This window comes from Drosophila willistoni (assembly GCF_018902025.1).
Source record: "Drosophila willistoni isolate 14030-0811.24 chromosome XR unlocalized genomic scaffold, UCI_dwil_1.1 Seg8, whole genome shotgun sequence".
Taxonomy (NCBI): domain Eukaryota; kingdom Metazoa; phylum Arthropoda; class Insecta; order Diptera; family Drosophilidae; genus Drosophila; species Drosophila willistoni.
In genome coordinates, this window is record NW_025814059.1 from 1573975 (window position 1) to 1703951 (window position 129977).

At 35.3% G+C, this 129977-nt stretch overlaps 2 protein-coding genes across 7 annotated transcripts; both read right to left on the bottom strand.

Annotated features, from left to right (window-relative positions):
* Positions 1-32778: 32778 nt before the first annotated feature.
* Positions 32779-121468, bottom strand: LOC6645859 (phosphatase and actin regulator 4). 6 transcript variants are annotated; one of them, XM_023177676.2, is made up of 11 exons: positions 120109-121467; positions 103968-104132; positions 103774-103872; positions 101631-102113; positions 41405-41632; positions 40500-40748; positions 39938-40322; positions 38782-38811; positions 34953-35302; positions 34609-34885; positions 32779-32931 (listed from the first exon to the last, which is right to left on the bottom strand). In XM_023177676.2, the coding sequence occupies exons 1-11, from the start codon at positions 121013-121015 to the stop codon at positions 32916-32918; spliced, it is 3189 nt and encodes a 1062-aa protein (XP_023033444.1). In that variant the 5' UTR covers positions 121016-121467; the 3' UTR covers positions 32779-32915. The 6 variants fall into 6 exon arrangements, with proteins under 6 accessions (XP_023033444.1, XP_023033443.1, XP_023033447.1 ...); XM_023177675.2 differs by having other exon boundaries at positions 34953-35305; XM_023177679.2 differs by lacking the exon at positions 40500-40748 and having other exon boundaries at positions 34953-35305; positions 120109-121468.
* Positions 84601-86516, bottom strand: LOC6645861 (pickpocket protein 11). The gene is made up of 3 exons (XM_002068498.3): positions 85529-86516; positions 85279-85461; positions 84601-84710 (listed from the first exon to the last, which is right to left on the bottom strand). The coding sequence occupies exons 1-3, from the start codon at positions 86514-86516 to the stop codon at positions 84601-84603; spliced, it is 1281 nt and encodes a 426-aa protein (XP_002068534.2).
* Positions 121469-129977: the final 8509 nt, after the last annotated feature.

Sequence of the window (129977 nt, forward strand, 5' to 3'; positions counted from 1 at the left end):
CCGGAAATCGAAGAAGATTCGTTGCGTTGCGTTGCGTTGCATTGCCTGGCGTGGGTCGAAATTGAGTGCTATTCATGTTCAATGAATACTTTGTCTGAAAGGGCATTGCATGTCTTTTTGTTCTCTAAATAAATTGTTTCGATTAAAATAAACAAACTGAGCACAATTCAAATGCAAAATCAACCAAGTGTTTGGTTTATAAATTTAACAAGAGTTACCCTAATGAAGGAGTTGACAAAAAAAACTATGAAATTCTGTATGGGAGTTTATCATTGTCCTTTTTTTCTCTGACAATATAATTAGTCGTAGGTGAAGCTTTCTATAGGTTTATTTGAAAGGTGTAAGCAGCTCAGTTTTAAGAGAGATTAGCTCTCAAATTTGTTTCTTTTATGATGTTAGGTTTCGCCTATAATATTCTTTGCTAATGTTCAAAGCACTCACTTAGTCCTACAACATTTATCTAATGAACTTCTAAAAATAAACAATTAGTAAATAACTAATTGATATTGCAAGTCAGAGTCATATAAACCTTAGAATATATGTAATTAGATTATGTCTTACTCCAATTACTTATAGTCTATAGCCTAGAAAAAACATAGAATGGGTCTTATAGGCTCAAGTTTTATTTAAAAAGAACTTCTAAATTGAACTAATTCTACTTCAGTCATGTAGAAACAATTGGTTACGTTAGAATGTAGTTAGTTCATTTATTTAGCGTTGTATTTGCTTGCTTACTTATCTGTAAATGATAGAAAGACAGCCAAAATAATATGAAAGGCCATTTTCGTTAAATTTTGGTTTTGATTATGCAAATATTGACATCTATGGATCGGTTCGGTAAGTGAGACTACACTCCCAATTCGATATATTGAAGAATTTGAACCAATCGACCCCATAACTAGACATGACCCAACACACTCACTCACTCACATTGGCAGACTGACTCACACAATTATATTCATACTCAATTGCATGGGCTCATCTGCATTCTCATCTTTGATTTGAGATTGCCTCACACGATAGAGAGACAGAGAGAGAGAGCTAGATAGTAAGAAAGAAAGTGAGAGAGAGAGAGAGAGATAGAGACTAGGAAATGTTTTAGGCTTGTCTGCATTTTTGTACAATATTTAATGTTGAAATTAACCTCGGGTCTAAAACTATTTATATACAACTTCTATTTGTTTGTTATTGTTGTTGTTGTTGTTGTTGTTGTTGTTGTTTAAAGTGCGGCACCGTTATATGCCGCCTTGGACTTATATGGCAATGGCATAGCATATACATCCATATAGTATAATATATATCCGCTTGACAGTCACAACACACAAAACCAGACTGGAGGCAACAAACCTGCCAAGATCACCGAGATGTGCCATTTATGAATTGCTTTGGTACTGGCTGCTGTTGTGTCTGCCACCCACAAATATTTGACTTCTCACCTACAATAAATAAAACAATAAACCAGAGTTGTTGTTCACCTGGCCAAATGCAACAACAACAACAACAACAACAAGAGCAACAGCAGCAGCAAAAAAACAAAAAAAAAACATTGCATATTCAATAAATTTCTTGTTTGTTTTAACAATATTTGAGATCTTTATCGCGTATTGAAAAGCAACATACACACACACATACACACAGAACACACATACATGTGTATATATGTATATTTATATGTAGTTACCCCAACAACTGGCCATTGTTGTTGCTGCTGTTGCTGTTGCATTTGCATGCCAGTGGGTGAAACTAACAGCCAAACTACAACAACAACAACAAGTACAACAAACGCTTGTCACGCTTGGCTAAAAATGGTAAAAATGACAAATGTTTCACAGCGGCCAAAAAAGTGCAGCAGCAGCAGCAGCAGCCGCAGCCAACGAAAAAACAACAGCTACGAAAAAAAAACGTTCAATTTCTAGCGCAAAACATGACAAGCATGAAACTATAGTAGCATTAAATAAAAATATGCAAAAATTATAACAAAGCCACACACGTACACATAGGTAAACACATTGCATGTGTTGCTTCCAGCCAAATCTAAAGAGAAGGACACAAAGGCATAAAAAAGGAAAGAAAACAAAAAAATAAAACAAAAGACTTAGGCCACAAACTTGCCTCAGTTAGAGAGCCAAATAGAGGAAGACAGAGAGCAACAGAGAGAGAGAGAGAGATAGAGCAAGAGGTTTGTGGGGGCCAAAAAGAGACAACTCAACTCAGCATCATTATTAGCAGCAATTTGTGTCTTTTATTGCCCCGAAATTGTCCAAACTCCAATAATAATGTTAATTCTCATCATAATAATATGGCAAACATTCAAATAATAAATATAAAATAAAAACAAAACAAAAAAAAATGAACGGGGCAGTTAGTGGGGGAAATTGTTTTCGGCCTCTAGCAACTAAGTAAAAAGTCCATTATTGGAAAGTATTGAAAAATCTATGAAAAATCTAAGAAAGAAAATTTCACATCATGAGCTAAATAACGAATAGAATTTACCCTAAAATATGCGAATTTCTAGAAATCAACAAAAGTTCTTTATACTAAGAAACTTGGGACAATGAAAAATAAATGAATTCCGTAAAAATCGAAGAGCTTAAAACTCAACAACAGAAAAAGCAGACAACCAAAGTACAATATTTCTCTAAAGAAATTTATAAAACAATTTCTGACATAGACTATTTTCGATTGAACTTTCACTTAACATATGTATGTCTGGTAGACAATTTATTTAGGATATGAACATGGTTGACAAAATCAAAAAGAATTTGTTAAGAACTGTAGCTAATAAATCTTAATAAGGAAACCTCATTTCAAACTTATAATTCAATTTAACTTTACATCAAGTTTTATTATTTTCGAAAACGTTTTTAAATTATTACAAATTCCTAGTCTAAGTGTTTCTTGATTCTGGCATACCCTGACAATTTGTAGAGGATATATTTTGTTTTTTTTCTCTGTTTTTTTGTTTTTTTTGCTTCAAACAACGAAGACGACGCCTGATAATTTAGCATACTTACGACGTTGCGATTGCCTGCAATTTGTTTTGGGCACCACCTACTACTCTATACCCTTATGCTCCCCCCCGAAATTTGTACTCTTTACTCAACAAGCGGTAAGAGGTCGATTGCCCTCCCTCTACCCTCTTTCCCCATATACTGTGTGTGTGTGTGTCTCTCTCTGTCTCTTTTCATCTTGCTGGCATCTTCAGTTTTCTTGTGCTGCATGTGAGTTGGCCATAAAAATCAAAGTGGGCTGGCTGGCTGGCTGGCTATTTGCTCATTTGTTGTTGCTGTTGCCTGTCATCATGGTTGTTGATGTCTTCATTATAATTTCTATATGCACACAGCTCATACGTGGCACATACATACATACATATAAATAAATATATTTATATATATCGTTTATATAAAGTAAAGTTGCCTTTGCATTTTGGCTCAGTTTCATACACAAATAATTTCACTGGCCAGCTGCCTGCGTGGGTTGCCAGCTGGAAAATTGGTTAAGCCCGAAAAAAATAATGTAAAACAATTTGAAGGGCTCTTCACTTGGGGCGGTGTTTTTTTTCTTTTTTCCCTGCCTATCACTTCATTTATTTTTTTTATTTTTTGCAAATTGAGACATTTTGGGCAATTGGTTACATAGTTGGGCAAGGTTTGGCGAAACGACCTGAGAGAAATCGGAGGTTAGCTCAAGATGGCAAGGAAAAGTATTAATTTTTTATACAAGGCAACAACTTACAGTATAAAATCAATTATTTAAAATGATAGAAACCTCCTTTATTTTGAATTCCATACAAAGAGTCGCTTAACTTTATGAAAATCTGTTGAAAGTTTAGAATAAATGTATTTTACATGCATTTTGAACAATGTAAAAGCGACTTTCTTAATTAAGACCATTAAATATTTATTTTGTCATTACTTTTTAAATCTAGACATTACGTTTGACAGTTTTCTTATAAATACTATGTTGATTAGTTTAATTTACAATAAATTTTTAGTAAAGTTGTAAGACAATTCCTAATTGATTATGTGCAATGTATTATTCCTTTTGGGTTTCTGTGTCAGTTGAGATTCCGATTCCTTACTCTTCTCTGGCTCTCTATCTCTCTCTAGCTTTCTGGCTGCCTGTCTCTTTGACTATCTTCTGTTATTTTGTGTACCCTCTGGCGACAAGTCCGCCTAATTATCAGCATTTGCTTAACAAGACTCACATGGCTAAGATGGGGGAAAAAAAAATCTCATGGTCTTTCTCGCTCTACGATAATATGAAAAATGTTTACGTTTTCCTCTTCCTTTTGCCCAACTAACTTGCTGGCGCCTTGTTCGCTAAAATGGAAATTAAAAGGCTAGTGAACGATCCACCGATCTTGGCCCAGTCCAGCCATTCAGCTGGTCAACCAGTTGTCTGTATGTCTGTTGACCAGTAGCCTAGCAAAACTGCTCATTTACTGGCAGAGTTTAAAAAGCAATCAACACGTGATTATAATGATGCGACCGAAAGCTGGATCGTTCATTTGCTTAACCATCTGGCTGCCCGTCTTACACATAATTGGCACGAATGGAAAAAGGAGGGGAGGGGGGATAGGATGGTTAGTTGGATGGAGGTATTCTGGTAATAAGCGACGCATTCATTGCATTTTAGTTGAGTCAACTTGTCGTTGACAGTAATTTGCTAGCCATGGTTAAACTCGTTTCGTATTTGCGAGTTGATAATTTAATTTGCATAGTGCCAATTTATGCCTGACTCTTTTGATGGACACGAGGCAGGCAGGCTGGCTGGCTGACTGGCCAGCTCTCCCTCTCTCTCTCTTTCGCTCTCTTATGAATGAATGGCATACCGCCCGCCTCCTCCCCTTTTGCCGCTTATCATATCATTTGCATCTACACTCGTGTTTATTTCTGCACCATTTGTGTTCGACGATCGTTATCTGCATCCGTTTAAAAATGTTTCAGTCTTTTTTTTTTTTTTTTTCCTTTTTGTAGTTTAGTTTTTAGAGCTCTTGTTCAACAATTTGTAGCAAGTGGTTTCCATGTTCATGGGAATAAAGTTTTGCATACCAGAGGACCATGGAGACCAGGAGACATGTGTTTGTTTATATATTGTGTTAGATGCTGACCAAAATGCCACCCAGTGGGCAACTACTACTACTTGACCAACTTTTATTAAAGGAAGAAAAACAAACAGCAAATAGAAAAGAAACAACAACAAAAAAATAACAGAGACAACCAGCTAATAAAAAGGAGTAGAAAATTATACGTAAACTTGTCGGTTTTATGTTGCCTTTGACACGCAATACACACACACACACACACAAATTAGATGACTGCTTGCCCACACTCTGATGACACTTTTTTAATTAGTCTGCCAGGCAGTGGAGACATTGATGGCTGCTGCTCTTTGCCTTTAGTGGCAGGGCTAGTGAACAAACTCCCATTTATATGAGACACAAACATCGGACACACACACACTTTGCAACCCAAATAAACCTTTATTATGGAAGGCAGATTCTGCTTCCGACTTACTAGCTGGTTGGCTGGCTGGCTGGCATCGCGTGCTGACAACGCCATCAGTTGCAGTCTGCCAAAAGCCCAAGTAATTAGTCATTTAGCCACACACAACTCAGGCGATGGTACAGTGGATAGAATTCAGAGCTTTGCAACTAATGGAAAACTACACTTTGACTATAAGGAATTAGAATTTGGCCTTTGGGATGCTAAAACTCTATAGTCTATACTATAAAGGTTCCTGTAGAACTTTAAATATTTGCTTCTTGACAATTAAAAGAACTTTATAATCAAATACTGCTTAAAAGGGACACACGTTTTGACTCAACTTCAATAGAAAAATTGTATAAAGAGGTATAAATAATGTATGGATTCCAAAATATTTGATCCTTATTCATCTAGTATAGTTTTGGCATCTTGAGCGTTGTCAAATACCAAGCCAAACTTTCGTTTTGCGCATTGTTCTCTATATTAGCTCTTTCAAATTCTTAAATTTCTTAATCCTCTTGAAATACCAGACAGCGATAAAAAAGATTTTAACATGAATACATGAAAGGATCATCCTGTTAATGATTAAATGTTAAATCAATAGAAATATTTTGTGATCTCAAGCTTGAGCAGCTACAAGTATTTATTCTATAGATTATGTCCTATGTAGATTTGTCACTTTAGTCTTGCTCCACTGTGCTATTTTGGTTGCAGTTCCCCCCTTAAAACATTTTTAGCTCCATTGCGTGCAACTAATTAAAAACTGTAAACTGTCAAAGCTTGCACACACACACACACACACACACAGCATGTAGCATTTTGAAGTCTGAGACATAGAAATGACAAACAATATTTCAAATTCTTTTTCTTTTTCTTTTACAACACTCCACCCCATATATTTACTATAGCAAGTTCGTTGCCTAAGTCTTTCGATTTGTGGTCTGAAATTTATGAAATATTTAACGACAAGCGATTTATTTATTTAATGCATTTTTAATAAATTGCCAAGCAAAAGTAAACAATTTAATTGCTTTGCCGCCCCGCAACAAGAGAGAACAGAACAGAATTCAAATTGTAATATATCGAAATCAGAAATAAAGTCAAGTGCCCTTTAAGCCAGCCATTGGCCAGTCTTTGGCCAAGTCTTTGACCAAGTCTTTAGCTAGTTCTTGAGTTGTGGAGTAGAGTGGAGTGGCATAGAGGAGAATGCGTTTAATAAATCATACAAAATATTATGGCAATTGCAAATTATTCTAAACAATTCACGGTCACGGCGATATACATACATACAAACATACATATGTATACACATGTATGTATTTGTGAGTAAGTGAACATTTCAATGCAAATCGTGAAATACAGCAGCCTCCAAAGACAAGAGAACCGGGTGACCAGACTGTGGCTTGGACTCTGCATCAAGCAGCAGCCAATATTGAGTAGCTACAACAACAATTGCTACTAAAAAACAATTGTTCTTTTAAGAACCAACAAGCCTATGCTTGTTGCACTCTGTTGTCCATGTTTTTGATTGTTCTTGTAAGTTTTAAATGTTGTACAACATTTTGCCTGGCACTTGGCTTTGGCCTCTTTGGTGATTTAGTTATGCATTGCTTGAGTATCTCTCAAAGTCTGTGAATAAATATATATATATTTTTTTTGGTTTCTTTTTTTTTTTTGTGATGGATTTATGAGCTATGATTTTGTAGAACTTTAGCCTTCGGCCAGCATTTAAATAATTAAAATGTCCATTGTCGATTTGCGGGGCAATCAAAAGGCATTTACTTGTTATTCTTTTGAGAACTTGGGTTAGTCTCTCTGTCTCTGTGTCTCTCAATCTCTGTCTCTGTCTCTGTTCAAATTGAAATGCTCAGCGGGCAATTAATTAGTTGCTATGATTAATTGAAAATTCAATTAGTTGCTTACTAGCTGAATATCTATTGTTTTGACTATTTTTACTGTTTTTTCTTCTCTTCTTTTTTGGTGGCCTCTCGCAACCAATCACTTTTCCTTTTTTTTGTTGTTTTTGTCTTCCTTGCAATTCAGTTCAGTTGGTCAGTCTGTCAGTTGGCCAAAAAGTAACGTCATACATAATCTGATAAGAGCTGTTGGTTTGTGCCTTGTCAACTTTTACACTTGTCATGGCACAACTCTTTGACGATGTTTGGACGACGTCCAAAAAAGTCCGAAAGAGACCGCCGCCGCAGTCACCTAACTCTACGGAAAAAAAAAACTACAACCTCTCCAGTTCCAGCCGCTCCATCTCTGTCTCAGTCAGTCCCAATCTCTGTCGCTGTCGCTGTCGGTGTCTCTGTCTCTGTCTCCGTCTCTGTCTCAGGTCCGTTTAAGGCATATCAAATTCATTTGAGTGTGTCTAACGAAGTCTGCAAATATTAGCGTTGAGTTTGTCAGATTTATGAACAAATCTGCATCGCTGACCGAGTCCAAGCTAGAGTAGAGCCGCGCGCGAGTCCAAGTCCATGAGGCCATGATGGCGTTAGCCATAAGTGGAACACATTGCAGTCGCCCCCGCTATGGTTGCGCTTTTCAAGCCAAACATTTGTAAAAAGGCGTGAAAATAATTCAGCGTCAAGTGACAGAAATGCCACACACACACACACACATTCGCACACTCACATAGAGGGAGACATATGTTTTTTGGGTGGTTTTTTCTCTTTTCTTAGGCATACAAAATTAGTTATGACTGCGTGAGTGCTTTGAAGAAGATCCATCCATATGACATTTTAGCTAAAATTCAAGGAAAACTTAAAACCAATTTATCTTTTTCGAAAGTCAACCAACTGATCCCATTTACTTTGTATATTTAGATACATTTCTATTTCAGCAAGGACATATCAAAGACTTATTAAGACGCAGAGCTTACATAAATATCTACTGCAGGGATAAGTGTATAAATTAATATGTCTTTCTCTTTCTACTGTCGCTTTTTCGTTTCATTGTAGTTAAAGAAGTTTTCGCTTCCAACAAATTATGGATTGGGCTATCTCTTTTATTTAAAAATCCAATGGACAGTCGATGATTTACAATGAAAACTGTAAAATTGACCCAATGGCCATGTCTTAGTCTTTTTTCTAGACTTCATTTCTTTTCATTTCATTAAGTATATACATACATATATCTTAATAGTCACATTGTCATCTCTAAACGTAAAATGCGTGCGACTTTAATTTGTATGTTGTATTCGATGTTCGATGATTCATTGGCTAGACCACAAAATTGCGGTCAATGCGTGTGCGCAGCGAAATCGATTTGTGGAATGCAATTTCAATGCAAAGAGAATCAATTGAATGGAGGATGGAGTCGAAAGTCGGAGTCCATCGTTGTTGTCGCAGTAATTTCAACTTGACGCTAATAGCCATCGGTTGGTTGGTTGGTTAGTCAGTTAGTTAGTTAGTTATATAAAATGAAATGCAGAAAAAAAAGAAACAGTTGAAAAATTTGGTTATTTTGGCAACACCCACGTGTCTGAAATGACTTTCCCAGACTGTTGCTTGTTGGTTGTTGGCAACATGTTCCTGGCTGGCGTTTGTTGTCAACATGCCACATGTTGATAGCGTTTGCTTACTACCTAGCACTCGCTTAGTTTCAGTGCATGTGTGTGCATGAGTGTGTGTGATAGTGCGACAACAAACATGGCCAAATGTCAACTTGCTTACCAAATTTGGTCAGCGAATTGTGTCATAATTTGTAAAAAGCGCCACCTAGCCAGCAAGATTTTAACTAAGAAGAAAAACAAAACAACCAACAAAAAAAAAACTCGCACAAAAATTATGCCTGCCAGGGGCCAATCCATGAAAATGGACATGGACATGGACATGGAAGTCGACGTGGACTAACCAAATGGACAGCTCTTAAGCTTTTACATTTTAGCTTAGCTTTTAGCTTGACTGCAGCCTCTCTTATATTGCCTTTAGGGGGGAGGTTGGTTTTAACTCTTTTTTTTTTTTTCTTTTTTCTTAGCCTTCTTGTGTCCCGTCTCGTCCATACGTCCACTCAATCGTGCAGCGGGTCGTGACAAATTTAACCTAATGATCCGAAATTATTGCACCTTAATTGCCCCAAAGAGTCAAACTCGAACTGCGATTCAAGTTGGTCTGTTGTGTCTATCGGTATGTCTTTCTGTCTGTCCGTCTGTTTGTCTGTCTAGCTAAATGGAAAATCGACGCGCAAATATTTAGAGAATTTTATTTATACTTTAAATAATTTTTTTCGGCCTGGCCATTTTTGGCTTAAAGGCAAACTGTGTATAAACTGTTGACTGCTGACTACTGCTGCTGCTGCTGCTGCTGCTCCCTGCCTGCCTGTTGCCTGTTGACTGGCGCTCAACTTCCAGTAAAAGTGATTTGTAGTTGCCGAAATGGTAAAGCGTGTTTTTCTTTTGTTGTTATTTCTTCTCTTCTCTTCTGTTTCGGCGGATTCTGTTGGATTTCCTTTTTGCTCCGAGTTATTTGGCGGCATTTAGCGGGCTCTTGTCTTTTCGGTAGTAACTGTTGACAGTTGAATGCTCGTCGTCGTCAGCGTCGGCGTCAGCATCAGCATCGAATTGCATGTCAGTTGGGAGTCAGCCACAGCAGAACCATTGAACAAATGTCGGCGTGTAAAAATTTACACGACCAGCTCAACTCAACTCTCTCAAGCCAAGACAAAAACAAAAACACATTTTATGACCTTTTCCAGCGTGTTGGTTGCCTGTGATACTTGTGATAGCCAAAAAAAAAAAACTCACAAAACTCACAAAAAGCTCAAAAAACTAGAGAACATTTTCAACATTTTTTTTCTCTTTTTTGTATATTAAAACTGCGGGCTGGCTATTTATTTTACTTTTTTTTTTCTATTTCATTTGATATTGTTGTGTTAAAGTTCATAATGCGCAAAAGGGGGGCGGGTGGAATGGTGTGGGGTGGGGTCATGTTGACCACCAGGTGCTCGATTCAATCATTGGCCAAAAACACAATTAAAACTAATTGTATGTTTGCTGTTTGGCCTTTTGCTAAAACTCCAAAAAACAAAAAAAAAAATACAAGAAATAAAAAAACAAACGCTTTCAATTACAAAAAAAAAAAATAGAAATAAAAATTAAATTTGAATTATGAGAGAATTGTGAATAAAATAAAAAAAAAGGCGCCAGTTCTTAGCTTTTCATTCGAGGCACAATACAACTGAAAGTGAAATTTATTGCTCATAAATTGTTAGACAAAATCGATTAGTTTATTAAGTGGGTGTGGCCACAGAGGCAAAATGGCAAAATGGCAAACGGCAGCGCCTAACCAGAGGCAGCCATGGTGGTAGATAGATAGTTACTTTGTCTATAAAAATGGCGAATAAGCCACAGCAGGTGCATAAATTAAAAGTGTGAAATATGTAATAATAATATGTACGTAATATACATAATACAGTTACAGTTAGAGATCAGACAACATTTTTGTAGCACCAAGCAGGAAGCCAACTAAATATTGACTAAGCAAGCAATGGCTGACTTTAGTTTCTAATTGAATTAATGTGTATGTGTATGTAAATGTGTGTGTTTGTGTATGTGTTTGTGTGGGAAATTTTATTTGCAACGCCCTCACACAGCATTCATACGGTTTGACTTAGAACAAGAGTGTATCAACTGTATATGAAGTTTGTCTTATTTATTGAGAGAGACTTTACTTTACTTGGAGAATATTATGTACATATATTGTCTCGGTCTCAACAAGCGAAGATCGATATCCCCACCCGATGAACCCTTCTGTGGATTTGCTTTTTGATTGTAGTTTTTGTTAAATTTAATCATTGCCCAAGTTTGTGTTGTCATATTCAATGCAAAATTAGATCTAAAATTTCTTCTTTTGCCAAGAAATCGAATCAAATTTCTATTCATCACAAAAACGGATCACAAAATCGAGATTCTCGATATTCACCCGATTTTCCGAAAATAAACCAAATTGCTGTAGTTAGGCAAAGTGAAAGAAATTACTACTGATGTGTCTATGAATTAATTGGATTATGCATCTTTAAATTTATTTCAGTTATGAAGGTTCAAAATGAAACCATTTTCGTAAGGTCAAAAACACAAGACTCTCGATATTCGTTATGTCAAAGTTAATCAAACAAATATAAGCTACGATAAAGGGGGATCCTTTATCTTTTCGCATCGGATTTTAAGTGCGGGTAGGCCCACATGCTGAATCATGCCAATCTTTACCAAGTTTAGAATATCTAACTATTGTAGATTTCATGATCTAGGAGACAGACAAATAAAAAATACCCAGTTATTTAATTTTCTAATGTCAGTTATCAATTCAAAATAATTTCCTTATCTTTTAAAAATGAACCATGATTAAATATTACACCTTTTCGAGAAAATAACTAAGTTTTAGACAGTGTTAGTTTTCATAACAAAAAGGCGATTCTAATTAATGTTTATTATCACTTTTTATTGCAATTTGCATTTCTTCATGGGATTTTTGCTTTACATTTTATCATCTTCAATGCATTTTTAATTTATTTTTAATTCCATAAAGCAGAGCGTAAAGAAATGTGTTTAAAGCATTTTAAAATCAATATAATTTCGAATCAGTCTATACACTTGAGTGTAATATTGTGTTTGTTGTACTTCAATATAAGTACTTAACCCTTAATTAGATAAAAGTAGATAAAAATTTGCCCATATGAAATATGTTCTAACATTTTTAATCTTTGTTTCGTTAGTAAAACTTTTCCTTTTCGATCACAATTTAACTAAAGTCAAATGCTAACGAGCCATTAACAACAACTGCTACAAACATAGCATAAGCAAACAACAACAACAACAACAATAGCAATTGGCAACGGTAGTCGGCCATTGATATGGCAATTAATATGCAACCATATATGAGTTGGAGACTTAACCCAAGCAATGGCCAAAAAAAAAAAAACAGAATGAAAAAACAAATAACCATGTGTGTGGCCCCCTTAATTCAATTTTTTTGTTGTTGGTTTTTCAAATATTCGGTCATTTTGCTTGTTTTATTTGTTGACAGCAAGTTTGTTGCCTAAGTCTTTTGTTTTTTTTCGATCCAAAAGTTGGCAAATCAGCAAAACGTTTAAAGACAATCAGTCATAAGATTATTTGATTTAATTTAGATTCTTTTGCCATAGCGAACCCTTCAGTTGACAGTTTATCAGTTTTGGCTAGGAAATGTTTCTAAATGCTGTCATTGTTGTTGCAGTTGTTGTTGTTGTTGTTACTATTGCTATTGGTGTTGTCGTTGAAGTTGTTGCCGTCGATGCTGTGCAGCGATAAAGTTGTCAAAGCAATTTTTGGTTGGTTAGCTATGAAAAATTGTATGTACGCCTTTCTTGCCATAGCGGCAAAGAAATAGGCGGCTGCTCCAAGTCGAGGTGGTGGTGGTGGTGGTGCTCACTTGGTGGTTGGTGGTGCTTGATGGTGAGTGCCTGGCCGGGGTCTGTTGAATGTCTAATGTCGTGACTCGATTAATGAAATGTTGCACTGTCGCCAGGTAAAACTGGCAAACACACTGGCAAGTCAAGTCAGCCAGCCAGCCAGCCAGCCGAGAAGCGGGAAAAATGCAACAAGAATTATAAAAACTTATAATAAAAGCATTGACAGTCGCCTTAATGGCCGTCTGTTGGCGCTGCTTGGTGTCAACACTGGCATAAGCCAACGTTAATGGATTGGCTAATTAGATGGAAACCCACAAAACGGCCAATGGAAAGTTTTTCTATGCGTATTCTAAGAAATCACTTTTTATACATATATTTTAAATAAACAAACAAATCTACGAATTCGTATAAATCCAAACATGCTAGCCAAAAATCTTGCCAAATTTTGTCCTTAACTAATACGAATTTGAATTTAACATTACTTAGTCAATTAATTGTCTTAAAAGTAAAACATGCTTTTCGTTAATTAGAATAATCAAAAACCTTTTGCCGTCTTTATAAAGACTCTAAGTATTTAGTTTAAGGAGTCTGCTTACCCTTAAGTAGATACAACAAATCTATCTGCCTTCCCATGCATTAGAAATGAATTACCTATAGCCGACTTTTTAGCATGACAGGACACAGCAAGATCTAAGAAAGATCTAATTGAACTTGGCATATATTAAACCATTCCCATGCCATGAAATTCCACAATTTTCGTATTATTGGAAAAGGTTAAAGGGTTAGGTTGAGAGAGTTAAAAGATTTGGCATCAGTTAAAAGGCTTTTACAATATTTTCTTGTTGACAAAACACATACACACACACACACACACACACACATAGCTGATGATCAATTTCAAATTAATGCATTTGATTGGCTTAATAATATAGCCATAACAACATCAGCAACCAACAACGGCAACAACTTGCCTTGGTCTATCAACATCTTTATAATAAAACAATCAACGCACAATCAACGCCAAGATCAAGTGACTCTCCATAGACAACAAAAGCTTAGTCTTAGTCTCAGACTCTCGGTGATACAGTCTCACCCACCATTTCTGTGTGTGTGTGTGTGTGTGTACGTTTGTATGTGTGTGGCTGTGGTTCAGTCTCCTCTATGGCATGATGTTGGCATTTCCTGGCATTATAAGCGTTAAATTGAGAGGTCAACCCAACTCTATGTGCATCTCCATCTGCATTTGTATGCGTGTATCTCTTACTCTCTACTGTAAGTGTGTGTGTGTGTGTGCATTTCCTGTCTATATGTCTGCGTGCTTCTTTCTGTTTCTTCTTGTGCTTTTTTTTGGGCCTGTGCCAAAGTAATTGATGTGCACGCTTGACCTGTGGGAGTGAACATATTGCAGATAATCTGCAAAACGCAGACAATTGCCTCAATGAATTTTTTATAAACCATTCAAGTAGAAGAAGAAGAAGAAGCAACAGGCAAATGAAAAACTTGTATACAAAAAATACTAAAATAAATTTTGTTTGCTGTTTCTCGCCATTGTTTCTTTTCAACTCTCTTTGAATTTGATTAAGCGACGACTTGCCAGTGTTTAAATATTTATTACAACGTTTATAAAGCGCTTTCCAACACAAAAAGGTTGAGAAGAAAGAAATTCCACGCACCGCAAATTAGTTGCTTTGAGACAAAACCAAATGATAGAGAAGGCGGCAGCAGGAGGAGGGAGGTGGGGGGGAACAAAAAAAAATAGAAATAACTTTGAAATTAGACAAACGTGGGCGTTTGTAGATTTATGTTGAAAGAATTCGAAACAACAAAACCAACAAGTAATACATGGAAAAAAAAACCCTATGCCCTATAGACCATGATTGGGCTAGACTCAACACTCAAATATCATTGATAAAATAAAGAATTTTTAACAAAGTTTCAAAAAAAATAACTCAACACAAATTTATCTTATTTTATACCGCTTAAATGGTATCCATGAAGTTTTGGTCAGTTGGAATATATGTATCTCGAAAATTATTTGTATTGAGAGGAGCAAAAGAAATAATATTTATTTGATATATTTCAATTTATTATATTATGTAACATTTCAGATAACTTACAAGTCTTATTTAGACTTATGAAAGATTTGCTAAACATTCTATGATAGTTTTAGATTTCTAGTTGAGTTTTAAATTGATATGAACAATAAGTCTAAAAATGATTGTAAATATAGAACTATTTTATTATCTTAATAAATCGAAACTCTTCAATCATGTTTCATTAGTAACAATTGAAGCCAAGTTTTGTCTTGAATTCATTCTCTTTTCCTAATTCTAAGTCAGAACGAACTATGAATGATTTAACGAGCGCTCATAAATATTTGATATGAAAAAAAGAAGAAGAAAAAAAAATTCAAATAAAATTGATACGCATCATTTGAAAACTCATCACCAAAAAGGCAAGAGAACAAAGTTTTGAAGAAGATCCCAGCTATCGAGCTAAAGAAAAAAAAAACAAACGTTAGACATTCAGTCAGTCAGTCAGTCAGTTAGTCAGTTCGGGGCAGTTCGACAGTTTTGGCTTAAATGTTTTTGAGGCCCCAAACATATTTGTTTTTCTTTTGATATTGTTAATTAATTAGTCGAGGTTAATGGGCTGCTATTAATAAAAATGCTTATTTATGGCGCTAAAAATAAATAAATAAACCTATGAAATGCTCTAAAGACAGCAAGAGAGTCGAGAGTTAAGAGACTATAGTTAGTCGGTTGGCAACTTTCTCTTCTAGCAATTTTGATTGTATAACTCTCATAAGTGTTTGATATATGTAGTATCGTATAGTAGTATAGATTGTTGTATGAATTATGCTCAGCAGGTCTCTCAGCAAAAGTCTTAATTAGCCTTAACTAAAAATGCCAACGTTCACTTTAGAGTTGCAGTTAGAGCCTTTAAAGGCTATCTGAGGACTGGCACTGACTTGATAATGGTATATACATACATACATACATATATATAGACTGAAATAGAAATAGAAATAAAAATGCCCCTAAGGCGGAGGTGGGAGATACATTTGTTGCTACAGTATGGTAGGTGGTTCGGTGGGTGGGGTGAGGGGATACACAATTCACTTGCTGTCGGTTTCGGCTTGGTTTCCCATGATAACTCTTAAACAGTTACAGCTTTTGTGCAATTGTCTTGCCAACAACCTGTCCAAGTGGTTGGCCAAAATGGAACTCTAGATTGCAGAAAGATATCGTTAGAGCGCCAACCCCATACAAAGAGTGTAATTGAGCAGGAGAGAGAATGGTTAGAGAGATACTCTTAAATCCAGAATGGCATATTTTCATTTTCATTGTTAATAATAATTTTAATTAGTGATTAACAATCATTGATTATGTCAACCCACACACACACTCACACACACACACTCACACACACTCAAAGACATCGGCTCTATGTGTTTAAAGAAATGCCTTGCGTGTTCAATTTTCCCATTGGTCTTAACAATTTTCACACCAAAACTTAAACAAACCAAAGAAACAAAAAAAAAAAAAAACCTCTCGGCATGTGGGCAGAGAGGTTTCATTTTCATTCCATTGGCTACCGTTTTTTATTTTTCGCTTTTGCTGCTGCTGCTGCTGTTACCTGTCTGTTACCTGCGCCTCTCTTTGTCTGACCATAATCGAGTGTGACTAATTAATAAATGAATTTTGGTGCTGTTGTTGTCTCTTGTCTCATTTGTAATTTCAATTTGTCTAATAGGATTTCATGTTTTGACCATTTTGGTATGGTGACAAAACTCAGTCTGTCGCCTGCTATTAAAGCGTGGCCAGTTCATGTTCAACATGAAGAGCCAAGAAATGAGAAATGACAGTTCTTTGAGAAGATGAAGTTATATATACTAGTTATTTCTCTCTTTCAATGCGACTAATTAAGCGTGAAGTTGAGGCTTATAAAGTAGGCGTAATCGTTGGTCGTGTAGGCGCACGAATCTTTTTTTTTTGGAAGACTTTACATGTTGATGATGGTGATGAGTTGACTTTTCATTTAAATATCTCCACGACTTTACAAGATTCGTGTGAAAAGTTGCTTTTATGTCCATTTAAATAGTGGACATCAAATCAATAGTAATCAGATACTAAAACAATTTGGTAATCAACCTCCGCAACATTTTCACAGGTGCTAAATAGTTTAAGTTTTTTAAGTTAATGCAGATCTTCAACAGCTACTTAATCAGTATTAATCAATGATAGATTGTTTCAACTTAAAGTGACTTTATATTTTGAAAATGTCTTGTTTATCTTGAAACACGTGATGGAAATGAAATATATTTTCACCTAAAACTCTTTTTAAATCTATTTTAACGGCTACTTTTCACACAAAGGTAAATATTTACTTAAGCTACGCGAGATTTCAGTGTTGAAAAGTGAAAAAATCGGCTACAGATCGATTTCAGTGTTGGCAAACGCTATTTTATATTTGGTGCGTTGTTTGACCGCCCTGGCAGCCAAATATTTTACTCTGAATTATAAAATTGAGGAATATTCGGCATCTGGCAACACTATCTCAAAATTTGACAGCTTCTTTTAGCCGGAAATAGCTACTTTTCGCTATAATCGCGCTAAGAACATGATGTTTCTTTTGTTAATTACACAAAAACTACATAATAAATCGCCAAGGCGCACCTGAGGTCTCTTTCGTTTGATATGTTGATGTAGTTTAAGCGCGCTTTGGGCCCGAGTAGCTTAAGTAAATATTTACCATTTTCACAAAAGTATTCAAAAAAGTATAAATCTTTTTAAGAAAACATAAAAATTAGTAGGTAAAATTATATATTTTTAAATATTTGATTGTTTTAAGCACTAGTAGTATAAGTAGTGTAAGTAGGGGTATTTAAGTAGTTGTTTGTAAATGAAGTTTTGAATGATTTGTAGTATATTTAAATAATCTAATCTTTTAACATAATTAGTATTATTTCCTCAATATATTTGAATAATAAGTTAAACTATCTAATGTATATAATGGTACTTCACATCGTTAGATCCTTTCATATGCTCGTTAAATCTATTCATCTGATATTGTCTTCAGAAATGAATATGGTAATGGTAATGGTAATTCGTGTTGTCATAAATAAAAAGGCACTTTATATAGCCTGCTCCCATAAGATATGCCAGTCAGAGAAACGAAAAAAAACGTACGAATATAACATTTGATTGTGTGTGTGTGTAGTGTGTTTGTGTATATGGCAGGGTGACAGGGTCTCGGTCTTTTTTTTCGGAATGTATATCATATCAGGCAATTTAAACGTTTAATCACGCGTAGACATTTGCTTGAGATAAATCCAGAAGAAAAAGAATAACACCAGAAAAACAGAAAACAGAAAAATCACAAAAAATAAAGAGAAAAAGAGTGAGAGAGAGAGAGAGTGAGTGAGTAGGAGGAAGGTAAGAAGTGGTACGTAGAGAGGGGGGGGGGGCCCTCTACAAAATTCAACATAATAAAAAGTAATTACAGGCACACGACGTAGGCAAAACAACAAGCCAGAAGAATCAGGCCAACAACAACAGCAACAACAACAACAATTGCTGTGACAAATCTGCAATTTTTATTACCGTTGTTGGTTGTGTTGCGCTGCTGTTGTTTTTGTAGTTGTTGTTGTTGTTGCTGTTGTCAAGCTGCAAAATGATCGAAGAGTCGCATATGAAAATGCGAAACAATTGAGATTGATGGCTGGCCAAGTCAGGCCAGGCCAGACCAGACCCGACCAGACCAGGCCACAAACCGGGCTCGTGCTCGGGCCAGTCCCTGGCAGGCTCAGGGCTTTATGGCTAAGGGTGTTACGGGGACCGTCGGGGGCGTGGCATGCCAGTCAGTCATCGTTGTGATTGCTGTTGTTGCGGTGCAGGGCCATTTTGCATTTGGCGCGACTTTTACATGAAAATTACAAACTACTGGCAACAGGCAACAGAGAGACTTCTTTTTTTTTTGTTGTTGTTTTGTTGTGTTTTTTGACTTTGGTTTTTGGGTTGTTGTTTTTTTTGGTTTTTTTACTTGATTTTTTTGATTTGCGTAGGTTGAGCAGAAAGTAGAGAGCAAAAGGATGGAGGGGTTGGTTTGGTAGAGGGGTAAACTTGCCACATGCCAAAGACAAAATTGTGTCGCCAATTGGCTTGTGGATTGTGTGTGTGTGTGTGTCGGTGTGTGTGTGTGTGTGTAGACCTGGTCATGACGCATGCAACGGCATGACGGCAAATGGCGAGTGCCAAGCTTATGGAATTCATGATCAATGACTAAAAAACAGACAGACCGACACATACACACAAATAGAACAACAACAACAACAAAAACAACAATAGCTAGTAGCAACAAAACTGAGACACAAATTAATGAACACTTTGGCTGACATTTTAAGGACAAGTTCGTCGCTTATTCTCGTTGCTAGTTTTTTTTTTCTCTCTTTTTTTTTTTTGGTTTTCTTTGCCGTCAACGAATAGGGTGTGGATTGTAGTGGCTTGGCGGGGGGGAAGTGGGAGGAGGATAAGGTTTTAGAGGTTGATGGCTTATGCAATTGGACATTGAGTGATTGGTAGCAAATACATATAAGATCTAGTATCTCATGTCAAATGGTAGCTGACCTTTGGCAGGATAATAAATATGATTTAGATAAAAATATTGAATTAAAGTTATCTAATTTTGATTTCCTGTCGACCTAAAGGTACTAGCATCTTTTGGCATTGGCATTTAGGTTGTGATATCGCCCACATTATTTGCCACCCACTCACAAACTGGCACAAGGACAGCAGCAACAACAACAACAAGAGTTTCCCATCTTGCTTTAGCTGTTAATTAACTAGCTAAAACTGGCAGACAGCAGTAAACATGGCCTAGAGTTTGCTAGACTTGGCTCAAAAGTCAGTTGGTTAAGGTAAGTTAAGCAAAGGTAAAATCTCCAAGGGTCTACCAACACACATACGTATATATATATAATTCAATCAATTGAACGAGCAGCAAGAAACAACTGCAACAACAAGTCAATGGCAATTGGGGCCAGGAGTAGAAAGAAGTACACAGAGTTGACAGCCTCTAGAGACCGCTACAAGGGTCACCTAATCAATGGGTCTCCGTCTCTCCCTCTCTCTCCTCCCTCTCTCCCTCTCTTTCTGCTGCTGCTCGTTCATAGAAGCTATTTGAAATTGTTGCACATTTTGTTTTTTTTTTTTTTTTTTGGTTTTTTTGGTCTGTCTGGGATCTTGACTATAACTTCAACTTGTGTGTGGGTGTTGCTGTAGTGAGTTGCTGTTGCTGTTATTGCGTGTTTCTTGTGTGCTACGGCAACAACATGTCAACGGCAAGTGTCAAGTGCGACGACGACGACGACGACGACGACTACAACGATGGCAAACATTGCTATGAAGTTAATGAGCTTATTTATTGACAGCTCCAGGCAACAACGAGCAGGTTGAGCAAGTGGCCTAACCTGGCCTGATCATCATGAGATAATAATGGCCAATAATAATGAAAGCGAAACATAAAAAGGATACAATTTTAAAGCAGAAGCTCAACAGACATCAGATATCAAAAAGGAAAACTTGCAAAAACTATAAATAAAGAGTAAAACGTGAAAAGGAAACAATTGATAAGAGTTTTAATAAACTAGATTTGTTTTAATTATCATTGGCTCTTTATAACCGAAAAAAAATGTTCTTTAAATAATTTTAGTCAATTAAATTTCTTCAAAGTCATGTTTTAACAAGTCTAAATAGATTTGTTTCATAAAAAGGCAAGGATAACTAAAAGTTTGCGAAATGTTGATCTCTAAATAAAATGAAGTTAAAATGTCGTTCTCGAAAAGTATTTCTAATTGCTTGAGAAAACGACGAAAAAGAATTTTTCAAGATCAGTTGCTTGATCAAAAAGGTGAAATGCATGTATAAACTTTAGCTCAGCCGATTTTATAATAGTAAAAAGTGAGAAAACATTTCGAAATTCCCTATACGATCAGTTTTTATTGATATCTATTAAACAGAGGACACTACTCCCGAGAAGATTTCTAAATACTCAAAATATAGATGACTGAAAAGGTTTAGATAGGGACAACTATCGACAAAACAACAACCAAAAGATAAGAAAATCTAAGAAATTCAAACATAACTACAAGAATTATTTGCAGAGAGCAATCTAATTGCATGAAAAGTAGGACAAATTCTATAAAATGTTTGTTTTTTTTGTAGATGGCGTCCAAATACTTCTTTTCTTTTGGGGATCAAAATGGAGTCTAGTTCTAAGTGGTAATAAAAATGAGTAATTTTGCTTAAATTGGCCATCAAAATCATATCAAAAGAGGCCAAGCCAATTAAGCTTAAAAGTTCTACAAAAAAGGTTTTCACTTTTCTTTTGTATTTAAATTAAATGAAATTTAAATGATAATATGGACTAAAGAACTTCCTTAAAACTAATAATTTTCCAATATAAGCTTTAGCTAACGAAATAGTAAGTATCTTACAGTTAGATTGGTTGAGGGTAAGGAAATGCAAAGGGAAAAAGAGAGAGAGAGAGTGAGAGAGAGAAAAATGAATCTTTATTCATCCATCTAATAGCAATTCACTTCCTAATAAGTTTTTTAGTTGGTTTGACAAGCATTTTGGATGCTTCTCTCACGATTCCAATTCGCCATTTAACAATAAGTTGGACTTTTAAGTTTTTTGTTGCCATAAATCAAAGTAAATGCTGAGAGCAAACGAAAGTAAAATGCGCCAGATAATTACAAAATTAAAACGAGAAAGACACCAACCAAAAAAAAGCAAAAAAAGAAATAAAACCAAACCAGGCAAAAACTACACCAATGTCGCCAAAGACAGCAGATTTAATGAAAAGCGCAACCATTTGCTTGGCCAGTGGAAATAAATTTGAAAATTATATAAAAAACGAGACAGGCGGCCAAAAGAGGAAAAACAAATCAAAAAAAAAGAAAAAAAGAAAATGTGGAAATGGGGAGGGAGACTATGAGTGGGTATGGGGTTGGGGGGGTGGTTGGTGGTAAAGAAAATTAAAGTCACGGTTTCTAGCGTGTAAAGTGTGCTTGTGGTTGTTGCTGATGTTGCTGCTGTTGTTGTTGTTGTTGTTGTTGTTGTTGTTGCATGTGGCAGCGACACTTGCAACAACAATCAGTAAACAGTAGAATGTAAATGTCTTTTTGGTCAGGTTTTGCTGTTGCCACAAAATCCAAATTGCTTGGCAGCCATCGACAATCGACAACAACCAACAGCAGCAGCAGCAGCAGCAACAATAAATGCAATGGGGCAAACAACTTGCAACCTGCAACCTGGCTGATGCCTGGATGCCTGAATGCCTGAATGCCTACCTGCACTTGCGCTGCTGCCTCATCAATTGATTAAATTTGCAGCACACTGAGATACTTTGGCAAAACAAAACAAAACTCCAACAACTGCAATACTCAAATTCAAACTTAGATCGTCGTCGATGCCTTTCACTTAAGAGTGCACGATTTTTATTTATTCAGATTTAGATTTAATTTTTATTTCGCTAATTTTTTTCTTTACCATCCTTCCGCTTGCCCCCGCTTACACAGTTGCATTGGAAACCCCGCAGGGGGAGGGTAAAGGCGTAAAGCAAACGCATCCTAGAAACGCAATTGAAATGTTATGTTCAAAAAACAAAAACAATAAGCATGTTTTCTATATAGATGGGGATATATGTATATAAGTAATGTGTATATAGATGGCTTTTTGTGTTGCTTTGTGTTTTGTTTTAGCCATTTTTGGTCTATGATAAGATCTCCTTGGACGGGGCCACCAACAAAGTCGTCGCCATTGTTGCTTGTTGTCTGTTGGCTGTTGGCAATACCAAAAAGGAGGCAAACAGCAGTCAGGTGTTGCTTTTATTGTTTTACAATCACCACCACCACCAAAATAAAAAAAAAAAACAAAAAAAAAAAAAAGAAAAAGGGAACAGAGGAAAAGAAACAAACTCAAGACAACCAGAGAGGAAACTTTCACAAACAAATCTCAGTCTCGAGTCGAAGAGCCATAAAAGCCAACCACAATTCAAATAAAATGAAAATAGAATCAAATAAACTTTAGCCATCCAGCAAAAAAAAAAGCCACAAACTGCAGTACCGAGGTCATAAAGAAAGCCCAGGGACAACAGCTAACCAACAACTGCGGCAACAGCGATCCTCGCCAGTGGAGTGAGTGAGTCCACACGGGCCGCCTGCCCGATCGGGCTGCCAAATGCAAATTCTCCAATCGATCCCACCGCAACACTCGCCTCGCTTTAGAGAGCTTCAGATTTGTGTGAGAGACTCCACAAAAGATGACCCGAAAACAATAGACGGACACTGACACTCAGCCAGAATCAAAGAGAGGAAGGCGGGCTGGAAGGCAGGTACACAAAGATGTTGACTTCAACGAGATAATGGCGTGATATGCAATACCCCTGCAAGGCAAGTGATAAGGTTAATGATTACGAACGAACTTGAAAAATCTCATATACCGTTTGTAGCGGTTTACCTATCAAAATTTTATATCTATTTATAAAGATTGATTCAATAACTGGCACAATGTAAGGAATCTCTCTCCTCTGGCAAGTGTCAGTTGCCTCTCATGAGGCTACTAAATGTAGATTCTAATTCAAGTTAGTAATCAACAGTGGAGAAACAACGAAAAACTGCGGTTTGGTTGTCCTGAGTTATTTAAAAGAAAAGCTATCCAAAGATTTATTCAGTTTTTGCCTTTATGTTTTAAAATCTCTTGAATAATGAATGGAAAGTGTCCTATTTACAACATTTACAATTTGACGATCACAAGAAGACAAAATGAGAGCTGAAACTCTGCAAGTCCTCTCTATTCGAATAATATAGTATAGTAGTTCGATCTGTCTGATTTTATAAGCAATTTAGTAAAGCAAATGCATAAAGCTTAGACTAAATAGATTAGATGGAATCTTGTGGGATCTATATACTTTTGATTTAGTCCTTAGCGGTCTCTATGTGTTAAGATTTAAGACTATTTTTATTGTAAGAAACTATTTTAACCGTCTTATGCCACTCGCTAGTTTATCCTAATGCTGCACAGTAGTTATTCGAGTGTCTCTGAGACTTGTGGACTTATACTTCAGACTGTTTACACTCGTTGCCGTAAGACAGTGTCCGGTTTAAAAAGCCTAAGAGCATCCTTATAAACAATAAACTGCATTAAGGGTTTCATCGACAACAACTACCCCGCTGGTCATAGTTGAAGATCTTGCTTTTTTGGTTTACTTCGTCCCAATTATAATGGAATTATAATGGAGACATTGGTAAATTTTTGGCTCTTAGCTAGATGTTCTGCTCGTTAACGTGTAACTTATTATACTCCTTTTTACTACTGATTACTTCATTTCTACAGCCTCTCATAAAAAAATTGAATTATACAAATAATTTTAAAAGTGTTTTCATTAGAAATTAAGGTTTAATTTTAAACTTTAACCTTTTTTATAAAATACAATTACATTCCACATTTTTATTCCTTGATCAACGAAAACTACATGCCACTTTGCCAATGGAAAGTTTTCCATACCTTTCTATAAACCTTCCACAGCTTTCTATATATTTTTATGGTCTCTTTTATATGTCCTAATGGAAATTGATGTTTTTTGATTTTAGTATCCTGAAATTGACTTGAAACATTTTTATCCTACATGTACCTATAAACAAATGGCAGAGTAAAGATCCTAAATATTCTATTTAAATAGCTTTACCGCGAATTGTCTAGACCCAAATTTAAAAATTTCCCTGAATTGCTTAACGAAATGCATTTGAGTTGTTTTTAGCTTTCCCACACGAATTTACCTAATTAACAGGCCACATTTCTTTCCTCTTGTAGCTCTTTCTCTTTTACCTCCTTTTTTGTGGTATGTTTTTTCTTCTTCTTCATTTTATTTCTTGCCCCATTTAAAAAAAAAAAAAAAAAAAAAACAACAACAAACAGCACCAGCAGCGCTGACAAGGAACCTGCAACGTGCCTCACATGGTTCTACCAAACTGCCCATCAAATAAATCAGCAACAAAATGGAAGAGACAAAAAAAGAATAAACGACCATAAGACGCACATGCAAACACGTCGCTTCACTCGTCGTCTCCGACGACTTCACCATCTTTTCTTCATCTCTGCGCAATGTTTTGGCCATTTCAGTTATCAGAGTGCGCGTTTTAATGAGTTCGAGTACGTTTTATGAGCAAAAACGAAAAGAAAGAAAAAAAAAAACAACAACCAAACCGAACGCGACTCTTGTGAAATCCGACAAACGCACCAAAGTGGAATGCACACAAAAATGTTAGAATCTTGCCGCAGCGATAAACTTTCGCAAAAGGCAAGAAAGGGGGGTGTGTGGAAAGGGGAGTCACTTTACATCTTGCCACACATCTCTCCACGTCTCCTTTGAGCAAAAAAAAAAAAAAAAGCGAAGAGAGCTCATCATAATCAACTGCGACCGTCTTATGATGATTGTGATTGGTGTCGCCTCACCTGAGGCTGGTTACCGTCTAGCACGTACGCACAGACCGCCTGCGACCCTTTAAACTCAACAAGATACATTTCTAAAGATATCCAAAGAGTGTCAGAGAGAGAGAGATAGAGAGAGAAAGAGAGAGTGGCTCTGCTGTGATCTGCTCTTCTCCTCTGGTACGTGGCCTGTGAAATATGCTAAAAGAAATGCTTCCCGTTTGGAATTTATGAATGAATATCTTTCTTGGACAAACAGAGTAAACCCATTTATGCATGAATGAAGAAATTTAAACAGAAACAAACCAGTAAAAAGGAAAAAGTTGCCAAAGTTTTTCAACAAAGTTTATATTAAAATACAAGAAAAACACAGCAGGCTTTTAGGGGTAATTGTTTAAATATTAAAGATTGGTCAGGATATTGAAAATTTACCTATTTTAAAAGCTTTGATTTTCTTTCTTCCTGTGTTCATACAAACAATTAAAATTTGTTACCAAGATTCACTTAAAAATGAAAACATTTAAGTGTTTGATAAGACATTTTAGCAAAATGCTGGCAATTTTCAGTTCAGTTCACTTTCTGCTAACTGTCTTAATCTTAATCTTAATATATTAAATTAATCAAAAAAGATTAGGAAATTTTAAAAATTTTTACTTACTCAGCTCAATGTCCAAAAATCTTTCAAAATTTCATACATAAAATCGCAGGACTTGTGTTTTTTGTTTTTTAATATTATTAAGATCGATCCAATGTAATTAAATCTATATAAAAGGGATAAAAGTGTAATTGTAAAATAGTAGGTATAAAAATAAAACGTTAAATGACATAATTCCAATCGATTTTGTGAAACCAATCGTTAGTATATACTATAATAGTTCAATGGAAAATATAAATATACAAATGTACTACAGAGCTGCATGAATGAGAGAAAAACGATAGTCGAATGAACCCATTCGAATTGATTTCAAATGAATGAGTATCAACCACACAATAAAATGAATGAGTATGAATGTCTAATCAAATGAATGAGAATGTGTCAAATCTTTAAAAATACGTAACTCTGTTTAATGAAAGGCAATGAATTGAGTGTCAAAGCATCGAAATATACTAAGGCACTCTAATCATTCGAATTATTCGAATTGTCTTATTTTTCTTGGGACATTTTAAGGCAACAACACTAATAATTATATCAAAAATGAAGGCGAAATGAGGGACCAAAAATTTTAGTGCTTGGTTTTTTTTTTTTTTTTGACAAACAATCTAATTTTGGATTCCAGAATTGGGATTCGAATGCATTCGAATCATAGCAACTCATTGCCTTACTTTCTAACGCATTCGATTCGTTGTGTTTCATTTAAATGTCGTGCATCAGCACACTCATTCACTTGAAGTTGATTTTCAAAGTCATTCAATTCATTCATTTGGTTTCGAATGTTGTTAACTCAAATTGATTTTTCCATCATTCATGCAGCTCTCTAATATGTACCTAATAATACTCTAGAATATTTATATTACTCTCAAAACTTCTGGCATTATCTAAACTACATCAGGACTCACCTTTAGTAATAAGCGGACAAATATTTTCTTTATCATATCTGAAACTTAAAGGCTCTGGAATAGAAATCCTTAAAAATAAATAATATGCCTTAGTCTCTCAATTGAGATTGATTTATACATGCAAAGCATATTTTCATCTAAACCAAAAAACTAATTTAATAATCCATTAGAAAAAAATAAACTGTGTAAATAGAGCTTGAGCTTATGACATAATAAAGAAAAAAACCAATTCATGAACCAATAATTTTAGTTTAAATGATTAAAACTTTTAGAAAAATTAAAGAGTTTTCTAAGAAAATAATTTATGTAAGAAATTTTAATGAAATTTTTACTAACAGTTTAACAAAACTGAAATAATTAACTCGCATTTTTGTTGTAAGTAATTAAATCTTTATTAAATCTCAATTTGTCGGTGATTATTATTCAATATTTTTTTCTGTTTTCTTTCTCCATTTTTCTTCTTTTTTTTTTTGGGTCTCACTATATACATATACATATATCAATGTATATTTATATACATATATGTATCTGTATCTGTGTGTGTGTGTATGTGTGTTTAGTTCTTCTTTTTCACATTTCCACCACAATTTAGCCAAAAAACCTGTCGATAAGCTTAGTTAACGCTACAAACGAGTTAATTGCCGTTCTTATTCTCATTTTTTAATGTTTGCTTTTACTTTTCCCTCTCTTTATCTTTATGCGTTCTTGCTAATTTTCACAACATTACCAAGTTTTCATTTGCTTTTTAGTTTTTTGTTTTTTTTTTTTTGTCTTGTTTTTTGTTTTAAACATTTTACAATACTTTTGCATTTTTGGCTTACTTTTTCTTCTGGGTTTTGTATTTTTTGTTTTTTTTTTTTCATCCATTTTCATTTTTTTGGTTTTAGTTCTTGCTAAAAATTTTCATATTTGATACTTAATTGCAACGGCAACTGCAAAATTGGCAAAGAGTTTCAAAAAAAAAAAAAAAAACGAACATTAAGTATACGTTCCATAGAAACGAAAATTAGTTGGTGTCTGTGTGTGTATGTGTGTGTGTGTGTGTGAGGGATACTGGGGAAAATATGTTCTTTTTAGTATTATTTGCTGTACACAAAAGAGTTGAGTAGGAAAGCTCTCGACGTGCTTTTGACAAATCTTAAACAATTATCTACCATTAAAATCACATTTCAATTGAAAATTGTATTTTAATATCGCCAAAAAGTATGCAATAGTAAAAAAAATACTTTTACCATCAACTTCTATTTGAAACGAATGTCTTTCGGATTTAAACTGCAAGCCCAAGCAACGATAGTCTTCAATCAGACAGATCAGAGTTAAGGGTAAAACCAATTATACATGTAGCCAAAAAGTATGCAACAATTTGTAGAATGATAGAACGATCTTCGATCATAGATACATCGCATAGGTTTAGTTATTTATTGAATAACTGGAAGAGGCTAGATAGATAACGATTTTAGTTAAGCACATCTAAACATTTCCCATATGTGTGTGTGTGTGTGTGTGTGTGTGTCTTTCTGTAAAATATCGGAACTCAATTCGAAATTTGTTTTAGTTATTTGTTCTTCTTCTTCTTTTATGTTTAGCTCGAATAGGCCGAGTCTGTGTTGTTAGTTAGTTAGTTAGTTAATTGATTAGTGAGTTTTCATTGCAGGACAACGAGACAAGGGGCGACAGTGAAGAAGAAGACAGTGAAAGAGAGAGAGGGAAAGAGGGAGAGTAGTGTGTGTGTGTGTGTGAAGATTGATTTTGGATGGGTCGAAACCGACAACGACGCCTTGTTGTTTAATTATATATCGTACACTATAAATCGCTCCATAGAAAAAGTGTAAATTATGCTATATACCCAAGTGTGTGTATATATTATACATATATGCATGCATTACATAGCCATGTATATACACATACATATATACATATATCTGTATATATATATATTGATAGAGTTGAAATATCCATGTTTTGTTTTTTTTTGTTCCATTTTTTTTCTGTTTTGTTTTGTTTTTTTTTTTTTTTGGTTGTTGTATAGCTTCAGCTTCGGCTTACTCATATATAAATAGTTTTTGTTTTTTGTTTGTTTTTCATTTTATTTTGGGTTTGTATACGTATTAGTTAATTAATGTATAATTAATTTATTTATATATGCAATTTATATTGCTTAAATTTTGTGTGTTCTTGTTTGCTGTTGTTGCTGTTGCGGTTGTTGTTGTTGTTCTCGTTTTTGTTTTTTGTCATTATTATAAACAATGCAACGGGCTTTGAAGCAAGAGCTAGAGCAAGATAGAGGCCAGCGAGCGAATGAGCAAGAGAGAGGAGCAAGAGCGAGAGAGCACAAGACACAAACTCAAGCTTAACTCATCATATATACATAAATATATATATATATATGTATATAGATACTCGTTCGAATCGTTTAGATCAGCAGATCTCAAGTCTATTACATTCTGTGTTTTTGTTTTTTTCTTTTTCTTTTTTTGTTGTTAATTGTTGTTGTTTAGAAATATGAAACTTTTTGCAAAAAGGAAGCGCCACTTGTTCTTGAATTTCTTCGTTTTCTTGTTTTTCTTCTTTTTTGTTTAAACTAATTCATGTATTTTTTTCCTTTAACTTGCTTTAATTTATCGTATTTTGTATATATCGTTTTCTTTTTTTTTTTTTTTTGTTCTTGTATGTTACTAAGTATCCATTGAAACGGTTTTTTGTTTGCTTTATGCATTTAATTTACTTATTTTTTTGCAATTTCTCATTTCTTTTTTTATTTGTTGTTTGTTTTTCGCTTTAGTTGAGTTTTATTTTTATTTTTTTGTTAATATTCACGAGCACGCGCGAGCATTTTTCAATTTGCATTTTTCTTTCCAAAAAATGTACAATTAATTTTCCCCTATTTCGGTTCTTTCTATCATATTTTTTATTCCCCTCCCTATCATCATTATCATCCTCTTCACATCTACATATGTATATACGTGTGTTTGTGTTTGTGTGTATGTGTGTGTGGAATGCTCGAGTAAAATGTTTAGTTTCTTTCGTTTTCTCCTCCATTTTTTTTTTTGGTTGTGAATTTTTTCTCTTTTTTTGTTTGGGTTTTTTTTTCAATTTTTTTTCTTTTTCTTGGTTGCGTTGTAATTTGATTTTACAAAATAAATTTTCATTATCATTATATTTATGTGGTTATCGTTATCAAACGTTGATCTGGTTCCATCTGGTTTCAAACTCTGTCTCTAAAAAGTTACACAAGTCAAGGTGTACAGTATTATCTTATATCTGTGTTTCAGAAATCAAAACAAAAACATAATAATAATAATGATAATAATACATAATAATAAAAGGACAACACACACACAATTTACTCGTTATATTCATTATCATCATCATCATCATCATCATCATGATCATTTTGGGTCCAACTTGCTTCAGTTTGTGATTCCTGATATTTTGTTGCATAATTATTATTATTCGAATATATAAATATTGATTCCACTTTGTTTACACTTTCAATATATATAACCCCCGACTTTGAGCTTTCATTATCTATATATATATATATATTACGTACGACAAGTGTGTTGACTGCTGATTTTATACCCTTGCTAGAGATGAGTTAGAGTTAGAGGTATGAATATATTTTAAATATTCAAACAGATCACTTCGGAATCAATCAATCAGTCATTAAGTCACCTCTTTCTAACGCTTAGTTTGTTTTTCGATATGAATTATTATAGAAAATTTCGTTCTAATCGATTCACAAAAGAATAAACAATTTGCTTTTTGCTTGTTTAAATAAGCCGAATAGGTTTTTGTTTAATGACTTACACACTTAATGGAAAGCAAGATCAGTTTTCATATAGGCACGCTATAGAATTAAGCTTAAATCGAAAATATATATATATCTGCAACTTTAAACAACTTGAGATCCAAAAAATCGGATAAATGTAAAAAGCAATCAAATAAAATTTATAATTTTAAACAGTTGCAATTTTAGTTTTTATAATTGAATTTCAAATTACAAAGATTCATATTTCGAATCAAACTAATTCCAAAAAGTATTTAATTTGACTCAGACAATTACTTTCTTTTAGTTTGATACGGAGTTCATCGATCTAATCAATTGAGTGAACCTTTTCAACAATGTTTCACTAGATCGGACAACTTTATTGGAACTTCAAGAACCTCCAAGATATCATCATGATTATTTATATAATCAATTAAACTGCTGCAAGGGTATACAAACTTCGGCTTTGCCAAAGCTAGCTTCCGTTATGTATTTAAATTTACCTTAGCATTCTCTTGATTTTTCAAAATTTTTCGTTTTACTTTCATCTTCAATTTGCGTTCTATTTTTTGTTTTTCATTTTGTTTGTTTGTATTTTTCTGTTATTTTTGGCGATATGTATGTACATGTTATATACAACTTAGATGAACGAACAAAACATGGAGGAAATGGATGAAACGAACTTAATTTAATCTGAAAAAACACAAAAAGGAAAATTATAATAAATATATAAATATGCATAACAATTGTGTAACAAAAATACCGCTTAATAATTCCACAAGAAAGGGAAATGTTTCCAACAAATCCCCTAGAATTGTTTCAACTTTGAACGAATTACTAAACGGTTTTTGAAACAACATAAAAAAAAATAAATCAGTACCGTTTGTCTTTCAAAAAAATTGATTTTTAATTTATTATTTTTTTCCATTTTTTTCCTTTCTTTTTTGTTTTGCGTTTTCTATTTTAAATTTTTTTGTTGTTGTTGTTGTTTTCTTCGTCTTCTTCTGTGTTTTAGTTGTGTGTTTTTTTTTTTACTTTTAAGCTTTTTACAATAAACATATTAAAATTTATAATGTAGAAATTGTATTGAATTTTTTGTTTTGTTTTCTTCTCTTCACTCTTTCTTAATGCAAAAATTTAAAAAATTATGGAAAGCAACAGTAAAAATTAAATTTAAGCTTAAAATTTATTAAAAAAAAAAAAAAAATAATAAGAATAAGAAATAACAACATTTATTGATTTACTCTTGTAATTTAAGCTTGCTTTTCTTTCGTTTTGTTTTGTTTTTTAATTGGTATTTCTTGCGTATGTTATTGTTATTGTTGTTTGTTTTTTCTTAATGGGTCTCGATATTATTATTATTATTTTATAATTGTTATCTTTTATTATATAATATAATACATATAATATGCCTTGACTCAAAAAGGATTTAACAGAGCGGCGAGACATTGACTTAACATTTCTACATAAGACGAATTGATATTTCCCTTCTCTTTGCTTCTCTTCTTTTTGTTTTTCTTTCTCTTTTTTTGTTTTTTTATTTTCAGTTTTTTTAAATTTAGTTTTTAATTCATTGATCTTGAAAAACTTTTCGCAAAAAAAAACAAAAAAAAGTTTATTTACACACAATTAACAAGAAAGAGAGAGAGAGAGGGAGAGTGAAAGTGATGGAGATAATATTGAAAATGTAAACCACATGATTAAAATATTAGACTTAAAATTAGGCAAAACCGAGCAGGACGACGACAAGATCAACACAACTCGAAATTAACAGTAATTTAAACATGGACTTTTTATTCTCCTTTCTTTCCTTATTTCTTTCTTTCTTTCTTTTTTTTTTGTGATTTTTTCAATTATTTTTATTTATTTTTTTGTTTTGTTTTTAGTTTTTACCTTTGCTCTAGATTGTAGACATTACTTTCGTTTGCTGTCATGCAACAAAAAAAAAATTGGTTTGTTTACTTAAATTTTTGTTTAAATGTTTTTTTCCTTTTTGTTTTCTCCTCTTGCATTGTTATTATTATTATTATTATTATTATTATTATTATTATTATTATTATTAATTTTACTCTTTTGTTGTATTTTAGTTTAGTTTATGCATTTTTCTTAATGTTTTGCCTTTAAATATTTGTTGACAATTTGATGTTGCATCATAAAATACATTTGCTGTTTCGGTTGTTTCTGTTGTAATTTGTTGGAAAGTTGCTGCCATTGCAATCGTCATGGCCTATGGAATCTGTTTGGGAGTAAAAGAGAGCAAGCATGTAAGTGAGTGAGCGAGACAGAGCATAGAGAGGGGGGAAAAAAGAAAATGAACACAAAAAAAAAACAGAAGAAAAATTGCAAAAGTTGAGATTAGTTTCCACTGTTTAGTTGACTTCGTTTTCATCTTGTATTTTTTTTTGTTGTTGTTTTATTTTCTTCTTTTGCTTTGTTTGGTGTTTGTAAAAGGGAAAAAGTTAAATGGCATAAAATGTTGCTAGTCGTCGTCGAGTTGATCAAAAATTTGTCCTTCAATTTACTTTAGTTTAGTAGTTTGGGTTAATGTCATAGGAAATCTTGATTTTCCACTGAGATGAAACATTTCTTTTTGTTGAAGATGTAATAACATCGATTTTATATGTCCAAAAGTAGAATATATTGATCTTGATCCGAAGAACCAATTGATTGTTTTGCTTTTATTCAAGATACATTTTCCCTGAATTTAGAAATATTCAAACTAATGTTGGTTAGCTTGTCAAAAAGTGAACAAAAATTTAACAACTCCCTTAAGGATGTGAGTAATCGTGTTTACTAAACTTACTCACTTGTTCACTAAATGACTGACTGACTTGCTTGACTCACTGATTCACTTATTCACAGTCTTATTTAGTCACTGATTATTTGATTTCTCAATAAAAAAGTAAAAGCAAACTGATCATGGATCTCAGGCATAATAGATTGAATAAATGAGTCAGTGAGTGAGTGAGTAAATTATCAGAAAATTCGCTTGGCTCATAAATTCGGACTACTTAATATTCGATTCCCTTCCGGCCAATGTCAGGGAGAGAGTCCTTGAATGGTTTCCTACAGCTGTTTGTGCCTTTCTGGGGGAAATGAGTTTTATTCACTACTCTCATTTGGATTTCCCTGAAATCTAAAAACCTATTGGTGATTTTTTTTTTTTTTGACAAATTAAAGCCAGAAACTTAATCCTGTACCCTTTTTCACACTGCCACAACCAAAAAAGTTTGCATGGACATTTAAGGACAACTAAAATGCAGTCAACCAGGCAACGCGACAGGCACACATAGAAAATCCGAAAGCCATTACACTAAAGTTGCCTGGGCCAAAAACCTTCTGCTTCTGCACCTCAGCACCTCTCAGCAGGCGGCACCCTTGCCCCGCCCCTCTTCGCCAATTTTCTTTATCCCAAAATGGCGGACAGTTGTGGCAGTGGGAGTAGTAGTAGTAAAAACTGCATGGGAAATAGAAATGTTGAACGAAAACCACCATCAAGTCCTTTGTGGCCAACATATCGCGTGGCCAACAATGTCAGGCTTTAGTGGGAGTGAATAGAAAAAGAACAAGGGGGGAGGATGATGGGGGGGGGGGGGGGGGGGGAGAAGATTGCTGCAGTGGACATTGCACGTGACACATCATTGGGCACATTGGCATTGGCAATTTTTTGCTTCGTTCACTTTTTGGCCATTCGAATTCGTTTGGTTTTGGTTATTTCAATTTTTTTTTTTTTTTCATTTTGTGTTCTCTCTTGCAGTTTTTTTTTTTTGGTTGCTTTCAGTTTTAGTTTCTGTCAGGCCATGGAAGGACACACCCGTCTACATAATTTAGTATCGTTCACTATCAAGGTTGAGCGGGGTTGGGGGGGGGAGGGGGGGTTTAATTGTGAAATTTTTGGGAATTGGCAATTTACCTCGTCAAATGCCGACTGCCCTCGTGGACTGCCATTTCCGAGGATTTAAATTCATTGAGCTCCTTCCGTATGGCAGCCTTATCCTTTGGCGTCAGTCTTGTCCATGGCTTATCCGCACGACGATCGTAGTCGTGAGCCTGCGTTACCTCAATATAATCATTAAATCGTATGATCTTTTTCTCTTTCAACTCTTCGACAGTTGGCCGAAAACTGAGCTTACGCAACAGATACGATTTCTTTTCCTCTTTTTGTTTCTTTTCCTCGGCGGGTGATTGAGCTAAAATAGATATGCAATATATGTATTGAAATAAAAACAAAAGAATAAATATGAAAAATAAACTCACTTTTCAATATATTACGCTCGACAAGCTCCTCGGCAGTGGGCCGCATGGACAGACGTCGTATGAGTCGTGCTCCGATTGCCTCCTTGGATTCTTTGAGCTCATTATCGGTGACCTGATGCAATATATTACGATTGATCAAATCCTGTTTATCGGGTCGCAATTGCAATTTCAGTGATAGTGATTCTTTGCGTGCCAATTTGGCTAATCGTGTATTATCATTGTCATCGTCGCGATAGACAATATGGCCATCGCTCTCATCGCTATCGCTGCTACTCTCCCGTATCACAAAGGGTCGTGTGTTCTCTTTATTCTCCACAGTGCACGGCAGTTGGATGTTAAACATTTGTTGCCTGCTGTGTTTTAGTCAGGGATGGTATAGAAAATGTAGAATATATATTTAGTTTGTTGCTGGCAGCAAGTATGATAATACTAATAACAACAACAATAATAAGAAGAGGAACAACAACAATGAGTACAACAAAAAGTACAAGTATACATTCACATTCAAGTATGTGTTTGGTTGGTTGGTGTTGGTTATTCTAGGCATCATTAGCAGTCACATTAAATACTAGCACACACACACAGAAGGGACATGCTGAAAGAGTAAGTGTGCGTGTGTACGTGTGTCTGTGTAAGGGAAAAGGTAAACGAGAAGAAAAAGTGCAAAGTAAGAAGGGAAAGAAAACTCATGCAATCCCTAAGCCTTTCATCTCTGCAATCTGGCCAGGGCAATCTGCCAGATTTACCAGCAACACACACACACACACAATCACACACACTCTCACACAATGTAAGAGGTATAGTCTTACCACATGTGTGAGTGTGTGTGTGTGTTAAATTTATTCGTCTTCCTGCATAAAATCTACCTCCCTAACCTCCCTCTCTGGGTGTTACTTTCTCTTTTTCTCACTCTCTTAACTTTTGTTTTTTTTTTTGCCTTCACTCCTTTAAGTTTTGTCGCCAAACCCAAAAAAAAACCCCGAAAAAATGGCATTCTTCTCCATTTTCCTCGTCATTTTCCCTTCTGTTTTGTTGGCGTTGCGGCAATTTTGTGTTGCTGTTGTTGTTTTTTAAAGTGGCACGTGGAAAGAGCCCGCTCACAGCTGGCAGCACATATGCAAAAAAGAAAAACACTTACACACAAACACACAGACATGTATATGTTGTGTGTGTGTGTTTAAGTTTGTACTTAAAGCTTGCCTTGAATTCCATATCCTGCATAAAGCGAGCTCTTCCGCCATACAATTTTATCCTCTTTTCGTTTTCGCTTTTTTGTTTGTTGTTGTTGTTGTTGGTGTTGGTTTGAAAGCGCGTTAAAACATATTGAATGAAAGATGATATGCCTTCCCCTTTCCCTCCTCTTTCATTCTAACATTTGACAAGACAAGACACGCAAACTGCATGGACTCGTGTTATGAAATTTTGCCAAATTGAAATGAAAATTGATAAAGACTAGCTAACAGTCATAGGTGGAGCATCTAGAACTTTTGAAATAAGGGGAGCAACATTGCCCCTTAAAGTATACAAAAGGGCTACAAAAGTAAATTTTCGTGCCGTACAACTTAAAAATTTTGTATAAATATCGTTTGCTTCGAGCACAATATTTTTTATCCACAAGACATGCCAAAATTTCTTTATATGCTGCAAATAGGCAAATTCCTGGACTGCTTGTGGCATACTTTAGGGGGCAAAGTTTCGCCTCTGCGAGAAGTGGACTAAAAAGGCTAGCCTATGCTAAAGTTAATTACTAATTTGACTACAATTTGACATGGCAGATTATCATGCTATATTAAAGATATTCTATATCGAGTAAATCCAATTAAAATCGTCTCCAAGGTAATGTACTTTAACTTGATTAACCTTAAATATCTTATTTTTCATTTTCCTTTTTGATCTTTTTGACATCTTTAGTCTGATTAAAATTTAAATAAATAAAAAAAATTCATTTAACCTTTCCTTTTTAGATTTTTAGTGCAGTTTTTCTTCACATTATCAAATTTTATATGCCTTTAAATTTGAAGCTAGACAAGAGATGCTTCTTCTTGCTTATGGCGTTTTTTTCTTTTATTTTTGCAAAATTTATGATAAATATGTAGAAAAATTTGTGTTGTGGCACGTTTGGCCGAGCAGCTCTTCCTGCTTTACGCTTTGTTGCAGATCTTTTACATGTTCCACATGGCCAAGAAAAGATTTTTGTTGCTCTTGTTTTAAAATTGTTTCAATGTTGTTCTTTTAACTGAAGTGCATACATAAACAATTTTGACTTGAAAATTTTATTTCGTTTTTGGGTTTAACGCCTCGACAGAAGCTCAAAGACCACTTAATAATGAACAAGTTTGACAGACAGAGAAACAAAGATGAAGACGAACAGAACAAACTTGTGTGTGTGCGTTTTGTTTTTTTACTTTTTATAAAACAAAATGATTAAGAAGGGAAAACTCATTTCATTTCATTTCACATCAAATTAAAAAAACAAGCACAAAAATATGCCCCAATAACATTCAGAGTTGGGCGTTAGTTGTTGATAGGCTGCTACATTCGCGGGCAGGGGGTGGAAGGTGGTTCTTCTTTCTTTTTTTTTTTGTAATTTGAAAGGAATTCTTGTTTGAAATGAAACATGCTAACAAGGAAAGTGAGGAACAGACAGACAGATAGAAAGAGAGAGAGTAAGAGAGATAAAAAGTGCAGGAGACGACAAAAATCAAAATAAAAACAAATAAGAATGTACTTAGCCAGTCGGTTAGACCGACTTTACTATACCCTCTTTCAAATTGGTCAACTTGTCTCTGTCACCCTTCAATCGACTTATTCTCCAGGTGTCTATATATGTATACAAATGGTCCAGCACAATTTTATAAGTTAGCAACCAATTATAAACTATTTTTCCTACATTTCTGTTAATCCTTTAAAATATACATACATATGTTCTAGCTTTTTTTCGAAACATTTTAAAACTAAGCTATTTTCTAAACGTTATTCGTAATTTTTAAATTATGTACCCATAGGTATTAAGATTAGTTTAAGAACACATATTTCTTCCCAGGGATATAATGCAGACGATTTTGGCCTCCTAATGGTACGCTTTTTCACCCATTCGTTACAGGGTATCAAAACTTTTATGATATAAACTTCACAAACACACACACACACACATACACACGCAAGCAAACATTCAAGTGTATAAAAGACAATGGAGTGAGGACCTCTGGATGTGTGTTTGTGTGTGTGTGTGTGGAGGTGGGTGGGTTGAAGAAATGAAACTTAACAACAGCAAACAACAAAAAGTTAGTAATTTAATAAAGAAGAGTGTCGGTTGTGTTTCGAGTAATGTCAAAGTTTCATTCATTTTCAGCAAAAGCAGGAATGGATGCTCGGTGGGGAGGGGATTGGGAGGGTGAGGGAAAACATCAAAACAAGACTAAAAACGAAACAAAGTACGAAAAATGTTTAAAATGATGTGTTAGGAATAAGACACATTGAATGAGGGAGAGCGAGAGAGAGAGTGTGTAAGAGAGAAAGCGATGCAATTGTGTGCAAGGATGGGCTTTGGACTTTGAAGGGCATCATATGCGAGGTAAGGTAAGGTGGGGAAGACAGGAGAAGTTGGAAATGGGAGAGTATGTTACATAACAACAGTTATATTGAGAGTTGGTTGTTGTTCTATGAGTGCACTAGAAAAGCATGTGTCATACGTTTATAGTTTTAGTCTTTGTTGTGGGGGGAGGGAGGTTCTTTTTTCTTTGTGGGTGTTTTTTTTTTTTTTTATTGTTTTTGGTTTCTATTTTGGTGTTTTGTTTCACATAAATTAGCTAAAAAATGGATGGTTTACCATATTCTAATCCGTGGTCGTAGTATTGGCCTGATTATCGTGATATATAGATATCGGATTGGTTTATATTGTAGTTGTTGTAGTTGTAGTAGTAGTAGAAGTATAGAGGAGTGTGAGGCATAAAACGTGTTCGACACGCACACACAAATGATGAGGTAAACGGAACAATATATATATATATCGTGTATATATATATATATATAGATGATGATATATATATTTATTTATTTTGGGGTAGTAGTGGTCAGGGCGGTAAGAAGAATAAGAAGAAGAAGAAGAAGTAGAAAAAACAGTAGTAATTAACAATTTAAACAATAGATATTATTGCAAAAATAAATTAAAAATTATAATAAAAAGTTAAATATAGAGATTGTTGTTTATTGTGGTGAGAGGAAAAAAGGAGGATTAGTGGTGGGAGGTAAAACAAACAAACAAAAAAACCAAGAAAAAGAAAATAGAATAAACGTTAATAACAAAAAAAAAAAAAAACATTTGTGAGTTAAAAAATTTCATTTCGTTCTCTACGGGGTGGTGGGAAAAAAGAACTACTAGAAAACGTAAAATACAATAATTTTCTGCGTTTGGAGTGGCGGGGGGTTGGGGGAAGACAGCGGCAATAGGAATTTTAACAAAATTAACAAACAAAAATTCTAACAAAAAACCGAAAATTTGAACAGAACAAAAATAGTTATCTACAATTTTAAACTTTGAGCTGCTTCGGTTAAGATAGATCAAGATAAAATAAGCACGGAATTTCTAAATTTTTGGCAGAAATTTAAAATCTACAAATATATTTTTCAGTGTTTATAGAGCCATAAAAGATTGCAAAAATTTTCAATTTTCATTCAAGATTTTTTACTATTTAGTTCCAGATAGTTTGTTCAACATCTTTAAATCATCTGGATTTTTATTGTGTCTTTTCAGCACTAAAACTAACGCCTTACAACACTGTAAACATTTGTTAACATTTTGCTACACTGAACCAACAGTCTTATGAGCAAACTTTAGTATTTTGTGATTGTAGTCATTTCACATATGGTTTTTTGTTTATTTTTATTATCATTAACCGAAAAGACAGCTCAATATATATTTTCTTATAAATGAAAATTGTAGATAACGAAAAATGAAAACAACAAAAACACTTGGTTCCACTTACTTGAGCGAATAGTTATTCCCTGTGGCATCTTGACGCACCACCAAAGGACGTTGACTTGCCGATTGTTGTGCAGCGGCAGCTGCTGCCGCTGCCATAGAACCAATGCCGCCATTACTATTTGAAATTGCCGCAGCTGTGGCATTACTTGTGGCGCCACCGCCGCCATTATTGTGATGCTCTTGGGTGGGCGTTACGGGTGTTGAGGCCGATGTTGGCATACCAACTTTCTTCTTGAGCGCCGATTTTAGAGGAACTGCATTTGGTTTTGGCTCTTTGGCTGGAATTTCCTCAACGCGCTGTGTATCCATAACACGTACATGATTGCCACCACCATATGGGGCATACTCATCATCTGAATCTAGCTCATCTTGATCGGGATCGTGATCTGTAAATGAAAACAATTGTCTTAATTAGTTATAGACTGAAAAAAATTTGCACATATTATGTTGTTTAAATAAATATAAAGTTTTCAAGCACTAGCGTAATTATGAAGTGCGCATTTGGTTAATGAGCTGAAGCTTGCTTTAATTAGTTAGTTAGTTAGATGAAACAAGACGTTTACCATCATAATCATAATCCTGATGCTGATAGTCCTGATCGTTCATGGCGCCTGGCCCGTGCGGTCGTCCAGCGATGAGCGTGGGGCTCGGCGTGGAGAACATTGGCGGCGGTGGGATGGGTCCAATCTCTGATACGGGTATTGGTGGCTCTGGTAGCTCGCTAAGCATAACGCCTGGTGGCAATTTACCTCCGCCATATGGTGGTGGTGTACTGCCCGGTGGACCGGCAACCATTTTACCATCATCGCCATCTGTAAAAGAAGTAAACGTGAAGTGGTGAGGGGAAAGACGAATAAAGAGAGATTTCGTTGTCGATTTCATTTCGCTTTTTGTGCCAAATGTGGAAGGAGTGTTAGAGGAAAAATTACATATTCTTCATCTAGCCAGTGTTTGCTTATGTGTCTGTGGGTGTGTGAAAATGTGGTTGTGGTTTTAGTGTTTGATTGATTTATTTACAACGAGCAAGAGAAACTGATATATCGATGATTGAAATATCATCGATAAATTGAAATAAATTGGCTTACTTCTTGAGCAATTGAGCTTGGTCAATTGAACAAGGTATATAGAATATTTTATAGCCTTTGCATTGTCAGAGTATTTGTTGTGTGCTTTACTTTTTGTCAAAAGCAATAATCGTTTGAAATTATTAGAAGACCGATTAACAAAACTATAGAGCTTGAAAAGGTTTATCAAGTTGATCAGCATTACGATAATGGATCATTCAGATATCGATTTGTAAAGTATTAAAAGAAAAGTCCTTTTCGACTGAGGTACGAACTTCATTATAATGAAAAATCAATTTCGATAACATCGATAACAGTTTCTCTGGCTCAACAACAATAACGATTACTAAGACTAATTTCATTTAATTGACAATGGTTTTTGAATAGTTTTTTTGCCAACTTACAGTGCTCATTGTGGTAGCAAATGTTGACTCCGCGACGCGTCAGCTTATTGGCCCCACCCAATGTGTTGGGCCTTTCCAATTTATTATTGGAATCATTACCGCCACCGCCGCCAGGTGGCGGCAGCATGGAGCCCTGACATGTTGGCTGCTCAATGTTGGGCGTTGATATTGTGCCATTTCCACCGTGTTGTTGTTGTTGTTGTGCATCAGTCTTGTCTTTTCTTGGTTCTATAGAAAGAAAAAGATAATGAGTAAGAGAGAAAGAGGAAATTAGTAAATTTGTAAAGTATGTATGTAGTGTGGAGCAAACTAATTTAAAACTATTCAACAAACTCATACGGTCTTCTGCTCATGTGGGTCCCCACTTGACAAGCTTTTACTTTAATTGTCCTATGTTGGTCCACTTTGCTCTTCATTCTCTTTCCCTTTCATTTTGGTGATTTTTTTTTCGGTTTTGGTGGTTTGTATGGTCGGGTTGGAGAGTCCTGAATATTGCCTGGCAGGCAGCTGGTCTGGCCAGGCCACTTGAGTGGCCACAAAGCACTCGCACACTAGCCCAAACATGAACACACACACACATGGACACATGCACACACACACACACACACACATTCCTCGTTACACCCTTTGTTTAAGGGTCTTTGTTCAACCTACATCTGCCTGAGGGGGCCTCTTTCCTGTCCGTCAGCAGAGAGTAAGTCTGTCCATCTGTCCGTCCTTTAGTGGTCAAGTGTAATATTTTTAATTGTTGTTAAAGGGTTAAGCATTGTTTCTGCAGGGACCTGGACTGGCTTGGTCGCATTTGGGGGCCTAGAGTATGTGGTTGCGAGACGTTTTACGAAAAGGCTGACAGTTTCTATATACAAACACATACACACACACACACACACACACACACAGTTGCAGTTCTATTGGCTTAATGTTTATGTCAGGTTCTTCGTGTAATTTATTACCACAAAAGGAAACTAGTTACGTAATGTGTACAAAATGAAGAGTAAATAAGGTGAAATAACATTTAAAAGGAGAAGAAAAATTAACTATACATTTCAGAATATATCGATAGACAAATACCAAATTCCTAATTATGTTAATTCGTCTGTTTATTAATCTAAAAATATTTCAGAAATTTCAAACTATAATTTATTGACAAATTCTCGCCAGCTTTTGACCTAGTTTTTTTTTTCTTCTTTAATACGCATTTTTCTGTTCAATATTTTAAACCATTAGGGAAATATTTAAATTACGCATTTATTAAGTAATCTTTCAGCCGGAAACTGTTAAAGACTTTGTCTTCTTCTTTTACGCCCACCATTCTCTCTCATTATATTTATATTTCGTTTTTTTTTGTTTTGTGTGTTCATTCCCGAATAAGAAAAAGTGCCACATATGTTTTTCCCTATAACCCGAGAAGAACTTTTTAAATTCAGTTTCCCAGCCCACATACAAACACAATTAAAATTCTTTTCACAAATATTTCCTCTTTCATTTTATAGTAAACATCCATCACAAGTTTAACTGACACACACACACACACACCGCACACCCACACCCAAATATCATTTACCTAATAGAAACAAACCGGAAAAAATGAAATAGAAAAAGCAATTAAAGCAATTTCAATTGGCATTTAAAAAACAAAAAAAAAAAAAACACCCAACATAATATATATCCCTTCACTTAACTTTCTTTCTTTCCGTCAAGTCATTAAATTTTACACTTGACAGACAAAAATTCTTCTCAGCCACAAAATCCCCCAAAGACGACCACACAAATTTATGGTCAAAGCAAATGAAAATATCTTTCAGAGCAAAGCAATTAATTGGCAAGTTGAGCATATCAAGAAATATCAAGAAAACAAATTAATAACAGATCTCAACAAGTGAAAGATATAGTAGATAGAACAAGTATGTATACATGTACATATATACATAAACAAAATTTTGTATGAAAGAAAATTAAGTGAATTATGAATCAATTTCAAAAATTGTAAAAACCACAAAGCAAGTTAGAGTACGCAAACTAATTAAACTTTCTAATACTCTTCTCTCTCTTTTTTTTTAGACTTTTTAACTTTTATGATTTCAAACTTGTAGAAAATTTCCTTTTTGCAAGTCCTAAAGCAGACTTAAGTGTTGTATAGTTTGTTAAGCCATTTCAAGGATAACAAAATTATTTTCAAAAAGGCAAAGTCGCAATACCCGACTTGAGTATTCAGAGTATACATATCATTGCCTTAGGGAAAATTTCAGAAATTACAAATCGAAAGATATTTTTACAAAAATTGTTAAACAATTTTTCGGTAATCGCTTGTAAATAAATATCAAAGCTCGTTTAAATACGCAACACCGCAAATTACCGCAAACTGTGGCGTATACACAGAGAGAGAGAGAGAGAGAGAAAGAGAGGTGTTTGGGGGAGGTATAAACTATTTGAAACAAATACATAGTACAAATTCTATTGGCTCTTGGCCAAAACTGAGAGAAAGAGAAACAGAAGAGGGGGCGGACTGATGGCAAAGAGAAAGGGGTTATGTCTTGACGTGTTTGCTTGAATATTTTTAAACAACAACAAAACCAAAAATGAGAAATAAAAGAGGGAAATATTTGTGCGTCTTTTTCGTTTTTGTTGTTGTATTTTTTGTTTGTCAAAAAAATAAAAAAATAAAAAGTGTTGAAGTAATGAAAGAAAATGAAATAATTTTCATGCATCAAGTTTATATTCATTTTTCTCTGTATGTGTGTGTGTTATTCACTCTCCTCCTAGCGAAACAAACAAATTTATGTGGCCTGTCAAATTATGGCGACAAATGTCTTTGTATTAACTAAAATTTATGCCTTGACCGTACACCAGCAAAATATTAAAGAAAGAAACCAAACAAAAAGGTAAGAAAAAGTCCTTGACTTTGACATAGGTAAAGCTACAAACCCAAAAAAAAGGATAAGGGTATATCAAAAGCCCCAAAGATGCTACAGTAATTCGAAGGTATTATACCCTAGCCAATTTCGACAAATACATTCATAAAAGTCATTTTCCACTCAATCAATGTAAACAAACGACAAGCAGTTCTGATAAGAATGAGTATTCCTTTCTTTTGTTTTGTTGCTTGTCTTAACAAAAAAACATAATTGATTAATTATGTTGAAAAAAAAAAAAAAAACAAAAAGAGGAAATTTAAAACCTAATTAAAATATATAATTAATTTTGCCAAGTGAACCCATATATCAATTACCAGAAACTGACAGTCAAAGCATTACAGCAAAGACATCTTAAGGCATTTTTCCATTCCCAAGTCAATCTCCTCCAAATCCCAAAGACAAGCAGATAAACAGACAAATAGAGAGAGAGACAGAGGGACAACCTAAATTTTATTTTCTTTTGGCTACTGTATATGCAGCTACACTAATGACATTAATTAACCAGAAAGTTTAGTGTCTAATTAGCAAATACACACACACACGCACACACACACACACACACACAAACATGACTAAAATCATTATCGCCACGCCTTGTGACTGCGCCTGTGTCTCATGCCTTCTGTCCTTCCACTTAAAACAAAACTCTAATCAATTATCGTTAGTGTAATTACAAAGAAACAGAAACAAAGAACATCATGAGAGAAGAAGGAGAAGAATCACCCAGGGAAGCAAAGGAAAAAGATTGAGCTAGAGTATTCAAGTCAGCTAATAAGTAGGCTATGTTTAATTGAAATATGCGTGTATACCTTTGCCAAAAATCGAGATAATATTTGGTAAACATTGTTCATGGATTCATTTCATGGATTATGTTAAAGTATTTTGCTATCTTTTTATTTTAGACATACCGTTTTCATTTTTGGCATAATTGTTTTAAGGGATATATATCCTTATTATATATATTTTATTATGCAAAACTAATTTACAAAACTGTTTTGTATTGTAGTTCCTGATTTTATGAGTGATTACTTGTACTGCATAAACGCAAATACATACAAACACCCACACATACAGAGACGCAACGAGTGAATACAAAAATGTTACCTGTTGTGTGTGTGTGTGTGTCTATGTGGGCGACACCATAATGTGACGTCATTGGGGATTTGAATTCGCAGGTTCGCAATGCAGAGATTTATTTATAATTCAAACTACTCCCACACCTTGGGGCGTAACCTCCTCCTCTGACCCCCCGAACCCAACCCGACCGTCAAAAGAACAAACCAAACAACAGAAAAAAAACACACACACACACACACAGAGACAGAGACACACACATGTGTAAACACATATACATATATTGTATATACAATTCGGTAAGAAGCCGCAAACTAATTGTGCGGCCTGAACATGTTTTTCTGATGGCCAACAGCACAACCCACACACACACACACACACACACACACACTTACAGACAGATGGAGCGAGATGGAACTCTGGAAAATTGTTTGTTATTGTTGTTGTTGTTGTTGGTGCTGCTACTGCTGCTGCTATTCGGAAGTGAAAAGCTGCGGCAATGTGTGGATATTTGATAAATAAGCAATGAGCAAGCTATTGGGCAAAAGAACGCAGGGCAAAAGGGCAGCCATAAGAAGTTGATGACGATGACGAAGACGACGACAACGACGACGACGAAAAGGCAAAAAGCTGCTTTTGCTGCAGGCCAAACGAAAAATGAGAAAATTTTCATAGTTCATTTTCAGGACTTTGGGAATACTCAAAATACACGTCCAAAAATGTTTGCTTTATTCGTGAGTGAATGTGTGTGTGTGTGTGTGTGTGTGTGTGTGGTGAAAAGGGGGGCGAAGGAATGGGTATGACTCTCTTGGAAGGTATGGAAATGGAGGGGGGGGGGGGAAGGAGAAGCATTGACAGCCTAAAAATGAGGATGCTTTTGACGTCACTCAGAGAGGTACACTCACACACAGCAGCAACAAAATTACATTACTCATACGCCGTGTGGCCCATACTGGCAGAGAATGTTACACGTGCATTTGACTTAAATCCATCCTTTTCTCTCTCTCTCTCGCTCGCTCTCTAACTCTGATATGCCACGCCCACACGTTCCTTGCTGCTGCATCGCATCTTTTGGCCTCATTTCTTATGAGAGCGTTTTCTTTTCCTTTTTTTTTTTTTGTATGTATATCACGTATACGAATTGCCGCATTAGTTCTTGCACTTAGAAATTACAAGCCATTTCTTTGCACTTGCAACCGGCTGTGCCAACGTTAAATCAACGCCCTGTCATAATTCATTAAATTTAATTAATGCCAGAGCACAAAAACGGCAAGCAGACACTTGCCACCCAAAAATCCCACCACATCCTCCTACCTACCCCGCCTCCCATCATCTCAATATGCTCAACTGTTTTCTTTCGTTTCGTTTGTTGGGTTATGATTCATGTAACAATTTAATAAAAAGAAGAAAAAAATTTCAACTGAAAAATTGAATTTATTCTGCATGTATGTGTGTGTGTATGTTTGTGTTTGTGTGTCTTCATTCTCAATTTGCATATGTTTCGATTTGACATTTCGTTGAGTGGCTCTTTTCTTGTGAACTCCAAACGCTTTGGGGCATACAACACACGCACTCGCACACACACACACACACACACTCACACACACACAGAGAGAGAGAGAGAGAGACAAAACAATTCACAATTTTATTTCAACCATTTTACAGTTTTAGCTTTTTTTTTGTAGCAACGAGCAACAACGTTTTGTACTTGAAGTTTTCCACATGGCTAGACAAACACACTTGACAATATGGCTAAAAGGAATGCTCCCCCTCCTTTTAGAGAGAGAGAGAGAGAGAGGAGAGGGAGAGCGAAATGCTTTAGCAAATAAATATGCTTGAAGGGTGTGCAACAAATTTTATTGAATGGAAAACATTTCTTCCATATATGGTTTCAAAAGGGTTGAAAATTGTTGACAGTTGCTTGAGCATTGGCATTTTGCATAATACAAATAACATATTCAACAGTTCACACTGGCCTAGAAAATATTGGCCATAATATAGTATTATAGTATCATTTCCAAGTCTTAATCAAACTACTTCAAGTTGAGCAAATAGATAGAATCTAATTCAGTAAAACTTCTTTCTTAAAGCTTATTTGAGAACCGAATTACAATGGGGAAAACTAAATAAAAATATTTATTGGCAATTTCATTTTGTTATCCTAGACATCCAGGCGATTGGCCTTCTACATAATGTTGCCTATAGGCAACACTGATCTTCAAAAGGCTTAATCCGTTCATTTACAACAACAAAATGAAGTCAAAGGTTGACATGTTACCAAAATTTGTTTATTTTGAACCTTTAACATTGGTCAATATCATTAAAATGTTTCTCTCTGTGTTAAGGTCTTGTGTGATATATGCCTGTCCATCTGTGCGTGTGTGTATAAAAAGGACTTCTTTATGCTGGGCAAAAAAGAAAATCCAACGTGAGTTGGGGAGTAGAAGTCCATTAAAAAACATCATTTATCTCTCTATCTACCTGTCCTTACCCGATGTCATTTATTTAGCTACTTAACCAATCCACCAGACATACCACATTTCACTTGGCTTAACTTAAAAAGTTTACCGCAGCCAGCATAAAAAGTATCTTGAACTTTGCCCTTTTTTTCTCTGTGCTTGGTGCTGTTTTTCCCCCACATCAGAAAATGCGTGTGTGTGTGTGTTTACTTTCAATATTTTATTTGACTCGAGTGCGCACCAGAGCAACAGCGGCAGCGGTAAATGATATAAACAGAATTCCCTACAAGCTCTGCCGCCGCCGCCGCCGATGCCCTCTGTTACCTTCCACCATCATCATCAGCAACAACAACATCAGACGATGTCGACGACACATTGGCCCACAATTTATATGTAGCCGGTTGGTCGGACGGTCAGGACGGAATGGTGAAAGAGAGAGGGAGAGAGAGAGAGAGAGACAGAAAAGATGCCACCACCACGCAGTGAGTTAAATGCGTTTGGCATTTAACTCAGGTGGAATGCAAAAATAAACACATCAAACAGGCAGGAGGCAGCAAACAAAGAAACAATTATTCGCTCAATGGCGACTGTTTAAATACTCTAACGGAAAATAAAGATGACACGACAACTTACTCAACAAAATTACAATTCAATGAAATCTATTCTCACTTTTAAGAGTTTAAATTATCAAAATATAGACTAAAATTAATAACATTTTCCTGTTTCTTAATATCCCCCAAGGATCATAAAGATTTAAACTGCTTTGCAAAGTAAACGGATCCCTATATGATAGTTAGGGCATAGCATTAAGAAATCTTTGCTGGTACAATTAAAACTTTTTACGCGGCAATTCAATGCAAAATAAACAAAACAATGCAGCAAATTAAAAGGCGATTAAAAATAAATTAAGTTTACGCAATTGTTAAAAACCAAATGGCAAACAAAAACAACAACAGCAACAGCCACCCGAGCCCAGCATCAAATGGCATAAATAAATAAATTTCTGATTGCTTTTCTTTTTTTTTATTTTTTGGGACTGGAAATTGTTTCAAGTTATGTGAAATATAAAGGTGAAGGTCAAGTGTAGTCAGCCGACCAGAAGCGGCCTAAAAGCCGCCACCCACATTAATTGAATAAGCAAATCGGTAAGAAATATTTTGTGAGAGAGACAAAGAAAGAGAGAGAAATATGGCCGATCCATTGAACCTATTAATAGAGATCTATATAGAGTAGAATTTGTTCATTCTCTGTGTTGGCATTTTTAATGCGATTAGCTAGAGATTTGTCGCCGTCTTGGCAACACACACACACACACACACACACACATATTTTGAAATTTTAAATGTAAAATGAAAAATTGAATTTAAATTTGAAGGTGGCAACCATTCATAGATATATACATGAATCTCTTATATATCTACATTTGTCTAGAATCTATAAAAATTTGCTATGGTTATTAGCAATCCATATTGAATACGGTAAATAGTTTTAATGGTTTTGACTTTAAAGTCTAAATGGTAAAATGTATTGCAATGTAGCAAGCTAAATTTAATTTATTCCATAATTGTTAAGGTCCGAAAAATGTTGAGAGATTAAAAATTTTAGCCATGCTTAGTTTGCATGTTTATATACAAATTGAGTGTCTCTTTATTTTGGTCTGGCCAATGGGGATAAAATCCCCAATTAAGAAAAAAGAATTAAGAATTAAAATCCTACTTGTTTTGCTTGTTTTTCATTTTCCCGGTGATTTGACTTTATTCACAAGTTAAGCAATTATTCAACAAAAGCATTTATATACTTATAAATTTTTTCCTTCTTTTTTTTTTTGGTTTTGGGGATGCTAAACAACAACAAGATGATGACAAAATAAAATAAGATATTTAAAAAAAAACAAAACCCCGACAAGAATCAACTTAATTGAGTTCTTTTCTGCCGACGACAACAAAGTGTCAAAAGCAAAAGCAAAAGATGGTCGTTAAAATTAATTTTTAATGGCAGTTGACACTTTGACGCCAGACCGCATCCCTCTCAAAAAAGAAGCCAACCCCCTCTCAACCTAACACTACCCCTAACCACAATATTACACCCGCACCCCGCCCCCACTGCATCCCCCTTAACACTTCCTTACCTCTTATACACTTCCTAAAGAAATGACAAGATAAAAAATATAAAAAAAAAAAAGAAAGAAAGAGAAATGCTTTGAAAATATTTTGGTTTATTGTTTGTGGTTGTATTTTGGCGATATTTTTATACATATATGAAGAGATATAGGCATAGATATATATATATGTATATAAATATCTATATCACTCTCTCTCTTTCCTATACATCGCCATAGATTTACGAGCAACAATTTTTAGCTTTTACTTTCTTAATTTGATAGATGAAATCAGCGCCAAGTTATGCAGTCGCCGAGTAAGAGAAACAAGAAGAAATGTGAAAGCAAAACGTAACGAAACGAAAATACAAATTGAGTATGAGAATAACATTAAATAAATTCACTTAAAAGGTCGCACAAAATGAAAGCAAGAAGGTGCGTAAATCTCTCTCTCTCTCTTTCTCTCAATAACGCTCTCTCGCCCCCGTCTTATGGTGTTGTTGCTGATTTATGGTCAACAAAATTGTTGCATATCGTAAAAAACGAGGTTGAGCATAAATAACATTTAATTTTGCCGGCCTGAAAGTTGATGAAAAACCGTTTCGAAAACACATCCTCCCCGCATTCCATCCCCTCTCTCCATCCTACCAACAAAACAGCAAAAAAAAAAGAAACAGAAGAAAATAACGAAACAAAAATAATGCCATAAAAATCAAAATCAACAACGAGCAACAACTCACTGCCAAGTGCAAAAAGAAAAAGGCAACAACAACAAAGCATAAAAAAAAAATGAAGAAAAGTTGTGGCAAAGTTGGCAAGCAAGTTCGAAACTGTAAATGGGAAGGTCGCCAACTTGAACTGCGGTTTTTCGAACATAATCAAAAGGCTACAGCAGCAGCAGCAGCAGCAACAACATCAGAGTAAAAACTTTACGAGCCACACACACTCGACACATGGACAACCCACCCACACACAACCATCTACACGTACGCGCGCACACACACTCACACACACACCTCTTAGGCGCTCAAACACGCGCTGTTGCGGTGTAAAATTTATAGATGTACGCTGGAAAGTAGGCAACATAAAATTGCACGAGGATATGAGAGAAAAAAAAAGTGAGAAAGTGAGACATAGAAAAGAGATGGTCAAACAAATATTGTGATTTGCTACAATTCCGAATTGAAATTAAGAAAAATCACTATTGTTTTCATGATAATAATAATGAACTTAAGCCAAGGGCAAACTAAAAATTAAACAACAAAATATTTGCTATGAAATCGTAAGAAAACCATATTATACCAAACCCTGACTTTATAATATAACTGGAGCGAATCAGAATGTTTCGATTTATATATATGGCACGGCTCCTTTGAATATTTCTTATTCATTTTTAACTACTTGTTCCATTAACTTCAATTTTATGTTAACAATTTGTGGCTAAACTTTATGCTTATGATATTTTCTATCAAATAAAATTAACGAATATAAATCTCAAAAAAAAAAAAGAGACTGCACAACAAAAAGACCTTTAAAATCGCAGGATTGGATTATTCTTGATCTCTTAATGAAATCCTTTTTAATTCACTAAGAAAGATGTAAGAAAATAAATGCAGTTTCTTGGTATTTACAAATTGTATAACCATTCAATCTTGTTTTATTTTTATATTGTATACTCGACATTTATCTATGGATATTTTTCCATAGAATATCCCTTTTTTTTATCTATCATTGAATAGATCAAATTGAAGTGGGTTATGCATCGTTTCCTTTAAATTGGCAAAAGAAAATAAAAAAAAAAAATCATCTGCTTTTGATTTCTATGGCATTTCAATTGGCTTTGAACATTTGAGCTAATCTTTTATGGCCAGTTTAGTATTGGCTTATTACATTACTGAGAGTATCTTTCACACGATTCTATTTCACATTACACACTTTCAGTCTTTCTGTCTGTCTGGCGGTCTGTCGGTCTTACGCTCTTTGTGTGTGTATCACGTATACATTTCTCATTTCTAATGGCCATCTCTTATGACCATTTCCACTTAAAAAGATATTTTCACACAAACAAAATTTTGTTTTTTTTTTTTTTGTATGAACTTATAACGAGGAAAAGCTGTTCCCTACCACTTTACTTTCTATGGCCGCCGCCCTCAAGGTGATATGAGGGTAGAACCAAACGAAACGAAACCAGGAAAAAAAAATATATAAAAATAAAAGGGAAACTCATCAAATTGGATTTGTTTCCTGGGCAACATGGTTAACAAGAGTATTTGGCTAATTCAGAAACAGAGTGAGAGAGAGAGAGAGAGAGAGAGCGATAGGGCAAAGAAATACTCAATCCCCCAATCCGTAATCTCAAATCCCCCAACCTTCTACACACACACACACAGACACACAAGCCAGACGTATAACCTGTTTCAGCCGATTACACAGTCTCCTCTCTACTCATTCATAGACTTTAGTCTCAAGTTTAAATTTAATGAAAGCCTCTAATGTGCGTTAAGCCTGTACGTACTACAAAAAAAAAAGACCAAAAGAAGGAAAAGACATTAACGAGCTGGCAAAAACTGCCTAAAGGCTTAAATGCCTTGACTCGATTTTAGGGTTCTAGGAGATGACAAGGACGCGTACGCTGAAGCTGAGGATGCTAAAGGACGAGAACGATGACGGTGGGAAACAGTAAACGTCACTTTAACGTTGCCACTCTCATTCACTCGTTTTGCCTTCTTTTACTTTTCCTTGGTGAGTTTTTTGTTTTTTTTTTTTTCTTCTTTCGTTTCGGGTGATGCGACCCGTCGGCAATACTTGAACACACACACAGCTGGTGACGGTAGGCAAACAGGCCAAAAGTGCTTTTCACACCCAATTGTGTGTGTGCCACTGCTGCACACACACACAGACGCACACACACCGAAACACACGCATGTAAGAAAAACAAGAACAAGAGCAACATCACGAGTTAAATGCTTTTCAGGCATAAAACTTTTGTAGCCAAAGTACAACAACACCAACAGCAATGGCTCACACACACTTTCACATAGACAAAAACAACAATGGCACACACACAAACATACACACACACATACATATATGTATCTTTCTCAATCCTTGTTGGTGTGTTTTTGCTACGTGCTCTGAGCTATTTTTTGTTATGTTTAACGCGTAGCTCAAATTATGATTACAATTTGGTCCAGGACCGAAAAACGAAAATTGAAGGAGCATCCCTACATATACATATATACAGGGTGTCCTACCTAGGATCACCCCCACCCCAAATTGTTAAATACTTAACTTTTTGTATTTTTTCATTTATTTGTAGATTAACAAAAAATGTACACTACATTGAAAGTGTAAGAGAGAAAACGAAATATGCACATGGTACACCCTGTAGCAGCGCTCAAATGTATGCTATGCTTTTTCTTTTTTCCTATTATATGTCTTCTCATTCTCAAAGTGTTCAGATGAACTTTAATTGAGAAAATTTATGGATTTACATGCCAATTACCAACGATTACATAAGCAAAAGTGATTGTATCATTGCCATTGAAATTTGATTGAATTTAATTGTGTTGTTAGTTTTAAAAACTTGTTGAAGTTTAATAAAACATTTTTGTTATGTTATGTTTTTACATAGTTTATGAAACACACACACACACACACACACAGACACTTTGGTTGAAAGCATTCCAAAGTATTGAGAATATAGCATACCTATATGCTCAGATTCCGTGTAAGGAATTTTGTCTTATCATACATTTCTAGTCTTTCCTCATCTCCCCTCAACATTTTTATTTCTTGTGTGGACTCTCTTCTATTCCAACGAACTTGTCATCGCATTTTGGGCCTTTTTCTTTGGTTTTCGTTTTTGTTTGGCTATAGTTAAGGGCGTTGCCTTGTGGTGGTTGTGATGGTGGCTTCAATCAATAACTGAAGGTCACAACACAGGCTATATAACACACACAATACACACACACACACACACACACGTACGCGTATACATGTAAAAAATGATAAGCGCGAGCCTCCTTCTTGGCACATTAATCATACGCCATGTGCTACTGCGGCTGCTTTTGCTCTTGCTGTTCCTGAGATGCTGTCGCACAGCAATTAGTTTCGCCATTTTAGGACTTGAATTATGCATGATGGCAAGGCCATCAGAGGGAGAGGGAGATAGAGAATATAGCCCTGCTATAGCCATCACCAACGCCATCACCATCACCATCACCAGAAGCATCATCATCAACCCGATACGCCTCTAATATCATCAGCTTTTGGGCAGTAAATTGCTTTAATTGACAGCGGAAGTGGCCAAAGAAAAACATTCTCAGGCATCATCATCATTATCATCATCATGATCATTTTGAGCAGGCAAGAAGAGTCGTGCAATAAATTAGCAATAATATTTTTTTTTTTTCTTTTTCTCATTTTCTTTAGGGCTGACAAGGTCAACTAAATGATGATGATTTGTTATTTGTTTTGCTTTTTGTGAAAGACAGCAAACAAGAAAAATAAATGCAAAGCGAAGCTTTTGAGGCAATTTTGTTAAATTGACATAATTAAAATGATGTAATTTACAATAAGATTTCCTCTTCATGTTATATATATTTGAAGTTTCCCACCGTATTTTTCTATTCTGTCATAAGTAAATACTTGAAGTAGTTGACTTTGAAGTTTACTTTTTTTTTTTTTCTTTTTTGTTTTTCATATTTTTACTGGAGGCAATAAACATAAATTAAACCTTAAATATATCCGCAGTTACAATTTCTCTAGGGGGTACACTCAGGGATCCATGATTGATGACAAAAAGCTGTTTGTTATATAACTTCAGGCAGAATTTTATTTTTATACAGCGACTTACATCCTCCTCTCTCCTCTACACATGCCGCAGCAGGGTATACTGAGCTCTGTACGATGTCGAAAATTATTGAATACAAAAAAAAAATACACAAACTCAACTTTATGTTAAATATAGATAAGGAACACAGCTCAAATAAGTTTTTATGTCAGTTTATGTAATGATTTTGTCTAGGGTATGGCGCTAACGTGGCCTCAACAACTTGAGCATTTGCTTCAAAGTGTTTTAGCATTAAATGTCATCAGCTGATGTTACAATGTGAAGAAAATTAATGAAGTTCTAGCCAAGATGAAAGATGATTGATGTTAGCAGCAGCAAGTGAATTGTGTTCTTTGCGTTTTCTTCTTCTTTTTCTTTGGCAAACTGTTGAACAACATTTACCAATAAATAATAAAGTAGAGTTATTACTTTTTGTTTCTTTTTTTAAGGAGGTGAAATTTTCCCAAAGGATTTGTCGTCGTAACCGAATGTTAAATTCCAGAAGAGCAGATTTATAACTGGATTAAGTGAAACAAGTTGACAGCTTTAATGACATTTTTCATTTTCTTATTTACTATTGACCACCAGCAACCAAGAAACAACAACAAGAACATTCAATTTTCAGTCATTCGCACTTTCTCCTGTTTTTTTATTTTTTACGTTTAAGCAAAACAAATAAAACATATGAATTATGTCTACACATAAAAGCAAAAAATGAATTTATATACTTTGTTTTTTGTTTTTATTTTCTTCCTTTTTTTTTTTGGACCTATGTATATATATTTTTTTTATTTCTTTATTTCAAATTTTCAATGTGTGTTTAGTGTTGTTAATTTTTTTTTTTTTTGCTCTTTTTTCAAATGGCGTCACTAGCGCCAATAAATGTGAAAGATTTGTTTGAGGATTTTCGTGTGAGATATTTGCCTAGGCACAAAATGAATCACAAAATGAGAAATACGAAAATAAAGAAACCTCACCAAAGATGTAACATTATTTAGATACCCTTTAGAAATGATAAATAAGGCGATATAGAGATAGAGTTGTATATATCAGCTTTATCACAAGGAATTGGTTTATACATCTTAAAAACTACTCGATTGAGATCACTTGTAACAAGTTAATGGCATAATCTATATACCCTTACGTATAGGGTAATAATGAGAAAGCAAATGCTCTTTCAATGAGTCAATATGTGTCACATGCAACAAAAAAATAGAAGAAGAGAAAAACCGAAAAAAATTTTAATAATAATTATCTTAAATTTTTTTTGCAACACAAATATTTTATAAATAGAAACCAAAAATATTTCATTGGGCTACATCATCAATATATAAACGAGAGAGAGCGAGAGAGAACACTAGAGAGAATAATACAGAGAGAGAGTGAGAGAGAGAGAGAGAGAGAGAGAGCAAATATGTAGTTCATTAACATGTAAAAAGATGAGGTAGAAGAGGATAAAGCAGCACACATTTTGCCTTGTTGAAGGTGAAGTTCATTTAAATTCCGCGTCACTCAAAAACTAAAATGAAAACACACACAAAAACGATTGGGTGAAGGTCAACAGCAAATACATTTAGACGCTTGCCGCCCCCTCGAATGACTACCATTTGTCTTTGGCAATGGCCTCATCCTGCTCCTCCTTCTACTGTTCATGATCTAAAGCATCTGCATCATCATCATCATTATGATGATGATAATTAGCATGTGTGTGTGTGTGTGAGGCTGGAAATTCGTTCGTTTGTTTGTTTGTTTGTTTGTCTTGGCTCTGCTCCCATGGAGGCGTCTCTCGATGACGGTGCTGCTGACGCTGCGAATGTGCGGAAATGCGTCCACAAACATTTGGGATTAACACACACACACACACACACACACACACACATGGCAAGAGATGTTCATACACCCTGACAAACCGCATTGTTAAATCTGATTGGCATATTCTATAAATTCTGTATAGAAAATTGATGAGTGAGTGAGAAGTGAAATTGTGTGTTTTCGAAAATTTGTAGCGGAAATGCTTGTTGATAGAATACGATACAAAGGGATAGATTCAGTTAATAAATCAGATTAAACTAGTGTGTGTGTGTGTGTGTGCTTTGTTTGGGCATATATATATATATGTATACGTACATAAATGCATATTCAAGTAAATCAATTAAATTCTATGAAAATGAATAAATCATTTGAAAATTGCTTACAATTAGTTACACAAAGGAATTGATATGCATTTATTTCAATTTTAAGTGCCAACTAAAAATCTTTGATTATTATTTAAATAAATTGATGAATTCTTAAAAAGTGATGATACTAATAAAAACACTTTTCTAGTTAACCATAAATTAAGCCACCCATTGTCATGTTGTTTCTAATTAAATGCAGATTTTCCTTTTAGAATTTACTTTTTGTTAACAACTTAAATCAGAATATATATTAAAACATTTATCTATTTGAACTTCAAGTTAACACTTGATTAGGTAAAATGATATTGTTTGTTCTTGGGCAGTGAGCAACAACAAACTATTAAGCTATTATCTTCAAGGAGTTTTTGGTAAATCATTGAAAATGAAGTGATTAGCACTTCAACAGAATGTCAAAAGGAAATTAAATACAAGTTTTTCTTGTTTTGTTTTGTTTGGTTTTTGTCGTTTAGGGTAAAAGTTAATTGCCAATTCTTGGCTTTTCAATAAGAAAAGACAATTAATCTTGGTCTATTTAGGTAATCAAACCATAATCTAGTCCTTAATGAGATTTTGTCCTCTCACACACACACACACACAGACAACACCTTATTGATTAGTATTCATGTTGTAACCTTTACATAATTAGCCAAAGTGCAATTAAGACACAATCAATCAGCAAATAAGTAAAAACAACTAGAAATATATTTACAAGTTTATCTATTCCGTTTAATTGAATTTCATACCAACAACAACAGCAACTCTCTCTCCTCTCTATACAAGATATATATATATATATATATACACTTTCGACAAGTTGGCTAACAATCTTAATTACAAGATAAGTTTGTAACTGTTTCACTGTGTGTTTCGAGTCTGTTCAATCTGCTTGTAAATGTAATTAGGATATACTTTTGTGATAATAACAACAATTTTATTCGCTCTCTCCCTCTTTGATGCCCCAAGGCTGCACATAAATTATAACAAATAAATCAAAAGCATATTTAACTAAAACTGCACAAAAAAAAAGGGCCAGAAATTCACATAAAAAGCTATCTTCCTAGACAGAGATACAGGAACAGAAACAGAAACTCACACATACATATCTATATACATTAAAAGGACATTCATAGTTGGGACTTGGACATGACATATGGGAAAAGTCTATCTTGATGTTGAATGAGAAAACTAAACGCAACTAAAATCAGAAAAATAAAACGAAAAGTTGCGGTCGCTTTTAGGTTTTTCCTTTCTGCATGTCAAAATTTTGGGTTTTTTCTTGTTTTTGGTAGGGCAAATTCAACGCTTGACAGTCATTAGTCATAAAAATTGTGTGCTGATGATAATGATGACAGCAGGGCACAGGGACTGAGACCACACTAAGGCAAATAGTCAAGGTTTTTTGGCAAGATCAAGGGCAGGCATCAGAATCAAAGTATCCTCATCATCATCATCTGCCAAAAACCTCAAACCTTGACCAAGGCGAACCAGAGCAAAGGGATACAATAATAATAAGTATAACCGCAGCGCCCTGGGACCAACGAAATTCTGTGGCTTCAACGCAATTTGCATACTCTGCATTTAAGTGGGAGGTAAGTTAATTATAAGGAAGTTCCTCTTCTACTTTGTTTAGAATAACTCAAATTAAATGCGGTTGAAGTTGTGGCTTATACAAATTACATTTTGAAATTTCATTGCTAGCTAAGTTTGTGACTAATATTTTATATTTCAAATGTACTTTTAAGTTAAAATAAAGTTATGCAATAGGCTTTTCTTTAATTTCTTTCCTTCAAACTTTTCAACATAGTTGAGCATACCCAATGTTGAGATAGAAAGGACATCACCTTGTTCATCATGGTCAAGCCGCAACTCAAAGGTCTTCCCAATGAATAATTGCTCTATAAAACCGTATAAAGTACGAAAAAATTATGCAACAAAAGAAAACCAAAGCAAGTAAAATATGAAGAGAAGAAAAAGAAAGAAAGTAAGAACGAGAGAGAGAGAGTTGAAATGGTGATGGAATGGGAGTATAAAAAGCAACTCGAAAGATAAATATTATACCAAATCTCCAAAGAGAAGCATTTATCTGGTTTCCTTTTCTTAGTTTCATTTCAACAAAAAGCGTAAAGAAAATGGTGGAGAAAGAATTAAAAAGAAAGGGTTAATTAAAGTTGAGTAGCGCCCACACTCAAGGTGAACACACACACACACACACACAGGATGGGAAGGGTGACAGAGAGAGATAGATAGATAGTCAGAGGCAATAAATTATTTTATGGTCTCCATTTTGGCCTTTCTTACATTTTTTTATTTTTCTGGAGGACTTTCGCTTCTAGCTCCAATGTCAACGTTAGCCTAGCCAACCAAGTGAAATTTAAGGCATCTTAAACAGATTTTTCTTTTCTTTTTTCCCATCTTCTTTGTTTTTTGGGTTGATTTTTTTTTTTTTTGTGCTTATTTATTTGGCTGGCAACTGAAAGCATCGAAGAGGGAAAGAGCAAGGGAGAATGGAAGCTTGCAGCTGGCTTTTCTTGGTAAGAGCAAACATAGTAGCAAAATTGAAAAAATGGTTATATAGCAAATATATTTATATATCTAATTGAGGCAGACAGCCGACTTAAAGGATATGTCGCAAAGTGTGCCTTTTGCGTTGGTCCTCTTATTATTGCTGTTGTTATTCCAGTCAAGTCGAGTCCAGTAGGAAGTCTACATCGGAGAGACAGGAAATTAAAATTTAACCCAAAACAACACTGAGCCCCTCAACTAAGTCCATGGGTCATCATCACAAGGCAAAGAGGGTGGGGTGGGTGGGTATGGTGGATGGTGAAGGCGGTGGGTAGGAGCAAAAGGAGAAGGTTTATTGTACTTGGCAGGCAGCGCATTAAAATGAATTACAGAGTGACAAAGCATGAGCACCAGAAACAGAGAGACAGCCAGACAGACATGCCAGCAGAGTTTAAAAGAAAGAGATAGCAAATGGTGTTGATTCCTGTATGGTATTATATAGAGATGGCTGAAAAATTGAAAAATCGTATCTATCTATGTACATTTTGCTTATCTCTCAAGCTGGAAAGTGAAAATTTTGCTTATCTGCAACTATTTTTCACTTCCTTTGTCCTGTTTATCCTTAAAATTTTGTTAGAAATGTTTATTGTTAACATTGTTATAGGTTTTTTCTCCACTTTTGTGTTTTTTCAACCTATGATCTTGATTTTTTTACAGTTTACTCTTCAAATTATATTCATCATGCATTCCTCTTAATTTTTCTTCTTTATTTAGCCATTTCGTCTATGTTTCTCCTATCTCTTCTTCTTATCTTAGCTTTCATGTTTTCCCTCTATTAATTTTCATGTCAATTTTATTTTGGGCATTCTATTTATTTCTCTATAACTTTTGCTCTCCTTTCTGTCATATATCAGTTTTGTTTCATCTCCATTTTTGGTTCTGAAATCATTTTTTGTTTCTCTCTTTATCATCATTATAATCGCCCACATCATTCCACAAGAGTTTTTCATCACGTTTCCATCCCTAATTTAAATCAACACAATATACGAGGAGTCAAAGCAGGAGTGGGCGCGGGAGAGGGAGACTTGGATCTACAGATGGCAGCGTGGGCTTTAAGAGGAAGTCCTTAATTTGTTTCCAGCCAGGCAACAGTAAGTAGTCTTATGCTCCCCTCCCCTTGCCTACTACCCACTTAGTATCCACTACTACATACAACTACTGTGTATTCCACCTTTAGTCGTATTTTCATTTGAATTTTTAATTTCTAGTCTTGTGCTACGTACTTTATCATACCCCTTAGAGCCATCCGCCGCCCACTATGGTGACACTTTTTGCATTAGTTTAACACACGAAACAGAGTTGAGAGTTGGTGGGAAACAAGGAGATGTGGGAGGATGAAAAGCGTGAAGCTAGCTAGCTGAATTCCATTCAGGATATGGTTCTCTGGCATCTATTTAAGTGAGTGAAAACTTTTTCCTTAACATTATATAATCTACACACACACACACACACACACAGACACATACATACATAGATCTAAAATGGAGGCACAGGCAAACATTGTGCAAAATTTTCAGCGCAAATTGTTGAAGGCAGGCAGCAGCCTCTATGCATATTTTATAAACGAACAAAAGAGATAGCTATACCAAAAGAAAAAGAGATAGATGCAAAGAGAAAGACAGAGAGAGAGAGAGAGAGAGAGAGAGAAAGAGAAACAGAGGTTGTATGTGTGGTAGGTACAACTTGCCCCGCTTCATGAATTTCGCATTTTTTTTTACCACCACCCACCCCTCCCTATGCCCTCCTCTTCCTTCTTCCCAATTTGCTATTGTTGTTGTGGACCCAAAAAATGTTATGCATAAAAAGCCAGCCACAGAGTGAACGTTAGTAAATAAAATTTTTACTGGCATGTGCAGCAGGCATGTCCCCTCCCCACATCCCCCCTCTCCAACAGGCGCAATATTCCCGTCAACAGCAGCAGGAGGAGAAATGGCAGCAAACCAACCAACAACAATTGAAATTTTTCGGCAAGTGCAAACATTTTTCGCGCCCAGCTGTTTGTATGCTCTTTGTCTCTCTCCTTCTCCCTCTCCCTCTCTCTCTCTATGTCTCTTTCTCACTTACACCATGGGTCCGTCTAATGGAGAGCTGATTTTAATTTAAAGATTAGCATTGAATTATTTAAGGGGCCAAAACGCGAGCAAACAATTTTAATTATGTGGCGTAGAAAATTATATAGAACTGTATAGAGAGAGGGAGAGAGAGAGAGATAAGGAGGGGCAGCGCATAAGCAGGAGGAGTCCTTCAAAAACAGCATTGATAAATGAGCTAGAAATTAGTTCAACATGGCGTCATCATTTGTGGCTCACTTGTTGCAGCAACCTTCAGAGTCTTAAATGTGGAAATGGAAATGGAACCGACTAGACGTGAAATTACTTAAGGCTTAAAGATAATCATCATCATATTTTCTAAAAATTCAACGCCAAAACGAAGCAAACACACAAATAAATAGGCGTGGATGGCAATGATTAAGTGAATTCTTGTTCTTTATAAAAAAAAGTCTGTCATTAATATATTGCAAGAATTTATTCTAATCAAAACGTTTTTTATGTTCACTCAAGAGAATATAGTGAAAATCATTTTCGTTTTGAAATTGAAGAGAATTCTGCATGAAGAACTCTAAAATAAAATATTCAACAATTTACGGAACCTATAAAAACTTGAAACATTTATTCATCTTGATTAGCTGATGCATTAAACAAAAAGTTTTCAAATCCATAAAGAAACTCTCATTGTGATATAGGTGCTTTCAGTTAGAAATTGCACGATTTGACAACAATTACAACAATATTGGCAGCAATTTTTGATTGTTTATTGTTTTATGTGGTTTTTGTTTTTCAATTTTTTTTTTATTTTATTTCAAAGCCATCATTTATCTTCTAATAATCAGTGGCTAAGCCATGAAAGGAAACCGCAAAAGTGTTCAACGAAACGAAATGAAATGTTGTCAGTGTAAAGAGAGAGACAACGCCGACGAATGTGAAAAGCATGAACAATGTAAATCCGCAAAACTAAAGGGCGACAATTGCGCTCAACTGTGTGTGTGTTTACTGAATGGGCGTGGCGGACACAATAAAAGAGACGGAGAATTGTGTGTGCAGAATGGGTAAGGTTTTGTGGGTTTTCCAGTGATGTTGCTGTTGATGCTGATACTGGCAGGAGGCTTGTTGTCCTTCAACAAAGTTGACCTTGCACTTGCCACTTGCTGCTGCTGCTGGCTCAGTCAGTTTCCTGCAACTGCACGCGCCGGATGTTGATTTTCATGGTTACGTTTTTCCTTTACGCTTTACTCTCTCTCTCTCTCTCTCTATCTCTCTGTCTATCTCTTTCTCTCTCTGTGTGTGTGCAAGGACGCGGCAAGAGCTGATAAACAAAAAGACACATGACTGCATCCACGTGCCACCGCATTGCATCGAAAAGTGCGGACAAGTTTTGACTCGTTTTTTTTTTTTTTAATTACATCTACATATACATAGCGTTTTTTTTTTTTTTTTTTGTATGCATCCAAATGTGCAAATTGTTATGTAATATGCACGAGGCAAACAACTTTGTTGATATCGACCTAGAACTACCTTTGCCTAACATTGCAATGAAAATATTTAGTTAAAAGCCAGTCAGAATTCGTTATGAGAAACATTTAAGCCATTTTAACTTTCTCGTTTTGGCACACATTCGAAACGATGTTTAGATATGCATACAACAATTGTTAAACTTGAACAAACATAAAAGTTACCTTAGAAACCTTAGAACCAACATGAGCGTGTTGGTAAAACCCTACAAATGCCTCTAGCGGACAATAGAAAGTTCAATGAATGAGACTCACCATCTCTCCTTCTCCCTCTATCTCTCTCTCTGTCTCTCTCTGGTTTTCTCTGAAGTAGTAAAACCTTTTTCCTAATGAAAGGATTACCAATTAGTTGCTAAACAATTTGTTTAAGTAAGAATAAACTTTTCTTAATAATGCCTTGAATGTATTGTTTATACATAGATTTAAAGTTGATAAAGTATTTACCTTTGTTTGAATTGGAACTTGATATACTCTTCATTCACTCAATGTTTATAGGGTATTGTGTATGAAAAACGTAAAACAGTAAAAACCAAAATCCAAATAGAAAACTAACAAAAATGGCAATTTGAATGCTGTGCACCCTAAAAAGTATGCTACATTTTTTTGGTATCTGTGTGTGTGTGTGGGGGGGGGGTAAAATAATGCAATTGAAATTGTTTTACAAAATGATTGCAATGTGTTGTTGTTGTTGCTGTTGTTGTTAGTGTAACTGGAGATTGCATTCCAGTTGAAATAACTTGTTGTTGTTGTTTTACCCAGCCAAACACTCCCAACCTTCTCCCCTTAGCCAACAGTTTATCTATCTGACTCTCACACTCGCATTCGTTCTACGTCCATGTCCTTTGCTTTTTGTGAATTTTCTTTTTTTTTTTCTGCCAGGATCTCAAATTGCCATTGCAAATCATAAAAATAAGCGCATTTCTTACTTTTGTTCTGACATTGCGCATTGGCGCGCTCAAAGATAAGTATCGAATGCATTTTCTGGGGATAGAAAGATGCGAAACACTCACAATACCAACACCAACAACAACAGCCAACCAAAGAAAGCAAAATCTTTTAACGAAGCGAGAAGCAAAACGAAATTGCAAATACTTTTTCATTCTTTGTTGCTGTTGTTGTCGTTATTGTTGCTTTTGTGTGACACATAATTGATTACAATATGGCATACAAATTGATAGCTCTCAATGAAAGTTTGGACACTTTTCTGATTGATTATACATATACACCAACCAACAGGCAACAGATCCACAATAAAAACAGAAAATTTATCAGAAAACTACTATATATGTATATATAAACATATGTTTATAATTTGGGAAGCAAAGCAGTTTATAGAACTGAAACTTCAAGAGAAATTTGCAATCTAAAGAACGAGTTAAAGCAAGTGGAGCTCAAAATATTGAAAATTCATATTTATGACTCGAAATTGAGAGTTTTTATCAATGATTTTTCATTGCTCATCCTATTTTTAACCAAATTATTTTTTCAATCCTGTTAAAAGGTTTCAAAAATTCACTAAAAAACTCAAATAGTTTTCCCCAAAACAATTTAAATTTATACTTATCTTACGTATTGAGTATTAAATATTCATGTTTGCGTCTCGATGAACTCGCGCATTAACTCACCTGAAACGACATATGAAATGGATATAAATAAATTAATTTCAAATAATCACATTGAATAAAAGTTAATTTAATGAAAACGCGCAAAAAGGCATTGCCAACCGTCAGTGGTGACGGTTAAAGCGGTGGTTGACTTCTTATAATTATGTGATTAAACGTTAATCAACACAATTTAAGTAATTAATTTAATCGTTGTCGTTGCTGCTGTTGCTGCTGCTGCTGCTGCGACTGGTGGATGATGTTGATGCCTCGTCATCATCATCGTCGTCAGCAACTCTATTTGCCTATTTTCATTAAAAGCTTTTGCCACACTCTCACTCTTGCTCTTAACCCCAAAAGGAGAAAGAAAAAAAAAAAACTTAACCACAAAATTAATGCAAAACACACTTGCTGCTTCATTTAATCGACTTATAGACACGCCCCTAGGCCCCCTGCCTACCACTCACACTCACACACACACACACGCACAACACAGCAAAAAAGTGCCAACGTAGCAGGCATTAGCCTTCATTTTCATCTCATTTCAGTGGGTTTGGATTTGGGTCGGGTTGGGTTGGGTTCTGCCTGGCTATGCGGTTGGTTGGCTTTGGATCTGTGTGGGACTGGTGCTGTTGGTGGCAAATCGCAAAAAGTTTCAACAAGTCACGCATTCAATTAAAAAGCTGCGACTTTACTGCGACTCTGGACTTGGACTTGGCGTTAATGTTTGTGGATTATAACGCCAAATTCAAACCCAAGCCAAGGCAAAGTCAAGACCAAGTGCAAGCCCAAGCCAAAACGCAAACTCAAACTCAAACCCAGACCATGACCAAGACGAGCTGAGCCAAGTCAAGTAAAGTCATTCAAGGCCTTTCGCAGCTGGCATTTGCATTTAATTATTAACAGTTGTGTGTGTGTGTGGCCGGGTGTGTGTGAAGGCTTCTCCATCTTCGTTATGTAAAAGTCTAAAAGTTTTCTCTGCGCCACATTAGCAATTGCCTCGAGTGCAGCGTCAGTGGATAAATAAGAGAATGTGCATGGGGCCGACGGAGCAAAGGATGGAACACAGATATTGTGCATTTCTTTTGCCATACTTTTCGAGTTGAGAGAGCCTTGCGGGCCAATTCTCATATTGCGGCAGCCAGTTAAATGCAATGCCCTTCCCCCTTTCCATTCAACCAACCAACAAACAAACCAACTCTACGTTTAAGCCATTTTCATCTTACACTTTTGCTGTTTACACATCTACTTCGACTTTTTCGTCTACTCGTCTACTCGTCTTACCCATCTTAAACTAAGTGCACTTAAAACTTTAGCAAAAAAAAAAAACTTTTCAATTAATTGCCAATTAATTTTGCGCAATACAAAACTTCAACCTTAGTTGTTGTTGTTGTTGTTGTTGTTGTTGAAACTGAGTTTTGCCAAATGTCAATCAATTGCTCGATACCGAAAATAAATTTGAAAAATGCTTAACAAATTGTGCACAAAATTGAATTGAATTCTTGCTTGCTCTTCCCTTCTCTTCATTCACTCTTGTTTGACCCACTCATTCTCATCCTTCATTCAATTGGCAGACAAATATCCTTCAACTAAGTAAATTTGTTTAAGTAAATCAAAAGAATCAATTTATTTACTTAGCTGATGATTATTCCCTCACTCTCTCTCATACATCGATCAACTAAAATAGCATAATACAAATACTTTTTCCATGGATAATGTAGTTTCTTCAAGAAAATATAATGAAAATGTTAATACTCATTCTATAAATAATTCTGTTTAACTCAACTGTTTTCTGTATTTTTTAGATCTTGATCAATATTTGAAACTTAGTTGGCATCAAACTTTAATCTAACCTAATGTCAGTAAGTGAATTAAATGATTTCGATTGTAAATTCGCAAAATTTACATAAATAATTTAAAAAGCAAAACAAATTAGATATGCTCATTGCTCATGGTGCAAGTGTTTGTAATAATTGTTCAAACGAGTAGAAAAAATTTCATTTTAAAGGAATCAAAAAAAAAAAAAAAATGTTCATACGAAATTCCATGCCCTAAGAGTCTCATGTATAAAAAAGCATTTTATTTTCGCCCACAATTCGTAGAAAATTGCATTGCCATTCCAAGTTTATATATACATTTCTATATATATGTATACACGAGTTTATGCCATAGATATATCAATTTCAATCTTTTGTATGCCATGGAAAATTGCAAAAAATAAAAACTTTTCCTGCAATGTCCCTTTTGGGTTGTGCTGCCTGCCTGCCTGCCAGACCAAGAAAATAGGTAAAATTCAAAGTAAAATATTTTAATCATAAAATGAATGCCTGATGAGCTAACTCAACTCAACTCAACTGACTGATGGACTGACTGAAGGACTGACTGCATGCCTGCCTGCTTGCCTGCCTGACCAACTGTCTAACTGTCCATAAGTTTGTTATTCGAATTTATGGTTTAGTTTGATTGAATATTTCATAATAGAGAACTTGCATGATGCTTCATTTTCTTGGTCATTTGGCAAGAGTTCTAAGAGCCGCTGCATAGAGGAGATGGAAAGCCAAATTATGCTATAGACAGACAATTTACAAATTGCATTATACAATGGCATAAGGGGCATAAGGCACTTGGCAAATAGAGCAAGAGCATAGAAGAAGAAGAAATGAGGGCCAAGGGAGATTTTATTTCTCTTTGTATGTCATGCTAAAACCCATCTAGCAATTGATTGAGGTGATAATTTCCTCATTCTCATTCTCTTCACTCAAATCTATCGTAACCCACTCAACTATTTTAGTATTTTCCATCAATATGCAACTCTGCAAGCAGGCAGCAAGCAAATACAATAAACTTTATGGTGGCGAGGCGGCAGCAGCAGCAGCAGCAGCAGCACAAAGAAAAGAATGTGCAACTTTCTGCAGGCGTCGGCAATTGCAATGAAACTTATTTTTATTGACATTTTAGTTTGGTGGCAAAAATGGAGAGAGGCAAAGAGGGAGAAGAAGGAGATGCTCCTTCTCAACGTACACAATGTTTAACAATATTTGCATATACGTAATACTCAATAGAGTAAGTAAAGGGAGCAGAGAAAGGAAGAGGGTTACGTTTGTGTGTGTTTGTGGATGGCCAGAATAATGGAACCGTCTTACACGTCGAGAGAATATCAAGAATCGATTCAAATGTTATAAATTCTCTTAATAATTGCCAAGTAACTTTATTGAGTAAAGTGTTCACTTGAAAAGGATTGAATTACTCAATTCTCTCGCCAAAGGGGGGAAAGGAATCATAAGGAATTTCTTATTTTGAGTGTTTTTAGCTTGATGAAATGTAATTTGAAGCTGTTTAAGTTTTTAAGTGCCTCTGCTTTAAGAATTCACAGTTTATTTAAATAAAAATTGAATTTTAATAATATTTTTATAATTAATTCTTGGCTCAAAGAAGTTTAAGCATTTAAAGCTTCTTCCTTAAAGTAAGTTTAATACAACTTGGACTCTTTTTCAAAACTGAGACATTTTTTTTTCTTTATTGAGTTACAGTCTCTTTATTGATGTTTTTCTCCTCCTCCACACTCTCTCGCCCTTTCTCTGTGTCTCTAACATTGGGGCATCTCTTTCTCTTGGTAACTAATAACCAAAGTTTACACAAATGCTCGACGTAGTCAATTTGAAGGCATAAAATTTTCAATAAAGTTGCCAGATGAGAGATGACTTAAGCCTAATCACCACCGATGGATGGATGGATGGATGGATGGATGGATGGACCGACCGACCGACTGAGCAAGCGAACGAGCGAGCAAATGCCATGAAATTTTATGCTCATGGTCAGTTTGCAATTTGGATGCTTTTATAGCCTCCTGGCCACGCCCTTTAAACACCCACATATACCCACATTCATATATGCCACCCACATTCACACACACATACATACATATGTGTATGTGTGTATGTAGACCCCACAGACCACACTTTATTACCGCCTCATAAAACATACCTAAACTTCTCTTGACCGTGGCACGTGGCTTATTGCTGCCGCTATTCAAAGTTACCGCAATGGTGGCCGTTGTCCTTGGCTTATTTGCAGGCGTTTTGCTTGAAATCAAAGGAAATGGTTTCGGTTGTCTTAGCGTTGTTGTTATTGCTCCTCCTCCTCCTCCTGTTGTTACTGGCAACAAATGATGATGATGTTGCCGCTGTTGCTGATGCTGCTGCTGCTGCTGCTCCTGGTTACTGGCACTTGGTAGTGCCGATGTTGATACCGATGTGCTTGATCGCTTATACCCTTCGGTTAGAAAAGCTGGTGGTGGTGTTATTGGTGGTGCTGGTATACACATTTGCTCATCCACCGGTGAACTTGCCGCCGTACTTGGCGCTGTAATGCATTCGCGTAAACGCAAACCGCCAGCTATTGGTTTCAATGTGTTTGTTGTTGCTGCTGCTGTTGTTGTTGTTGTTGTTGACGACGAGTTGGTGCCACCAATGGCAATGGCCGCACTCGATGTGGATGGTGTTGCTCCACCGCTCTGGCTATGACTGTGACTATGTGACCCATGACTCTCATTGCAATAGAGTTCCAAATGATGTTTGTCACAACGTCGCCGTCGGCGTATATTTGGGGCAATGGTCTTCATTTTGTTGCCATTCGTTGAGGCCGGGGATGATGAAGATGACGCCGCCGCCGACGCCGCAGCCGCTGACGTTCGATTAATTGATGGTACGCCGTCTTTTGAATTGAGACGTAAATAGTGTACACGAAAGATGCGTACAGGTTGATGTTGCAGATGTTGTTGTTGTTGCTGTTGCTGCTGTTGTTGCAGCTTTTGTTGCTGCTGCTGTTGCAAATATTCTTTGTAGGTTTGCTTACGTGGCTGTTGTTGTTGTAACAATGGTAATTGTAATTTTAATTGTTGATGTTGCTGTGTTTGTTGCTGTTGTTGTGGTTGCTTACTTTCGTATTGCAGCATTTAGTTGAATTGTTCAAGTATATATATATATCTCTATATATCTATATATGCTATGTATTTGTTTTGTTGGTTTAAAATTTATAGAAAATAGTAACTTTTTTTTGTTTTGCTTTATGTCATAGATCTTAATATTTCTGTGTATATATATATATATATAACTGTATAGTTTATAATTTATTTCTGTTATTTGTTTTTGTTTTAGTTTAGTTTACTTTAAAATGGAAGCTTTCAATTGCGGCGTTTTGTAACTTTGTTTGCTTTATTTTGAATTTTTGTTTTAATTTCTCCTCTCTCTCTCTCTATCTATCTATCTATCTCCCTCTGTCTCTATATATATATATATATATAACGCTCTCTATCTGTGTATGTTTGATTATTGTGGCTTTATTGTTAGTTTTATTTGGCTTTTTGTTGATTGGTTAAATATTGATATTTATTTGCTTATTTATTGATTTACTTATTTATTTTTTTTTTCTTTTGTTTTTGGCGTAACAGTTTTTAAAATTTCCGTTTTTGTTGATTTTAAGCCTCTCTGAATTGCTTGTCTTTTTTGTTTTTCGTATTGTTTTAATAATAAGTTTATAATTTATAGTTATTTGTATACAACAACCGTCTAAATAGTTGACTTGAAACTTTTCATATATATATATTTATAGACTGATAGAGAGAGTTTTGTTAACCTTTTATATATATGTATATATATTTTATATCTGTGTATATATATATATATTTATTTCATTTAAAATCGTAGTATTTGTAGAGCAGGAAACACCTTCGTTTTTATTTTAGTAACTTTTTTGTTTTGTTTTGTTTTGTTGGTTTTATCTGCAAAATGTGAAATGAATTTTCATTTGATTTTTATAGTCACCATGAACTGCCACGCCCATGCAGCGACTGTGCATTACGCCCTATTAAAATTGGTAATCAAACGAAATGTCGCTACAAATTATTTCACTTCCTCATTCAATCTATCTCATTTGTCTTTTCTCTTGTTTCTTTCTTTTTGACTTTGCCATCATACCCTGCCTCTACCGAAAGGTCAAATCGGGTATATACCTACTATATATATATATATTTTTATTCCTGTTTAGCATCAGCAGCGCTTACAAGTTCTCTAACCCGCGACGAATAAACTTTACAAATTTCTAACAATTTTTCTTGTAGCCTTTTAACCAATTAGAAAGGTATCCCACAGTCGTCCATTCTTTTTACCTTCTCCCTACGGTAAGTAAGTCTGTTGTTTTTTTATTTCATTTTCGTTGATTTTTCAACATTTCAAAAATTAATGACTTGCGAGAGCACAAAACAAAAAAAAATAAAAAAAAAAACAGAAGAAAAGTAAAGTAAAAAAACGAAACGAAAAAAAGGCGCAATGGAAAATGGTTGACAAGAGACCGCCGCATATTGATACCATTGAGGCGTGACTGAAATATTTGATTAGAAACGACAGAAGAGAAGAGAGAGAGTGAGGAGGAAAAAACCCCAAGTGGGTGGGAAATGAAGAAAAAGTTGAGTTGAAACGTTGTTATATAATTAGGAAATGAGGAAAGCAGATCATGAGGATATATTTAATGTAATTTTGATGTATTTGTTTTTCACCATTATTTGCGGTAGACCAACATCACCACCATATGGCATATGCTGACGAATTGTTGTTGTCTATCTAACCAATCAAGCAAGAAAATGTTCCCTATCCCTATCCCTAACTCTCTATCTCTCTATGCCACCCAATAAGCCTGTCCATATCCCTTGCTGTCAGTTGTCGGTGGCTGCCAGCGTTGACAATAAGTGAGTGAAAAGGAAAAAAATAAAATAAATAAAAAAAAAAAAAATGAAAGGAAAAGAAAAGAAAATGCCAATTCTTTTTGCAGCTGCTGCTATTCACTCTCCCTCTCTCTCTCACACACTCTATTTCTATCCTTCTCAAGTTGCGTACTATGTAATAAGCCAATCAATTCAGTGTCAGATGAACTGCTTCATTAATTTCAACTCCAAGTTGTTCAAGAAAAAAAAAAGGAATTCTGATGCCTGCTCTGGTCTGGGCTGGGCTGGTCTGTTCTGGTCTAGTCTGGCTCTTGCCACAAAAAGTCACGTAAGCCTAAAGGACGAGTGTATGTATAGATGGTAAACGAACGAGTAAGGAATGGGGACCAGAAAAAAAAAAATAAATAAAATAAGCCTACTTAGCTAACGCTATTTCTTTATTTTGTGCTCCTGCTCCTGCTGATGCTGCTGCTGCTGTTATTTTCCTTAAGGACACTTTCATCTACAGCCATATCGATGGCCAGTTTATTCCCCAAACTTTTCGCTCTTACTCTCTCTCTCTCTTACGATTATATATGTATCTTAAAGATACACGTGTCGATGCTTCTGACCACCTCTTTGCAAGTGGAAAAAGGAAAAGTTTAGCTCTCAGGTGCGTAATTTTTTTCATCATTTTAAACTAAAAGTGTTTCAAACGAAACTTTATGCCCAAAAGAGAGTTATAAATAATCGCTTTTTTCTTAGTCGTCTTTGTCGTCTTCGACATCGTTGTTGGAAAATATCATTGGACTTTTCTTCAATTTCCATTTAAGTTTCGGTTTCTGTTTCTGTGACATTTCTTGATGATTGGGCTTTTTGAGCTTGGTTTTGTAGACGTCCATAATAATGACGACGACGACGACGACGTCTTTCACTAATTGCAAAAGTTTCGAGTCAAATCGCTTCATGTGAGGGGATTTTTCTTATATATATATATATGTATTTACTTTGCCTCATCAAATTGAAATTTGGCCTATAACTAAAAGTTATAATTGAATAGCTATTTCAATAGGCGGCTTGTGCTTAGGCGTGGGCGTGGCAGTTATACATGAGCTTATGTGTGTAAGTCTCTATGTCTGTGTTTGTGTGTGTGTGTGTGCTATAAGTGTTTGCACATTAAAACAAATCTCTGTAGTTCAATTTTTGGAAACAAGCTAACTGAACTGACTGACTCTAAGGGTTCCCTCTCCCCACTTCCCACTTCATGTCTCACAATCTGTGCAAATATCTGTTATTTGCATAATTTCTATGTAATTTGAATGTATTACCAGCTTAAATATTTGTTCTCGGGCTAAAAACTTTTGTTCAAGAACTTTTGAAAATCTGTTCGAAGGCATTTCTCGTTTTATGTGTGTCCTGTTTGGTGTGTTCCTTTTCCATTTGGTTTTTTTGTTTTTGTGCAATTGCAAATTATATGAAGTAAAATTTACTTCAATCTTTAACTTAATCGTCTCCTTAATTTAGTCATTTAAGACATTTGCAGATCTACTTTTAATCTAATTCATAATGGCTTCATTTTATTTGTATGACTTTTGTTTTGAAAGCCAGGAAAAGTTTTTGCATATAAATTGAAATTCTTGAACCCAAATTGTTTTCATTGTCAACTAATATTTTGTTTTTAATTCGTAAATTACGTTCTTAGTACAAATTTTGAAATCGAATGAAATAGTTTTCTATTTCCAAGTCATATATAGGAAATTTTTTTAATCTATTGAATCTAAATTTATGAAATAGTAGCAATAGCAAATAGAAAAATTCTATATTCAGATTCTATAAAAAACAACTAAGATACTTCTTTGTTGTTTACAGTTAACTAAAGAGAAATCCTTTTCAGAAGCTTGTTTCCAATTTGATTGTTGAGTTATTTTTCTGTCATTTTGTGGATTGTCTGTTCATTTGTTCGTCTGGTTTAATGATTCACTTACGTATTTGTTTTTTTTTTCACAAAATTAATTGTACTACATAGACAGAGAGCAAAAACCACTTAGTTAAATTACAAATGTTTATTTCTTGGCCAGACGACAGACACATATTCAATGCATGTCATTCAATAAATTCTTAGCATTCTCTCGAATATATTTATCTTTATATATACGTATATATATATCTTTTGTGTCTCCCGGTAACAAGGTAACACCTTGACTTTGGCGATCTGCTCTGTGGCTGTTGATTTTCCTCTATTGCACACAAAATTTCTAACGCGTAGGGTTCGATCTTGTTGGATGATGTCGTGTGGTCCAGTGGTCAATGCACTTCAAAATATTGTTTATAATTGTTATATATATATTCTTGTTGATCAAATTTATGGGGCCAAGTTGACATTACGAATTTCAGGGCCAGTAGCAGAAAAAAATTTATCATATAATTTTCACCGATTTTGATTTTTGATTCTTTTTTTTCCCCGATTTTTTTTTTTTGTTGTATAGGATATATAGGTATTTATGTTTCTCTTGGCGTGGGTGTCATAAAAATTTGGCACATAAATTCCACACACACACACACACACAAACTCACAACAAAAAAAAAGAATTTAAAATAATTTCACTTTGTTTTTTTGTTCACGCACAGATAATAAAAGTAACATTTAACAGTTCATAAAAATGGGAAATAAAAAAATTATTGAAATTGGAAAAACACAATTACCAAAAATGGGAGGGAAAACAATATATTACAGGTTGGTGCGAGGGTTTGTTGTTTGTTGGGTGGTTGGGGGGAGTTGGGGAAGATTGTAAGTTAAACAAAACTTAATGAAAAACCGAAAAGAAGACTTTCAAATGTCTTTTGTATCACATCACATAAATGTTTATTCTTTGGCTTTTTTGTTTCATTTCAAATTGTTAATAAAACATTTGTCTTTTAATTGCTTGCTGGCAATATTTGTTGTTGATAATTAATTGGTTGGTTCTTATTATTGCTTTGAGATTTTTGTGATTTTTTTTAATTTTTTTGTTTTTAACAATTGTTGTTTGTTTGCTGTCTTTGTCTCTCTCCCTTTTTCTCTGTCTGCCACTCTTTCTCTCTATCTCTCTCTCTCTCGCTCGCTCTAGCTCTTTTGATGTGATGTTCAGCTGTGCGGCCGACACGTTCAAGATTTGCCAACAAACTGATGCCAAACGGAAGCCGTGCAAATGTTTTTCATGACATTCTGGGCGGCTCGGCCAGCAGCAACAGCAACAGCAACAGAAGCAGCAGCAGCAGCAGCAGCAACATCATCATCAGCGGCTGATAAGCACATGCCGAGGAAAAGCTTTCTTGCAAAGAGAGCAAAATATCACACACCGAAATAGCCAACGAAAATTCTCTTTAAGCCTCAAGAGCATGAAATATGAAAGAAAAAAGTCATTCTCTTTTGCATTAGCCATTAGAATATGTCTTTTGTTCATATCAACTGGCCCACATAATAGTTTAAGACAAAGCAATTATTAATATTAAATCAAGTTCATCATGAAATAATTGTTATACAGCACACAAAAGGGAAGGGGAAGGTCGTGAATGTTATTATAAAATCATATCAAAACTCAAATATTGGAAACTGGATTTTAATAGAATGAGTTTTCAATCAAATATTAAGTGTATTTCAGGTATGAGTTTACCTTGTTAAAAGAAAACAAACGTTAAGGAATACAAAAAAAAAAAGTATTTAAAACATATTAGAGATTCAATTGCCATCTATAAATCATTTTAAGTATTTTAGCCTTTATGTAGAACTCAAAAAATGTTGCCAAAAATTAACAAAATTTTTATGGTACTTATTCTTTCATATCTATCAAATATCCAATAACTATCTAATATGTTTCTTCTATCTTTTTAATGTTTAGATTCCTATCTATCTGATAGATGTTATCTATTAACATAATAATCACAATGATATTTCCAACATTTTTGACGTAGTCGTAGAAATATTTATCATAACTTTATTTATACAGAAAAAACGATCAAAATATTTATAATTCAATTCAATGAAAGCAAAGATTTCTAACCAAAAAATGTTACTTTTTAAAATTTATTCCAAGATTCAACTTTTATCTATCAAGTGTTTTTAAAGAGCTCATAATTCCTTTCAAAATCTTTTCAAAATTTGAATCAATCTTTATAAAAGTAGCCATGAAATAGGAATGGAAGCAAGTTGAAAAGTATTTAGAAGTAAAGAAATGATAAGAAATTTACCAAATTTTCTGGATATTTTTCGTTTGAAAAATTTCATATAATTGCATTGCACAATGTGCACATAATTGTTTCAATATTTAACCATATCAGGCCAATTGTCGAAACCTATCTTGAAGGCAAAGAGCAAGCAAGCCAAAAGCTTGATATTATTGTCTCTTAAAGAAATTGGAGAGAAAAGCTTTCAAGTTTTATCCTTGGTCGCTCTCACCTATTCGGGTCTCTCTCTCTCTCTCTCTCTCTCTCTCATTCCCTTTCCATGTGAATGTTTGCATGTGTTTTGTTTATGTCATGGCTCTGTTTGTTGTCCCCGGCTCGAGTCCGATGTGACTCCTGCTCCTTGCTTCCGTTGTAGTTGTTGTTGTGTCCTCTTTTACTGTTTATGCATACAGTCTGATTGAAATTATCAAAGAAGATGGGTGGGGGGGTAAGGGTGGGGGTGGTATTTTTGAGGTGTGGGAGGGGTATACATTGTGTGTGCGTCAATGCAACGATGATGATGGCGATGCCATTGTCATGGCCACACTATGGTGGTGGTCATGGTCATGGTCAATGTGCGTTGTTTGCCTGTTGCACATGAGCTTCACAATGCTCTCCTTCATTTCTCTCGTCTATTGCCTGACCACGCAACTTGTAACGCCCACACTTTGTCGTTGTCGGTGAGTCGCATTAAAATTCAAATGAAATCAGCTACATAGAGCTATAGCAGGAGAAATAATGAGAGGAACACACACAAAACACACAAACAAAATGAAATCCAACTGAAATAAAATGAAAGTCGATGTTTAATCTGAAAATAGCCACGCCTTTTGTGGATAATGTGGCAATGGCCTGAGACCAAATTGTTACTATTCAATGCGAATACAAAAGGAAAAACAACTTGATTAAGTATTGTAATTAAGTGAAAGCAAAGCAAAACAGAAGCAGAATGAAAAACAGAATCGACCACAAAAGAACAAAGCAAGCAACTAAACAACAACGCGTTTTGTTTTTTTTTTGTTTTTTTTGTTTTGTTTCGTCTTTTCGGTAGGGGCGTGTGGAGTAAAGTTAAGTGTAGAATGGAGAGCAAATTAATACCAAAAACCAACCATGATGCAGACAAGCAGCAAATTAGTCGAGAGCCAGCCAAGTCATTAGCGACGCCCGTAAGCAGGCTATGCTATATATTTTTTTCTTCATCGGCTTTTGCTCTTCATCTTCTTCTGTTGGGTGAGGTTTGGCTATTACTTTCGTTTGTGCCTTCTGCTTCAGTTAATTTCACTTTCCATTCGCTTGTAATTCAATGTCTTTCTTATTCTCTTCACTCGACAAGATGTTGACGATGACGATGTTGTTTTGATGATGATGATGATGATGATGAGCGTGCAAAACACTTCAAAGTCATAACTTGAACGCCTTGCACCACTATCTATTTCCTGCTTTGTCACTCCGTCATGTCCTTGTGGCCCTTGTGTGTGTTTGTGTGTGTGTGCGAGTCTTCTTCCATTTCAATGCCAAGTTCCGCCATTGTCAACACTTCATTTGCGGTTTTCTATCTTTTTTCTTTTTTTTTTATGCCTGTGTTTGTGTCTGTGTTGTAAATGCTTTTCATTTGCAATCAACAAAAAGTCAGGAGAATATCATGACAGGCAGCAAAAAGGAAGTGCACATGGCACCAAGGTCATTTTTGTCAAAAGGGACTAAATATAAATTGATTGCCCTTGACTTTGAGATTTATATCCATGACACACACACAGCCATTACCTTATCTTCTTCCGATTATGGTTAAAGAAAGTCAAATTTAATATTAAGAGTTTTTTTAATCAACTTTCTTAAATTCTAACTGTATTTTGATTTAAAATAACCTGTTGACCTGCTCTTTGTCTGATGTTTGAGATAAAGTTAAAAGAATTAGTCCACAATACTTTAAATGTAAAAGACTCGAAGTCATTCATTTTCTTTGGAAAGAGGTTATTAGAAGTTTTTGGTCATATTTTTAAACAGAATCCAACAGATGAAACGAGGACGAGGACGAAAACGAGGACTAGAAGGCTAATGACAATTGTATCCTCAAGTTATTCAATTTATATAAAACATATATAAAAGAGAAAACCTAAAATATATCAAGAAAAACCCCAAAGCCAATCAATGTCAGATATCTACAGTGGGATACGATGAAATGTAGAAAGGAAAGGCAAGGCAAGTCGGCAAGGGGTAAAGTAAAATGGGGCAAGGGTGAAAAGAAGAAAAATCACATTCCCCAATGCTTCAAACCAATTTCAAGCTTCATCTGAATGCGCAACAAATACATACAATAAATGGATGAAGGACAAAAAAGACAAGCCAGCAGCAGGAGCAGCAATAGCAGCAGGAGTCAAGGGCCAGGAGTTAGAAAGACAGAGAAGCCAGAAGTTGCAGAAGGAATTGGCACCAAAGCAGCAATAAGAAACCTCAAAAACCAATGCCAAGTATACAAGTTTATACAGTTTATGGTAAAGAGATTTCAATAGTGAATGCTTGGTGTTTCGGTTGGTTGGCTGGTCGGTTGGCTGGTTGGTTGGCTGGTCGATGGTGGCACACGACTGAAATATGTGAGCCAGTCATGCCATGAATGTGGTCAAGAGGAATGGGTATGGGTGCGGCGAACAGAAAAGGGCCAAAAAGAATGGAGCGTCCTTCCTTCCGTTCGTCTGTCAGTCAGTCCTTTCGTCCTTCCTTCCGCTTGCCGCTGTTGCTTGTGCTGCCGCTGCAGCTGTTGTTGTCATTGATGGCAAAAAGGGATGGCCGCCAGCTATGGCAAGCTCAAAATTCCAAGGAAAATGAAAAATAAATACCAGTTAAAGATAAAAACAAAAACACAGACCAACAAAAACGACAAAAACAAAAACAACAGCAACAACAGCAAAAATCAACTGAAATGCAATTGAAAATTTTGAGAGACCGAGAGAAAAAGGATAACCACAGCAAAAGTAACAAACAGCAAAACAAAAGGACAAATGGCTCAACAAAAAACCAAAAACTGCTTACATAATCACACAAAAATACTCCCCCAAAAGAGAGAGAGAGAGATGAAGAGAAACATACAGAGAGCGAGAGAGAGAGAGAGCGAGTGCCGCGTTATATCCTTGAAGCCTGAACTTGGTTTTCAATGTTTTCGTCTTGAACTTGATATTGGTTGGCACGTGCTACAACCGAAACAAACCGAATCAAAACCGAAGCGAACGAAAGCTTTTCCTTAACAAGAGCAATTTACCATTTTTGGGTTTCTCTTAAGCTTTGGCATTTGTTGCTCTTAGTTTACTTTCCATTTTGTCCTGTGACGCAAGTGATAAAAAATTTATAGTCAATGTTAGGAGACAGAGTAAGCAACAATTGCCATTCCCCATGGCCTCCTTTCTTCTACTTTCTCCTTGCATAAAACTACTTGATGATCATAAATTTTTGTGTCTTGTGTAGAGAGCACAAACAGGTTGTTTCTTTCTTTTGCAGGATATGCATTGGATATATCCTTGCAGTTTTCTTATTATGAGGGCCAACAACATTCGGTAACTTAGTTGGTCTCTCTTTCTAATATAACAAAGAGGCGAATTGGCTAAATTAAATTTTAATAATTAAATGCAGGCGCACACAATACAGATACACTGGGACTAAGCCAAGGCAACGGCAAAAGGCAACGTCAACTGCCACGATTCCTTCTCACCTTACAACCGCCCATACACCCACATACGAACATCCACACCCCTTACCAACCCCACACACACACACACACACACACTAAAGCAACGTGGCACGTGCAAATTTGCATGCCAAATTCGGTTAAGAACACACAGCTTGAAGGCGGCTTTACTGAAACATGCCGTTGCATAAATAAAACCGTTTTAAAATACAATGCCTTGACAATGGGCAATGATAATAATGAAGCTGGATATGCTGAGGATGATGACGACGATGATGATAATGATGCCGCCGCTGCTGTAACTGGTGATGAGTTGAGCAAGCTGCAAGCCGCCATCGACTTTGATTGAATGCCCAAGTTCAGTGAATCAGCATTTGCATAAGACTGAAAAGGCTTACATGCATATATGTATGTATATATGTATCTTGTATAATGGTCAATGAGGAAAGTAAATGATGTAAATCACAAAATGCCAGAACATTTTTTCTTTTCAATGGATTTTAATGTGCAGCTTCCTTCTTATATATACCATCGATAGACCCTTTTGTTGATTTGGGTTCAATTTGATCAGGCAGCAACAACATCCGCAGTCTTCTACATGGGTTTATCGAATTAAAAATAATTGCTTAAATTACTGAGAGAAATGTAATGGCTAATACTACAAAAAAATTCACCGAAAATTGTTAGGCAGAAAGAAAAAAAAACGCACAAATGTATGCTACATATTTTCACCCATGACTCTATTCACTTCTGATTTAAATTTGTAACTCTTTCATGACTTTAACCCATCGCTAGCATTGTGAGAATAAAGATTTTTGAACAGAAAATCAATTTGGAGATTTGTTTTAATAAGTTAATGCCATGACTTATGCTACAAAATTTACTCAACGTTTTTGCAACGCACAAATGTGTGCTACATTTTTTATGACTTTAAGGCCATCTGATAACAATTTCTAACTGTAATGCAGCTTTAACTTATCAATAGATTTAAGATTTGGTAACAGAAATATTTACAGATATTATGAAAGTTTAGTTTATGCGAACCACAAGTAAAATTTATTAATGGATTATAAATCGACACTGGTTTACACTAAAACAAATATTATATGGTTTTAGGAAGCTTTTTATTGGTTCACTTGATTTTAGCATGAGAAAACTTGAAATTATAGACAGATATTTTCATATTTTGAAATTTACATAACTTTACTTTACGCTACACTGCAAATTAGATGTTGTGTAAAAGTTCTAATTGAAATAAAGACTTGGGCAAATAAATATGCGAGTAATGTAAATTTATCATCTGGATAAGCCGGCCAAATTCACTTCTCTTACGCACGTGATAAACAAATTAGTACGCGAAAAGCTTATGTAAAAACTCCGCCCCATCCATTCATCCATCCGGTTTTGTACATTTTGTGGTCCGAAGTGCTCACGTAATTCATTTTTATGGGCTGCCACAAGTTGTTGGCTTTTGTTCAACATTGGAGATTTAGCGAAAAGCCAAACCAAAAAACACAGTTAAAAAAAAAAAAAAAATAAACAACAAAAAAATAAAAACCAAAACGGGGCTAACGAAAATAAATGATAAGCATTTTCATTTCTTGTGGCATGGCAAATGCAAATGTAGCAACGGAATGAGTTGGCATGAAGGTGCACCAAAGGAATAGAGAAACTAAGCAAGAAAGTCAGAAAAAGGAGAATTCCTAGCCTTGAGAACTCAAGGAATTTTTTAAAGCACTTCACAAAAAAAAAAAGAAAAATAACCCACCCGAAAAAATCTTGTCAAGGTTGTCTACCTTAAGTACCTATCACTTGACTCTGCAACAAAAGTAACCTTCGCCTAGACACACAAAAGACAACGCGAAATGTCATAAACAGGACAAGAACAATAAAGCGAAACAAGGCGACACAAAGGCAATACAGACTACACACAAAAGGAAACAAAAAAAAAAAAAACAAGAAAAGTAAAGGAAGTCGTGCAGACAACCTAAAGATATGCAACATATAACAACTAGAGGAAAATATATGTCGGCAATGCAGACAAGTCCAAGGCAAAGCTAATAATTAACTTTAAGCCTGCCAATGTTGCCAAAACGAAATTGAAATTGCCAAGGACTCGACAAAGATAGAGAGAAAGAGAGGGACCCAAAAAAAAAGGAAAACTATAAATCAAACTGGGTAAAACATATAAAATGATGGGGAGGCAGTAAGGGGTCACGGGGTAAGGGGATATACAGAGAAAAGACCAAGAATGAAGAGCAATACAACAAAAAAAAAAAAAATAAAAAATTGTTGCACAAAAATGCGTTGTAATTGCCGAAATCAAATGGCCGTAATTTACGTTGACAGGACAACGACAACAGCAACAGCAACAGACTACAATTTTATTTATGCAAATCTCCTGGCCCAAGACCTCAACTTCAGGGCCACCACCACACACACACACACAAAAAAAAAAAAAAACACATAAGAGTGTAGGTGGACAGACAACACAGGAATGGCCAAAAATGCCATATTAGAATTATGCAAATGAGACTGAGCTTCATGGTGGAGCCATCACCACTACCCACTACAACATTACACTACACTACGTGGTGGCTCATGTGTGCGTTCGTGTGCGTCGTGTGTATGTGTTAGTGTGGCCTTTTGGGTCCTGGCAACATGCGATCAGAATTAGTATAAAATAGATGAGACACAGACAAATATAATAGACGACGACACAGGAAGGGCGAAATAATCAACGAAGCGTGCCTCAGTCATATGCAATCGTTTGATAAATGGAGATGCTTGACTTTTTCCATAAACTAGTTCCATTTAAAGTAGATTTAAGCAAACCTTAAACTCAGTTTGGACCAAAAAATTGACTATTCTAACAAAAATCAACAAAAGTCAACAACTTAATGAATAATAGCGGTTATTATACTTTAATTGCTTTGTATATTAAAATTAAATTGTTTAGTTAAGCATTTAAGAGAAAGTTGCTCTTATGAATTAAAGTAGTTACCAACAATTCGTGTAAAGAAGTAAATGGCTTAGAAATTAATCTTTTTGCTAAAAAAAAATTAGTTAAGACCTCTTGATAAGAATTAAAACATTTGTAATAGATTAAGAGTCCAACTTTTTTAAGCTTCAAAAAAATCAGTTCGTCTTAAATTTCATGCAAAGAAACTAACTAAAAACTTGCCTCAAATACGATCTTCAATGAAAGAAATGGTTCACATTATGATGTATTGAACTGGTTCATTTGTTCATTGTACAAAAAATAGAACAACTCTAAGTGTGGCAACTAATAAGCAACAAGAATTCTCAGCTCAATTTGCTTGAATTTTGTTGTTGCTGCTGTTGTTGTTATTGTGGTTGCTCTTCCTTTACGTTGCCATGCATTATGCTAGGGGAATGCCTTTGATTAAAGCGCTTCTATGGACCGAAAAATAATGTCAGGCCACATTGCCACATAAACGTAGCATACTTTTAAAGGCATGCCCAAGGCAGGCTCCTCTATACACACACACACACACACGCACACACTCCCTAACTCTCTCTATCTCCCCCACTCTCTCTCTCTTTCCCACTTTCATGCAGATATTTATGTACATATTTTTCCGTTTTTGTTGTTTTATTTATTTCATTTTTTTTTTTTTGCTTTGGCTGGATGAGCAGCAGGAGAGAGAAGGTGAAGGACATGTAAATACGCACCGCATGTCCTTGCAACGCGGGAGAATGTGTGTTCTCTTGCTCTATATATGACCCCATCCATATACCAATACACAAACACACACACTCATGCACACATATCGTATATTATAGAGGGATAAGTATTTATGTGGTCTACCACCGCATGCCTCGCTACCTCTTCCTCCTGCCCACTAGATGAGGTCGAGCGAAGGAGGCATCGTCATGATATTGGTAAATCAGCGAAGCAAAGCAAGAAAATCACTTAAGAGCATGATATGGTGTGGGTGAATGGGTAGCCTGCTCCTTCTTATAAGTTGCTACTTTTTAAAATTAATGGAGATGTACATTGTGGGCGTGGCAGCGGCGGCCCTTTAGGCGATGTGGTGGCTATTAATGTAAGCCGCTTAGGTTGCGAAAAGTAAAAGTGATAAATCGTACGATGATGGAGGGAAAATCTCTTCAACAACTTCACCTCTTTCTCCGCCCCGTCATTTCTCATGATTATTTGGCATTTCATATCGATTGATTTGTTGATCAATTTTGATTTTTAGCATATTTATTCAATTTCAATAGCCCCAAAAGTATGCAACAATTATGACCAACCGAATGTCCGCCTACCCGTTACGCCTACATTTCCCAAAATGCGTGGGCGACTTTCGGAGCTTTTATTGAGCTTTCTGTTTTGAGATAATTTCGCTCAGTGTCGCCGCCTGCCGTTTCGCAAAGCTTTTCCCAGTATTTTAAACTTTTCTTAGTTTCAAAATATTTCGCTAGATGGTGTTTAGAAATGTTTGGTTTTTTTTCAAATTCAATTTTAAATTTTCCAAGTTAATGGACTTTTTGAATAATTTTTTTCAACGTACAAACTTACTTGCTACAAACTCATGTTTGTTTTCATGTCATTTGATTTTGTTTTTTTTTTTGGGAACTCACCTGCAACGAAAAAAGAAACAAGAAGGAAAATGAAAATAGATTTCAAAAAGAAAATCAATATTAAAACCTTACACTAAAGTGCACTTAAAGGAATACGAACGAGTCAAGAGTGTGAAAGAAAAAGAGATAGAGAGAGAGACTGAGACATATGTGGGTCGGTTGTCGTTGTCGTTGTCGTACCGTCATCGTCATCAAGTGGCCCCCAGGCGGCAACTATGAATTGAAGGCTCTTCTCATCCAGACAACGTCCACCAACCGACCGACCGAACGACCGACTACTACTTACTTACTGACTGACTGACTGACTGACTACTACTTAACCTTGATGATCGACAACATATGTATGTATGTAGTATTCAGTTTTATGTATAAACATAGATAGATACATACTCATATAGAGGCTACAGACATATTTTCGCACTCGGAGAAATGTAAACAGAAAATAAATCTTATACGCATTTTCATTCCGTTTCATAGATGATTTTTTTTTTTTTTTGTGTTTCTCTTCACTTTTCTAGTAGTAGCCTGCGGCCATTTAAGGGGCGTTGTTTTCATGGAAGATTAATGTTTGCCTTGTCTGATGACGATGATGACTTAGGCGTGTGCTTAAATAAATTTCATTTGATGACACAAATACATTCTAATAAATAGTAGATACTACACTACGCATGTGATACATATTTATTTACTTTTCATATCGTTACAATAACAACAACTATTGCATTTATATATTACGAAAATTTAACCACAGACGATAAGATAGAAAATACAACAATTCAAAGCCACTGATGAAGGAGCAACCAATGCAAATACTCAACACACCTCCAATGTTAGCTAAAGAGAATAAGAACAAAAAACATTATGAAAATAGTATTTTCTCAACAAGTACACCGCAACTCAATTAAAAATGTGTTTCACATCAGGATAGTTGAAAGAAAATGTTCCTAAATCTAATAGATTTTTCACAACACCTGAATATAAACTTTGGTCTTCTTCATTCACCTTAAATACTTGTAATTCTCAACTAGTCAGAGTCTACTTATAAAAGGACTTGATCGGCCCTCGAACGAAACCCATAAAGTTACCATTCAGAAAACTTTCAGAAGCTTGTATAAGATACATATGGAACGAGTATTGTTAAAAATATCAGATGAAAACAAGTATTATAATTATACTATATCAACTTAACTAATCTCAAAATAATGAATTGTTTAACAAACTGTAACAGTTTTGGGCGAGACTTTTTCTCAAAGTTTCTATCATCCATGACAAAGGAGTTTCTAATGAAGATACGTTCTCTCATTCGAGAATTATATATGGAATCTAAATGCTATAATTTTTTATGCTTGAGATGGGTGTTTATCTGGTTTTTAATTGTGTTGCGTTTTGTTAGCCAACTTACATAACATTTGATACCAATTATATAGTTCATTTTGCTGATAAATTGGTATATTCTTATTTGTATAATAAAATGATATGCGACTTCTCCAAGGATGCATATAACCATAGACATTTTTAACCATTCTATGGAATAAACCATGACAGAGGGGTAAACATCTTACACACTCATTCGGTGACCAATTGACTAAAAATTTAAAGTCATATATTTTATATATGTGAGAAAGCGCTGCGATCTAAGTATGATAACTTACAATCAACCAATTGCAGACAATCGATATGTGTGAGATTGCAATATTTATGAGTTGAATTGACAGTTGAATCAGCCGAGAATGGAAACGGTGGCATACACTGACAATTAATTATGTAGGCCTTCAAACGACATTGGGTAAGGCAATCGGCCTGATTTATACCCTCATCGTGAAAATAACATCGACGTTCATCTAGGTTATAGTCTCTCAGTTGGGGATTCGCTTGAAGTTCATATATTTGCAGCTCTATATTAGCCAATTCACCAGGCTGAATGGATAAACGACCCAACCAATTGGGCATATGAAGCGTGAAGCCATCAACATTTTGTGGCATGGCGAAAGCATCCTCCTGAGACGAGTCCAGCGTGATGGTTAATTCTCCAGTTAGATTCTCATGTTGCAGGCCACAACAGAAACCTTGCATAGTATTCTTTACTATGAAAATATCGGAGCAATTTCGATTCAAATCATTCACTTCACAGTGTAAAATGAGAGTGTCACAAGATGGTGATAACTTTTGCAATTCTTTGGCCAAATTTGTTGAATTCAAAGCGTTCTGTAAATTTCTACCATCTTGGGGCGAAATGGCAAATGAATCAAAGTAGCCTTCCAGCAATGTTAATTGTCTTAGCCAATAGTCCTTTGATTGACCCTTTGCATTGCTTAACTCATCTGCATAGTTGGAAACTTTGCGACGACTCAATTTGTAGCCACTGCAAATGGTAAGAGCTGGAAATCGTACATTCTCTTCAATGAAAATATCCTCGGATAGTGATGTCATAATCGGATGATTCAGATATTGCAATACCATGGCCAGGACACTTAATCCAGCAAATAGTATACCAAAAGTAATGAAAGCAAACCAAAATAAACGCTGTATGCGACGTTTTCGTATAAAATAGAGTAAACCAAAGCCATTTAGACTTGTCTTGCGAAAATATTCAATAAGCGTACGCCGAGCAGCGCCCTTCACAAACATCATTCGAGACATTCGAAATGAAACTAAAATGGCCTGAAAACCAACAGATAATCAAATCAAATGGAAAAGGGCCAAGGATAGCCCTAATGGTGTAAACGATAAGCATGAAACATGTTGGAAAAAGAGAAACATGCCTTAATAGAATTGATTATAATGTAGATATATATGTATATATGGCGTGTAATGTCTTGGAATATCAACTCAATTATATACATTTATCCAATTCAACAAGTGGGCGTTGACAACTTGAAAGTCTACTTAGATTCCCCATACACACATAAACATGAAATGACGAAATGCAAGTCTAGGTTAACTTACTGGGAGCTCATGCAAACCTAAATTGCAAATGGTACCTAATGGCTTGAATACACATACACAAACACACACACACACACACAGAGAGAGACATGCAATGCAACGAACCTCAATTTGGATAAAGAACACACACAAAACTCAACTACATAAAACGCTAATATTTGTATCCAAACCGTTGCATATTAATAGCAAACAAAAACCAAACTAAATCAATTTAAAGAGTCGACTTTGCAAATACCCATTAATAAGGAGAAATGTCTCAATACATAAAGTGATGATGAAATATCCATAAATGAAGAGAAATGCCTCAATACATGAAGTGACGATTTTTCTGTCAAATTTTTATTTTTCTTTTATTGATTTTTAACCTCATCTTACTTTTAATATGGCGAATTACAAAATTCAAGATGGCGAATACAAAATGGAGGATCTAACATACCAAAATTTGAGAATACACATATAAAATATGTAGTCTGAAATGGTATATCTAAAATTGTGTAATCTAGAATGACAGATCTAAAACATTGAAACTACTTTGTGAACTTTGAAACTAAATAAAATTAAAAGCTATAAGATCTGTCAATCATTACATTAAATCATGTGAAAAGTCAGTCAATTATATTATTGTTATAATATCTATTTACTTTAGTCTATTATTTAATTTTAAAAGAGTTTTACCTTGTCATATATGTGATCTAAGCCCATATTAGAAGTCATGTAATAAAGTTCTTTAAATTAAAGTTTTACTTTCACTAACAAGTTTTATTTTTAGATTAGATTTTTGTTTGACTGCTTATATAAATGTTGAATAGTTTTTCAAGTCTAATGGACAGTGGAGTATCTTTCATTTACTTTCCCAAGGGGGAAGGGATGGTGTGTATGGATAACAAATCTAGCATGTCAACAGTCACTATATAATGGTTGCCATTCGGTAAACCTTCACTTGTCGTCTCCTTCAACCTTCCGCTTATCGCCGTCATCATCATCATGAGCAGCAGCATCATTAGCAGCGTTGCAGCACAAAAACCAAACGGGCAAACAAGTTGAAGAGCCAAAAACGCAAACCGAACAACAAATTCCAATAAGAAACACACACACACACACAACCATATAGAGAGACACAAAACATACTATCACACACACACATACACTCTCAGTTATATGGAAAAGTTGCTCTCTAACAGCAAACGACGACACCCACACACAATAATTTCCGGTTCAATTAAACGCTTGTTTATTTATTTATTTATTCACAAAGGGATAGACGATAGAGGGGGAGGATGTGGGACGCGGGGTTTTGGCAGCGCAAAAAGAAGAAAAAATTTAAATAAAAACCGAGCGACAACGATGAAGAGAAAAGAGGGAAGACGACGACGACGGCGTCGGCGTGTTTTCTATTTAATTGTGGGCAAAAGCAAATTACACTAATTCGTTTATGAATGAACTGCTTGTCCACAATATTCAAATGAAAGCTTAAAGTTTTCTATTAAAATTATCTTCTATGCGGGTCCCAAAAAAAAACATGATGAATTTGTCTACAAAAAGGAGCAAAGTAGAAAAGGAAATGTGGAAGGTAAGTGAAAGAAAACCTGGGGGCATAATCGTTAATCTTGGTACAAGAATTAGCGTAGCGTAGCGCAGCTCAAGCCCAAAAGGCATTAGTGCCATAAAATTTATGCAGTAGATGCAGGCAAAAAAAAAACACAGAGAGAGAGAGAGAGTGAGGAAAGGAAGAAAGAGAGTGCAAGATAGGACTAACCGCAAAATGATTGCATACTTTAATGGGCCAAGCACTTAGGCAATGCATCCGTGTTGTCGACGTCATTCTACCCCGCCTCAGTCCCATGACCCAAAGTGTCAGTGGTTGTGAGTAGTAGTGCATGCTGCACAAAATTGCATCAGTTAAAATAGCACAAAAATTGAATAAAACTAACTAAGCAAAGAGACGAAACAGAAATAGAGACAGAGAGACAGGTGAAGAGAGAAAAAGAGAAGGATGCCACTAGGCAAAGCTAGGTGCCTGCTAACGCATAAATGTGAAAGGTTAGAATCTGCACATTGCGTGCCACTAAAGGAAACAGAAGCGATGGAGAGACACAGATAGGGAAGCTGTGTGTGTGTGTGTGTGTGTGAGAGGGTTAAGTGAAGAGGTTACTTAGACTTTGTGGTTTATAGAATGCTAAATGTTCATACCAACGAAAACAAAACAAAAAAAAAAAAAAAAGGATCTTAAGAATGCAACTCAAGTTTCGGCAGAAAGAAACCACAAAAACCACATTCCATGTGGTATAAACAAAAAATTAATTCACTTTAAAGAACACCCTAGAACTTGAAATAAGATTTAGTTATTCTTTAGTTAATTGCATTAGTGTACTTGCTTCCCTAGTGTCTCTATGACATCATGAGAGTCATAATTATAAAATAAAGAGATGACAAAGTCTAACTACTGCAATTAAATACAAAACTAAGTGAAATCTTATGCAACTTTACCCCTAATTAAAGTTTATGTTTGCTTAAATTCAGTTTATAGGGCAAATAATTCAATTATCAAATGTTATACAAATTTTTGTTTAATTTTTTCAAGAAATACATCAAACACATCAAAGATTAAGTGCCACAATTATTCCAATTGTTTCACACCCACACACAGAGAGAATTTTATTTCCAACTGAAGGACCAAATCCTTATGCCCCATAATCACAAACAAAGTGCAAGAAAGTCAACAAAAAGAGAAGCAAAAAAAAATTACATTGCACTCAAAAGGCTATCGAATAGCTCATACACCCACACACACACGCACACACACACACACACACACACACCTATGCCGCCTATAAAATCTGGACAGCTTTTAGTGTTTTAAGGTGGAAAAACTACAAAGAAAAAGCAAAAACAAAATCAACTTGCACCAAACACACAGACACCCACACACACACAGAGACACGCGTAAAAATAGGAAAAGGAAATCTCATGCAAAATGCACAAACAAAGATGCTCTGCTATAAATTCTTGCCATAAAAATGTTAAATGCCATAAAAACACTCACAACACTCGCCGTTTCAGGTGCGCGCATGCGCCATAATTCTCCTCGAGTTTTATTGTGACGTCTTTTTTTTTAATGACGTTGCATAGAAAAATGCGAAAATGCGTGTGCAAGAGAACAAACAAAAATTGTGCAAACAAAAGACACAGTGCGAATAAGATGGAGAGAGAGAGAAATAGAGAGAGATAGAGAGAGCGAGAGAGCGTGAGAAATGTGTAAGAGAGAAAGCAAAACCGCCTAAAGGGCTCTGCTCTGGCATTGCAACCAATGTGAGAAACGACGATGTGAGACCGCCTAATGAGCGGAAGGAAATAGAATGGGCGGCACTCTCATGGAGTAGGAGGAAGCTGTGTCCTACGCGCCGCAGTTGAGATTGTTGGACACTTTGACAGATGAGAACAAGTCAGCACGAAAGCAATCATGGAAAATTCTTCAATACACTAACTTTGTTTAGTTTAAATATCAAATCAGGAATACTTGAAAATACTTGATTATGAAACTGCAATTTAAGAATCTATCGTAAAATCAAATGATCTGAATATTGTATCTACTTATCATTCGTCTTGTGTTCAAATTGTGCTCGACATCTATCTTAAGATTCAATCTATCACTAATAGGAATATGCTAATCAATTCAAAATGCTTTTATTATCAATCCTTTCCTTTATCCCCGATCCTTTTCAGTTTTGCTTCATCGGGTATTATGGCCACATACGTTGGGGTTCAAAATCGAGAACAACAGAACAGAATTATACATAGCTTAAGTAGATCTCTTTCCTGTTCTTCTTTTTTCCAATATTTAGGAAATAATTATTCTTTATGGCCATCCCAACTATTAAACTTGTCTATATTTGTATAACAAAGACAAGGCATCGATACAAACTCAAAACTTTATATTATTCGTGTTTTTTCAGACTATCATTATGGGAAGCTTAATTCTGTGAAGAGTCTAAAAGTAACTCCGATAAATCTGATGAAATATGTAGATAATTTTAAGATCAACGTTTCAAATTTGTTCTTAAAATTTGTAAATATTAAATACTATGAATTCCCATTGATTGCTTGGGTGTAAATTTATAGCAGGGAAAGGGTATACACTTGGCTACCATTTTATGGCGTAGGGGGCTGCAGGAGTTGGGTATGTTTGAGGTTAGTAGAAGGTGGGCTAAGAGCGTAGGTGCATAACAAAAATGTCCTAACGATGTGAGTTTCAGATTTCGTTTTGAATACTTGCGGGTGGAATTTTTTTTTACACACATTATATACATATACCCACACACACACACTCACACAGAGTAAGGTGGATTTTTCCTGTTTTTTTCTTGTTGTTGTTGTATTTTGCGTACCTTTGAAACAAGCACAACCCATGATGTAGCCCATCATCAGCGTGGCTTTGATGTCGCCTCCAAGCTGTCGTTGATTTCTTGTATAGTAGTTGTTTTTGTTGTTGTTGTTGTTGTTGCCACTGTTGATTGTTGTTGTTGATTGTTGTTAGTTGATGTTGTTGTTTCGGTTATGTCGTTATCTTGTGTTTTCTTCTAGGTATAAGTCTTGGCTAAGCACATGACATTGCTTTGGATTGTGTGGCAGTCAGTAGTTTTTGTTTTTGTTCTTTTTGTTGTTGATGATTGTTGTATGTATTATTTAATACGCAATCTGGTTTTATGACACCTTCGAGCGCGTCTGGGCTTATCACAACTTATAACAGAGTTAACATGGCCGATGAAACATTTATTTATTGCCTTAATATTTCGCAGTAATTAGCAAACAATGTGTGTGCTCTTTTTTTTTCCTCCTCTTTTTTTTTTTGTTGCCAACTTTGATTTGACTTTATCACATTTTCTGTTGTTGTTGTTGTTCTTGATGTTTCTTTTGTGGCCTTTTTAACACTTGATTACACACTTAACCATTTGCCTTATTGATTATCTATCATTTCAGTGTTTTGCAATTATGGGAAAATTTTAACGCTTTGATGATTTCACTGGGCAATCATTGTTGTTGTTACATATTTTTTTTGTTTGTGCGTTTTTGTATAATTTATTTATTATTTTTATATTAATTATTATTTTTTTGTTTGGTTGATTGTGCCTATTTTTAGGGTTTTTTTTTTTGTTTTGTTTTCTTGTTTATTATTTAATTTACAATATCACAAAAAGCAGCACTGACATCACAGAACACACAATTAAATTCTTAATTAATGCATAAAAATAATCATGAAAAAAAAACAACAGAATGAATAAATGCACATACATATATGTATATAAATATGCATATAGATATATATATATATATATGCATACATATCTATGTATATGTTTACTAGCTTTCTCCTTTTGTTCGTGTTACATGTTTTATTTGGTTTTTTTTTGTGTATAATGTATGCTACTAATTTGTTGCAAGGCCAAAAGATCATATCAAAATCAATAGAAAAGCTAAACCACTTAGATAATGGTCAATCAATTATAGAATTGTATTTCTAATTGATCAATTGATCAGCACAGTGAACATTTAGAGAGGCTTTCATCCACTTTTTTGAACATTCTATATCTCTAAACTACAATAGTTAAAATTCCAATTCTTGCCAAAAAATTGTATTCTCATCGCATCACTTTCTCAGTTGTGTAAGGATCAAATGCTACAAAAATTAAAGATATATGAAGATAAATCAAAAAGTTGAGCATCTTTTTTCTGTGTAAAGCTAATTTCTTAAGGATTTTTTTTTACAACAGGATGGGCTATTAGAGATTACATCAATCATTTGACATCGAAGTTGTCAAGAGTAAAAGTCGCAGCAGGTCACAAAATCGGCTTTTATATACCGTGTAACTAAACATCTCAAACACAAGAATTACGACGTCATTTTGTAGCTTAATTTTCATAGATTATTTGCTTTCATTTGTAATAAATTTGTCAGTATTCTTTTATATATAGACTGCGGATAGAACAATGGCCTGCAATATGTAGTTTGAAATGGACCCCCAAATGTATTGCAATGCATACACACAGGGTATAGCAAATCGCCCTTATTGTCCATTTGCAGTGGGCCTCAATGGCACGACACACACTTGTCGGGGGAATACAAAAAATTAACAATATAAAGAATGGAAAGAAATGAAGACTGTCGCTGGCCCAAATTGATAAAGATTATCCAAAAGGCAATGCGACAGGCACGCCATGGAACGGCACGAGTCGTTCACTATGGCGCCAAAAACAGCAACACTACAGAATATTCTATATACATACATATATGTATATAGATATATTTATATACATAGATAGAGGGAGGGAGGGGTAACGGGTGCGCATTGGTAGTGGGCATCGTTGATGACAAAAGGCCGCACAAATTCCAATTTAAATTTAATTTATTGAATTGTGAATCATGAATTGGTCATAAAGAATGAATTGGAATGTTCTCTTGTTTGTTCTCTTTATTCTCACAATTCTCTCGCTTATACTTTCTTTCATTTCATCTTTATATATCTAGATTTGTTGGCTCTTTTGCTTTTGCTTTTGCTTTCTCTCTACCACTCCCTCTCTTTAATTTTGACAAAAGAAAATTTGTGTGGCGACAAATGAGAAATGAAATACCGGAAGTTGCAGTGCGACCAATTTTGCGGCAATTGTTCATAATTAAAATCAAAAAGCAACAAAAAGTAAACACCAGCAAAAACGTACGACCGACCACATCAAGTATACGCCACCATAAAAGTGAATGCTTTTTTTTTTTGCTCTCGTTCGTATTCGTTCATTTGGATCTGGTGCGAATTATAATTGATGGCGCCCACATTTTCGTCTGATATTTGTGTGAGTGTGCGTTCAATGAGTGTATGTGTGTGTGTTTTATAGCTCCAGCTGGAGGTCAGTAGCACAAGGGGAGAAGAAGTGTGTGTTTGTGTGTGTGTGAGTGTATGGCACAAGGGGCACAAGGCAAGGCAAGACATTGACATTGTCATCTTTTCGACTTTTATGGCGTCTTAAAAACATATCTCTATCTCATTCAATCTTGGACATCTTTATCATTCCATCTTTGTTACACCTTATACAGTAGCTTTTCGTGTTGCTGAAGCAGATTGCGAAATGTGAGATGAAAAATTAAAAGATTTCTTTGGAATGGACCCTAAATATTGACAACATATGTATATAAAATATATATACGGTGGAAAAATTACGAATTATTAAGATTGTCTGTAACTGTAATATTTTGTAGATCAAAGTTTACTATTAATTTCAACAAAAACGTTGATTATTTATGAAAATATATTGAAATTTCTTCAAAAAACTTGTTAAAGAAATGCGTATGCCACCTTATGAAAGGAAAGGGTAATTGAAATATATTTATTTGTTAAACAAATTAACTAGCCCAAGTGGACATTGACTCATTTGCATGTATTTCAGTGTGTTTGGATGGAAAATCTATTTCCAAAAAGAAACAAAAAAAAAAGGCGAGCAAACAAAAACAAAAATGTCAGCATTATGAGGCTAAAGCATGCAATCGTCTGGCTACCTAGCGAAATTTTTTCGGGGAGTGGTCATTGTCAGTCATGGTGTTGTTTGTGTGTGTGTGTGTGTGTGTGTTTGTTGGCTCTCGAACAGGCTATTGACTTTGATGACCACCCACCAAACTAACCACCACCAGCAGCAGGTGAGGTTTTTGGTTTTTAATTAGGCAAATTAATTTCACATAGGCAAACTACATTTTTTTCCTTTTGGGGGGGAGGGAGGTGGACAAAAATCGATCCAGAGCCAAAAACAACAACAACAGCTAATAGCAATTTCAATTAAATTTAAAGGAAATATTATGAACTGAATGTAAAACGTAAACAATTCAAATTGAAATTCACATTTATCATAATCACAACAAGAGAAACACACACAAAAATTAAACAGAAGAAGGAACAAAGGAAAATTTTTAAATAAATATAGCATATTATAGTTTGATATCGATTTAGGTTCTGACATCAAAAATGGGAATTAAATTTCCCATTTTTAATAATAACTGGTGATAAATATTTTCAAAGAATGCTTTAATTTAACCTGTCAATCGTTGTCAAATAGAACTCTTCTTCACCTACCCAATGAGATATAGCAGAATATATAGGTAGAGGTATTTAATTTTCAGATTACGTGCCATGTTGTCGCCGCTCTTCTAGATAGGTAATAAGCAACAGCAACTGAAATCATGATTTTTGCTTTGCCTCATCTCTAATTGTATTATCAGTCTGAGTCAATTAGCTATTATGTACATAAATTCCCATGAGGAGAGATAGAGAGAGAGAGAAACATATACATATATATAAGTTCATTATATATACACGTAAGATATAGCAAAATAAATGGATAGAAGACTCCAAGAGAAAGAGAGAGAGAGAGGGGGAAAAAATGAAGGTTTTGCTTATCTTTTAATAGCTTGAAGAAGTGACAAACCAAATATAGCAAAAGTTATTAGATTAGAATGCGGCGACTTGGAGGAAATTGCCATCAGACATTAGACCAAACAAGAAAAACAAAAAAAAAACAAGAAATGTCAGCAGAAGATAGACAAATAAAGTAAGAACTGGTAAGACCCTGAAGAACCCAATATATAGCATTAATAAAAGAATTGTTTTTGCCGATCTCTTTACAGAAATATATTTTGTATCTATCTAATATATATACATTTTAACATTAATGTAATCTTCCCTTTAGACCGATTGATGGTCATAAAAATGAAACTAATGACTTTAGCTCACTTAAGGTAATCCCCTTAAGAACTACAATACTCTCACTCTCTTTTTCTCTATTTCTAGCTTCCCTGTCTCTCCGTGTTGCTTTGTAGTCTCTTTTATGTCGTTTTCATCAGCACCTTGCTGTGAAAAAGCATTTTTGTAAATTGATGCAGGACACACCGGCAAATGACTCCCCATGGATAAGCGCGACTTGGCCAGAGCAAAGCAGAATTGAGCTAGAGGACGATGATGATGACGATGATGATGATGATGTGCTGGAGGATTCGAATGAATATCGTTGTGTAGCTTTACTGTGCGTGACCTACAACAACATTTCTCGATGAACAACAAAAATGCCGGTTACAATCAAGTTGATTGCACCATATCAAATAAAAGTCAAGAAACTTTGCCAAGCCAGCAATAAATAAACAAAACGGAAAAAATGTACAAACAAGGCAAAGGAGGGAGAGATGAGATGAGTCACAAGGCGATAGAACATGCTGACTGACAGGGGGGGCAGCGGAAGCAAATGGTGAGGGATAACAAATTATGAAGAAATATTATAAATTAAGTGAATGACGATGAATGTGAGATTTCATTGCACCCGAACAGACGTAGGCAGTCATTCATCTCGATTTTCCAGCATCAATTCATAATTAAATACTCTTCTTATGATATCATCTCCGCCCCCTCACTCACTTGACAACTTTGAGTTGATCAACTTGACTTTATTGCAATCAACGATCCTTAATTTGCTTTCAAAATGATTGAAAGACCTTTTAATACCCTTTAATTGACAGTAAATTCTACTTTAAATATTTCTCTATATATGTATACTTTTTTTGTGTGACAGACTGCAGGGTATTTCGATAAACACAAAAGAAAAAAGCTGAATTTCAATTTGAATGCAATTTATGTTCGTACATACACACACACACACACACGCACACAATCACAGAAAGGGAGAGAGACACACACAGATGCACTTGAGTCCCAACAATGACGAAAGCAGAAACAGCAAAAAGAAAAAACAAGACCGAAGGAGAAAAGAAAAAACAAAGGTAGACGACCTCTCACCAAGATGCCGCAACGAATGCTTTGCCAAAAGCATGACCAAAAAACAGAAATATGAAACAACATAACAAGGAAAATTAACAAAATGAAGCGTAGAAAAATTTGTTAATTTTCAATTGAAAGTTTGTGAATATATGAAAATTTACAAAAAGTTAATTGTTAGAGATAAAATGCATAACCGAATTTTAGTTTTTGTCCGATCAACTTTTCACACAAATTAGCCACAGTCTGGTGCATTTGGTTTTTTGGTTTCTCTCACACACACACACGGGCTCTCTCTCTCTCTCTCTGTGTGTGTGTGAGCAAAACAATGAGAGAGACGGCGAAAATCAAAATCAAAAAGGACACGATAAGCGAGAGAGCGACTTGACTCTCAATGGTAGGCAACACTTTTTATAGTTGCCTGTTAACGCTGCGTATGCGTAATGTAAAGCAATGGGGAAGAAGAGAAACTTACAGTATTTGGTTCTCGCTCTCTCTCTTTTTTCTTTTATTGCAAACACAAACAAAACACGTACTTCGCCACTCCTCTCCCCTCGGCTCAGACAGCTGCCAACGACGTAAAACGACAACGAATTCGTCTACGACGAGGACTTCCTGACTTGCAGCCAACAACAACAACAATAACGAAAGGACATCGCAATTTATGGCAGGCCACTGCGTAGAGACAGGGGGCAAATGGAGGAAGAGAGCAAAAGAGAGAGAGAAAGGGAGAGAGTGGCAAAGCGAGAATGACACACACCCTCGCCAACCCGCTCAGCAGATGGACATTCATAAATTAAAGGGCTTTCGCGGGACAGGGTGGCTAAGAGCGAAAAGTTAACAGCAACTTTGTGTTTAATTTGCCTACCTACGCCCTCCCACTCGGTCTCTACCCTTCCCTTCGCTAACCCCTCCCGAGCAGGATGGCCGCTGTTGCTTGCATTGCTTTACACAAAAAATTTCCTTTATTTCACATGGTAGGAAAACATTTTTGTTATTGCACTTTATGTTGTTGTTTATTTGCATATCCTTAAATAGCAAAGGGGGGAGTGGTTTTTGAATATTCTAGGTATTCTTTTCGTAAACCTTTAGTAAGTGTATACAAATTTCGACATGTTTTAAGTTACAGGGTAAACGAGTGTTTTTTTTTTTTTCTATGACGTTTTTGCCCCCTCTTGCTCCCATCACTTTTTGTGGGTGGCACTGACAAAGCTCTCTGAGATTTTTATTGTTTTTTTTTGGGTGCGCTCACTCAATTTAAATTGCATTTATTTAAATTTCGTTGACGTTGAGACTTTTGCGGTTGGAATAGTATGATAGAATTATAAGCGGTTTATAATGAAAGCGAGTACAGCGATGAAGCGACAGAGAATGAGAAGAATAGAAAGATCTAAGTGTGTGATATCATATTTCATCATTCGGGAAGATATGAAATGAAATTTGACTAATTGAATGTCGTTGATATGGCAAAAACTGTGGAGAATACAAAGATATTCTAAATGCAACGTTCTAGAATTGCTGTACTGATAACTAGAAACCAAATTTAAAAATATATCTGCTTGTTAACGTTTTTTTTTTACATATTTAAGTTATTCAAAACAAAACAGTTTCTCGTTAATAGTTTTTGCCATGGCTCAAGGTCGGAAATTAATTACTATTCTCCATATATATGACTTTGTGCTGTGATTTAGTTGTAAGCTTATTAAAATAATCAACTTTTTTCTTCAATTACAATCCTATTTTTATTTTAAATCACAAACCACATGATATTCTAGTGTAGATTATATTGATAGTAGAGAACTCTGATCCTTTCAGTTGAATTGATTTTACTTTTCTTTAACCCTGAACACAAAACTAACTAACACTAATGTCATAATAACTGAAATAAACATGTCATTGTAAGATCTATATAAGGCATGCCGAATATCAAAAAGCATAATGATCAATGCGAACAACTTTTAAAACTCACTTGAAACTAATTATGATTGACAGTTTAAGCAAGTTGAACAATTACTTCCCCCTAGAGCTGATATATCACTACAATTCCTCACATTAAGCTACCTATATATATATGAATGTACTTATGGCTCCCATTTACCGCCATCTCCTAGCCCTGTCTGCACCACTATTAGCCAAATTATATTCATACCGGCAAACACACAAAAACCAACACACACTCTGTCATGTGATTTACTTTAATTAGTTTAAATCTTTTTGCCTTGAAATTATGCACAAATATACACAAAACAAAACACAAAAACAAAAAAAAGTAGTGTGGAAAATTGATAAATAATTTGCTATAACTTTTATTTAAAATTTACTTTGATTTGTTGTTGCAGGTTTTACGATTTCATTATGCACTGTTGTATTAGACTGTTAGACAACGTACTATGTACACATATATTCTTAGTATATACAGCCCCGATTACATATGTAAAGCACTCACACTCACATACACACACACACACACACAGTTACCGAGAGGCACACACTTAAACAAAACAACAAAAAAAAAACAACGATAAATAACAAACTAATATTTTGTGCAATATTTTGCTTTTAATTTATCCAGTAACATTTTCTATTTTCTTATAATTTTCTATTATTATTTTTATTTGTGTTATTATTATTATTGTTATTTGTGTTTTTCTTCTTCGTTTTGTTTTTTATTTTTTTTTTTTTTGTATTTTCTGCGGGACACCTAAAAACACGCGCTGCTCTTGCCGACTGAGTTTTAATGTTAACTGAACATGGAAATGCCAGACGCGAGTCGGAACCGTATAGAAGTTTCCTATAAAACTGAGCCAACAACAGCAATAACAAATAAGAAGAAGAAGACGGCAAAAGCAACAACAAAAAACATGATAAAAAGTAAACGAAAAGAGAGAGAGAGAGAGAGAGAGATAGAGAGAAAGGAAAAGAGATTGTGAGAAACAATCGAGAGCACACAAAGCTCTCTCACTCACGTGCGCAGTTTAAGAGCCAGAGAGATAGAGAGAGAATTATTATTATGCCGGTTGTTGCAGCTTCCACAATTTCGAAGAGGCGGCATTAAGCAACAATAACAACAAAATTACAACAACAACAACAAAAATATAAAACAAAACAAAATAAAATAAAAGCTTCAACTTAAGTAAACAAAAGCGGCAAACGGCTGTGTGAAAATTTTAATAGTCATCAAAATGAAACAAATTTTTCATGTGCTAATTATTATGACTGAAGGATAGCATAAAGAACACTGATACTTTCTCACACACACACGCACAGAGAACCAAAAACAGCAAAAGAAAAGAAAAGATTGTAAAATCAAGAACAGAGAAGAGATTTGTTTATTGCCCCACCCCAAAATGTTACCCGCGCCGCCCGCCAAGCAAACAACATTTTATCTCTTTCGTATCTCAAGTGAAATATATATATGTACATACCATATACAAATATATATGCATATATATATATATATATTTATACAAATTTTTGTAAATCGGTGCCACAACCTCTAGATACCCTACATAAATTAAGTTTTTCAGGTAATACTAGCGAATTACCAGTAATCAGTTATCAATTATTATTTGAGTAATCGTTATCAACTCATTCCCAATTATTTACCGTCAATATTACATCATTCTATTAAAGTTTGACAGCTTAAACCTGTAATGAACACATAGCTACTAGAAATACCGAGTGGTAACACTGATTAAGAATGCTTTATGGGTTTGAGATAAAGCCATTTAGGTATTTCTTCTTATAACCAAAACTTACCAAAAGCATAAACAGAAAATTAAGACAGTGAAAATGAAAGTTCTTCCTAATTTAATTCCTTTTTGAATTCTCAAATGTTGAAATATTGAATTGAAATATTGAATTGAAATATTGAATTGAAATATTGAATTGAAATATTGAAATATTGAATATTAAAATCAGCGCTAAGATTTCAGATTGAATATATTTTGAAGCTATTTTTAATTTTGCCCCTTGAAAGTAACATACTCAACTTATTTAGGGTATTCTACAATTTAACCAAGCTAGAAGTGGAAAAGCAAATATACATATGTTTAGTTTTGAGTGTTTGTCTTTGTGTGTGTGTGTGTGTGTATGTTTTTTGAAGTTGGGTCTTAACCGGGCGTTAAGTGCTCTAAAATGGGTCTAATTTATGGCTAATGCTGATGAGTTTTGGTAATTGATTCGATGTGAGGCAACATTCCCCTTAAGCAATACGCTTGAAAGTAGGCAACGAAGTTCTATTGATTGGCATTTAAAACAAAGCAGCAGAAAAGTATGCTTTACAAAATTGAAAACAAAGAAAACAACATTTTCGGTTGAATAAAAAGAAATTTTTCCAAATATGAAAATAGAAGGAAATTTACATTTATAAAATGCTTTATCTAAGGTTTAAAAAATTGTGTAAAAATCATTTAATTTTACTTAGAATAAAAAATCTATACAGATCGACGCATGTGAAAAGAAACTGTTTTGAAGTTTTGTAGGCCAAGGAAAAGTTTTAAAAAGTCACAGATTTATATTTTGCAATCCGATTTTGATTTTAAAGAAATATATGATTTCAAATGATATAACAGAAAACAACGCCTTACGAATTTCGCTGACAAGTTCACAAATTTTTAAGTGCACACGAAAATTGAATTGAAATTCCTTAAAAAACTCTCTTTCAAAATAAATCTAAGCTTTCAATAGGAAATTTTCTTTACGTTGTTAACTTGGTAAAAAGAACGAAGTCCACAACAAGAGGGAAACTTTGCTACTGAAGTATATATAAGGTATCGTAAGGACTATTTTTTAACCACACGACATTCCAAAATTTCTTTTTAGGTATCAAAAGACGAATTCTCCAACTGCTTATTGCATACTTTTGAGGGAAAATCGTTTTGGGATCAATAGTATTCAGCATTTCAATTTATATTAAAGTCTTTTGGAGTTAAAAAGAAACCGATTTAGGATGAATCCAGATTGAGTAGAAGAAGTTAGTTTACAGTAATGATAAAACTGAACTCACCATTATTATTGCTGATGGCAAATCGCTGTTGCAGCTGCTGGGCCAAAGCCTGATGATGTTGGGCCAGAGGTGTTAAAGGTGGCGGCGGTTGGCCCACACCCAATTGCTGTGGTGCTGACTGTGAATGGGGCACTCCGCCGCTTAGGGATGATGTGTCCGAGGCGCCATCGTTGCCACTGGCATTATGCCCGCCAACAATGCAGCCATTGGCCATGGAATTCTGTTGGTTGAGGCCACCGACACCGCTCGATCCATTGAGCATGGAATTTGCATTGAACTGTTGCACAGAAATGGAACTTGGTAGTCCTTGTTGTTGTTGCTGCTGCTGCTGGTTGGAGGAGATTAGCGGATTGCCGGCAGAGCCATATGTTGTGGCATTTATGGAATTGTTGGCTTGATTTATGGAATTATTATGGACGGCAGAGAGTATAGAACCATTGGCAGTGGCTCCACTATTGTTGGTATTGTAGTACGACTCCTCGCCTAAAGGATAAGAAAACAAAGACAAAAAAAAAAAAAAATACAACGAAACGAAAGCTTTAATTTCCACATAACTTTCACTTTGAAGAGACATCTGTTGTTCAAAGAAGGAACCCGTAAAGGAAAAAAGCTTTTTGCTACCAAATACGCATGTACGTTGCCTTACACAAACCGTTTTAAATTGAGGTAGGTTCATGGACTAGCTTTTTTTTACCCACCACTAATACATTCACACTCTTGGGTGTTAGTCTTTTCTTGTTTGGAATCTTATTTTTTTGTTTCTATCCTGCTATTGACCAATTTGAATGCACTTCACGTTCAACGATTGTGAGTGTGTGTATAGGAAAGGCTTCTTGAGTGACGCAGCGGCATCAACAATTAGCCTCACTGATTAATTGTCATTTTAGTAAAAGTCTTGCAATGTTGTCGCGACAACCGAAGAGACAAGGCGCCTCATCTTTCTCTCTCTCCTTTTCGCTCTATGCAATCTGACCGATTGACAATGTCTCCGCGTCGTCTTCATGTCACGTCACGGCTCAACTCATGCGGAAGGAGGTGGAGACCACGACGACAATGACAACGACAGCAACGGCGTCGGCGACGTCGACGGCGACAGCGACGACGATGATGACAATCTCTATGTACGGAAAGCTTGCCCAAACAATTTAGCAAAGTGCCCAGGCAAAACACAAAAAAAAAAAAAGAAAAAGAAGGTATAAAAACAAAAACCTACAGATTGAGTGACTTGACTAAGCCAACAGACACGGCACTGCACACACACACACACAGAGAGAGGAGAGTTGGCTAAATCGTGCGTGGCTTATGGCCAATTTCCGTTTTGTTTGCCATGGCCAAGTTGAAGGCATGCAAGTTACTAAAACAGTTGCAAAAGTTACAAATTGTCAAAGTTTTCTATTCCGCACATGCATTGCCAGCTAATAAGGTTGTTTCTATTTTAATTTTTGTATCCTTTTTGTCCTTAGCTTGGATTTTGTTCTCACACAAAGGTTAGACCTAATCCTTTTGTGTGATCTAAAGCAACTTTAATCAATATACTAGTTGAAATTCATTGTATGAATAAAAACTTAATGATTTGAAACCAAAACAACTGAAATATATTGAAGAGTTATTCAAATCTGATTTACATTTGATTCAATTGGAATATGTTTAAGAAATAGTTTGATTTGATGCCTTTAAAAAGACAATTTTGAAAAAGTTAAGCCGTATGTCCTTAAAATGGGTAACATAATAAGCTATAGTTTTCGCAAATTTGATCAAAATCACAAGACTATATCATGTAGTGGGCCGCGCTTTGCTCTACCTGGATGGTCTTAAGTAAGAAAAGAGTAAGACAAAAATTAACACTTTAATAAGACCAAAGTTAGACTTATAGGTTAAATAATAACTAATAATAATAATAACTAGTTCAGCAGACTTTTGGATCTTGAACGTCTAACACTTGGGCAAAAAACAATACATTCTTTGGTTTTTGGAATAAAAAAAAAGGTTTCGAAGATGAATTTCAAATAGTTTTTATGCTAAATATTACGTATCCTCGTATTCTTTTATGGGTGAAATATAAACCCCTAACGCTAGTTTAGACTGAAACTTGATCGAATCCTTATGAAAATTCCTCTTCTTATAATTGCCTTTATTAACTTACCTGGTTCTGGTATATTGCCCAATGGACTTTCTGGTAGAAGAATGCCCTTTTGCACTAACTCATCACGATTGGCACGAACAGAAATCTTACGCTCCAAAGCTGTAAAATGTAACCAATCAATAAATCAGTCAATCAAACCAACCATCAATCAATCAGATTTAAATTGACACAAAAAATTTGTCAATTGAACTTACACTTGGAGGTGGCCTCAAATTTTTCGCTCTTTTTTTTCCGTCTCCATTTCCATGGCTTAAAGAATCTACCCAGAGCGCTCAGTTTACTTTTACGTTCCAGGGGTGGAGTTCGTGTGCCGGAGCCCAAACTATTTGTGCGTATAGCGGCTCCATTTTGTTTTTTAGCTGCAAGGAAAACAGAGAATCGTTGTTAGCACAAAATCTATTTGATATTGAAATATTGAACAAGTGTAAAAAGGAAAACACGTAAAACGTATTTCCATAGTGGTCGCTCATTTTTTGGTATTATATAATACTTTGTTTTTGACCATTTCATTTCGAATGCAAAGTTAGTCGTCGGCTACAAGTTCAATTTTGCATAGCAATTCTATATTCCACTTGCATAGCCACCAAAAAAAAACAGAAAAAACAGAGTACACTCAAAGAAAATGTTTATTTCTTTCAAAGTTATATAAATTAAGAATATAGAATTGAATAGATTATTTATCTATTGCTATCTATTTGGAATATTTCCTTTACACACATTTCTAAAATCAAGCTAACCCCAAAGGGAATTCACTTCTAGCCACTGCCCTCGTCCTGTTCCTTTTTTTTACGTTTGTTTGGTTTTTATCCTTTCAAATATTTATAATCGTTGATATTTGCAGTTCATGTCAGTTTGCATTAGGAAATCACTAAACCACACAATTTATAGGCCACAGAGTTGAAGCGGAGGAGAGCGACCAATCCTCTGCTAAAGACCAAAAGAGAGACAAATATATTGCCGTCGTCGCTCTGTCGTCTCACATTTTACTAAGGTTCGGGGGGTAAAAAAATAAAATAAAAAGAAGAAAAACCTGAGGTTTTTCTCCTCTATCTGTCGTGGTGGGATGGTTTTTTTTCTTCTTTTTTCTTTCTTTTTGTTGACGCTGATGCTGCCTCCAGATAAGCTTTGGCATACATACTACACACCCTCACACCCACCCACACACACACACACACACACACACATATATCTATTTAGTTGAGGTCTGCATTCAAGCGTTGAAATTAGGCTACTACTACCACTTCAACTACCTACGAAATAGTAGTAATACAGTAGAAGCAAAGTAAAACTGTAAAAACCAAGAGAGGAAATGCGAAAAAAAAATAAATACGGCAAATGGGCTAACAACACAACTATTTGGCTTCATCTTCTTACCAAGTTATTTTCTGCCTGACTCTTTATATTCTCATATTCTATGACGGAACGGAGGCTGCTCCAATTGTGGTCAATTGTACCGCTGCTGTTGCCCGCTACTTCTGGTCTGGTCGTCATGAGTTTAAGTTTCATAATACTTTAAGTTGGTTTTTCTTTCGGTTTATGTATGTCAAATATGTAAGGAAAAACAAAAACAATAACAACAACACCAGCAGCAGCAGCAGCAGCAGCAGCAGCGGCAGCGACAGTACACAAGTATTAGAAGAGAATTAAAGAAAAGAAAAACAGTTTTTTGCAAAAGACAACCCGCAGGCTGACACAATAAGATGTAGGTTTGTATGTACTGTGCCTTGCCTCAATTTAAATGGCGCCATAAATTGGTAGAGTTTCTAAACAGTAGACTAACAAATACCCTAAGACTTTAGGTTCCATAACATTCTATTAGATCTAATCGAAACCGAAACGTATATCGTTTGGCCAAATCTTTTTCGCCCTGGGTAGCAAATAGAAATCAAAGTCAATTTCGTAGATCAATTTGCATTTAGTTTAAATTTAATTTTTGTTCACTATCGAGCCCAATGTTTAATCAAATAATGTGTAAAATCAAATTTTAAAATTGTGCATTTTTATCACACATTCATTTGATCCAGTTGATGCTTAGGATCGACTTTATACACACCCCTTTTCAGATAAAAATCTTAGAAATTCAATCTCAAATTCTTCAAGTTTTTGAAATATTTTTGAAGGATTGGCATATTCCTAAAACATTTATGATTGAACCTTTAACCTGACTTAAATCAATCACACTAAAAGTTAATAATTTGTTTTGGCTCTTCCCATTCAAGCTTCCCATTTTCAAGGGTCATAACATTTTGCCCAATATATGATTTTATAATGACCAAATCGAGTTAGTTAGGTTTTAAGAACAACACAAATTATTAAATGTTCATAACGAATTCGATATAGCAATAAATTTGTTTTATGCGATATATTTAACACCTTAAATTATGTTTTTACTATTACAGACTCGCTAACTTTATCGATTCAAGATCGAATAAACTCATTCCGAATACAGGGAATCGAATGGAAGAGCACAAGTCTAAAATTTTAAAACCAAAAATGAAGAAAACAAAAACAGAAGCCAAGAATATCTTCTTACAACAAGAAGAATGCGAGAAGGCGAGAGTGTGATATGGAGAGGGCCAGAAACAGAGGCAGAGACAGGGAAAGAGCCATGGCCAGGGCGAAGGCGAGGGTGTGGAGAGAATTTTTATTTTGATTGTTTTTTTTTTTTTTTTGTGTTTTGGCAAAAAGCAAAACGCCAAATATATGCAAAATGAAAATAAACAACTCACAGCGGGCGTTGGGGTTTTTTTTTTTTTTTTAGCGTCGATGTTGGCGTTCGCTTTGGCTTGGGCTGCTGGCGTCTACCTCTGCAGCAGCCTCCTCTGCCACTGCCGCTGCCGCCGTCGTCGTCACCGTCACCTTGCTTATAGTCGGGTCGTCATATAATAATTTTATTTGGCTTTTTGTTTTCTTAGCCATGTAGTAGTAGTAGTAGTTGAATAAAAAACGGCAAAAAGGAAAACCTGTTTGGTTGCAGCTTCAAGATTTGGCTTCTAAATAAGCGACAATATCGAGATGGGAGAGTGAGTGAGAGAGACAGAGTGAGAGAGGGGGTCGAGGGGGCTACCAACGGCGGACAACAAAAGCGAGTGAAGGGCGCGGCAGTAACAACAACAACAACAACAACGACAATACCAACAAGCAAAGTAATGTTATGCGAACGCGTGGAAAACGGGTTTTCGCGAAAGTTGTTGTACTGTATAAATATATATATACATACATACTTGTACATTTGGTCTTTGGGGACCAACCTCCTATCCCTCTCAAACCACTGCTGGCTCCACCACAGATTGGGTGAACCAAAAAAACAAGTCATAAAAAATTTTCTTGGTTTTTGTCCAGGGCAAAGGAAAGTTAAGTCAAGGAAGAGTAAAAGTATGAAAAATTACCATTAGATATATATACATAGTATATAGATAACAAGAATGTATGAATATATTTGTTACTCTAACAAAAGGGTATGAGCATATTATGCATTCGATTCGTTCTAAACTCATTCTATTGTTTGTTGTGGTTTTTTTTATCAAAAGTCAAAATTTATTCTTCGGCATATTTCAATCTCAAATTACATGAATAAAAATCTTTCATCAGCTGTTTTCATTCTAAATAAAAAGAAAAACATTTACAACTCCACATGGAAAATATAAACTTATAATCAACAATTAGCCATTTAATGTAAACTCTTAAAATTTGATTTAAATGTCAAAATTCTCACCTTTGTCAGACATTTTGATTAAATTCATTATTTAAAATGGTTCATAAACAACTTTAACAACAATTAAACTAAGTGAATTAAAGTATTAAAGTTATTGCACAAATTTTTTAGCACAATTTCATTTTAATGGGAAATTGTGTATATTTAGAGAAACAGCGAACAAAAAAACCAAAATAATAAAAAATTTTATTATTAATGATTCACATATATTTTACTTGCGTATTTTAAAATCTAAATTTATCCCTTTATAACACAGGCAAAACACCAAAAACTATTTTGTGAGACAACTTATTTCATATAATCATTATTAATTTATATATATTTTCTTTATTCTAAATTGCCGATTACAGCAAGGGTAAACAAACTTCAGCATGATCAATATAAAGTTTAAAATTTCCCCCCTTTTGCATATTGCAAGTTCTCAGTTTTTAGTTTTGATTTATAATTTGACTCAATGTGCCACTAAATGAAGGCCAGGCCAAGGAGCGTAGGCAACAAAAAAATTCATAGATTTTGATTTGCAAAGCAGTAGCTTAACTTTGATAATAAACCCACAGATATTTTTATGTATATTTCTATATACACATGCATGTACAGCGACGCCTTATGTAAATTGACAATTGGCGTTGTTCCACTTAAAGCAACAACAACAAAAAATATAGACACACACACACACTACACACACACACACACACACTACACACGGGTATAAATAAACAAAATCGTTGCTGATAATAACTAAACCGCATACACGATAAATTGACAGCAGACAATAACAGCAACGAATTTATTTGCACAACGTGATGTGCTCAACAATTTGTTAAGCAAAGAGCACGACAAATAAAAGAAAAATATATATATATATATATATATATATATAATGTGAAGAAAAACACAAAACACCAAAATCACCGACAAAATTCAACACCTAACATTAAGATATAAATTATTTTCATAACAAGAGGGGGGGAGAGGAGAAAGAGATATAGAAAAAGATTAAGTTTTGTTACAAGTGAGAGAAATGAGAAAAGGCAGGTTCACGGAAAGTGAAAAGAAAAGAAAAAGTGTGGCAAATCATGAGAAAGATTTTCGTTTGCTGCTAAAGCCAATTTTTTTTTTTTTTTTTTGCAGCTTTTCAAAATAACAGAAAGAAAGAAACATAATCCAAGTTATCAACATCGACTTGCTGGATACCGTGTCTTAGTCCATCAAAGGATTATCAAGGTGTTTATGCAGAAATACTCATTCATCTGACACATGCAAATATATACCCACTCTAGCTACAGGGTATTGAATCATGACCGAAGGTCACCAAGTTAATTGATGGCAACCCCCAAACCCGAGCAGCGTGTATGAGCTAATTTGCCGTGTCTTTTCATTTTGAATTTTGCTTTTTGGTAGGTCTAATGTCGAATTGATTGCAATATGAAACCTGAAATTAATTGTAATTACTCGAGCGCATTGCGATAAAATGCTTTCAATGTGCAAATGGTTAGAAAGAAGGCGTCGGCGGCGTGCAATGCGGCGATAGAGCGGAAAAGTGATAGGGGGAAGGTGGGAGGGGGACCAGTGGGGTAGGTAGGGAAGTTAAAAGTTACGGCACGTAGTTATTCGGAAATGAAAAACCTCTCATACAAAAAGCGCAGCAAAGCGTTCAAAGTAAAACTGCACATGCACAAAATTCAAATCATATTACGTATACGCAATGTATTGCCCAGCAAATGCAAAGGAAAACGTGAATCAAATCAGTGAATGGGGAGTTGAATGGGTGTGTGTGAGTGTATATTGCATTCAGGCATATTATTGATCATAAGCAATGCCGACAGAAAACAAGTTTTGAATATACATATATCTCTCTATATGTTGCAAGAACATTTCAAAATTTTATCGTCACAAAATTGAAACTCAAATCAAACACTGAAGGAAATCGAGTTTATCGTTAAACCCTGAAACGAATCTATGTATCATTCATTTAATATCAATTGCAAAATTTCATCTTCCTCTCATTGAACTGAAAATGTTTTGGTTCGTTTAATGTGACACCGAAATCATTGCACAGACAATGCCAAAATCTGAACTCAAAACACATGTCCAATTAATGGAACGAAAAACTGTAATTATTCGTTGCCAACGACTGAGTCAATAGCAAAATGCCAAATAGAATCTCATTTCAATGTTTTCTAACTCAACTCGTTTGTTTAGCAGACGACCAACCGCATAGAACGACGATGGGCACATGTCAAATTCAATTATGATTTGTGTGATTCAAAGAGCGAATTACTCGCTACGCTGACTGCGACGAACTATGAATACTTGCGATCTCCCGCCTACCCGAACATCATACACAGCGATGAATGGTGGGGTCTCTTGTAATTATCGCCAAATTATATGTATGTATGTATGTATGTATGTATTGGCAACGATAACAATCGCCAAACGGAAAGAGAGAGGGAGAGAAAAAGTGATATATAGAGATAGAGTCTTCGAAACACTCTTTCTGAAATTCCAATGAATAATGGATGACAAAATGAATCATGCGACCGGCATGGCACACGCACGAAACAAAACAGAAAAGAAAAAAAAAACAACAATTCAATCGAAAATCAGAAAACTAAAAATCACAAAAGCGAAATTGAACAAAACAAATTGCATATTAAATGCTCGGCAAATGAAAAACTTTTCCTACTTATACAAACGAACCGTAGAAGAGGACACGTGTCCTTTTGTTTGACTGAATTACGAAATGAATGTGAATGGAAGTGAATGTGTTTCCAACTATACAAAAAAGAATTAAATGAAAATTAATTCAAGTCAAGCTAATTGCAATGACATTTGACTTATTATCGACAGAAAAGTTTAAAAATAGTAGAGAACTAATTGAGTGAGCTTGAATGGCGTATCTTTCTCTCTCTCTTTCTCCTGCAACAGATAGGACAGGACACTTGTCTCGAAAATCCAATAAATAAACGAGCATGATCAGTTTGAATTAAAATCACAGAGTAAAGAATAAAGTAACAGGCCCAGTAGAGTATTTAACAGTCGGTTTCTGAATTCAATTAATTGATTTTTATATATTTTAAGCCCTGGGGCAAAAATGATTTTATACAACAAAAGTTCAATGTACACAAAAACAAAGGACTGAAACGAGAGAGAAAATTAAAAATTTTAAAATACAAATTTCCAATCTCTTAATTTTTGTTAAAATATCTGCACATAACTTACATAAATGTGTAAATAAAAAAGAAAAAAATTTTGAATTTCAATTAACATAAAATTTGTGTAAATCAAACAAAAAAAACCAACGAATGGAGTGGGAAGGGCAAAGATTCGATGAGAATTCGATTTGGGCAAACTAATTAGGAAACCAACCAATTGTCAATTTGGACAAATGAAATTCACAATTCACGCTAAAAATAAATTTTTACTACACACACACATTAAGAATTATATGCAATTTGGTAAAGATTGAAAAGAAAATAAATGACTAATGCTATCAAATTTTCAAGTTTATTCACTTTAATTTAATTAATTGGCAAAAGAAGCTTAATCTCTTCTGGTGTTTGTTAAACAAATGCTTGCAAATTATTATAAAACATACATTTTATGTAAATATGTGTTGCACATTTTGTTGTTTTGCTTGTATCTACAAATCTTTTGACATAAACGAAAGCCTGACATTATTCAATTATGGCAAATATAATCTTAGGAATTATTTATCACTTGATTTGATAATTTTCGCATTCATTATTTGCCGCTTGGAAAAAAAGTATTTACTTACTTAAAATTTGCTATTATTAATGAAGATGAGATAATAAAATTGTTTGTGCCTTTTCAATACTAAGAATTAATTAGAGTTTAGCAACAAGAAATTATGTGATTGGATTTAAACGTATGATTAGGTAAACATTTCATCAAAATGATATCACATCAAATGGTTACGGTCTATAGTGTCTATAGTCCATGTACTTAAAGCTCAACATTCGCTTAGTAAATGGTGTTTGAATGGCTCTAAGGCAGTTTCTCTGCTAGTAGCTTTAACTTGTGCGTATGCCTGCAATTCTGCACATTATCTTAGCTTCGCTGACCGTATGCCATAATGGTTCTTTTGATAGTGTTGCCAAGGAGACTGAAATGTTTTCTGACTTTCCACTGGATGGATAGCTCAACGTTGGCCTTTTCCAACCAATCCGCCCACTCATAACCATCAAAGGTGGCTCAGTTTTCTGTTAGATGCACATCCCTGGCATTGCGGCTCGAAAGGACAGTTTTGAGCAGATGGGTGGTTTGATGGCAGATTGCCTGTTGAAGACATCAACTGCAACTGATTCTGTGGCTTTCCATAAGAGTTTGACCATTTTGCAGTTTCCATGTAGCACATTAATTTTGAATAAAACAAGAAAATGTATAAATACATATTCTCAGTTCTTTTGGTATGCAACTGGACTTGTTGTCTACTCAAATGGCAACATTGTTGCTCGTAATTATATCATCTCATATAACACAAACTATAAAGTCATACAAAGTAAGAGCCACAAGTTGAAAAACTTTGTTCTGGTTTCATATTTCACAGGTTCTTGTTGGCTTGATTTTGCTTAAAGCTTTTACCAATCAGCAATTTAACAAGTTTTCAACTCTTTCTTTACCTGAATACACGGAAAACAAAACCAAGAAAGAAAGAAACAAAAAAAAAGGGCATGTCTTTTAACCATGACCCTCATTTGAATATTAAACGTCGCTGATGAACTCTGATGAAGTCAATTCCATCTGCTATAGGTAAGATGATTAATGTAGCGAATGCTCCTAATGACCCTCAAACCAGTCAGAGTTTAGGCACTAAACTTGTCACATTTGGTCTAGACACACACACACACACACACACTAGGTAAAAGACAATACTAATACAATAGAAAACAAGGCAATCGATCGATCGATCACAAAGCCAATAAAACTGTGCCACACCCTAACATAAATGCACAAACAACAGTCATTAATCAGAAGATTTGTAATCGGTCAATCGACAGAGTTCACAAAACTTTTTAAATGAACAAACAAAAAGGAGACACTGACTCATTAGATACCTAGTAAATGAAAGAATCATTTATTGACTAGATATTTATTAGATAATTAACGAAAATGTTTCATAAGAAATAAAATCCGTTATTAACATACTTATTATTAGATTATTAAGTGTTTTTAGAATTAAATCAAAATATATTATATTTAAATAAAAAAAGTGAAATTTTCAAATTTTTATCTATATAATATATAAGTGAATTTAATGAAAGATTTTCTTACAACTTTTGTGTATACTTTTTTTATAAAATGTTTCAATATTCTTTTCATTAGATAAAAGCACTCGCATTTTTATGCAACTTAATATACCTTTTAATTAACTCAAATTAAGGGTATAAGAACAAACTTTTGTCGATGATGATGATGATGAGCTCATGACTCTATCCCCACGTGGACCAACTTTATTAAATTTTTTTCAGCTTGTTTATTTTTTCGCAATTTACTTTTTATTATTAATGGAGGAAAAAGAGGAGAAAGAGTAAGTGACTTGGGTCCAAATATATACCAACCAAGTAGTGTATGTACATATATATATATATAGCCATGTCCGTTGTATCTGTCAGTTTTAATTAATGTGCAAGTATGAATGCAGAAAAAAAGAGCTGCAAATGATTGCCAGACAAACACAAATGGTAGGAACTGCAATGCAGGTCAAGAGTTGGAATTGATATCAATTCAGGCGTTACGAACTGACGTCGTCGGAGTCGGAGTCGTCGTCATATACATATGTATAATCACAGTCAATGAGGATGATGTGGAGGAGAAGAACACGAGCCTGTGTGGGTACAGTCTATGCAAAATATGCCAAAGTTTCTATCTCTAGAGTCTCTTTTGCGTTGACTAACAGACAATATCTTCATAATCATCATTGAAAACAAAATGATAAACGCAATCATAAACGTCATTAGACTATTAGACAGACAGACAGACAGACACAAACAGAATTCAGTCCAGGTGTCTTTTTTGCTGCTGTTTGCTATTTGAGTTCCATCGTCGTTTGGCTTTTGGCCAATTTGACAGTTGAAAAGTTTGCCTATGACAAAGTTTTCAATTTTTCTTTCGTCTTTTTGCAGTATATTTGTTTTTGTTCTTTTTTTTAACTTCTCAGAAGGCAAAATCAATTAACTGCAGTTAAAGTTTATCTTTTACAGTTTGAGTTTCAACCAAAGTAAAGATAAAGAGAGAGAGAAAAAAGATGTGAAGCCTAAACTTAAATGAAAAACTCTTTGCCTTGTTATTTGGCTAAAAGTTCTCTTGGTTTTAAAAGTTATTCATCTATGAGAGAAAAGATTACGTTTTGTTTAAGTGGGCGAATTAGAGAAAATAAAAACAAAATACCAGAAAACGAAAGTCATTAAACAAAAATTGCGATTGAAACACGAACAAAATTTTTCTATATCATTGAGAACGCAAAAAAAAAAAGCAGCTTCAACTCTAGAGACAAGAACTTATCTAATATGCTCAAGTTGATTTAAAATTGTATTCCTTTTTTTTCTTATTTATTATTTGAGAAACAAGTTGACGGTTTTTGATTTTGCCAGTTTTTTTTTTTTTTTGCGGCCACTTTTTTAAATGTGTTTATCAATCACGTTTTATGCAAGCAATTCTTATCGATTAAAGCTGGCCAAAGAACATGTCAATTATACATGTTGATACATATCTATAATTCAATTAATGACTAACACAAAGAGAGAGAAGACACAGAGAGATAACTGCAAAAAATGTTTGCATTTTGTGTTAATTTTTTTTCTAAATCGTGACTGCAAAGAATTATACAACTGGTTATTAAAAAAAAAAAACGAATAATAATAATGATGAGAATATGGCAGCTTACTCCCAAACCTTCCTTCCACACTTCACCCATGATAATGATGATGAAGATGTGGATGAGACCCATACATCGCATAGATGTAGCTTCATTAGCACCTACAACTCCCACGACTCAACTGAACATTGAAAAATTACCAACAAATAGTTGTAAACAAATGTGCAAAGTTAACAAGTTGTTGTTGTTGGTTTTGAGCAGGCAAGGCAAGGCAAGGCAAGGGAAGGGAAAGAAAGTGAAGTCAACTTACGTAAGTGGGCTTTAACAAAATTATGAATGTATAAATTCCAATTCTCTCCCTCCCTCTCTGTCTCTCTTTCTCTCTCTTACGCACACACACCTTGCCAACCTGCGAAACGGCGGCGACGCGCCAGACGATACCAGAAATAGCAAAGTTAATCAGCAAACAACTTTGACGCCAATTTATTGATTAATGCCATACGATTAGCACAACAAAAGAGGCCCCATTGAAGTGCTTGTATTATACATATAAATGTAGAAGAGAGCAAGTGTGGTGGGGGCGGGGGAGGAGTAAATATGTCCAAATTTGTTTCTATATACCCTGTCAGTCGAACCGTCATCGCTGAAGCACATAAAGTGTACACATATTGCATGGAAAACAATCGAAACTAAATTTGGATAGAACCAATTGAGGTAAATCGGGGGAGAGAAAATGCCCATCATATCTTCCCACCCCTCTCTCTCCTACTCACAGAATTCTAGACGCAGCTTCCAGGCCTGTTTTTATTTATGATATACAAACACATACATACATTCCGTATATACGTACATATATATAAATAGCCAATACAGACCTGTGCCACTCCCACTTTGGAAATTATCTCCTCCCTCCCTTGAAAAATCAACCAAACTGATGACACAAAGGCTTTTTGCCGAGTGCTCATACCACATGCCAGGTTTTCACAATCATGTTAAAGTTATTTTCCTTTTTCTTCTCTTCAAAGCGTTTGCTTCACTTTATTAGTGATGGCAGCGTGACTCACGCTTGATCATTAAATTCACTGTATACCTTGCGTATACGTAATGTTATTTAAGGTACGATATCTAGTCTAATATTGTGATCATACAGTTATTTTTATTATTTAAACTTTTCTAATATTTTTATTGGTGTTTAGCTAAAACGACGGGGTCACCATTTTGATTTATTTCAAACCGTAGACATTATCGACCATATTTTTTGTGCCTCATATTCTCTCTCATCTCACGTAAACGCATCTCTTATGTATCTAGCTACTGTCTGAGCCTATCTTTTGCCTTCTCTCCTCGTCGTAAATAGCCTCAACTTTTATTGCTACTGTATTTTTACAGCTAATAGGCAACACAACTGCAGAACTGACACAGAAATTGGCGTGCAAATTGAACAAAAAAAAAAAAATGGGGAAAAAGGAAAAAATTGAAAAACGAAAAAGCGAAATGACTTCAATAAAAAATTTTTGTTCAAAAAAGAAACAGCGAACTGACATTGAGAAGACTCGTCGTTGGGGTTTTGTTTTTTTTTTTTTTTCTTTTTTTTTAGACTTCTTATCGATAGGCCCAGAGAGCGGGGACGACAATTTGCACAGCTGGACAACGGTTGGAAACGGTTTCATGTTGTCTAGAGTGCTAGACATAGGGATGGGGAGGGGGTTAAATTCACAGCTGGCAAACGAAAAGTGCTTTTAGGAGAAGAGTTATTTGACATGGGAAATGAACGTTGGAAATTGAAAAACGCTCAAGTTCGATTTATGCTTTATTGAAGCCAATTTGTTGCTATATTTGTCTAGTTGGGGCAAAAAAAAAAACAGAAAAATAAATAAATAAGAAAATAATTGCAAGTCGTAAATTGATTTCTATTGATTTTACAAACAATTTTCTTCTTTCTGTTTTTTTTTTTTTTGTATCAATCTATTTTAGCAAAGTCATGAGAAAAAATACAACCAACAAGCAGACAAGTAGACAGTTGATAGGGCGAGGTCTACTTTTGTTTATCAAAGGAAATGACAATAACAATATTATTGTGTTAAGATGGAAAAAAAATAAAAAACATGAAGGGGAAAAAGGTTCCCACAATATTATGAAAAATGAAATCACAGATACACAGACAATCGGATATTTATGTATATTTGTATGTCGATGTGAAAGTTTACTTCTCAAAACCATGGTCCATAATCAAAGTTGGAATCATATATGTACATATATATTTAATATTATTATTGTAAACTAAAAGACTATGGCAAAGATTTTTAGAGCTTTTATTTAAGTATTTCTCACCTTTCCATAAGCATTACTTTAAATATCAAAAAACCTGTAGGTTTTTCAGTTTAATTTTTCAATCGACTTACTATATACAACAAATGCGAGAATAATAATAAATTGCATAAATATATAATAAATCAAAGAAGAGAAAAAGTGGAATTACAAAAAAAAACTTGAATCTTTATCTGTATTCATCACACAAAGCGAACAATTTGTAACAAATTCCAGACGAAAAGTAAAAACAATTCAAAGAATGCGGTTTGCACAAAAAAAAAACAAACAAAATAATTGCAAAGCTCAAAACAAAACAAAAAAAGTAGTCAAACAACAAAGTATTCAATCCAACGACATCGGCATCTCAAGCAACTTCCAAGCAGCTAACAAGCGATAATAAATGTGATTCATCGTTTTGCACTGACACACTGAATTATTAAGGAATTAGCTAAGCACTCCGCGCCGCCTCCGCCCACCAACAGACCAACACGTGCCTTTCCCACACACACACACACACACGCACGCACACACACTTGAAAGTACTTTCAATTCTCCACTTGAACTTGAAAAACCATTTCGACAGAGAAGATACAATAAAATGCAAAGCAGCCAACATTTTTAATTGCATCTTTAAATGGTCATAAACCACCAGCAAACGAAACGAAAAAAAAAAAAACAGAAAAAAAACACCAAAAACAACAAGCAATCTTCTCAAAGTTGTTAATGAACTAAAAATAGATACCCTGTCAAATGTGTTTTGCGGTTTTTGTGTGTGTGCATGTAATAACAATGCGGGAAACTTCTTCATTATCATCTTCTGTCAAATCTTTCCCCTTTAATCCCCTTTGCAACCTCCATTATTGCTACTCATATTCAATTTGTTGCTAAATGAATGCTTGTGTGTGTGTGTTTTGTGGTTTTATATTCTTATATATATTTTGATTGATGACGCCCGATTATGAGTCAGTTAAATCTGTTGACTTGGTAGGAGGAGGAGAGGCCCTGATCAAAGCAGAGCAGTGGGTAAGTGGGTTAGATGTAAAGAAGAAAAAAAAACGTCTATTAACTTTGCCTTGTCATGGAAATATGATACAGAGACACATACTTGTTGAACAAATGACCGACCTAACGACTGACTGACTGGCTGACATATGGCAAATCGGATTAAAATCTAACAGAAATGAGGTATAGAAGAAGAAAAAAGTATAAACAAAAGATTGATCCGCAAAACAAAAACTATTTCTGTTGAAGAAGATTGTTTTAGCACAGTTATAAATATTACTAAATACATAAACTATAATATAATCAATGGATTTTCAATAAGCAGATCAAGTCCTATCATAAGTTCCCTGGTTCCCTATCATAAGTTGAACATGCCTTGGCCTACTTTAACTGAAAGTATTCATTATTTTAATTGAAACTTTTGGTGCAATTCTATAGAAATTTTTAAAATTACTGGGAGTATTTATGCAAGAGAAGTTATGTTTGCTTGATCTGAAAGCATTTCTTTCGTTTTTCTAAACAAGTTCAGTTCAAAATGATTAAAAAGTCATTTTTAGAGTATCTATGGGCATCTATAGCTAAAAGTTTACGAATTTGTTTATCATTTTCTCGTCTCGATTTGCCAACTCAAATATTTACCAAAAATTCTCTTTCACTATATACAATACAATTTGATTGTGTGTGTTTGTGTGAGTGGTTTTGTTTTTTTTTTTTTCTGTCATTCTGCTGTTAACATGACACTTTACCAAAAACGAAACACTCCCACTAGAGCCCGCCCTCTACCTGTCATCGTACTATGCAAATTTAATCAATTTTCCAACTTATCCCGCATTCTTCTCTTCGTTTTCTTTAGTCTCACTACTCCTCCCACTCAAAGCCGCACCTGATATATACACAGCAGCAGCAGCACCCACAAAAGAAGAATTAAGCTGGCCTGTCCTCTGGTCTGTTTCCCCCAGGCGTCGCCGATATCCCATGTGGCAGCCGCCGCGGCAATGCGTCGTCCCCCACTTTCTCCCTCTCTCACTCCCTTACTCTTCTTTCTTATTTTCCTTTACCTGACACGCAGCATATTGTTTGCTATAGACATGAGATAAAAACGTTGACAACTTTTCAGTCCAACAAACTGAACCCAAATAACGCACACCCGTTCCGTTCCCTGCCCTCTATGTCCCATCCGTCCCCCGTCTGTATGTCTGTCTGTCTGTCAGTTTGTCTGTCCACCATACATACTACTAGTAGTAACACTCCTTCCTACCGACCCTCGTCCCTCACCATCCTCCTCCTGCACCCTCAACCGACATCACATTTTAAAATCTCGAAACATTCAAGTGCAGTGAACCATTTTGGGGCACGTCGCTGGGCGCAAACAGAAATGGAAAGAGAGTGAGAAGAGAGAGAAAAGCATTTCCGTTTTGCGACCATGTGTAAAAAACAAATAAAAATTGTTCACCAGTAACAAAAAGCAAAAAAAAACAAAAACAAAAATGTTTATACATATATAAATAAAACGAAAATGTAAGCCAACAGGAACAGCAACAAAAAGTTCAACCAGAATTATTTTACAGACTTTTAAGTGTAAACACATAAAACCATATTGAAAAGTTTAAAAAACTTTACCAAACGACATAAGATTATAGAAAAAATTAAACATTTTGATGACAATATTTTGCCAAAGATTATCTTTATTTTGAAAAATCAAGAATTTTTGCACAGATATTTGAGATTCAGAATGTGTTTACACTACATTTTCAACTGATCAAAATCTTTTACACTTGAATTATACTGATCATTCACCTATTGAATGAGATAGGTGCATTATGAGCATTATGGGTTTAATCTACTGAAATTATGACATTCATTTCAACATTCGTGGAAAATGTTTCCATCTCACAAGGTTCTATTGACTTTTTCATCGTTATTTTATTTGATTTTGTTGACGTTTTTTTCAGTGGCAGTAATTATTCATAATTTTTTTGCAGTTGTCTGACTTTGGCAGCTGTAAATTTAATTGTCCTGCTAATGACGATTTTACATCCACGGTTAATGCCAACTATTCCCCAAAGATGTGACTTGTGGGATTCGGGTATAAATGATTTTTCGATTGTTTATAATTTGGAAGGTAGGGGACGGGACGGGCTCAGGGTCAGAGATTTATGCTACCTTGGGTACTAAACAAAATAAAGGCAGAGCAGTTTTCATATTATCAGATGAATTTCAAAGAATGAGATTAGGGAAATTATACATGAGATTTATATAAATTATACAAAAAGGAATGAAATGTAAATTTTCTACTTGATTTCCTCTGAAAGAATTTGCAACCAACTGGTGGTCAATATCATCTTTTCATTACGTTCTTGAGTTTGCCGATGTTGCTGACATTTTAGAGCCATCAATAACGATTTTTGAGGGAAACAGTGTTTATCGGCTCTTCTATTTCGATTATTTCACTTTAATGGGGAAAACTTACCACTTTGATTGCCATTGATAGCTGCCTCCTTGACCTGCTGCTGTTGATTATTGCTATGCAGAATATCGGACAACGATAACGATGAGGCTATCAGTTGACGTTTCTCTTCAAAATTGAGAAAATCCATTGAATTGCTACGCTGCGGTGTTACCGTAATGGTCACTGATTTTTGCATTTTGGCCACCACGCAGAGTTGTTGCTCCAGTTCGGCGGCCGTTTGGCCATTTGCATTGGGTGAATCGGGTGGAGAGCCACCACCACCAGTTTGTCCAGCATGTGGCTGATCAATGCCATCGGTGAGATCAGGTGGTGGTAACTGTTGCAGCTGTTGCTGTAGTTGTTGCTGCTGCTGCTGTTGCTGGTGGTGATGATGATTATGATGATATGGATGATGCAACGGCTGAGGAGCAAAATATGAGAAGGCCGGCTGTTGCAGTGATGTTGCAGTTGCAGCACTATACGATGGCGGTCCCAAGGGCGAATGCGGTGGTGCATGAGCCACCCGCGAAGCGGCTGCTGGTGATAATTGATAGCCAGCAGATGATGGCGATTGCTGTTGCTGCTGCTGCTGCTGATGCTCATGACCATTGATAGCTGCCACTAGAGTGGCCAGATTATTGCGACTTGTATTGCCACCGCCGTTGCCGCTGCCATTATTGGTAGTTGTGATGTATTTGCCATTGGCATTTGGTGATGTTGCCGCCAATTGCAGCTGTTGGGCTTGAAATTTATGCTGCTGCTGGAGTTGAGCCAAAAGTTGCTGTTGCTGCTGCTGATAGACCATTGGCGGCGGTTGCTGCTGTTGTTGTGTTACATTTGTTCCACTATTATTGCTGTTGTTGCTGCCGTTGCTACCATTGCTGGCCGTCGATTGTTGGCTCTGCAACTTGTTGCTCCTCAAAGACATGATGTGTGAGTGGTTGGGTGGGTGGTGCAGGGTGGATCCTAGGGGCTACTTCAAAATGAATGTCACGCAATTTCTATCGCCGTGCCATTGTCACGTGATGTGTGTGTTTTGTTGTTGTTGATTTGAAACTGTTGCTCTGCTTTATTTCGTTTTTTTTTGTTTCTTTTTTCTAGTTTGTTTGATCGCCTAATTAGCCGCAAACATGCGCCCGAGCACCGTTCCGTCCCACACTCCACACCCCTCTCCTTCGTCTGTGGTCCGTGTTGGAGAGCGCTCGTTAAGTTTTTGTGTTTGTCACACTTTTGTGTTCACCTTGATTTTTTTTCTTTCTTTCTTTTTTTCTTTCCTTCTTTCCACTGAGTGGAAACTACTACCTGGCACCGTCGTCGTCACTCGCACTTTCTGTGTCACTTTTTTTCGTTAGTTTTTTTTTTAGTGGTTTCACTTTTATTTTATTATTATTTCTATTTTGTGGTTTAATTACTGCAATTAAATTAGACATTCTCTTAGACATGCAATAGATAAAACCAACAAATAACCATCCAACCAACTAACCAACAACAACAACAAACAACTTCAATTGTCAACAATAAAGATTTAAGATTGCTTTGTGATTTGTTTTTGTTTTTTATTATTAGTAGCCACTTTATTTCGTTGCCCTTTTACAGAGAAGAAGAAGAGGGGGAGGAATGTCTTCTAACCCAAATAATTTATATATATTCTTGATCAGCATGACTAGCAGAATCGGGGGTCAGTCTGTTTAAATCAATCTAAAGCTCTCAATTATTGGGACTATAGGAAAATAATCTATTTAGATCAGTGGTCGGCACGGCCCATTTCCCGGACTAGTGCTTAGCTCTGCCGCAGCGCTGCCGTCTCACATACACTGTAAATGCTCGTGTAGGTTCGGCAACTGCACTTCGGAAACAATTCGATTCGTGGTTGTCAGAAAAAAAATGATTTAAACATTGTTTAAAACATTTTCATCTAATTATTTTAGCTAAACAGTTTTTTAAGTGTAAAGCAAGAAAACGTTTCGTACTTCGTGTTTGTTGCCACATACACAAATGCAAAGTCTCATTTTTGATTGTATGCGTGCCTACCCCTGATTAAGATCGACTATAAGCATATAGTGCGATGGGAACGATCTTTCAAAGAGTAGTTTTTAATATATCTCATGAGAGTCCCAAACAGAACTCTTGTTAAACTCATTATATAAATCGGTACTTATAGTTTTGAAAGAATTTCAGATCCTAGCGAAATAGAAAAGGACAAAATGATTGAAAAATTTTGAGGTTTTTGTATTGAGAATTTGAAATAAATCTAAATACAGTGATAGCTCTACTCGCGGACAGCTTCTTCAAGCGGACGGCTCCCTTAGCCGAACGAATTTTATAGTTCCACGTTTTTTACCATGATTATTGTACAGTCAATTGACTGAATAAAATCGTACGGTGAGGCATTGGAACAAATGGAGAGGTTTAAGAAATTAGCGAGCCTTTATTTTGTATCTCATCAATCCTTTAACATTTTTCAAAGTTATGTTTGGCTTGACTTTTGTTATTCACGACGGGTTGACTCGGTTAAAGTGAGTAAGTTACTTTATTCAGATTGATTCTTGCAGAATAAAAAGGTTAGAAAATGATTTCAGTAACATCATTAAACCATATATGAATTTCTTCATAGATAATTTTTCTCTCTCTCTCTCTTTCTATTGGCACACTCAATTCTAATTGCAGCAACTCAATCCACAGACACCACAAAGAAGAAATAACAAAACCACTTGCAAAGTGCCATTCAGTAAAATGTTTTCAATTTTATGAAAATTAACTGAAAATGCAATGTGTGCAATGCTCAAGCAAGCATGGAGAAGGGGCAGGACAGGGGGAGGGGTGGGTAACAAGAAAAAGTGTGCGGCAACAACCACCGAGCTAACCACACACAAACACAACAAAAGTTGCCCACTTGTCGTCGTCGTTGTCGTCATCATCAAAAACGTTGCAATTGCCAACAGCTGAAGATTGAAGGAGATGGCTGGCTGGCTGGATAGATGAATGGATGGAATGGAATGGAGTGGTTAGCCGGAGTGCAGGAATAAAGCAAGGAAATGGAGCAGCAGCAGCAGCATCATCATCATCATCAACAACATATGCAATGCCCGACGGCCACTTGACTGAAACAAAAGGTGGGGCGGGTGGTGGTTAGAATTGAGAAAGTCTTTGGGAAAAATGACTCTTCCCTAAAGGCAATAACAAAAGGAAATTGTAGCCAATGTCAGGTGAGACAGAGAAAGAAACTGAAAGAGAGGGACAGAGTGTGAGTACATTTGGGTAAAGTACATTAAGAAGGGTTAGAAATTGAAGTGTCTGTCATGGAAATCGAGTACATCCCGTGTTTGGGAAACTTTTCAAGAATCTTTTGAACATTTAATGAAAATCCGTTAAGTAAAGAAAATTAAGATTAAAGATTGAGGTGGATGAATTGTGTAAAACTGATGAAAGCTGATAAGATTTTCACCTAGACATTTTCTCTTTCTCATTTGGGTCACTCCCAATATCTTATTGGCCCAAAGTATATTTTTTAACAAGTTCCATGATAATTCTCTCTCCTCTTTGGGTTAAAATATATATCAAATTCGATTAGGTTACGGATTTTGGCTTAGATTTTGTGGTTCAACTTTTATCTCAATCACGAAAGAAAATAAAGTGTAAAATATGCTTACTTTAGAGCCCTTTTTGCAAACTCTTCAAATCTTTTGAACAAATCTTTTGCCACACACACACACACACTTAAGAGTGTGTATGATATCCTATCCACCTGCTTTGCATTCGAAATGCATTGCCACAGATAATAGTCGGAAAGAAAGAAAAGAAACAAGTTCCCTTAAAGTTTCTCTCTCGCTCTTTCTCACTTGTGTATGCGAAAGGTTAAAAGATGCTTCGCTCTCTCTCTCTCTCTCTTTCTCTATCCCAATTGCCCCTCTCAAGAGGTCAAATGGCAACGAGTTGGCAGCTTTTTCAGAGAGGTAAAAAAAGGTATATATATATATTTATATAAAGGAGAACAAATCTGATTAGAATGCATATTGGGAGCAGGTAGACAAAACTTCATTTGTTCAGTTGAAAGGCAGATAAAGAAAAGAAGAACACGCAAAGTGCACAGGTAAGCGAAATAAAAGGAAGACGATGATGATGATGATTATGGGGATGATGACGATGACAGGATACTACACACAAACGAGAAAGAGAAGAGAGAAACAACCGAAATACAGTGAACGTGAAACTAAAACCTGCACAGAGACTGGTCCGTCCGAACGACCAAACCAACCGACAGCTGCTGCTTCCAGACAGATAAAAAGGGCAGTATTAAAGGGCGAGGGCGTCAGCGGAGGGGGAGGGGAAGGAGAACAGAACCGGAGACCGGCACCATCATAAAAACCAGCGGCGAATTGAAATTCAATGTGCGTTCTTTGCCCTAGACAGAGGCTTTATGAATTATAGTTACTGTTGGGTCTTGACTTTAAAATTGTCATGAAAATTTCATGAAAACACACACATACACACACACACACGCAAAACTCAATTTCCCTACTCTGAAAAATCGAATGTATCGATTTAATTTCACTTGTTATAAGCCAGAAAATAATAAGAATGCCGAAAAAAAAATTTCATTGACTTGGGGTTGGAAAACAAATTGTTTACCATTTTTACTTCTTTAGCTTAAATTATTTTTTGGAGTATTGAGAATATTGTCCCAAAAGATTTAGGCGAAACTCGAAATACTTTCGGAGATATCACTTTTATGTGAGGCAATGCGTTTTTCTCCAATGACTCTTTCCGTTTTCAAATGATAATTTCTTTAAAAAAAAGGGCCAACACGCTGCCAACCAAATTCTATACAAATTTCAATATTTTTGAAGATTTCCACTTTGTAAGGGAACTTGAAGTAGTTTTTAAAAGGCTTTTCAATAGATATTTGTATATTTTCTAACCCTGCAGCCATTTTGATAGCAATTCGACAAAGAAAGTTATTTCGGTTAGTGTAACTCGTAAAAATTGGGGGAGAAATAATCTTTCGTTCGGTCGTTCACTGGGCCAATAAGTCGTTATAAGAAGAGTGAGCGAAAGAACGGAGAAACAGAAGTTGGCTAACTGTTTAAGAGGAGAAAGAAGAGGAGGGGAATGGGGAGACTTGTGGTTTGTACAGAGAGTTGTGTGAGATGGTTCCAGAGCACTGACTTTTGCCTAGTTTAGGTTTTTGGCGCGCGACGCGAATTAAAAACGCGGCCAGGCGAGAATTACAGCGAATAGATAGAGATAGACATATATAGAGAATGAGTGAGAGGGGCTGAAATGTAGAGCAATTGAGGCAAAAAGGCATAACAATAGAGCAACAACAATATGAAAACTTTTAGACATTTGTTTTAACGAGCCAGCGCCATTGAGGCAGACAGACCGACCGACCATCCAACCAGACCACCATCCACAAAACACTGCAGAGTCTAGAGAAAGAGACGATTGAATTAACAAATGCTACTACAGAGAGCAATAATGCTTGGTGAGGGAGGGTTGGGGAGGGTTGCGGGTTGGGGGCAGCAGCAGCAGCATAAGCATATTGCACATGTGGAACATAGAGTTGGCAACTCTCAACTCTCTAGCAACGTCAGCAGAAAGCGCATATTAAACAGACAGAGTAGACAGTAGGCTGGCATCACGCTTTTTGCGGCGACTCCATTTGTGGCAAGTTCGTTGAACCTTATTTACAGTTCAGTAGTTTAGCGATTTTTCTCCCTTTTCTTCTTCTCCTCTCGTTCGTTTGTTTTGGGAAAGCCAAAAAAATATATATAGAGAGACACAATGCGAATGCGGGAAAGCGCTGAGAAAAACTGATGCGATTTGTTGTTGTTGTTGTTGTTGCAAGTAACAACACACAGATTTAAATACATAAATCTATATGTATGTATATGTATATGAAATTCTGTGTTGGCGCCGCCAGCCCAAAAGCAATCAAATCCAATTAAGAGCAAAATACCACAGAACAACAACACACACCAATAAGAAGAAGAAGAAAAAGGGCACCCAGAACTTTGTTTCACCATTTTTCATACCCTTATATAAAGGAGGTATATTTGATTTGGTCAAAAGTACGCCGGGAGGAATGCATTTAGCCATGTCTGTCTGTCCGTCTGTATCGTCGCGAACACGTTCTCCTCCTAGACAGTGAGAGCTACAGAGCTTAGCTTCTGGGCACGTAAGGCTGCTAAATACTCCCGGATCAGACCACTATATCATATACATACCCACCCATCCCATACAAAATTCGCAAAATTTGATCACAATTGGATGCCACAGCCTAAGATTCTAGGCTTTTTAGAAGAGTAAGAAAAAAGTTCTCAAGGGTACACAAACTTCGGCGCGTCCGAAATTAGACCCGACTCTTTGGTTTTTTATTTTATTTTGTTAAAGCATCGTCTTGCCCATCTGTAAAAGAAATTTCTTCATATGCATCAATTTGCGGCAATATCCGCACTTTACTCATACCCTATAGACACATTTCTCAAATAATGGGCTAAAAATCGTTTAACTTCTTCGACTCGGTTACACATAACACATGTAGGACGAGCCACTTGATAACACAACAGAACTGAGTACCTACTATTATCACTACTGATCTGAATAGAATCTATATACTATTGAACGCGCCTAGGAGGAAATGCAGTAGAATCCGGTTATAACGACTCCGCTTATAACGTCCGTCCCTGTTATAGCGACTATAGTTCGATGAGTCCCCATATAAACTTATATGAAAGGGCCTCCGGTTAGTACGTCTTCCGGATATAACGACGAAAATCGTCGGTCGCTTGAGCGTCGTTATAACCGGACTCTACTGATCACTCTTGTTTTCCTTTTTTCCCATCTTCTGAGCAATTTTTGGTTTCGATCACAAAAGAAGTACGACGAATGGACAGAAGAGAGTAAAAGATAGCAATTTTTGGAACTCCTTTTTTGATCGAGAATGTGTAATAATGAGACCAAGTGAGACTAGACTATAAACCTATATACAGTTTTTAGGATATAGACCTATTATCTGGCCTTTTTGTAGTTTATAGAGGGTATAGAAAAGACCAAATACAAAAAGGCAAGACGACAAAAGGAAGAAGCAGAGCAAGAAAGAGTGACAGAGAGAGAGAAAGAGAGAGAAAAGCAAACATGGCAAAAAAAAACTCTGCCGCAAACAGCAGCAGCAGCAGGAACAACAAACAACCATCAGAGCTCTTTGACCAGCAGCTGTCGCACAGTGGGTTGCAACTAAATACATACATACATTCATACATATGTACATATAACTTCTTGATGTTGCAAGAAGCAGAACTAATAGGTAATTATACTGAACATGAAAATGAAAAATGAGAAATGAATGAATAGATTAGTGGTGTGCGTGCGTGTGTGTGTGTGTGACCTGCCTCTAAAAACTAATTTAACATACTTTGTTGTGGTATACAGAAAGACAGAGAGAGACAGAAAGATGGTGGGAGACGGGCAGAGAGGTCTGCATGCAACAAATTGGAAAAATATTTACAAAGGTCAAAAGAATTATCCCATTAAAGGATAATACTACAAATTCCATTCGAACGAAGGACACAACTGATGTTTTCGAGACACTGTGCTGCTGGTTTTTGAAACTAAACTATACACAAATACAATGCCATAAGTACAAGTGTTTGGGGTTGTTGCTAATGGAACACAATTCACAGGACGGCGGCTCTGACTGCAAATGGAAGCATCGTACTAAGTCATTGTTATCCATCTCTCTCTCTCTCTCCCTTTCTCTCTCTGTCTGTCTGACTCTCTTTGAGTTTTGTATCTTTATCTGTGTATCTCTCTCTGTCATCTCCACTGACTGTCTGCAGTCTGCAGGCTGAGGCACATTGTCCAAAAGACAGCGGCAAAGTTTTATTCGCCAAAATGCTAAAGCTTGTATTTGTATGTGTGTGGGGAGGGGGAGGGGGAGGGGTATTCGTGGAGGAGTGCTAACTTAGTGCGTGGAAAATGTTTCGCATATAAATTTAAATTTGCGCGCAAAAATGTCGACGAAAGCGGGCCAAAGGGGGGCAATAAAACGAAAGAAACTGCGTTTTTCGTTGTTGTTGTTGTTTTTTTGGGGTTGCTTTTTGACGATGCTATGCGGGGGAATGGTTGGGTGGGTGGTGGTTAAGGTGGAGGTGGCAGAATCGCATCTAAGGGGGATGCTGTTTGCTCTATGGCCTTCTTTTTTTGGCTGGCTGGGGGTGGGGTTCATGTCTGTCTCTCTCTCTCTCTGTGTGTGTGTGGAGGTCGAAAGTCGGAAAACCCTATAACAAAATGTTGTAAAAATAGTATAAAAGAGGGTGCAAAAACGACCCCCATCATTCTCTCTCTCTTTCTCTCTTAATTTCCTACATTCTCTTTCAGTCTGTGGAGCATTTGCTTACTGCTTTTTGGAGTCTGTTTATAGTACAAAACAAAAGTATTGGGATTTAATTCAAATTGAACAGAAATTACCAGCCGGGACACCAAATGCACCCTTTTAAGTACTTTTTCCAACAGAAAAGTTGTGAATATAAATTTAAAAAACCTATAAATATATTTTTCACACTCACTGTATTGCCACTGCAATGCAATTTCATTTAAGCTAAAGCAAAAAAGGAAAAAAATCAAGAAAGATTCTGTCTAGACATGGTTTTGTAAGTAGATAAAAATATTTGCTTCAGACAGTGAAACACACACACACACACACACATAAAATAACGCAACAAGAAAAAGGCATCCAAAATCGAAAAAATCGAATATTAAGGAAATAATCAAATTCATATCTTTTCACCAGGTTTCCCTTTCCCTCTCACTCTCTCTCTCTTTCTCACTCTTATACTTTATACGTAACACGTATTTTTGATAAGGAAATCATTTTGTTGTGTAAGAAATTAGTGTTGTTTTGTTGTTGTTGTTGTTGGGCCGATCGGGATTGCCCCGAATCATGATATGGATAAGATAAGGCAAAAATTATTATTTTCCATGCCTAATATTGGCGTGTTCAAATTCAATTTAACGAATAGAATAACAACAAAATTTCAAACTGTTAAATCTATACCCTTCCCAAAAGAAAAATTACAGGTGTTTTAGAAAGAAAAAGAAAAAACAGTTGGCCCTGGAAAACTCAACAAACGATTATTTAGGTGGATGACTAAATCAGATGGACTCACATTTAGTAGCACTTAAATTTAGCTTGGGATCGTAGACAAAGTGTTTAATTAGTCACTGTTTCGTCACTAATCGAATCAAAAGAGTAGTAGCTACTACTAAACTCGACTTTAAGGCCAAAAAGAATCTATTAAAAACTCAAAATTTAGAAATAATTAAGGTCTAAGTAGGAATCTAGAACTATATTTAGCAAAAACTGATCCATTAAACTGATCTTAAATCATTCTCTGTGCTAATATACCCCATTTTTTAATTGAGGGTATAAGCTTAAAAAACATTTCACCAAAAGCAGCTGTTAAATGTTGCATTTTGTTTGTTAAATTTTTCTTTTCTTATGTTTATTATTAAATTGCTGTTTGTCTAAATTGTTGTTCCTGTTTTTGTTTTTGTTGTTGTTATTATTATTAACATTATTGATTTCACTTTCGTTTCCATGAATTTTTTATGCATTTCCCCGAAAAAAAAAAAAAAACAAAAAGCGGCAAACGGCAAGCAAAACGGGCGAAATGAACATATGTGCCACCTGTGTGCCGTGTCGTTGTTGTTTTTTTTCTCTCTCTCTTTCTTCTCAATTTTCTTTTGTTAACATTTTTTTGTTACTTTTTCGAAATGTGTTTTGTTGTTGTTGTTGTTGATGGAATTTGAACGAGAAGGCAGCGCGGCAGCAGCAGCAGCAGCAGCACCGTTGAGAATGCCGATGCTGACGTTGACGTCAGCGGATCTAC

Excerpts from the sequence above, each read along its gene's own strand:
- LOC6645861 (XM_002068498.3), bottom strand. The coding sequence starts at position 86,516 with ATGTCTCGAATGATGTTTGTGAAGGGCGCTGCTCGGCGTACGCTTATT. Across the intron at positions 85,462-85,528 it reads TTGTCTGCAATTGGTTGATT|TCAATTGGTCACCGAATGAG; the intron begins GTAAGTTATCAT and ends TTAAATTTTTAG. Across the intron at positions 84,711-85,278 it reads TAATTGGTATCAAATGTTAT|CTAACATTGGAGGTGTGTTG; the intron begins GTAAGTTGGCTA and ends TATTCTCTTTAG.
- LOC6645859 (XM_023177675.2), bottom strand. The coding sequence starts at position 121,015 with ATGTCTTTGAGGAGCAACAAGTTGCAGAGCCAACAATCGACGGCCAGC. Across the intron at positions 40,749-41,404 it reads TTGCTACCACAATGAGCACT|ATGGCGATGATGGTAAAATG; the intron begins GTAAGTTGGCAA and ends CTTCTTTTACAG. Across the intron at positions 35,306-38,781 it reads CGACCACGGATTAGAATATG|CAGGCAACAAATGTTTAACA; the intron begins GTAAACCATCCA and ends ACTAAAACACAG.